At 48.2% G+C, this 140,183-nt stretch overlaps 9 protein-coding genes across 32 annotated transcripts in view; 2 read left to right on the forward strand and 7 right to left on the reverse strand.

Moving 5' to 3' along the window:
- cps1 (carbamoyl-phosphate synthase 1, mitochondrial) overlaps positions 1–8,510 on the reverse strand; it is a 23,844-nt gene extending 15,334 nt beyond the window's left edge. The window contains 21 exon segments of the mRNA XM_062456233.1: positions 9–127; positions 1,007–1,183; positions 1,340–1,538; positions 2,136–2,346; positions 2,629–2,773; positions 3,153–3,281; positions 3,390–3,547; positions 3,844–4,033; positions 4,284–4,379; positions 4,530–4,628; positions 4,891–4,968; positions 5,095–5,236; positions 5,417–5,523; positions 5,748–5,876; positions 5,983–6,072; positions 6,156–6,248; positions 6,353–6,409; positions 6,641–6,730; positions 6,938–7,082; positions 7,379–7,488; positions 8,160–8,510. Of these exon segments, the coding sequence (XP_062312217.1) occupies positions 9–127; positions 1,007–1,183; positions 1,340–1,538; positions 2,136–2,346; positions 2,629–2,773; positions 3,153–3,281; positions 3,390–3,547; positions 3,844–4,033; positions 4,284–4,379; positions 4,530–4,628; positions 4,891–4,968; positions 5,095–5,236; positions 5,417–5,523; positions 5,748–5,876; positions 5,983–6,072; positions 6,156–6,248; positions 6,353–6,409; positions 6,641–6,730; positions 6,938–7,082; positions 7,379–7,488; positions 8,160–8,279 (2,684 nt within the window). The 5' untranslated portion in view covers positions 8,280–8,510.
- A 9,456-nt stretch (positions 8,511–17,966) lies between these two features.
- myl1 (myosin, light chain 1, alkali; skeletal, fast) lies at positions 17,967–22,020 on the forward strand. The gene is made up of 6 exons (XM_062457008.1): positions 17,967–18,206; positions 19,148–19,175; positions 20,323–20,466; positions 20,849–21,019; positions 21,140–21,217; positions 21,482–22,020. The coding sequence occupies exons 1-6, from the start codon at positions 18,072–18,074 to the stop codon at positions 21,508–21,510; spliced, it is 585 nt and encodes a 194-aa protein (XP_062312992.1). The 5' UTR covers positions 17,967–18,071; the 3' UTR covers positions 21,511–22,020.
- Positions 22,021–22,245: 225 nt separating this feature from the next.
- On the reverse strand, positions 22,246–79,202 carry map2 (microtubule-associated protein 2). Of its 6 annotated transcripts, XM_062456996.1 has the most exons (19): positions 79,150–79,202; positions 61,792–61,865; positions 55,844–55,987; positions 49,446–49,684; positions 44,074–44,178; positions 42,836–42,910; positions 41,170–41,391; positions 35,876–38,407; positions 35,307–35,561; positions 35,027–35,155; positions 33,802–33,857; positions 32,443–32,590; positions 31,476–31,777; positions 28,864–29,019; positions 28,469–28,561; positions 26,557–26,649; positions 24,999–25,080; positions 24,412–24,524; positions 22,246–24,257 (listed from the first exon to the last, which is right to left on the reverse strand). In XM_062456996.1, the coding sequence occupies exons 4-19, from the start codon at positions 49,651–49,653 to the stop codon at positions 24,039–24,041; spliced, it is 4,788 nt and encodes a 1,595-aa protein (XP_062312980.1). In that variant the 5' UTR covers positions 49,654–49,684; positions 55,844–55,987; positions 61,792–61,865; positions 79,150–79,202; the 3' UTR covers positions 22,246–24,038. The 6 variants fall into 6 exon arrangements, with proteins under 6 accessions (XP_062312980.1, XP_062312982.1, XP_062312981.1 ...); XM_062456998.1 differs by lacking the exons at positions 41,170–41,391; positions 79,150–79,202 and having other exon boundaries at positions 61,792–61,892; XM_062456997.1 differs by lacking the exons at positions 28,864–29,019; positions 79,150–79,202 and having other exon boundaries at positions 61,792–61,892.
- A 141-nt stretch (positions 79,203–79,343) lies between these two features.
- Positions 79,344–92,997, reverse strand: kansl1l (KAT8 regulatory NSL complex subunit 1-like). Of its 4 annotated transcripts, XM_062457007.1 has the most exons (15): positions 92,730–92,991; positions 91,245–92,360; positions 87,930–88,074; positions 87,460–87,627; positions 87,156–87,277; positions 86,229–86,409; positions 84,972–85,140; positions 84,337–84,480; positions 83,107–83,259; positions 82,908–83,017; positions 82,246–82,367; positions 82,053–82,137; positions 81,830–81,942; positions 81,423–81,570; positions 80,371–80,775 (listed from the first exon to the last, which is right to left on the reverse strand). In XM_062457007.1, the coding sequence occupies exons 2-15, from the start codon at positions 92,297–92,299 to the stop codon at positions 80,530–80,532; spliced, it is 2,961 nt and encodes a 986-aa protein (XP_062312991.1). In that variant the 5' UTR covers positions 92,300–92,360; positions 92,730–92,991; the 3' UTR covers positions 80,371–80,529. The 4 variants fall into 4 exon arrangements, with proteins under 4 accessions (XP_062312990.1, XP_062312988.1, XP_062312989.1 ...); XM_062457006.1 differs by lacking the exon at positions 81,423–81,570 and having other exon boundaries at positions 79,344–80,775; positions 87,930–88,071; positions 92,730–92,997; XM_062457004.1 differs by lacking the exon at positions 81,423–81,570 and having other exon boundaries at positions 79,344–80,775; positions 92,730–92,997.
- An 898-nt stretch (positions 92,998–93,895) lies between these two features.
- Positions 93,896–95,375, reverse strand: LOC134016987 (uncharacterized). The gene is made up of 2 exons (XM_062456234.1): positions 94,805–95,375; positions 93,896–94,640 (listed from the first exon to the last, which is right to left on the reverse strand). The coding sequence occupies exons 1-2, from the start codon at positions 95,274–95,276 to the stop codon at positions 94,327–94,329; spliced, it is 786 nt and encodes a 261-aa protein (XP_062312218.1). The 5' UTR covers positions 95,277–95,375; the 3' UTR covers positions 93,896–94,326.
- Positions 95,376–95,676: 301 nt separating this feature from the next.
- Positions 95,677–104,342, reverse strand: heg1 (heart development protein with EGF-like domains 1). Of its 13 annotated transcripts, none has more exons than XM_062457020.1 (15): positions 103,905–104,340; positions 101,574–101,977; positions 101,424–101,465; positions 99,923–101,315; positions 99,532–99,645; positions 99,253–99,375; positions 98,932–99,035; positions 98,748–98,803; positions 98,429–98,589; positions 98,055–98,189; positions 97,896–97,938; positions 97,736–97,773; positions 96,979–97,066; positions 96,713–96,893; positions 95,677–96,490 (listed from the first exon to the last, which is right to left on the reverse strand). In XM_062457020.1, exons 1-15 carry the CDS (start codon positions 104,164–104,166, stop codon positions 96,347–96,349), a joined length of 3,288 nt encoding a protein of 1,095 aa, XP_062313004.1. In that variant the 5' UTR covers positions 104,167–104,340; the 3' UTR covers positions 95,677–96,346. The 13 variants fall into 13 exon arrangements, 12 of the variants coding, with proteins under 12 accessions (XP_062313004.1, XP_062313003.1, XP_062313001.1 ...); XM_062457019.1 differs by having other exon boundaries at positions 99,923–101,369; XM_062457017.1 differs by lacking the exon at positions 101,424–101,465 and adding an exon at positions 101,370–101,423 and having other exon boundaries at positions 99,923–101,273; positions 101,466–101,977.
- A 209-nt stretch (positions 104,343–104,551) lies between these two features.
- Positions 104,552–115,618, reverse strand: slc12a8 (solute carrier family 12 member 8). Its single transcript, XM_062457023.1, is given in 15 exon segments — positions 104,552–105,083; positions 105,843–105,903; positions 106,537–106,591; positions 106,593–106,670; positions 106,793–106,890; positions 107,015–107,690; positions 108,529–108,675; positions 109,478–109,565; positions 109,760–109,847; positions 110,129–110,242; positions 113,947–114,178; positions 114,328–114,519; positions 114,657–114,803; positions 115,126–115,219; positions 115,351–115,618. Coding segments are annotated over 14 exon segments (2,232 nt in total). The 5' UTR covers positions 115,213–115,219; positions 115,351–115,618; the 3' UTR covers positions 104,552–104,914.
- Positions 115,619–116,895: 1,277 nt separating this feature from the next.
- On the reverse strand, positions 116,896–123,511 carry znf148 (zinc finger protein 148). Of its 2 annotated transcripts, none has more exons than XM_062457025.1 (7): positions 123,376–123,511; positions 122,049–122,384; positions 121,616–121,741; positions 121,308–121,431; positions 121,130–121,213; positions 120,846–120,964; positions 116,896–120,744 (listed from the first exon to the last, which is right to left on the reverse strand). In XM_062457025.1, exons 2-7 carry the CDS (start codon positions 122,358–122,360, stop codon positions 119,122–119,124), a joined length of 2,388 nt encoding a protein of 795 aa, XP_062313009.1. In that variant the 5' UTR covers positions 122,361–122,384; positions 123,376–123,511; the 3' UTR covers positions 116,896–119,121. The 2 variants fall into 2 exon arrangements, with proteins under 2 accessions (XP_062313009.1, XP_062313008.1); XM_062457024.1 differs by having other exon boundaries at positions 122,049–123,091; positions 123,376–123,501.
- An 8,264-nt stretch (positions 123,512–131,775) lies between these two features.
- Positions 131,776–140,183, forward strand: part of LOC134017427 (dehydrogenase/reductase SDR family member on chromosome X-like) — a 10,198-nt gene continuing 1,790 nt past the window's right edge. Inside the window, exons 1-7 of one of the 3 annotated variants that reach the window (XM_062457027.1) lie at positions 131,776–132,012; positions 132,479–132,586; positions 133,454–133,522; positions 137,196–137,297; positions 137,384–137,591; positions 137,762–137,969; positions 139,309–140,183. The exon at positions 139,309–140,183 is cut by the window's right edge and continues 1,790 nt beyond it. In XM_062457027.1, the coding sequence (XP_062313011.1) occupies positions 131,913–132,012; positions 132,479–132,586; positions 133,454–133,522; positions 137,196–137,297; positions 137,384–137,591; positions 137,762–137,969; positions 139,309–139,512 (999 nt within the window). In that variant the 5' untranslated portion in view covers positions 131,776–131,912 and the 3' untranslated portion in view covers positions 139,513–140,183. Of the gene's footprint in view, positions 132,067–132,478; positions 132,587–133,453; positions 133,523–136,732; positions 137,110–137,195; positions 137,298–137,383; positions 137,592–137,761; positions 137,970–139,308 lie in introns of those variants that run through there. The other 2 variants (XM_062457028.1, XM_062457026.1) reach the window with 2 other exon arrangements.

The following is a 140,183-nucleotide window of genomic DNA, read 5'->3' on the forward strand; positions in this document are numbered from 1 at the left end:
CAACCTACCCGGTGAAGTTGGTCAAGTGCTGCTCCAGGTCGGTGATTCGCCGCAGCTTGTGGAGGAACCACTTGTCTATGGCTGTGAGCTGGTGGATCTGGTCGACACCCACCCCACTGTGAAGCGCCTAGGAGATGCACACACACGCGCACGCGCACACACACACACACACACCTCAAACATATTGCCTCATATAAAAGTTCTCGGTTCTCCTAACCCTCTGTGAGACTGCAGACAGATGCAGGGCACAGCGGCAGTCATCCCTCAGCGGTGAGACCAGGTTAGACAGCCTGTCAGTCTTTTTTTAATCGAAGACTTCACAGGTCCTGAAATGAGCCTCCGTAGGCCAGGGGGGAGAGGGAGAGAGAGGGAGAGAGAGGGAGAGAGGGAGAGAGGGAGAGAGAGAGGGGGACATGACTGGCTGTGGTGTGCTGCATGGCCAACCTTGAGTATTGATGTTTCATAGCTTGATAGGATCTGGCCCATTACTCCTTAATAAAGCTGCCGGCGGTAGCGACGCCAGGCTGTATTAAAACACAGACTTCTCTGTGGACAGGGTCATCGGTGTGTCTCCGTAAACGCGGAGCGCGGCGGGCGTCAGGAGAGAGGCGAGGGGGCCAAAAAATAATCGGACTTTTCCCCCCATCGAAACTTTTAGAGGACCCACAGCGCGTTCCAGACGGTCTCTGCCGAGAAGGAGGCCGCGGTGACCACTTCCTAACCACCGGACACGTGACGCGTAGACCGGGCCGGCGCTGCCAGCCACTTGGCTGACAGCAGGCCTCTGCCCCGGTGTCATTTAGTCATTTTAGCAGACGCTCTTATCCAGAGCGACTTACAGTAAGTACAGGGACATTCCCCCGAGGCAAGTGAAGTGCCTTGCCCAAGGACACAACGTCATTTCGCACGGCCGGGGAATCGACCCGGCAACCTTCTGATTAATAGCCCGATTCTCTAACCGCTCAGCCAGCTGACCGTCTATAACCCTGCTCCTCCTCCGCTGTACCTTGGCCAGGGAGAAGATGCGCGTGCTGGACGGCACGGCCAGCTCCTGCTGCAGGTCCGGCTGCCCCGCCCAGGCCTTGTTCAGGGGCAGGCGGGGCACGAAGCCGTCCACGGAGGGGTGGCACATCCTCAGGGCCTTCTGGATGCTCTCCTCGAACGTACGGCCCACCGCCATCACCTGGGGAGGCCCGGGCAGGACAGAGAGGTTAAACACTGGGGAGTCCACTAGCATGTGGACGGGTCTGGAACTGCAATAGTGAACAGTCGTTGAAAGATCTGAATGAGTGTGTGTGTGTATCTGTGTGTGTCTGTGTGTGTGTGGCCTCTCCCACACCTCTCCCACACTCTTCATAGAGCTGCCGATCTCGCGGGACATGCCCTGGAAGCGGTCCAAGTCCCAGCGGGGGATCTTGGTGACGATGTAGTCCAGGCTGGGCTCGAAGCACGCCGTGGTCTTCTCCGACACGGCGTTCTTGATCTCCGGCAGGGGGATGCCCAGCGCCAGCTTGGCAGCCACGAACGCCAGCGGGTAGCTGGGGGGGGGGGAGGGGGGGTGGCAGGTAGGGGAGAGGGGCGAGGGGGGGGGGGGGGAGAGGGCGGGTTAGTGAGAGAGCTGTCACCTCGGGCTGAAGGATGGGGAGGACACTGTGGGGCTTTTCCCTGATGGAGCGGGATTGAGTTCACTCTGCTGAAGATGACCCGGTGTCAAAAACGCGAGTAGCTACAGTGTGTGTGTGTGTGTGTGTGTGTGTGTGTGTGTGTGTGGGGGGCTATCTAAGCGAACCAATAGGTGTTGATATGGCTTGTCACTCGGAAGGGCCGCGTTTGAACACGGTGAAAATGCATGGTTTCTCAATTTCAGCCAATCCATTTTGTGTTTATAGAGCACTACAGGCACAGGTCACACAGGAAACAATATACAGCACATCGCATATTGCAGGCCGGATCAAATAGAAATGTTTTTCAGCTTAGATTTTTTTTTTTATGGACTCAGTTCCAGGGTAGTGTTAATTTTCCAGTTTCTCCTGTCTGATTGGCTATAGTGATAACAGCTTAACAGGCTACGAGGGAGAAAACGGGGGCTTGTTCACAGGGTCGCCGCCCCCCCCTCAGGCTGGGGCGCGTCTCACCCCGTGGCCTTGGAGGCGAGGGCGGAGCTGCGGGAGAGCCGGGCGTTGACCTCGATGATGCAGTAGTCCAGCGAGGACGGGTGGAGGGCGTACTGGATGTTACACTCCCCCACGATGCCCAGGTGGCGCACCACCTTGATGGCCGTCTCGCGCAGCATGTGGTACTCCTCGTTGGAGAGGGTCTGGCTTGGAGCCACCACGATGGAATCACCTGGAAGGTGGGGGGGGGGGGGGAGAGAGAGAGAGAGAGAGAGAGAGAGAGAGAGAGAGAGAGAGAGAGAGAGAGAGAGAGAGAGAGAGAGAGTGTGTGTGTGTGTGTATAAATCAGACAGAAACAAAGACAAAGACCGAGAGAGAAACAGATAGAGAGAGATAGAAAGAGGTGACATTTTGGGAGAGCGGACACATCCGATGTATTGGTCTAAATCAGTACTGGGGGGGGCGTCAGGCTTGCTGTGTCCTGCAGGAGGGAGGATCTGGTCTTCACGCCTACCTGTGTGGATGCCCAGGGGGTCAAAGTTTTCCATGTTGCAGACGGTCACACAGTTGTCTGCCACGTCCCTCACCACCTCGTACTCCACCTCCTTCCAGCCCATCAGAGACTTCTCCACCAGGATCTGACTGCTCATGGCCAGGGCCTGAACGCCACACAGAAGGGCCCTGGCGTTACAACTCAGTAGGCGTTACGATACACATCTTCTTATTGAACCGTTGAGAACCGTGACAACAGATCTTATGGATGGAAGGAATATAGATCAAAAAGAGATCCATAAAACAGCAGTCGGATCACTGGCAGGTTGCATAGCCCGACACAGACTCCCCACACAGCTGAACGAGGGCAGATACATAAAGACATGGGTAAAGCAGCGACCCAGCTGCCTCCTGGGGGTCTCGACCCAGGGGGCTCCAGACCCAGGGGGCTCCAGACCCAGGGGGCTCCAGACCCAGGGGGCTCCAGACCCAGGGGGCTCCAGACCCAGGGTGCTCCAGACCCAGGGGGCCGTGCCCACTGCCCACCTTGCGGGCGGTCTCCTCCAGCTTGCTCTTGTTGGAACACAGCCCCGAGCCCAGTCCTCCCAGGGCGTAGGCCGAGCGCAGCATGACCGGGTAGCCGATCCGCTCCGCTGCCTGCAGCGCTGCCGCCACCTGCAAGATCGCAAAGCATCAGGAAAGGGCCCCGCGCGTCTCCTCCACAAGCCTGGGACGACAAGCCTGGGACGACAAGCCTGGCATGTTCTGTTTGGGAAACCTTACAGACTCCACGGCGACGCTGGGGGCGATCTTCTCGTTGATCTCCGTCAGCTTGTCGGCGAACAGCTGCCTGTCCTCGGTGGCCATGATGGACTCCACGGGGGTGCCCAGTACCTTCACGCCATACTGCTCCAGGACGCCACTCTGAAAGAGCTCCACGCCTGCACACGCACGTCAGGGAACCGACGGGAGTACGGACACACACGGAGAACAAGTTAGAAACTCTCTCACACACACACACACACACACACAAACACACACACACACACATTAGAGAATGGACGTGAGTATGGACACACACGTAGAACAAGCTAAAAACTCTCTCACACACACACACACACACACATTAGAGAATGGACGTGAGTATGGACACACACGTAGAACAAGCTAAAAACTCTCTCACACACACACACACGCACGGACGATCGCACGCACGCGAACGCCCCGGGGCGCTCACCGCAGTTGAGGGCGGTCTGTCCGCCCATGGAGAGCAGGATGCCGTCGGGCCGCTCCGTCTTGATGACCTCGGTGACAAACTGCGGGGTGACCGGCAGGAAGTAGACCGAGTCGGCCTGCTTGGTGCCCACCTCGTTGGTCTGGACGGAGGCGATGTTGGGGTTCATCAGCACCGTCCTCAGGTTCTCCTCCTGGAGGGGGAACAGGGCAAGGAGATGTCAGGACTGAGAGAGAAGGGACTCTGGATTGAGGAAGGGGTTAATGAGCCTGAAAGGGTATTCGTGAGGTAGGATTCAAACAACGCCGTTTTTCGAGAATTGATGTGCCACATGTGCACTCTGTTCCCCCCCGTCCTGTTTTGGGCTGTTTACTTGGAACTTTCTCCATGACATCCTAACGAGAACAGATGTATTTTCAAGTCGGTCCTGAGGACTTACTCACCTTCAAGGCTTTGACAGCTTGAGATCCGGAATAGTCAAACTCCCCAGCCTGGCCAATAGACAGGCCACCAGAGCCCAGCACCAGCACCTTGGACACCTGCACATCATCAACACCTCAGTAACACCCTCACAACACATCATTAACACCTGCATGCTACCTTGATAACAAACCAGCGGTCATGTGTTGGGAAGGCTTGTGGTGGCTCGGTAAAGCCGTTGTGAAGCGGCAGAAATGTGCGTTTGTCACCTGAGCTCTGGGTGGAACGGTGGGTTTCTGAGGCATGACGGACACAATGTTGGCGTCCTTGCCTTTCTTTATCAAGGAGATGAATGTGTCAAACAGGAACTGGCGACCAAAATCACAACAGCGGGAACAGATTAGTTACTCCCGAAGAAGAACATAGTCAGCAAGAGAATGACTGAATATAAGAATACAAAATAATAAACAAATAGAATCTACTGTTTTGCTACTTTAGTCATGGGTCGGCTGGTAACAGACATCCGATCAAGGATGTACTGTAACCATAAGAAGTCTCAACTCTAACAGGCACAGTGGCATGTTGACCTTCGACCCATGTCATTGCCAGTGATTTGAACCCCATTGTTACCTCAGTGTCAGTGGGGCCTCCTTTGGCTTCGGGGTGGAACTGCGCTGTGAAGACTGGTTTGGTGTTGTGCATGATACCCTGAAACCCCCGAACGCCACACGCAGCGTTAAAAAAAGGACTCTCATAACAGGAAACGCGTGTGACCTTCAAAATCCACCGCCTTTGAAAACAGGCAGAAAGCACAGACAAGGTTTTGGGCCACACCTCATTGGTGCCGTCGTTGGCGTTGACGAACAGCGGGCTCCAGCCTGGGGGCAGCGATTGGCTATCGATACCGTAGCCGTGGTTCTGTGCAGTAATGAAGGCCTGGCCGGTCATCATGTTCAGCACCGGCTGGTTCTGACCTCTGTGGATCAACAACGTTATTCACAGTTACACACAGACAGCACCACTCCCACTCGCACGAGCAAAACGCTCGGAGTGAATAACTGTTTAAATATTAAACGGTATGGAATAACTGCTATTCCATGTTCCACTCAATTGAACAGGCTGGAGGGACTGGATGTCGGTATAGCGTGATGCCTACCTGTTCCCCATGGGCAGTTTGTAGGATTGAGCCCCGGCAGCCAGAGCTGTTATCTGGTTGCCCATGCAGATACCAAACACGGGCTGGGGTCGCTCGCTCTCCAGCACCTGCAGGCGAACGAGACGGACACAGAAAGGGGAGGGGCAAATTCCAGAGTGACTTTCCCACCCGACTGCACACACTGGGCGAGACTTCCGAAAGATACAAAAATGGATCAGATCTAACATTACATTATCTAATGTACACGCCAGTGTTTATTCTTAGGACGACCGCCATTGTTCTAGTCTCCTTTACAAAGCGGCGGAATCCGACAGCAGGCCACCAAGGCTACCTTGCGGACGTTGCGTATGAGTGGTTGGGCCAGGGAGGGGTCCCCAGGCCCGTTGGAGATGAAGAGGCCGTCGTACTCCAGACTCAGCAGGTCTTGGTCCCAGGGCACCAGGTGGACCTCAGCGCCACGCTACACACACACCCACACACACACACTTGGGTCAGGAACGGAAACATGCTAATAGCGACGAGCTGTCATTGACTTCCCCCAAGGGGCAATCCTCATTCGTCCTTACCTTGACCAGCAGTCGGATGATGTTGTGTTTGATCCCACAGTCGACGGCCACCACTTTGATTGGGTTGCCTTTCCCATATATTTTAGTTTCCTGGGACCACACAGCACAGGTGTTATTATCAACGCCATTGTGTGTAAGCAGGACTGATGTTGGGGTCAGGAGCCAGCAGTTACCTTTGTTGAGACCTCCGCCATCAGGTTATTCTGGTTGGGGTCGGTTATCTCCACAGGTTGTCCCTCAAACTCTATTTTGCCCAATACTGTCCCCTAGGGACAAGTACAACCGTTTAAATTCACTAGATATTGGACAGTAGGGATTGATATGAAAGCGGTTAGGGTTAGATAATGGTCAGGTAAAACATTTCTCCAACCCTGTCTCGGATGATCTTGGTCAGCATCCTGGTATCCACTCCAAATAACGCAGGGACCTTTAAGCAACAAAAACAGCAGCAGACCATCTCATCTTAGAAAGAGACCACCTGTTTCCTTTGGATGAGGACATCGATGTGGAGGACTTCAGTTTACGGTCGACTTGAATTGAGTATATGTTTGATTAGGTTCACGTATTCATCAATTGGCTCCGTGTTCCAAAGAGCATAGCACACTGTCGGTCAGCAGTACCAGTGTCACAATACAAGCCCCATGGACCTAGTCATTACCTTCTCCTCTTCCAGCCATTGAGCCAGCGACTTGACCGAGTTCCAGTGGCTGTACTCATGACTGTAGTCTTGCACCAGGAGACCGGACACCTGCACAGAACACAACACAAACCCGAACGTTCATAAAAATATAAAATGAGAGTGACAAATAGGCTGATGTTTAAATGCCGTGCCATCGATTTGCAATCCCTTCATTACTACCATGCAGTATTGTTCCACTACTATGTGCTACCACTGTTAAAAGCTACCCTCCTGTATAACCCCTCCTGTATAACCCCTCCCACGCCCCTGAGCTACCTGGACACGCTCTGACTCGACGTTCTTCCTCAGACCCAGCTCGTCCAGCTCCTGGGTGTTGGGAACTCCATAGTTTCCCACGATGGGGTAGGTCAGCGTCAGAATCTGCCCTCGGTAGCTAGGGTCAGTCAAGGCCTCGGGGTACCTGGAGAGAGATGTAGCACACATGCAAATGGTTCCTGGTGTACTGTGGAAGAATGTGTCTCTCTTTGAAATATTGATGACCGCATGACGTCTGATAGTCCACGTGGATGTTTTTCTCTCGTACACATACGCACACACAAACACAGATATACAGCAGGCATTTCTTTATGTGGAAAATATGAGGATCTCTTGTCACTCCAACAACACCAAGGTTACAGTATACTATGTGTACTAATGTGCACCACTGGCCAAAATCCTAAACAGAATCAAGTCCATTAGGGCTCGCAGTCATCTTACCCCACCAGGCCAGTGTTGAAGACAAGTTCCCCTGCAGCTGAGCGCCCATGCCCAAAGGAGAAGCCCTTCATCCGGGTCCCGTCCTCCAGGACAAGGTGGGCAATCTGGGTCTGGGTGTCAGGAAGAACAAACTAAAGAATTTGGCTGCAGTCCATCCCTGTGTTCCAAACTATGCACATTTTTCAACCAGGCTACTAAGCAACTATTGATGACGGTGGATGTAGAAACTTGAAATAGATTAATACATCTACATTTGTCACATACCATGGAATATCATAGTCCAGCTTGAATGCTGTCAAATAATTGTGCTGAATAGTAGCTATAGGCTACTGTAGCTACGACATTTGACATTTTCTGCTGTAGTAACAGCCTAGCCCACACCACAGTGAGTGGCAAAACATTCAGATGAAAATGCCTCATGACTGTTACAGTTCAAAGCTTAATTTCATCTGATTTTTTTAATGAAAAAAGTTACATGTTATCGTGGCTGTCATGCGATCATGAATTCGTTTTTTTCCCTCTAGTAATCGAGATGCTACTTCAGTCGCCAGCTAGCGAGAGCTGACCCCACTAACCTGCTGCTGGCGCCTGGGCTGGTGGTGAGGATAATTTACAGGCGAGCATTCAGGTGACTGCCACTGCCCTGCTGGTTTTTGCAAGCTAACTGCTAGCTAACTAGCTAACTGCAAGTAAACGAGCTAACTGTTCAAGGTTCAACTTTTTTTTTACAATATAATATGTTGTACAATTTGTTTTTGTTGCCTGGAAGCGGGACACTTACCTTTACACTAAATGGTCTAGTGGTAGACCTCCAGCAGGTCATGTTACCAAATCTTCTATGGACGAGCGAACCATGCCTTAGGGAATTGACGACGTTGTATACTGACAATATTTTTGACATATTACTTCTGGGTGTCCAATTAAGCCCAGAAAGAACCAAGAGTAGTAGGCTAAATCGGTTGTTGCTTAAATTTGACTAGACCTAGTAAATCAAGAATTAGTTTAGGATCAAGTTGGCAGCGTGCTTTCTACAATACGACAGCGTGTTCAGACAATCAAGTCACGAAAAGTGGATGAGAAGATCAGAATGAGCATCAACATCAACGACGTGAGAGCCGCGGAGCTTGAAGTTGTCCTCCTCGCACTCCTGTCGGACAATGATTTGATTGGTTCATTTAGACTTGCTGACACATGATGTCAGAAATGAACAAGCTCGAGTTTGTTAGAATTGTAAAATATGTTTTGAGAATGCCTGAAAAGTATTTAAATAAGCTCCAGTTAAACCCTAAAATATTGTACAACTTTTGTATGTAGACCTATAGCATATCGTTTTGTATTATGCCCGTATTGTTTTAGTTAACCTTTTTCTGAAATAACCAGCTTTAATACTTGTAATCTATTACTATGCCTTGCCAAAGCAGTATGCTCAAAGGGCAGTAAAAACAAATTCCTAATAGGTTTGACATTACCAGAACATAACAATTATTATTTTGTAATAAGGTTACTGGAGAGATCAAGACTCATTTAAAAAGGTTACTTTTCAGATGTAGACCCTGCCTGTGTGCTTTACTGCTTTTCACGCTAATCTTTGGTCTTTTCTATAGAGCCTGGTGCTTGACAATGTGGAACTATGGTGGAGTGGGATTAGAGGGGCCTGTATTTGCTGATGACAGTAGGAATGTCTGTCAGTGGCGAGGGCTGCCTGCCTGTCACTCTGCTGGGTTCAGCAGTCTGCAACCACACCAGGCAGCAGTTGGACCAGACCGGGCGTGAGTAATGACACCCAGGGCCACATGAGGATAGAGACATTCTGGGCTCGGCACCTAGACAATGAGTCTCATTACAATGGGTGGTGGCAAACTATGTGTGAACTACTGTAGAAAACTACCATTGACCCTGTTGGGAAGACACAATGAATGAAACATCCCATCCAGATGCATTCAGGGTGATGTGAAGCCACGTTTTGGCTCACGCAGCTTGGACCGTGACTCATTGAGGTGTTTCTGTTTTATGACGGGTTAAATGTGCCTTGTCTTGTACAAATGTCTTGCTCAATAAAGTTTTGAGAAAATGATGCCATCATTTGTCCATTGCTGAGCAGAAAGTCCAAGTGTACTTCACAGCTTAGTCTCATGCTCTGCTCTCCCTAGTTTCTCATCCTCACTGCTGAGAAGGTGATCGGCTGCAATCTGCCTACCCTGGAGGACCTGCACACCTCGAGGACCCTGAGGCGTGCGAGGAAGATTGTGGCCGACTCCTCCCACCCTGGTCACTCCCTGTTCCAGCTACTCCCCTCTGGCAGAAGGCTGCGGTCCATCGGACCAAAACCTCACGCCATAAGAACAGTTTCTTTACATCTGCTACTGGCCTCTTCAACAAGGCCAAGGACTCCCATTGACATTCATTCACTTATTTAACTATTATAAGTCCATCTAATGGCAATTCAGTATGCATAAGCCACTTTATCTCAGTATCCGATTGCACTATGTTGACCATTCACGCTGCTCATTCTATTCTTATTTTTATATATATTTTATTTTATATTTAAATTGTTGTATTCTTAGATTGTTTAGTTCTTAGAAATAGTTAAACTTTTGTACTTTTACTTAATTTAAGATCTGTATATGTTTAGTGTTTTGCACCTCCCTGCCACAGTAAATTCCGTGTTTGTATAACATACATGGCGAATAAACCGAATTCTGATTCTGATTCTGATTCTTCAGCGGGCCAGTTAGTAAAATACACCTCTTGAATGAGGTCACGTTCATAGTAGAGTTTCACTGCCACAAGTCTTGCCCACATCTAATTGTATACCTATGTGATCACGGGTGGAGCACTGTTGCCATCCGGTGGTCGTTTTCAGAAGAGATTCTGAATATTTTTCTTTGTTGCATATGCCTTGTCCTCAGGCTGCAGTTGAGTTATGTTGTGGGTCAGTGGATACAACTGTCTACAACCTACAGCCTACTATGAGATCCACCCAGGAACTATGTTTAGCTAATCTATTACGTCATTTATATTGAATTTAGTACTCCAGATGTATGCTGGTACTTATATGTATGTTTTTGAATGGACATGCATATGGACTGAGGTTTATTGTTGGGTAAAGGACCTTGGAGCTAATAAGGGGTCCCTTTATCCTTGCTGGTGGGCCCGGATGCTATTCTCAGAGAAGTGTCCCCCTAGACAAGCAGCCATGGCAATCGTGACCATAATACAACTCATCAGATGGAAAATTGTTCGGCCAAGTGGAGGTCTGTGAAATGCATATCCCTTTATTACTGGGGCTGTGATTAGTGCCTGACTGAAGCCCTCCTCTGATTGGTAGCTGTATGACCTAATGAGGATCCGGTGACTGTCTTGGTGAAGGGACCCCACATTGTCTGCAGTCCCAAGTGCAGTCCTGCCATGCATGATGGACTAAAAATAGCCAACCCCACTTCTTGCCACTTTCCAGCTTTTGAGTTACAAAATTGGATCATGGCTTGTTTTCAACAAGTTCCCCACCTGCCTAATTTCATGTTATTGTACTTTTTCAATACAAGGTTTATCATCTTGTAGGTTATGCAATATTATGCAAACTGTAATGCTTTCTTTGCTGAATATTAGCATAGAATCTGAATCTGGTGGTTGTAAAACAGATGATTTATTGCATACAGTAGCGCTAGATGGAAGATATAAGATTTGTAGATGTTTTCAAAATTGTGCATGGCAACCAGCTGGATGAGAACAATAATCAGTAGTTTGTCATCAGTGATTACTCATAAAATGTACTCCTGCTCCCCTTACTTGTATTTATCACAGATCTGATTGGAGAGAGTAAGACGTTGCCTCTTGCTCTATCCAATCAACTGTTGGTCAATTTAGTGAATAAAAGACGGTATAGTGCAAATCAAAATAAAATAGAAAATAACAGGGACGTTGGTGGACCAAAGCAGATATATATATATTTTTTTTATCTCTCGTGATTCTTACACAGTGCTATTATACCTCTTATAGCATTGACATTTTCAGTTGATGTTGGCCATAGTAAGCTGTTATAATTAGTGTCTAGATTGTTCCTACTGGTCATTCACATCAATGACCGATTTTACGAATACTGAACTGTTTCAGTGGAAGGAGCATCCATGTTCTGAATTGCATGAAGATGTGCTCTTTCAGTGAAAGCAGGTGGCATACTAAGCTGCCCAAGTGACATCTCTCTTATTTAAATGGGTAAAAGCTGGACTCAACTTTGCTTTGTATCAATGGAAAGTCATGGATGGAGGAGAAGGAGGAGAAGGAAGCTGTCCCAGCCTGCACTAGTGTCACGTTACGACAGGCCCCTGTCTCTGTGGCGGACACATTTGTAGGCAAAGGGCAGAGTGTGGCTTTGTTTAGCCTGCCCCTTTCTAATCCCTGTCCTACGTGGCCCAGAGGAAGGCTTTGAGCAGCAGGCCAGAGAGACTGCATCAGCCCCCTTAAGGAGCCATGGCCCCTCTCCTAGAAATCCCAAGAAACTTCACACCTCTCCGTAGGGAGCTATAAATAGAGGCCATCTGTCCCCCAGGCTCAGTTACAGGCTCATTCCTTTTGGAGCGCCTGAGCTTCGGGGGTTGAGTTTAAGAGGGACCTGGAAGAAGTGGAGGAGTTGGGCAGAGTGGAGAGACAGTGTGGAGATCAGAACTGGATTCAAAAGGCAACACACCACTTGCCACAGTCAGCTGACTACTGCTACAGCTTGGTTTTAGGTTGTTTACATCGCATCAACCATGCTTAACTTTGTAAAGCCAAAGACAACAACACTACTTAAGTCCTCATATTTTGATCATCTCTGTTTAATTTTATTTACTTTAAAATGGTCATTTTAAGCAATTCTGTGTGCATCCAGTTTACAGTTAATATTTGTGGAAAATATTAGTTGTGTTGTCTAATATTTGTGGAGATATTTCTCATAAATAGCTTTCTCATCTAGCTAACACCATAATACGTGTGCATCACTGGTTCATGTCACTACGATTCAAATGCGTTCTGTAAGGAGATGTCCTGGAGGTAGTCTAAGGTAAACTATGTCCTTAGTCACCCTGCAAAGAATTTTGAAAGTCACACCCTTCCTATTCCAAGGAGAACTGGGCTGGTAGGACAGGGTGATGAGGTGAACGAGAAAGAGGAAAGATTACCCCCCAACAATTAAACCCTGTGCAACCCCATCCATCCATCCATCATCTTCCGCTTGTCCGGGGGTCGTGTTGCGGGGGCAGCAACCTAAGCAGGGAGGCCCAGACTTTCCTCTCCCCGGCCACTTCCACCAGCTCTTCCTGGGGGACCCCGAGGCGTTCCCAGGCCAGCCGAGAGACATAGTCCCTCCAGCGTGTCCTGGGTCTTCCCCAGGGCCTCTTCCCAGTGGGACGTGCCCAGAACACCTCACCAGGGAGGCGTCCAGGAGGCATCCTTATCAGATGCCCGAGCCACCTCAACTGGCCCCTCTCGACGCGGAGGAGCAGCGGTTCTACTCTGAGCCCCTCCCGGATGACCGAGCTTCTCACCCTATCTCTAAGGGAGAGCCCGGACACCCTGCGGAGAAAACTCATTTCGGCCGCTTGTATTCGCGATCTCGTTCTTTCGGTCACTACCCACAGTTCGTGACCATAGGTGAGGGTAGGAACGTAGATCGACTGGTAAATAGAGAGCTTCGCCTTTCGACTCAGCTCCTTCTTCACCACAACGGACCGATGCAGAGCCCGCATCACTGCGGACGCCGCACCGATCCGCCTGTCGATCTCGCGCTCCATCCTTCCCTCACTCGTGAACAAGACCCCGAGATACTTGAACTACTCCGCTTGGGACAAGATCTCCTCCCCGACCCGGAGATTGCACTCCACCTTTTTCCGGTCGATAACCATGGCCTCCGATTTGGAGGTGCTGATTCCCATCCCAGCCGCTTCGCATTCGGTTGCGAACCGCTCCAGTGAGAGCTGGAGGTCTTGGCCCGATGAAGCCAACAGGACCACATCATCCGCAAAAAGCAGCGACCCGATCCTGAGGTCCCCAAACCGGACCCCCTCAACGCCCTGGCTGCGCCTAGAAATTCTGTCCATATAAGTTATGAACAGAATCGGTGACAAAGGGCAGCCCTGGCGGAGTCCAACCCTCACCGGGAACAAGTTCGACTTACTACCGGCAATGCGGACCAAACTCTGGCACCGGTCGTACAGGGACCGAACAACCCCGATCAGGGAGTCCGGTACCCCGTACTCCCTGAGCACCCCCCACATGAGCCCCCGAGGGACACGGTCGAACGCCTTTTCCAAATCCACAAAACATGTGTAGACTGGTTGGGTGAACTCCCATGCACCCTCCAGAACCCTGCCGAGGGTATAGAGCTGGTCCACAGTTCCACGGCCAGGACGAAAACCACATTGCTCCTCCTGAATCCAAGGTTCGACAATCCGACGGACCCTCCTCTCCAGCACCCCTGAATAGACTTTCCCAGGGAGGATGAGGAGTGTGATCCCCCTAAAGTTGGAGCACACCCTCCGGTCCCCCTTTTTAAAGAGGGGAACCACCACCCCGGTCTGCCAGTCCAGAGGCACTGTCCCTGATGTCCACGCGATGTTGCAGATTCGTGCCAACCAAGACAGCCCTACAACATCCAGAGCCTTAAGGAACTCCGGGCGGACCTCATCCACCCCAGGGGCCTTGCCACCACGGAGCTTTTCAACCACCTCGGCGACCTCAGCCCCAGAGATAGAAGGGCCCCCCCCAATGTCCCCAGACTCTGCCTCCACGTCGGAACGCGTGTTGGTGGGATTAAGGAGGTCTTCAAAGTATTCCTTCCACCGATCCAGGACGTCCCCCATCGAGGTCAGCAGCGCACCATCCCCACCATATACAGCGTTGACAGTGCACTGCTTCGCCCTCCTGAGTCGCCGGATGGTGGTCCAGAACCTTTTCGAAGCCGTTCGGAAGTCATTCTCCATGGCCTCGCCGAACTCCTCCCCAGCCCGGGTTTTTGCCTCCGCGACCGCCAAAGCCGCATTCCGCTTGGCCTGCCGGTACACATCAGCTGCCTCTGGAGTCCTACCAGCCAACAAAGTCCGATAGGCCTCCTTCTTCAGCTTGACGGCTTCCCTCACCTCCGGCGTCCACCACCGAGTCCGAGGGTTACCGCCGCGACATGCACCGACCGCCTTGCGTCCGCAGCTCCGGTCAGCCGCCTCAACAATGGAGGCCCGGAACATGGCCCATTCGGACTCAATGTCCCCGGCCTCCCCCGAGACATGGTCGAAGCTCTCCCGGAGGTGGGAGTTGAAGCTCCTTTCAGAGGAGACAAAGCCACGCTTTGTCTGATCCTTTGCCTGGAACCTGTTTGCCTTGGGTGACCCTACCAGGGGCATAAAGCCCCCGACAACATAGCTTCCAGGATCATTAGGACACGCAAACCCCTCCACCGCGGTAAGGTGGTGACTCAGGGAGGGGCAACCCCATCACTGAAAATGGTCCCAGCCCGATACTTATCAATTAGACCAACCCCCTGCTTTGCCCCTGTTTTTGGTGGTCCAAAACCAAACAGAAGCAGCCGTTAGGAAGCTCCTCATAGGTTACCTGCTTAAAGTGACAACTAAACACTGGCACAAAGTAACCATACCCACCCACATCACCCTTACAATTGGTTGTGAGGTCAATGTTTGTGTCTTCAGGAAATTTTGACAGTTTATATGATGATATGAGAAGGCATCAGCTGGATAACAAGCCTTAAACAGCAGCATGCAGAGTATTGACACGTAGAATGAGAACCACGCCAGGATGGCTTCATTTTGCCTAGTGTTAAGTTGATATGTTTATTGAATAGACAAGGGATTTTGCCAAGTGGCAGACGACCAGTTCGCTGTCTAGATACTGCAATGATACTCAAACGTCATTCGCGAGCGCTTTTGTGCGTCTTTGTGAGAGTCAGTAGGTTCTCCAGTCTGCTATTGAACCTCTGTGTTCAAGGGGGGTCTTTTGGGGGTTTGGATTCAAACTTCTGCTGGGTCATTCACAGCTTCCATGGCTCTTGATGCTTATTTTGCCACTGTTTTTTCCAGCCTCCCAGGACTCTTAGCTCCAAGGCCAGCTTTAATCTGAGCCGAGACCCGCGTGCGTCATTCGAGGGGTGGAGCCGGCATTCCCTTTATATTACCTACTGGATCACTCACACCTCTTGAGAACGCTGATCTCACCTCTTGAATATGGCTGCCACATGGAGGCATAATCCTGTTTATGAATTTCGGGAAGAATTACATGTTTACATATAGGCTGATTACAGATGATGGATGTGTATTGCTGTGATACTTGAGAATCACTGGATGTCACTGTGTTATCTTAGAGTGTATTTAGAGCAATGAGGGTCATATTGGCATACTAAGAGTCGGCCTCATAATCACAAACATTTGTTATGATATTTGTTTAAAAAAAAAAGTATTCTGATAACTCGTATGATTTTCATGGTGTTTATTTAGCTTTTTACTACACAACCAAAAGCTGACTAAAACAACCAAAGCAATCGACACTCCAACTTGTTCATTGCAGTATCTTGTGACCTCCCACTCCAGGTCAAGGAGCTATCCTGGGACACCTGATTTCTGTGAACCTGATGCCCCCCTCCTCTTTGCCCACCCTGCAAGGAAGACTGTCAGGGTCCGTCTAAAACGCCTAAAATCATTAGAAACTCAAAGTGGGTTTCAGGCTCCAGGACAGGTGCAGGGTGAAGGGGCAGCGTGCAGAAGGGGGGTTGGGGGAATCTTGGAGAAGGTGCTGCAGGATGCCAGGAGCGATCACTGATGACAGCTGAGGGAGGGAGGCTTTCTCTGGCTCGGACTCCAATGAAGGGGTCGGTGAAAGCAGAAGCTATGGACGGAGGGGGGAGAGAGGGGCTGAAGGGTGGAGGAATTCACCCGGTCTCCGCCTCAACAGGCCATGTGGGGAGATGGGGCCGTGCCCCCCCCAGAGACAGATATAGACCGGCGGAAGGAGACCGAATTTTCACCGGTTTGTCTGTTTACCGGCATAAGCAGCCGAGCCCGCCCCTAGATACGCCTCTCCTATACCTCACACAAGACTAAAAAAGACAGAGAGACAGACAAGCAGGCCAAGGACCAGGGCCCAGTAGTTACTCTCACCCCTGGCCTCTACGTCTCCTGGACCACCACTCACCCCTCTTTACTCTCTCTTTCTTTCCTGTCACCCATTCTCTCTGTCATTATTGCACTATTGCACTAACTTACCCCACTTGTCTTAGGTTAGTATGGGTCTTGTCTTAGGTTAGTTAGGTCTATAAGGTTAGTATATCATTATGTGTATTAGAGGTCTAGTATATTGTATTGTATATTGCATACTATTTTGTATATTTAGGTTTATTATTATTTTATTTATATTCTATTTGAGTTTATCATAGATGTAATCTATGTTCTTATGTTATGCCAGGTTGCTTGAGTTTTGTCCCAAGAATTTCAGTGCCCAGTCTGACCTTGTGTGCACCTGACAATAAAAACTTGAAACTGAATTGAAAATGAAAAACTGTCTAACCAGGGGATCAGTCATGTCTATTTTACCTGCTACCATTACAACTTCCTAAAATAAGATGGTAAAATCCAACCAGTCTATACTCCCATCCAGTTTTATATTAACTGGCTTCTCAACTAAACAGACAAGGGGACACAGTAAATTGACAGCAGCTAGTATGGGCCATATATAGCCAGTGCATATGACCATAACAGGATGAAATCTAAATATGCTACTCGGATTACCTATTTCCTTACTCCTCCAGTAACTTCTCTACTCACCACCGCATACAGGTTGGGGAGCGCCCCTGTCTGCTCTCAACTGAGGTTTTAGCGATTTCTACGTCAACCACTTGGAAAGATTGAATGACTGGGTGACTTTACTTTCACTGAAGGTATGGGGACTGCGGATGTGTTGGAGTGAAATTCCAAACGGTGTATCATGCGCGTGCGTTTGAATCGTGAAACAGTAGTTCAACGATGTCCCATTCCATTTCTATCGAATAAGAAATCCTGTGAAATTACACTGGGTCTCCAATGTTGCATACATATTCATATTCTTGGTTATAATACATTGTTACATCAGGAAAGTAGTTGCATTCACTCTCTCTTTTGATTAGTCCCCACTTCTCTTTCGCTCTTCTATATCCCTTTTCCTCTCTCCTATTCGTCTCATAAGTACACAGTATGAGACAATGACAATTAACGCTTGCAAAACTGCAGATGGCACATGTTTGCATCTACAGTACACACCAACTTTCTGCCAAAAATTTACTTCCAACCATATATGCCTTTAGCCGACAAAACCAAACAAGAAAACATTACATGGCACATTGGCGTTAACTGGTGACCTCAGACAACCCCATTCACCGTTTCCCATGCTTTCTTATTTCATTCGGTTTCTAAATAAACCGGTTCGAATGCGCCACCCCTCGAATTCAGCTTGGTCGTCTCTATTCCATGTATAGAAGGGGTTCACACCCATAACAGCGAGCTGTCCAATCACTTTCCAAGTCACACGTTGACCGGGGTGTCGAGTAAAATATTCTCATATATAAACGCCCAGACGCCCCTTTCCTCCTCCGAGTCCCCTCCAAGCCGTGTAACACTCTTTGTGTTCTCATCTCTTTTCTTCACCTGGAACTGTCTGTAGACTAACTTGAACAGTCAAAATGGCACCCAAGAAGGACGCTAAGGCAGCTGCACCTGCCAAGAAGGCTGAACCCGCAAAGGCCGCGGCACCCGCACCGGCGCCTGAGCCAGTAGTACCTGCAGGACCTCCTCCAATTGACCTGTCTGCCGTCAAGGTAACTGTTCTTCTCTGATAATCTCGTTCTAATGAAGTGTTAATTGCTCTGCTGTGCACTTGGTCATTTTATTGGGTTCTGTGATTACGGAAAACTTTTAAAATGCATTACATCTGTGGGCCAAAGTGAAACAGAGAATGTTTATTTTGTATTTTTACTGCATAGCGTTTCATTGCATTTCGATTGTGATACTGGTTAATTGCTATAATTGTCGAATGGCTAGCCAACGGGCGCAACCGCCACCTGAGGACTGAAGGTGTTAAAACACCAGCACCATGGATAGCTCCTGTTGCACTACTCAGTAAAGTCAGTTGCGACAGAAATGCAACGTCAATGCAGTATATCTCCAAATGTGGAGATGTTAACGCATCTAAAGATGGACACTCATTCATCGAGTGTCTCTGTGTAAAATTGGCCGAGATTCGAGACTAAATTAAACAGGACTAGACCTATTCAACAGACATTGATTGGGTGGAAAAAATATAATTAGCTATTTTATTGTCACTTTATTGATATATTCACTGAATTATTAAACGATAATAACAAACATGGCAGTCTAGAATGAAGGTCATGGTGTCAGTGAAGTATGAATAAAGTTCGTAAAAAAGTAGGGAAAAATATGTAAAAATGTGATGAAGCATTTTACATTCTATTTACACATCCGAGACACATAATTTTGAAGATGTTGATGGGAAAGTTTGGGAAAGATTGCAATAGCCATAACATAAACCAAGAGTTATTGAAAAGCTCAGTAGTTTCAAATCCTCCATGAAACTATCGAAGATGGGATGTAATGCAGCAATTAACCCCAGAATCATGCCCTAATCTCCATTGTTGCTTTGAGGGCCTAGATTGACCCAGAGGTAAAGCATAATGGCCACACCGTCTGCACACAAGGCTCGTTCAAGTGGTCCTGAATTGTTCTCTGTCTCCCCCTACAGGTTGACTTCACCCCAGACCAGATGGAGGGTGAGTAGTCTTCACAACTACAAACGTATTATTAGTAAAATCACTGAACCAAAAACACTGACCATGTCACTGTGATACTGTCTACCAAGGTGCACTGATATGGACAAATCAAGACAATCATTACGTTTTTTAGCTCAATAAAAATAGCAATGACCACACTTAGATTTGAAGCTAGTTGATATATTTCTATTTCAGAATGGCCACACAATATTTTCCCAGACTATAGGCCTAGATGTCGGTCGCATTTATGCCGCTGCCGAACACAGGCCTCAAATAAATCGAAGCTATGGATAGGCCTGGGCCTTCATAATGGCATAATGGAAATTGTACACATTCTTCAACTGCCACTGTTACTCTATGCTTTGTCTCCATTCCAATTTGTGAAAATACATGTAATCAAACATATCTCTGCGTAATTGCCACCTGAAAGTAATCCTTGTCGTTAGTGAAAGTATGTGCTTCGCGCTCAGCTATAAGCAAAGCAGTCATCGTGGCTGGTGTTGGTTACGCTGCTGTCAGCATTCCCAAGTTTTACTTGGATCAGTCAGAGACAGCCTTGCCTTTTAAAGGAGGAGCTCATGTTCTTGGCCATGTATCGATTCCAAGCCAGTCGTTGTAAAACCTCCTCATGGGCGGGCAGTAAATTAAACAGCTGGCCGTGGTAGCCCATGAACATCAAATAAGGCCCTTTGAATCTTTCAAGGGATCACTTTTGATTGAGAACCTCGCAAAGCCCATAGAGGTTTCTTTTTATTTTCGGAGTGTCGCTTAACTTGTGGCATGCGCGTTATTACGCATAGTTAGATGCAATGTCTGCCTCATCTCACCTCACCTCATGGAGCCAGTCTCTGGCTGGCTCTTTGATACAGTTTAATACAAAAGCACTTCTGGGAATGTTGTTGTTAACAGTCAGTCAGGACACCCTATATAGTACAGAGCTGCCTCAGAACCACAGTCTGTCAAATTCACAACAAAATGTTCTACTGGCAATTGATTATATCCATAACACTTTAGGATGACCACTAAACGTGTGTCTGTTTATATTTTAGAGTTGTTGTGTTGTTATCCTAAATATTACATTTTGACCAGTGGTCTAGTCACCCAAGGAACAATCAGACCAATGTTCCTTTCTCTTATCCACTCACAGACTACAGAGAGGCTTTCAGTCTCTTCGACAGGGTGGGTGACAGCAAGGTGGCTTTCAACCAGGTCGCTGACATCATGCGCGCTCTTGGACAGAACCCCACCAACAAGGAGGTGAAAGCAACCCTGGGGAACCCCTCCGAAGACGGTAGGAATACATACTCACGCACACGACATTCGTTACCGCCCCTTTTGTTTTCCTAGCTTCATCCCAGCGCTACCTCAGGCTATGGGAATAAATGTGTCACTCTACACGTGACGACGCCTTGCTGTTTGTCCGAACATTCAATACCACATTTGAAGACACTCTCATGACTTAGAGCTTCTTTATAGCTAATAATCCTCAAAGACAATGCCAAGTAGCATTCCTAATGGGATTTGGTTTCAAATGGCAAGTTTTGAAGGGCGAATGCACCTCTTTTGCAGTTGCACTACAATTCTGTTCGTCCATTTAGTCGAAGTTATTTTCAGTCCGTAATAGTTTGTGACAGGAGCTGAGTGTAAACATGTGTGTCTCTTTCCCTGCTCAGACATGGTCAACAAGAGAGTAGACTTTGAAGGCTTCCTGCCCATGCTCCAGATAATTGTCAACAGCCCAAAGGGAACCCTCGATGACTATGTTGAGGGTCTGCGCGTCTTTGACAAGGAGGGCAATGGCACAGTGATGGGTGCTGAGCTGCGTATTGTCCTGGGAACACTGGGTGAGTGCCAAGACTTGGGTTGAGAGTGAGCGTGCGTGTGCGCGTGGGTGGGTGGGTGCGTGGGTGTGAGTGGATTCGGTTTACCGAGTGTAACATTCCATATCCTTCCTTGCTCTACAGGTGAGAAGATGACTGAGGCGGAGATCGATGCTCTCATGCAGGGACAGGAGGATGAGAATGGCTGCATCAACTACGAGGGTGAGCCCAGATTTACTATGACAACTCTGACGCCATATGCATACCTCAGACAGCGAAACCAGGTCCTTCGATCCAATCAGCACTTTTTACTTATATAGGTGCCGTAACCTAAAACCCAGGCACTAGTTGATTATTCACTTGCATGACAGTGACTCGTTTTGGAAGGATGATTCATCACCCCCTTTCTTCTCCTCCCTCCCTCTCTCCGTCTCCCTCTTCTCCTCCCTTCTCATGTGCCACCCCGTTCCCTGACCTCACCCTCAGCCTTCGTCAAGCACATCATGTCTGTGTAAAGAGCTTCCAGCCACAGTGAGGAAGCTTTCATGTATCTGCAGACCCCATGGTGTCAGGACATCCACTCACTGTTTCGAAAGCCACCTGAGAAACAGGGGGGAATAAAAGGACTATGAGATGTCATTTCTAAACCTTTTTTTTGTTTTGTTTTGTTGTTTTTTTTCTCCAGTTTTTCTTTCTTTGTTCTCCTCTGGTGCTCTCTTTCTTTTTCTTCAATGGATGCGTCCTTATTTTCCAGTCAACATTCTTCTGCTGGATAAACACCCAATCTCCCTGATTGTCGAAGGCGGGGGGGTGTGTGTGTGTGGGTGGAACACTGAGGGGGGGGGGGGGGGTGGAGCAGCGATGAAGTGCTGTACCATCCTCCACCTCAGTTACTGCCTGCATCATCGAGCCAGCCCACCATGACTGACTGGCTTTTGTCATGACTGGCCATCAAACCACTCCCTTCCCCTAAGTTAATTTATAGCACTCTATCCGTCATTTCCCAATAAACTTTCCACAAACTCCCAGTTTTCCCTCGCTGTTATTCTTTGTTGTCCTTAATCGTTCTGGATGTAGTGGAAGTACGCAATTGCTCTGTATGAGCACACTGATCTGTCGATTCACAGAAAAAAAGATTTAACAACATTAAAAGATCTTACAACCTTATCTCACGTATCGCCACCGTGATCTGCAAGTAGCACACCAATACTATACAGGCAAAGCTGATCACAGAAATGTAGACTCTCATGTCATGTTTTTCCGTCTTTTTATTGTCATTAATGTTAAGAGCATTTTTTCTTATCAGTATCATATCAACAGGAGCAAAACTGCGTACATCTATTTGACCTTTTAAATACATTTACAGTTACTGTAGGTTGGGGGTCATGGGGTGGGGAAGGAGGAGGGGCATGGCAGAAAAACACATAAGCAAACATCAGGAGTATCAGGAAGGTAAGTATACCACAAATGATGACAGAAAAAATATACCGGTACACTTTATCAAACAGATGATCAAACATGATTGAGTTTCCTTTTTTTAAAGTCGTTTTATTTTTATTTTTATGAAATGCTCTTTTGGGGGATTTTTCCCCCCACCCTAGATGTTTCAACAATCCCCAGCGTCGAAGTGCGGACATCTTGGACACCAGGTGCAGTGACAGTTACAACTGTCCAAACTATCTGCTTCCTACCATGAGATGAATCTTAGACAATCACCATAGCTTCATCCACAATGCAGTTCAGACAACAACAAGCTTTGGGTGCCTCTTCAGCCTGCTCTAGAGCAATGACTTGGCAAGGACTTTGCACGCATGGTTGGGAGTCATCAGAGCTCAAACTGAGATGAGCAGCAGTTTCTGGTATTCAGAGACTGACGTGTTATGAGACCTTCAGCTTGAGATCCAACTGTGTACTACATACAACCAGGCCTAGGCAACGTGAAATAGCTCATCAGGACTAAGTGACCTGTACGAGCTAACCAGCCCTCTGCAGAAAAGTAGTCGATGAGAAACTCCTCTTTTAGCGGGTCTGAAATAAGCACTCCTTAGCAACGCCAAGACAGTTGTCTGAAGTCATCAACAAGCGTCACATCATAGTGTAGTTAACTAATATCTACAAAAACATGAAGTGTTCTTTTTTATCCAATGGTTCAGGAAATAGCTTACTAAAATGTTTTGTTTGAAATAGAAAATAGCCTCTTTTTGTACTAGAAATGATACATGCGCATCATTACTGTGATCTAGTTCTTGCAATAATGCAATTTTACAGGTATAAGTTATAATAGGCTTGTCACTTTTTTTAAATTGTTTTGAAGAAGATGTTGCTGACAAAGAGCTGGTATATTTATACATATTTTTATATATGTTATGTCATACTATAGGTTTGATGTTGGGCAATCATGACTTGCTTCAGGAATGTTTGAATTGGGTTTAGGTCCATGCACTTACTTAGCAAAACAACACATACTGTATGGGTGTTGTCACATGACTTCCTACCTAGTGTAGAAAAAGGCTGCTCCCAAGCACTGAACAGAGACCAGCCAACCCAATGCCTGGTCCCTACCCAGCCTAATTTGTGCAAACACCTAAAGCTGATCTTGGGTCAGTGCTTGGATTGGATTTCTATCTATGCACCATTTATAAAATACCAAAAAAGTGAGGCGAATGCACATGTACTGGGGGGTTGGAAATAGAAATAGAACTGGAGCAAGCTGAGTCAGCAGCTCCTGAAGGGGAACAGTTAGGTGTGTGATGTCATTGATCTGGCTGACATGAAAGTGGGAGCGACGGTTTCTCAGGGGAGGTACCGGGTAATCAGGGGAGGTACCGGGTAATCAGGGGACTACGGGGAAATTGGTGGGAGGGGGTGCAGGCTGTCCGCCCGCGTTTGGGACGACCTGAAGATGATCAGGGGACGTGGAGCTTCAGGCATACCCCAAGTGGTGTAAGAGTCATGGGCGTCGGCCGAGCCGCGGTGGGGGGGGGGGGGGGGGGGGGGTCGGGGGGGCAGCGTCAGGCTCTTCCAGGGGGGCGGGTCCTGACGTTCACAAGCCCTGCTTGGCCAGGGCGGCGGTGACGTCCTCGGCCAGCGTGGCCAGCTGCGGCGACTCCAGCACGTCGAGGCTGCCGGAGGAGGATAGGTGGCTGTGGCGCTGAGGCGACATGGGGCCGGACAACCCGGCGGGGGACTGCGTCACGATCTCGGCCCCGTGGTCCACTCGGGCCTTGGCCGTGTCCCTGAACATCAGCTTGTGGCTCTCGATCTGGAGGAAGCAGGGAGCGTGAGACGAGGTGGGGGGGGGGGAGTACAACGGCACGCGCGTCACATGGGGATGTCGGGTGGGGCTTGCTAACCTGGCTGAAGTCGAGAAAAGCGATGACGTCCCCCAAGTGAGGGTCTGTCTAGGTGACACTTACCGTGATGTGGCCTCCACCGGGAGTGTGGTGTGCATTGTCCAGCGAACCCACCTTGGCCTGGGCCTTGTCTTTGAAGTCCAGTTTCACGCTCTCGATGCGCACGTTACCTCCCCCTGTGGAGGAAGAGGAGAGGGAAGGAGAGACAGTTACAATTGCAGAGACAATTACAGTTCTTTCTCTCACAATGTTAGAATAATCTGTCCTCCAAAGAGAGGTTTAATGGTGTAAAGATCTGAAATGTCCACTGGTTAAATACAGTATGTGTCCAGCAGGTGGCGATGGAAGCTAAGTTCGTTTTTTGCAGTGGTGTTTTTCCGCATAACACAGCAAACAACTGATAATCTTATTATGCTCTCATTGTCATTTTGATAATAGTCCAGGATCCATTCATAAAATCATGAATTGTTATAAAATCTGAAGGGAAGGTGTGCCAATGTGTTAATGTGGGACTGTTGGACTTTCCAGCTGAGTCAGTCTGTCCTCACAGTCACATTGTTGGAGTATGTTGGTGTATGTTGCTGTTTCAGATTAACATGGACGTTCTTTCCCCAGTAGCACTGGGTGTCCACTTATGTAGAGGTCGTTACCTGGACGGTGACGGATGTTGTCCAGAGATCCACACTTGGAGGTCACATGACTCAGATCGATCTTCTTGTTCTGGATCTGTACCTATCAGGATTATAGGAGTCAGAGCTTACACACATGTGCGTTCACACGCACACGCACACGCACGCACACAGCCTCCATACGCACACAGCCTCATTCTTCTGGGGTGGGAGGCTGGGTTGTGACACATCGCTAGCCATAGCTAACTCTGTCAAACAAACACCAGCTTTACACCAGAGTTATGTCTGTTTTCCAGCTCCCTTGTGCTGGACTGAGCTGTTGTAGACGGCGTTCACAACCAGCCCAGTCAACACTGACAAAAAGAGCAATTTTGCTAACTTGATCGTAGCCGTCAGATACTGGAAGACAGTACGTGGAGAGAGGAGGTAACATGGAGGCAACATGAAAAAACAGCCACAGGCAAAGACACAAAGCACAAATAGCAGAGAACGAGGTATGACACACCCAGGTCATCTGAAGAGAAAAGGAACACACACACACACATACACAGCTACAAAATGAATGAGAGAGTGATGGGTGAGTGAGCTTGTGAGTGAGAGGGGAAGCGAGCAGGATCGAAGTGGAGGTACAGTATTAGACATAGTGACCAAAACGTTTCAGCTGAGCATGACGAACGATCAATTGACCCATTTCGTCATCTCACTTGACATTCAGTACATACAATACGCACGCAGGATATACCGTTTGCTAGTTTTGTTAGCGACAATGTGTCCAAAGAACATGCACAGACTGCATGTTATCAATTCATACGTTATTGATTTAGCATGTGTGTGCGTAGTGTAAGAAGAGGTAAGCCTGAAAAACCAAAATGATTACGATACCAAGCAACAACTGCGTAGTAGGCGCAAAAGGGAATGATGTTCCGTGTATACTAGTGTTGGTGCAGCACAGTTCAGAACACACACAAGGAAGACGTAGGTGGTACCCGCACCATGCACAATGCAAGTGACAGAGTGGTCGGTAACAGAGGTGGTGCTGTGGTTTGTGTTAGCGAAAACAAGGGTGTGTCGGTTGGTTCTCTTGTCAATTCGCCACACTGTCTCTATTTAGCCAGGCGGTTAGAGGAACACCCAGCATTGTTCAGCGGTTTTCCCCTGAAAACAACCGAAACCACAGCCGGAAAAGACAGGAGAGATGAATGAAGGAAACCAGGTGAGGAGCAGAGAGAGAGGGGCCAGTCCAGAACTGCTCCTCCTGGTGACTGTGAACGAGGCATGGCACCACTGACATAGAGAGAGGGGAAAAGAGAGAGAGAGAGAGACAAGAGAGAGAGAGAGAGAGAGAGAGAGAGAGAGAGAGAGAGAGAGAGAGAGAGAGAGAGAGAGAGAGAGAGAGAGAGAGAGAGAGAGAAAGAGAGAGAGAGACAAGAGAGAGAGAGAGAGAGAGAGAGAGAGAGAGAGAGAGAGAGAGAGAGAGAGAGAGAGAGAGAGAGAGAGAGAGAGAGAGAGAGAGAGAGAGAGAGAGAGAGAGAGAGAGAGAGAGAAAGATGAGAGAGAGAGAGAGAGGTAGGAGACTCACATTTCCTCCTCCTGCGGAGTACTGCCTCCTGTCCAGGGAGCCACACCTAGACTGAACATGGCTAAAGTCCAGCTTAACACTGGGAATGAGCACCTGTGGGGGGGAGGGACATGTAAGGGGAGGGGGGGGGGGGACACGGGGGGAGGGGGAGGGGAGAAGGTTAAGGACTGTCGACAAGCGCCCCCTGCTTCGGAAGCCACCGACACTGATTGGCTGGGACCCCCACCCTGACCCTGCCCTCCTCACGGCCCCTGAGAGAGAGACATAGAGAGAGAGAGAGAGCGAGAGAGACATAGAGAGAGAGAGAGAGAGAGAAGAGAGAGAGAGAGAGAGAGAGAGAGAGAGAGAGAGAGAGAGAGAGAGAACTGTCTACAACGGCCTCCAGAGCTCTTCCCATTTGTCTCTGCTTGGGAACCATGCAGCGGATGTGTTTGTCTTCTCTGTGCCACCACTTTAGCGCTCTCCCTCTGACCGTTTACGGCTCGTCTTCCTAGAGCACCCCGAGACTTTGCCCAGAGCGCCCCTTGATCCGCCTCAGCCTCTGTCTTTCTCGTGGGATGCTCTGAGGATGTCTCAGAGATGAAGCAGAGTCACAACTGCATTCTTCAGTGGCTTGTGAGCTGCCAGAATACCCACAATCCTCCATGTGTTGGCTAAAAGGAAAACTGTAGGGCTAACCCTGCCATGTTGCAGTACTCTGTTTCAGACAGAGACTGCTGACACTTGGCGAATAAAGGACGGTTACTAAGATACAGGGCTTATGACGTACGCATTATGTACACAAGTAGTGAGCAAGCTCTTCTGAAGCTATAGGGAGACATGGCATGTTGGGTTAGCGCACAAATGAGGTATAACATTGGAAACGAACAGAGCAACAATGCTTAAAACGGAGCGAAGCGTCTACTCTACGGTGCTCGACATTCAAAGAGGGAGCAACAGACTAGACCGGAAAACACTGCAGTGGAAAGAAAAAGGCAATAAGAAGATCCGAGCGGTGAGAGAAGAGAAGGAGAGAGAGAGAGAGAGAGAGAGAGAGAGAGAGAGAGAGAGAGAGAGAGAGAGAGAGAGAGAGGGAGGAGGGAGAGGGAGGGAGGGAGAGAGTGAGAAAGAGACATTGGCGGAGAGGTCATCTGGCTGGAGGTCACAGCTGGTGATAGACAGAGAAAACAAACAGTTGTATGAAATGCCCAGTGTATTGCATTTCACAGTAGACATTTGAATTTCCTTCCTGTTGTACTTCTCTATGCAATATGCCTGTACTAAGCTGGCTGAAGACGACACACACTTTTGAGAGTGAGGTGAAGTCCTGTTGGTAAAGTTAGAAATTCTATACCATCTTCTATGCTAGGAATAGAGAAGTACAATGATCAGGTGTTTTGAGTCCCGGAGAATTTTGCATGAAGGATGATCCAGTGTTGATACTGTGAGTCACCAACACCATCATCTGAGTATATACGTATATATATATAAATATATACACCTCACAGGAGTGGGTATATATGACAAATAGATGGGCTACAAGAAGAGGAGACTTCAGTTTGAAACACCAGGTTTTTCACATGAGTAGACAAAGTGCTCAGGATAGTGAATCTCCACTCCTCATGCGGTTCTGTGGGCGAGGGACCTTGTTGTTGTTCAACACAACGGACACTTGACAAACGATGCGACCGATACGCAGCAGATTTGCCAGATCTTTTCCAGGTGTGCCCGGGGGAGGGGTTTATCTGGGCTACAGGTGTGTGGCCTACGATGGCTGGTGCAGAGTGGACGGCAGAGTGAGGGAGGGTAACATGAGGTGGGGGTAGGGGTGTCGGTTAGTTTCGAGCCCCCTAATTATAGGACAGTTCACTCATCTCCCCAACACCAGAGGGGAGAGAGACAGAGGTAAAGGGAGAGATGGAAGGGTACATACATTGCCTCCACGGGGAGAATGCTTCAGATTATCCTTGGATCCGCACTTTGACTGTACGTGACTGAAGTCCAGCTTCTTGTTTAAAATCTGAATCTAGAAAAATACAGAGACAATGGCCCTCCTTAATGGGGATGGATGTAGGGGCATGCCGACAGGTTAGGACACGTTATGGCTGGGACAAACATTAGGAGGAAAAGCATGGAGGCAGCAACAACTGTTGATGGACTGTATAGCAATGGATTATGTGTGAATGTACAGGGATGAGAAGGCAGATGAGCTAAAGTTCATGTCATGACATGTGTTTGTGATACTGAAGCTTGAGTCATCTCCTATGCTAGGTATTAGCGTGTTTCGCTGTGTGTGTTTGTGTGTGTGTGTGTGCAGGTGGGGTATACCAGTGGATCTGTGGTTGGCATGGGGGCCCATGTCACACAGTGTGCAGCAGACAGATATAGGGTGAGAGAGATCAGGCGAAGGACAGATTTCCAGATCCAGGACGAGCTGCATTTGCCATCTGTGAGCTGTGGGCCTCTGCTTTGTTGGCTGTGTTGCTACAGAAAGCAAACACATTTGGACGGGTCAGTTGCAGCCGGGGCTGTGGTTGGACGGGTGTCTGGTGCAGGCAGGGCAATGTGCTGGAAAATGCTAGGCTGCTATGCTACATGGCTGAGGGGTCAAAGGTTGTCTTTTATAGGTTGCTACTGGGGGTGTCTGGATACTATATTGCTACTGGGGAAAGGGGGAGTTTGGGGGGGAGTGGGTCTGGATACTAAGTCAGGTCACTTTATATCTGGTATGTTGTTGGACTGTCTATGCTGGTATTTAAATGCAGGTCTCTGAAACGGTAGGTGTTGTGCTGCGGTAGAGGCCTGCTCTAACCTGGGAACGACGCGCACACGTACAGAAGCCTAAGCCCATGATGAAGCCCTTAACGCCGAAGCCGTACAGCTGGGTCTGGAGATGTGAAGCGCTGACATTCACATGATTCACAAGGACCACTTCAGGACCACCCCCCCTCCCACAGATGGGGGGGGGCGGGGGGGGGAGGACGGACGGACGGACAAGATGGAGGATGGCAGACAAGAGCAAGCAAACATGCCCATGTTTGTGTTTTAAGGCCCCTCGGCAAGAGGTGGACGTCTTGTACGAGTACATGGGGTAATCCGAACGCTTAGAAGAAACTCTCCAGTGAACCATCACAGTGTTCTCACTTTCTTGGTTCATTAATAAGGGATCTCATACAAAAACATGGATACAATCAGTCTGAGCCGCACCGAAGGAAATTAAAACACGATATTCGTTCTCACCTTTGCTCTTTGTCTATATCGACGGCCTCCGATCTAATAAGCCCACTCCATAATGAAACGAGAGGTCTTTGTCTCTGAATAAACGGTGATGATTCACACAATGATAAATAGCTCTGTGAATGTCTATAACCACTCAGGGACACACACAGAGGACTTGAGCTCCAGTAAGTGTCTGTATGGGGCTGCTCTCAGGATCCTTAAACATTCATAGGCTTTCAAAACACTCCCCAGTCACAGAGTCAAAAGTGCAGAAAGGAATGCCATACCCCCACTGGGAGGATGAATATTTAAACTCGGTCTGGTTGTTTTACCCAGTCAGAGAGGAGTCTGGCTGCCTCAGTGGCCCCATTACCAGACAGACACCATGGGGGGGGACGGGGGGGGGGACAAGTTGTCACTCCCCTATCGGGCTCCAGGCAGATACACCAGCAGTCACCCGGAGGTGAGGCCATGTTTGGGCTGAGTCAGTCTGGCAGACAGGGTGGCTGGGGACCTCAAAGTGTTGCAGACGGTATTTGCGAGCTACCAAGCCGAGCCGTGGGGTCACGATGAAACGCTGAACTCACAGAATGACTTGACAGTGAGGCTCGTCTGCTTAGATCTTGTCCCACCGCAGGCCAGTCCCACACATCTTCAGCTTCCCCCTCATTCTTTACATTGCCACCTCGGCACTTGCAAAGATGAATAAACGCCAAGAAACGTATTTGCTTGCACCTGTCACATCCCCCTGGACTTCCGGCCCACAGACGAAAGGCATGACTACCTTTGGAACCAGCTCGATCCATCTCCCGTCATCCCAGGCAGAAGAATGATGGACCAGCCAGGTTGTGAGTAGGGCATTCCTGTAATTTGGAGTGTTCCACAAGACCCAGTTATAAACATATTACACGACCCTAATCAGGTCATCTGGGCAGGCTCTCATCTGATGTTTTCAGCCTCGTCTGAGACGTGACGTTATCTCTCCGGGCCGGAAGGGAGACTTCAGATTAGTGTCTCGTTCAGGACTAGAGAGTACAGGAGCATCTGATTCATTAAACGACACCACGAAGTGCTTCCATCTTTGCCCAACCGGTTTCTCTACAACAAGCTTTGTGTGTGTCTTCTACAGCAGGAGACTGTCATATTTATTGGATGACATCACTGAGATTGTTTATTAAATGTATTTATTTAAACATATACCGTGACGGCCCCACGTGTCAATGAAAAACACAAAAACATCCTGTATGTTTACAACTTCAAGGGCAACGCAAAGTATCTAAGATTCCCATCCTGTCGCTCCTCAGGTCACCGAACGTAGGCCACCATGTCTTTCTGAGTCACTCTGATGGAGTGTTTGAGATCTAACGCTGCCCTCCTCTCACAACTGTGATCCAGCAAACAGATCGATAGAGGGATGAAGACACCGCTACTGGACAGCCACGGACTATGAACATGGAGAGGAACCAGACAGACAGACAGACAGACAGAGGGTGAGGAGGAGGAAGGCAGGAGTACAGAGGAAGGCAAACACCTACAGTAGCGAGAGCACTGAGGGCGAGGCAGCAGACACAACGACACATCGAGGCTGAGCAAGGGAAGGAGGTAAGGAGGCAGAGAGGTGCGAGAAGAGTGGGGAGAAAGAGAGGTCGACACCCTGAAGAAGGGGGTCAGAGCAGGGGGGGGGGGGAGGGGTGGGGGCGGAGGCAGGGTGAAGACCTTACCTGGCCCCCTTTGGGCTGGTACTTGATGTTGTCTGTGGATCCGATCTTGGACTTGACGTTCTTGAGGTCGGGGAGGGGCTGGTTGAGGACGCGCAGCTGCTTGGGGGTGGTGGCTGGGGACTTGGGCGGGGTGCGGATCACCGCGACCTTCCTCTCCTGGGACAGCAGGCTGAGGGAGCGGGGGGTCCCAGGGGTGCGGCAGGAGAAGCTGGGCGGGGTGCCGGGTGTGATGGCGGTGGACCCCGGGGTACGGGGGGTGGAATGGCCACTGCGGGCTGAGCGGGAGCGCACTGACTCTGCGGCTGTTTGGGGGGGGGGGGGGTCAAAGAGAGGTCAAAGAGAGGTTGGACGTCCAAATGTGACTATGTACATTATGTGGCCATGCTTTATTACTTGAACGCATGCTGTGGGATGATCGCAGGACGAGAGGGAAGGACACTGGAAGGACTAGATGAAAGCGGATGAGACTGGATGAGACCGGATGAGGGACTGAGAGTTCCTCTCTACCTGTCATACTAGGGGCGCGGCTGTCCTGTGCTCCGCCCTCATCTCAGTGCGGAAAGCTTCAGGGGAGGACGAGAAGGACAGGGTCAGGGGAGAAAACAGGGGGAGAGTGGATATCAGAAGGAGGCTATCCCCCACTGTGAGGGAGGTACAAAGCAACAGAGCGAGAGAGAGGGAGAGAGAGAGAGAGAGAGAGAGAGAGAGAGAGAGAGAGAGAGAGAGAGAGAGAGAGAGAGAGGGAGAGAGAGAGAGAGAGAGAGAGAGAGAGAGAGAGAGAGAGAGAGAAAGAGAGAGAGAGAGAGAGAGAGGGAGAGAGAGAGAGAGAGAGAGAGAGAGAGAGAGAGAGAGAGAGAGAGAGAGAGAGAGAGAGAGAGAGAGAGAGAGAGAGAGAGAGGGAGAGAGAGAGAGAGAGAGAGAGAGGTAGACAGAAAGTAAGTTGTATTGGATGGAGGGGGTAGTATACATGTGGGTCTGCGTGGTGCGGTGGAGCCGGAACTGGTTATGGAGGTGGAGCTCTCCTCGTGCTCGTGGTGGTGGTGGTTACGTCTGCTCAGGATGGATGCTGGCCGTGGCAGGGACGACCTCTTCTCTGGGCTCTGTGAGCCACCATCCTGTTACACAAACACACACACACACACACACATAGAGGGCAATTCTTGAGATCAGAAGGCTGGAAAACGAGGGCTGTGGGAATAGCTTTTGCATTAAAAGCATCAGTCAAAAAACAAACTGCTCTATGTGGTGATTCAGGGTTGGCTTAACCCAAACCCAGCAGAACCTGCTCGTCTCTAGCCTTACCTTGCTGCTGAGGGAGGCCGTGAGGGGGTAATGGGGCCCCACAGAGGAACGGCGGGGCCTACATAACTCCCCATCCACCAGTGAACTCTTTCTGGGATAGAAGTAGGCGGAGTTTTGCCGTGTAGGCGGAGGAGTGGTGGTGAACAGTGTTTTGAAGGTGGGGATCTTTGTGAGTGGTGAGGGGATCTGAGTGGTAGACAGGCATGCAGGAGGAAGAGAAGCACAACCACAGGAAGTAGGAGGCAAACAGAGGACCGAACCAAAACTGTTCTGAAAACGGAAAAGATTCCATGCGTAGAAAGCATGCGTAACGCAGGTAAACGGAATTGTGGTTCAAATGAACATTCGAGGAGAACTTTGCGTGCAGGCAATGAGGGGTGAACATTCGTGGACCATTCAGAAAGCCAGTGATGCTCTGGTTAGTGTGGAACAAATGGAATGTGTTAAGACCAGCGCTGTTGCTATGAGTTCATCCCCGTTCTAAGGTCATACAGTGCATCTGTCACACATAGACAGAATGTCTCTGAGAGATGTGGTCCTTAGGAGGAAGCAATGCTTTGGAGTCTGTTACTGCCATTAAAAAGGCTGGAGCAACATGCACTGGAAACTACCCTCACTGTGTAAATGTCAGCCAGTGAGTCAATAAGAAACACCACAAATTACAGCTATTTACTCTCCTCAACCAAACACTCAGGGGAGACATGCTAGATAAACAGACCAAATGTGAATATTGATAAGGGGGAGGTTATTCATCAGAAACACATCTTTAATTATGCTAATTCTAAAATGAATGAATGCATGCAATACACAAGAGATACATACTAAGAAACACATGCACGCAGGGAATTATGTGTAGCTGTGTGCAGAGAAACCATGGGTGGAGTTAAGTCAGACAGCTGATCCATAGTAACCGTCGGTGTGTCTGTTCAGTGTTTACTGTTCTCAGCCAGACTAGCAGCAGCAATGTACTTGCAGTCCACATTACAGTCCTGTTCTGTCCTGTGCTGAACTGTATCGTACTTACTGAAGCCCTGTCCCGAGACTGCCTGGCGACACTGAGGGGCTGACGACCTTCTCCAACTGGGAACCAGAGAAAAAGAGAGGGAGAGAAGGGCCGGGCAAAGAGAAGAGGAATGGAGTTGATATTTCAATTGACAGATATGCACACAAAGCATTGATACAGCAACAACACCCTACACGGCAGCTGTGTCTTAAGAACAACGCCCACGCTACAGCCAGTGCACCAGCACAGTTATCTATCAGGAAAAGCAGAGGCGACAAAGGTTCACGTACGCCGTAGGCCTACTGTCTGCTATAACATCTCAGTAAATGGGGTAACATCCCCAGTAATTTACATATCATGACATATTTGGCATAGAGGCTTGAATTTAGAAAGAGAGAGAAGGAGCTTTATTTGCCAAATAGTTTGGCAGAGTATCACATAGAATGAAGGATTTATTATTATGTAAGGTTACTCCCAGCCCACCCTTTGGAAACATTTAATTGGGGCAATGCAGCAATCTACTGGGTTTCTAGAATAATCCATGACACACAGCAGTCAGTCTCTACCTGTAAAAAGTAACAATTTGTCTCTCTCTCTCTCTCTTTCTCTCTCTCTCTCTCTCTCTCTCTCTCTCTCTCTCTCTCTCTCTCTCTCTCTTCTGTTTGCGTTGAGGGAAATCAGCACTCCTCCACAAATCTCATGGACAGGCACAAACCACCAGTTTCCTGGCAACCACTGCTGAGGGCCTGTGAAAGTGTGAATAACTACAATAACTGCGGAGCATAAGGGTCATCCTGGGAGACAGTCAGTAATCTCTGTTGGGAGCTTTCCCATATTATTACAGTAACAGACCATAGTCAAAAAAGGTTACACAGAAACAATAGTAGTTAGAGAGCAGAGAAATAGTGCCCAAGGAGATACAAGACAGACACATCGTTATGAAGTAGCGTGTGATGACCACCAAAGGTCTAACCAAGGACGGGTGAGAATGGGATCACTGAGGAAACGTAGCACGGAGAAACAAAGAAAGAAAAATCAATCTGACAGTATGAACAAAATCAAGCCAAAAGAAAATGTACTGAACTTTTTCTTTTTTATTATTCAGTTAAATGCAAAAACACTTATATGATGACAGATACAGTATGTTGGGGGAAAAAAACAAAATGGAAGCTGTGTAACGAATGGCAAGGATGGGAAGATGCTGGTCATTTTTGACAGGCGTCCTGGCGAGGTGGTGGCAGATCACCTGTGGGTTTTCTCTTGGTAGAGGCCGGACGGGCCTGTCGGGGAATCGCGGCCTTCAACACAATCTTCCTAGCTGGGGAGCGAGTCTGTGTCTCTGCCTTCTTGGTCAGCTCTGTCTTTTTAATCACAGCTGGGAGAGGCAGAGACAGAGAGAAAGAGAGAGAGAGAGACCATTGGCAATTTGATCAGTTAGACTGTGTGAGAATCAAATAATCTGTCGATGAACATGCCCTACAAAACCAAGATTTACTCTAACAAGGATTGAATGAAACACTTTAAACCTTTCTTTTTCTTGGCTTCCTCTCTGGGAATGTAGACGGGCTCCTTGCGAACGAGTTTACGTTCCGGGGTGGAAACACGTCCCTTCGCCCTGCCCCCCTTGGTCTTGGGCTTGACAGGCTTCTCCTGCTTCTGGTGCTTGTCTTTCTGTTTCTCCTGAGCAAGCTTCTGGGCAGGGATGCCTTGGTCAGGCTTCTTGACTGGGGTAGATACCTTGGGCAGGGGCTCAATCTCAGTGGCCATGCTCCTGTCATCATCTACAACGAAGAATCGGGGTTAAATCTACAGTCATACCGGTAACAGGTTGCACCAAACACATTTTATTCTCGTCTCAATTTCATCATATTCATATATTTCACATAATCCTATGTATTTCTTGTTTGTGAAGCCTTAAAGGGTCCACAGTCCATCTCGACCTTTAACCTCTGAGCTTAATCTCTGCTTCTTCATCTCGGGTTTAATTATGCAGATGTCGTGCTGTTTCTATGCACAAAACTCATTGGAACATTATTGAATCGTCGCTCGATTGATATCATGAAAACGTATAGTACGAGAGCAAGAGAGAGCCTACCTTGAGTGTCAACCCAAGAGCTGTCTAGAATGGAGTCATCCATGGTGGTCTCATCCCTGTCGTAGCTCTCCGTCTGGCCCTCCGTCTCCATGCGCGCCTCCTTCCCTGGGGAGGCGGGGGTCTCCGGGGCTTCCGACACGTCCTCCAGGCTGGCTGCCTCCATTTCGACTTCCTGGGCCAGCTCCACGGACTCCTCCTCCTCCTCGTCTTCCTCCGTGTCGGCCTGGAGGGACTGCGGGGTCTCGGCCCCGAGGGGAGCGGAGAAACGCACGCTGTGGCCCGGCTCCTCCCCTTCGTCGATGGTCTGGACGACGGTGATGAAGTCGTCCTCCACGGTCACCACGGACTCGATGACGGCGCGAGGCTCCGCCTCCGCCGCCGTGCCCGCCCCCTTGGCCTCACCGCCTTCCCCCTCGACTTTCGCGACGTCCTCCCCGTGCTTCTCAGCCTTAATGGCGTCTTTCTCTACAGGTTTAGCTGGTTTGACCTCTCCCGTCGTTTCTTTTGGCTCTGCGGAGAGTTTGACATCCTCCTCCTTCGCAGGAGGCCCTTGGGAAGTCATTACAGCAGGCTCCTCTGGCTCGGCCATTGGGCTCGAGCCCTTTCCCTCCACAATCTCTACTTTGGGCGTGACCTCGACGACCTCTTCCTGTTTGGTCTTCTCAGCCACCCCCACCCCAGAAGGAAACAGTTCCAGGTGACTGATCTTGGAGGGAGACAGCCTGGTTTTGTCCAGGCCCGGAGACGGCGCCCTCTCATCCTCTGCGGTGCTCTCGACAGAGGAGGCCGGGGAGGATTTGATGGGCCTTGTGATCCTGTCCTTGGCCACGCCCGTCAGCTGGTACACGTCCTCGGCGTCCAGCTCCTCGTATGCCTCCTGGTGCACCAGTTTGACCTTCTCCCTCAGCTCCTGCAGCTCCCGCTCCTCCTCCACGCTCAGGGGACGCCCCTCCATCTCCAGTTTACGGATCTGACGCTCGTAGTCCGCGATCTCCAACTCGGCTTCCTTCGCTGACGCCTCCCCTTCAGCACCGGGCTCGGCCTGGCCCTCCTCCATGGTGACCGTCACTGTCGGAGTCACAAAGGTCTCTGTCGGCTGGCTCGGCTGCGTCTCGTCCTGCCCCGAGCCAGGCAAAGACTTCTCCCGCAAGGCGGCGGGTTTATCGTTCTCCTCTTTCTCCTCTTTTTCCTCGACGGAATCGTTTCTTTCTTCCGACTGCTGAGGGGTCTTTTCGTACGACGTGCCCTGTTTTCGGGCCTGCTCCGCCATCTTCGCCTCCAGCACCGAATGGGTGAAGGCCTGGGGAGGGGAGTCCAGGGGGCTGTGGACGTCTGCAGGGGAGGGCATGGGCCCCGAATACTCGCTGAACACGCAGTAGCCCAGCTCCTCGAGCTGGCTCTCGCTCTTAGCCGCCGTGGGGCTCTGTTCTCCTAGCGCCATCTGAGCTAGCGGGTCGCTAACCATCGTGGAAACATCCGCGGGGACGGACTTCCTCCTTATGATCTCCGGGTCGGTGTTTTCAGACGTCAGTCTGGACCGGGCCCCGGCCAGATCCAGCATTTCGGGCAGGTCTGGGGCCATCACAGTGCCGTTCTTGTAGCAGTATTTCGGGCGTTGGGGAGACTCTGGGGACTCGGTCTGGGGGCTGGTCTTAGGGGCAGGCTCTGAGCTGTGGGGAGGGGAGGAGGATTCAGAGGTGACTGAGGCGGCGGTTTCCAGAATGAGCGGTGGGAACGGGAGAGGTTTCTCCACAGAGGGCGTGGTGACCGGAAGGTAGTCAGCTGACTCATCCAGACTGCCGCTGGTGTAGGACATGATGTCCGTCGCCAAAGGAGAGAAGCCCCGAGGCCGTCCCGGATCCACAGCCCCGATGGTGATGTTGAGGGAGTAGCTCCTCTGCTCCAGGGCGAGTTTGCCTGGAGACAGCCTGCATTCACTGGTGGGCAAGGCTTTCAATTCATCCACACTCTTCTTGGTGTCAAGTGTGTCCTCTCCGGACGGGGCCTGAGCCAACATGCTGTAGTTTATCTCTGGACAGGCACTTCCTCCCTTCTTGTCCTCCCCTGATGTGCTCAGTTCATAATAACCTTCAGCCGGAGCGCGGCCCTCATCTGCCTTATTAAGAGCTGACGTCTCGAAATAAGCTGACATGCCCGATTTATCTCCTGCCTCAGCTTTCTTAACCTCTTGAACTTTGACCCCCTCCGTGGGGATGTCGGACCCCGCCACGAGGGTGGTGAACTCCAGGACCTCCACCGAAGGCTGCTTCTCCGACACCGTCTTGGGTTCGCCTTGCACAGGCAGCTCAGCCGGCAGTGGGGAGAGAAGCTTGGCGGGCTCTTTGGCTTGGCTTTGGACGCTCAAGGGAGTGGGGGTAGAAGCGGCTGGCTCCGGTTCGGACGTGTCGCCGCTGAAGAACGCAGGGCTGTGGGGGTCGAACGGTTCTTCCGGGCGCTTCTCCGACCCAATGCTGTCTGGACTCATGGAGCCACTCCTCTCACTGCCTTGTTTGTCAGACTCCATCTTCAGAGCTGAAAGTAAAGCTTTAAGTAATCTGCCTCGACTCGGCTTCGCCCGGTGAGCCGCCGACTGTAGCTTTTGCTTTGGGGTCGAGATCATGTTTTAGGCAGCCAGGCCGAGCCAGAGGACAGACAGGCAAACAAAGCTGTTCTCCCGAGTCACTTACTGCACGGTAGCACAATGGGCATCACAGTGGAGGCACGACGAGTGCATGAAGTCACACCCACTCACTGATGGACTGAACAAAGGCATGAAGCAGGACCGAACAGGAACATGCGCCATGGTGTCGATGGATGAGAACCAAGCGATGAGGAATGGAATGGTTCCATATGGCCTTGGATGAAATCTAATGACAAAATAGCAAAGTTTGTCATGGTAGGTGACTCTGCATGGCAGTATATTTAGTTTCATTCAACTTGTTTGTTCTTCATTCCATGTTTTTTTTACATAATGAACCACTGTTGAAGTGTAATGAAACCATTTCTTCACAAAAGAATACATGTTATAAGACGTTGGGATGGTATAATGTCGATAAATAAATATAACAGATGATATTTGTGAAAAAAAACTGAACAGTTGAAAATGGATGGTTCTGATGCGTGAATGACTTTGCGCCTTTGGGAGTTCACATGAGAATGATTTGAATTTGTCAACAAGAAAAAGCGTTTGCGACACACACACACACACAGAGAACACCAAGGAGCCTGTAGCGACATTGGGAGAAGCAGAGTTAAATTCGGCGACACTGTAAACACGGACACAAAACAGCCAGCCTGAAGCTGCTGCTCAGGAGGCAACTGGAAACTGAAGAACGGAAGCAAACCAGAGCAAAAACAATAAAACGAGGAGTTCAAAAATGTCTCCTTTCACCGACAAGCCTGTGTTGCCTAAATGCAGCCTAAGCAGAGCGCAGGGGGACTTTAGGCCATTCCACATATTCACCTAAGTGGACCATAAAATGGTCTGACACAGTACAGTAACATGCAGGCAGGGAGAGCAGAGGACACACCTTCCTCCTCCTCCTCCTCCTCCTCGCCACACTCCTTCCTCCTGCTAGGGCCTTCAGTGGGAGCACTAGCTGCCTCTGCCTGTTCAGAGGGCATAGCCTGGGCCTCGATTACGGCCTCCGCCCACTCTAAGGGCTCGGCGGGGGGGCTTTCCAGCTCCGGCTCAGGCTCAGACTCTGGCTCATCCCCACTCCACGGCCGCTCTTGCTCCTCAAGAGCTGCCTGGAACTCTGCTGCCTCTGCACTCTCCTCCATCTCCTCCTCCACCTCCTGCTCCTCTTGGTAGGCGACTGTAAGAGCCTCGTCGGTCTCTTCTTCTTATAAAGAGGGGGGAGATGTGGACACATCAAGACTAACAGGCAACACAGACTTGGGTTACATGAGTAGGTACACACGGACGGAACACTTTCAGCTCTGTGGAATGTGGCGTACAGCACAGCGTTTTACTGTGGACAGAAATATATACACCACGGATGTTTGTTTATGGGTGAAGTTTCGGATCTTATTTTGTGTATTGTGTTGTGTGTTCTGACATGTGGACAATAAATCTTCGACTACTGGTCATTCCTCCATCTCACACACACACACACACGCCAAGCCAGCACAACACCTCAGTTTATACTTGATCTATGATTTACAACTTTATCAATAACGACATGCATACTGCAAATGATGTGCGTTTCGACTCTAAATTTGATCAACCCCGAATCCGACCTGAAGTTGTTCTTCCCAATCCATCCACTTATGGATAAGGTTCTCTAGGTTACTTTGGACTAAAACCCAAAACATGCTGTGATTTTGCATTTGCTCACTTTATTTAGGTCTACATGCAAACATCATTCTCCCTCGACCTCTTAACCCATCAGCTGCTCTGTTCGGTAGTGTGCTCTTTGGTTGACTGTGTGCTACCTTGACTTGACAGGTGCCTCGGCTGCTAGAGTACATGAGGTTATCATGCTGACTGCTAAAAGCAAATGGAGAAATCCAGCTTAGAGCAGAGAGTTGAAAGAGGAGTGAGAACCGGAGGAGGGCTGCAGCCTCAGAGCTAAATGTAAAATATCGTGAGTGCGCGTGTACGTGTGTGTGTGTGTGTGTGTGTGTGTGTGTGTGTGTGTGTGGAGCTGAAAGTCATCCTGTTGGCCACGGTGAACGTGAACGGGTGGGTGGGACGCGTTGGGGAGAGTAATGATGACAGGAGAGAAGGGATGGACATGTCGTGGAGACGGGTGACAAAACGCACACAGCTGGGAGGTGACAGGCATGGAGGAGGAAGTGTCCATGGGGGTCATCGGGGTCATGCAACAGTCTTCTGTGTCAAACAAGCCATTTGGACCCCACGTCATGTGTCAGTATGCCGTGTTCAAACTTCTGGATCAACATTGAGGTTTTGTTTTGGTTTCAGAGCTTCCCCAAGGATACCAAATAGTACGACGCTCGTCTTATGGTTTCGATTGGCGGTGTATCGTATAACTCACAATCCTGGTGAGCAACGGAAGGCATTGAGGGGCAACCTTGACTAGGGGTCAAATGGCTTGGTGGAGAGAAAGGAAATCCACTAGAACATAAACTGATAGATCGTCAAACAAACATGAGAGCTAAGGACACACAGACAGTCAGACGGAGAGACGGGAGGACGGACGGACGGAAGGAGGTAGTCGGGTCAAATCACAGAGAGTGGGAATCAAAACAGAGGGCAGAGATAGAAGGAGGGAGGGAGGGAGGGGGGGGAGAAGAAGAGCGGTGTAGAGGAACCATGCGCGGTTCACCTTCGATCTGCCTAAACGCAGCGGCCTGCCCAGCCCCTGAGGGACGAGAGCCCGAGCGGGTCCACTCAGGGCTGAACAAGGGGTGATCATAGTACTCCTCGTCGGAGTGGTAGGGGTCATCCTCGGGCACAGACACAGAGATGGAGGGGGCGAGGAACTTGCACCTCTCTCGAGAGTTTTGGAAGCGGCGGAGAGGGCCAGCCTCCTCCTCATCCCCTACATCTACAAACACACACAAGGAGAAGAACTGCAGGGAAGTCTGGAGACACGGACACAGAGGAACAGAACAGACAGGAGGAAGGAGGGGGAGGGAGAGAGGGAGAGAGAGAGAGCGAGAGGGGGAGGGAGGGAGAGGGGGAGGGAGGGAGGGAGGGAGGGAGGGAGGGAGGGAGGGGAGGAAGGAAGGAAGGAAGGAGGGAGGGAGGGATGTAAAGAGGGAAAGAAAAAAACGAGAGGGGGAGGGAAAGGGTCGAGAGATGTAGAGGGAGCAAGAAAAAGAGGGAGAGAGAGAGACAGAGAGGCAGAGAGGCAGAGGTGAAGGGGGGCGAGCTGAGGAGCGAGATAGAAAGGGGCAGGGGGAAAGACTGAGTAAGATCAAAAGAGAAAGAAAGACCAAAGGGTGAAATAGAAAGAGGTACAGAGACAAGCAACGAAAGAATGACACAGACAGTGACGAGCAACTCAAAAGTGACAACGTCTGGGGTCGGCCATTCTCAGAGAGGAGATCTGTGACATTTGATGTTGCTTTGGCAACCTGCAACACTGGTGTTTGTGCTCACTTGGCTGTTGACAGTCGTTGAAACTTGAAACTTGAACGGACTCCTATCATATTTACAAGGGGATCATGGATTTTTGACGGATTTGAAAGGTGAGATTTTGAGGGATTTTTGGAGCTGAGGATTCGTAGGGATTTTAAGTTGGTTATCACCAATCTGAGTATGACAGACTCCGCCCCTTGAATCTTTGTGGCCAAAGACCAGACCAGACAGGCCAGACAGGCCAGGCAGGCCAGACAGTGGCCCACAAAGAAGAGAGACAGACAGGCAGCAATGGATCTCAGACTAGAACAACATGCCGAACTAAAGATGGACGGACAAAGACAAGGACACAGACAGAGTGTGGAAACAAAGGTTAGGAGGGTCAGCTAGCTGCCTATCAAAATAGTGTCAGCAGGATCAGGGAGTATGGAAGTTAGATAGAGGGATGCAGGGAGAAGAGGAGAGGAAGAGATGCGGGGAGGGGGGCTCTCGAGTGGGGAGGGCATGCGAGGTGGTCACAGGCATTCCCAGACGCGAGGGTGTCATGTTTGGAGGGGAGGGATGGGGGGGGGGGGATGAGAGAGAGAAGGGATGATAACGAGAAGAGCATCTCCGTCCTGGTGAGGAGAAGGAAGGAGAGGACTCCCTGTTCAGTCCATACAGAAATAGATGAATTCCTAAGACACAGTTTGGCTTCCTGGTTGGTTTCTCGGCCCTGATGGGTACCTCCCCCAGGGGTTGTGGGATATCCCAAGGGGTCTGCATGTGAGGCTCCCTGCAGGACACATGTCTTCAAGGGGCCGGGAGAGATGGCCTCCGAGGGGTCGAAAGCGGGTGGGTCACTCATAGAAACATATTCTCTCTCTTTCACCCCCCCCACCCTTCTTTCCCGTGAGCCAGGACCTTACCTCGCTCCAGCGGTCCAAGGTGCTCCGCGGCAGGTGAGGGGGGAGGGGAGGGGGGCAGGTTGGTGGTCTCTTCAACTGCGGACACACAGGGGAGACATGAGAGGGATGGGATTTACGTTATTCGCGTCCTCAGAAAGTGTCTGTGTGTGTGTGTGTGTGTGTGTGAGTTTGTTCAACCTGGTATCACGCTTTCTCATGCTACAAAATGCCTGGTCTTTGAATTCCGTGCAGCCAGAAAAAATTGGACAGTTGTTGCTCCGGGATATGATTCATTAGTCACAATGTGTGAGTCTATGTGTGTGTGTCTGTTTTCAAGGGTGTAAAGAGTTGAGCCCAAGGAGAGTGTTGATCTTGGGTTCATTCTTGGAGCCCATCTGACAGCCCTATGAACATCTGAGATGTGAATACAATAATGGTCTGTTTCTGCTGACTAAAGCCTCCAATGGGGATTCTCTGTTAAATATAATGAACTGTGGAGAGAAGAGGAGAGTAGAGGAGAGGAGAGGAGAGGAGGAGAGGAGGAGAGGAGAGGAGAGGAGAGGAGGAGAGCAGAGCGGAGCGGAGAAGAGGACAGGACAGGACATTTTGGGACAGGAAAGAACAGGACAGCTGTCAGGTTGGATCTGCTGGGCCAGTCTGTGGAGCAGCCAACAGCAGAGCAGGGCTGTTCAGCTCAAAGTGACAGCTATCCTCTGGAGAAAAAAGTTGTCACACAAGTCTGACCCTTTCACATGTGGTTCACAGTAGAAGCCATACTACTGTAAGTCTGTCATCTGAAAGCTGTCAGTCAACTAAGTTGGTCAGTTCATGTAAACAATAATCAACATGTTTCTCATTCAGTGAAAGTGAGCAACAGCGGTATGACATGTAAATCATGTCAAACTGGTCTGGCAGAAGTTAGGTTTAAGTTCTTCTGATGTTAAGATTGTACTTCTTTTTGGAGGGGGATGGTGGTGTGTCTTACTTATGGTTGAGGTTGAACCTACCAAATAGCATGTTGAGGTTGAGGTCATTTGGAAAGGTACAAATGCATATCAATTCGATCTGACGGACGTTACATTTCAGTTCTTCTGATTGTAACATGGAACTACTTTTTGGAGGGTGAGGGTGTGGTGTGTCTACTTATGGTTGAGTTTGAGCCTACCAAATAGCATGTTGAGGTTGAGGTACCTAAAAGCGTACGGGAGGCAGAGCCTACCTGACAGGATATGGAGTGAGACTGGTGCGAGGGAGGTTACCTGAGGGCAGTCTCTTGGCTGTATCCGCCTGAGGCTCCTGTTCCCCCTTAAGAACGGCCACAGCCTCCGCTGTCACCTCCTGCACTATCCGTGCAGACACTTGCTCTAAAACACACACAGGCACAACATTCACAACACTGATTTATTGTCAACCGAAACCATAATAAACTACTAGACTCGCCACTGTATAGTACTTAGCCAGCAGTCAGTTCTTGATTTTAAATGTCCAGATTCCATCATTCTTTTTTTTTTACTGTGGTTTGCAACCAAAACCCTGGAGCTGACGGGGTGCGTTGAGAGCACTACAGCACACTTAAACTGTCGTTCTGTTTGGAGAATTGGCAACATTTTAACTGCAGGCATTACCATGGAAACACAGTTTCAGGAAGACAGGAGTCAGAGTGGCCAATTAGAGCTGGGTGATTGGTTGGTTCCACTGAGTTAACAACAGGGGAGGACGCTGGCCTGATCCACTCCTCGAAGACGTGGCGTCTCCCCAGGACATCCTCAACCCCGCAGACTATGGATCTAGTTATGACTCAGTTAAAAACAAACTGAGATTTTTTTAACAACCTTCACTGTCTGGGATCTTGCTGTAAATGTCCGTTTAAGAAACACTGGATCAAAACCTTCGATGTTTATGTTTTTGTTCAGTGTGTAAGGATTTTTGCGTTCAGATTTGGTGTTGTATGAGTTTAAATAAAGTTTTGTATTGAGTGTTTTTTCTCTTTTAGCTGCATGGTAACAGTGTTTCTACGTGGGATTATCTGGCTGGAAATACAATGTTTTTTATTTTATGGAGCTGTTTCAGGAACATTGTCAACCAAGCACCCACCAGACTGCCACCCACACGCACACACACACACACACACATACAAGTACACCTCAAATTGCTGGAACACTCAGGGCCGACTCACCCACACATTCCAGCATTTCTACAGAGCTCCATTTTGACAGAACGGGGAGCGTTTCACATTCATAGGGCATGTGTAACATATTATAAGATGCTAAGTAAATAGTTGCCTATAATACCAAGGAAGGTATCTCCTCAGCCATATCAATAATATTAGCTTGAACCTAAATATCGGAAAACTATTTAGTATATACCAGAAGGCATCAACACCAGCTTCTGTATAAAGATTCCAGTCATTCTCTGAACCCAGCATCTTACTGTAAAAATCAGTCTCCAGAACAAATTTTTCCACATACCACCTGCTGCTCTAAATGTACTGTACTAGTAGGCTGAGTCAACCAGCAAAACGGAGATGGATGTGTTGAAAGAGTGAGAGCAAGGGGGAAGGGGAAGAAAGAGAGAAATGGTGACAAAGAAAAAGAGAGAGAGAGAACGAGAGCAAGAGAGAGGAAAATGAAACGAGAGGAGGAGAAGAGAGAGAGAGAGAGAGAGAGAGAGAGAGAGAGAGAGAGAGAGAGAGAGAGAGAGAGAGAGAGAGAGAGAGAGAGAGAGAGAGAGAGAGAGAGAGAGAGAGAGAGAGAGAGAGAGACAGATGGGAAGAGGGACAGAGAAAAATGATGACCAGTCCTCTTCATCCTCTGATCATTGTCATGCTGACCCAGATCAAGCACCCAGTCCAGCTTCCCACTTCTCCACCATCCAGGACGTCTTGGACAGAACATGGTCCCTAGCCAGAATCACTCTTCCTGTCCCCCATCCACACACCCATCAAAATCCACTGTGTTTTCTCCACCCCAGGCTCAACCCCACCACCACCTCATCCCTAGATTCATCCCCAGCCAGCAGCCCCTCCTCCTAGACATGTCTGGCATGAACGTGGCCAGCATAATGATGAGCTCCTGTCTCGCTGGCACACCACTACAACACCCAGAAACACACGACCCCTCTACCACACATCGCTACAAAACCCAGAAACACACCACCCCTCAACCACACACTGCTACAAAACCCAGAAACACACTATCCCTCTACCACACACTGCTAAAAAACACAGAAAAACGCCTCCACTCTACAGTAACACACACAGCTACAAATACTGATACACCCCACCCTTCTACCCCACACTGTTAGAAAAACACTGATAAACACCACCCCTCTACAACACAGTGCTACAATATATACTGTTATGTGTATACCCATTCACCCTACCACACGGATAGAAAACACAGAACATTACAACAGAAACAAACACTATCAGATGAAAAACACCACCACGCAGATACACACCACCACACATCGTCCTGCCAACGCAGACATCACCACACAACCATACACAATCTGCCAAACTGCCTCGTGAACACCCACCAAATCAACAGCGGGGTTGTTAGGTTCATCAAGAAAGCACTTTCCAGGTGCCCACATGACAAAATGTCCTGCCCACTGACAGCCATGACAAAGGAATTCTTCTCATCCCTGCTGTCTCAGCTTAGCCTGACAGACACATGTGTCATCAATAAATCATTCGAATGACTGAGAGTTTCTCTTTACATACTGGATTGTACAAGTCACAGTTTATCTTATTCCTTTGCCTATTTACACACACATAACAGGCACACACGCACACAGAGACAAGATCCGTGTATTACCTGTGCCTGTGTGACCGGCGGAGAACAGACAATGTAGCCTTAAGGCGAAGTATTTCCCTATGAGATTGTGTCTGAGACCTCAGACTGAGCCAGACTGGCAAACGAGCTAACACGACACAGTGGGGCTGATAGGGCAGAGACGGAAGGAGAGAGAGACACACAAAGAGAGAGAGAGAGAGAGAGAGAGAGAGAGAGAGAGAGAGAGAGAGAGAGAGAGAGCGAGAGAGAGAGACAGAGCCCATTGGTGCAGCTTGGTACCAGTGCCAAAACTCCTCCATGTGTGAACAGAGCTGTTGCCACAGCAACGCACAGCCCGCCTGCCTGGGATGGGTGGGTGGTCTGGGCCCCATCTGATTTTGTATCCCAGCATGCCGTTCTTTACCCCCACTCCCCTTCATTTTCTCTGTCTCTCTCCCCCGACCCTTTCTCTCTCTCCCCCTTCCTCACCTGCCTCACGTATGACTGTGTCCAATTCACGTTTGACTGTTCTACAACCCTCTTGATTGTAAACAATCTATAGACATCATGATTTTCATACAGTGGGTAGTAAAATGTTGGTTATGTAAATATGTTTATTATACAAATAGGTTTGTCACTACAGTGTTATGCCATGTGGAAAGGGAATAAATGATTCAGCTAAGACTGGGACTATCCCAGGCAACGAAACCTTTCTAATGAATGTGATCAATCTTTACATGTTGGGCTCGGTGAATAAACTCCTTGATGTCATGGCCAGTTCCTAATCACTGGTCAAGGACATGCACCGTTCAATACAATCACCCTTATTTACATGTACTGCTGTACTGACTCTCTCTCTCCCTATAACTCTCTCTTTCTGTCCCCTCCTCTCTCACTTTCTCTCTCACTTTCTCTTTCGCTCCATCTCCATATCTCTCTTTGTCTTTCTTTCTCTCCATTTCCATCTTTCTGTCTTTCCATCTGTCTCTCTCTCTCTCTCTCTCTGGTTGTGCTGGTCTATGGCTGGCCGACTTTTTCAACTTCTTTCAAAGGAATGTCAAGGAGCCAATTTCCTGCTTCAGTGGCTCTTGGGCATCTGGAGGGTTTTCCAGAGTCGAAGCGTGACTAGCCAGGAGTGGGAGAGTGCCAGCATCAGCCTCCCTGCCACATGCCCCGCCCTGGCCCCAGAAAACACAGAGTAGCAGAGGGACCCAGCCAGGGAAGAGCCCCTCCCCACCTCCCCACCTCCAAACCATACCCCCCCCCCCCCCCCCCCCAAGGGTCGTCTCAGTCAGGTTCCTGGGAGACAGAAGCAGCCCGTTTGAGGATCCTAGATGCTCTTCCCGGTGCCGTTGATGCTCAAGGCTTACATGGGCCAGAGGGTTGCCATGGCAACTAATGGTGAACATTAGTTGAACGCTTAACGGGTTCTTATCCCCGATGAAACTGCTGACAGTGGAACCTGCGTGATCGCAAGGGAACCCTCCAGACATTTGAGCAACATCAGGCATGCTGCTAATGAGCAGAGTGTCTCCCTCGTCACTCGCTGACACGGTCCGAACAGCATCCCGCTCGCTAACGTTGCACGGAGAAGCGTTGCGTAAGCTCCGAGATCTCGAGGCAAAGAATCTGATGCGTGCATCCAAAGAGGAGCGTCGCTCAACACCGTCCTGAACGCGCACAATCGTTACAGGGTCAGAGCTTGGCATTTACCAAACACCGGATGGTGCTCGTGTTAATGCCTCCAGTGACCCCACTCACTTAGTGATGGCTCTCTCCCACTGCTCAGCTTTGGCAGATGCCGTGAAAAGGTAACATCCGTAGACATTGTGACAGTTCCCTAATGTTCTGCCAAGCTGTTTGAAGTTCATTGTTTGGAACAATCCATTTCAGAACCGACGGCGTATTGGATGCCAGATGTTTTAGGCATACAGACAGTTTCTCATGGTTTATTTGGGAATGTATCTCAAAGAGGCTGCTACTGGATAATTATCCAGGAGAAAAGTCCATGGTGTGAGAGGGCCAAATAAATATCTAGTTTGAGTTCCTCAACAGCTCTCTCCCAGTCCCATGGTATTGATGGGCTGGTTTTTAATGGTGCTCTTTCTGCTCAGTCAATCTCATAGAGTGGATAACCAGGGCTGTCCATGTGAAGAATAGAGCTGACATCTGCAGTGGTAGAAGCATCTGGAGTTGGAATAGGGGGACTGGAGGTTAATGTGACTCTTGTCAGTAATGTTAAATGGCTCTCTGTACTTACAGGCTACGGAGCGAGGCAGCCGGCAGAGTTAGCTCTGCGTCAGCAGAAAATAGAAATGTAGAAGCAGGAGAGAGAGACAAGGGGGAGAGGGGGGGGGGGGAGAAAAGGAGAGATTGTGGGGATGTCAAATGTCAAACAAAAGACCTGGCAAAGTAAATTGTACGGTAGCTTCTGCCATGGTAACAAGGCATTCAGAGCGGCAACAGTGAGCCTTGCTCTGGGGAAGGAGAGGGATTTTCACCCTTAATTACCACAGTAATAATGGTGTGTGATCTAGCGAGGGCTCCTCTCTCTTCCTCCCACACACTGAGAGGTGGGGACTGCTAACAGCACACTCCTACTGTACAAACACACCAGCACACAGGCTCACACACTCGAGAATAGAGGCCGACAACCACACACACAACCAATGTTCCTTGGATTTCACTGTCTTACACATGAATGTATATGTTTGTGTGACAGACCAACAAAAAGAAGCCACCAAACCCTATCCATCGAATAAATCTTGATTTGGATATGATGTTGCTATATTGATGAGGCAGATGTGGAGAGCCATCTAGGTGTAAGAGACTCCTCCACTGTCTGGTCTCCCTACCTGCAGTCACAGCATGATCTCCTGACAGGTCCCCATTGAAGCCATTCTCTCTGGCCGAGGAGTAGGGGGCCACGCCCCCCCCAGACTGGCAGCCCCGGTAGGAGGAAGAGTAGCCGTTGGCCCCGTGGGCCGCGGGCGGGGCGGGGCCCTGGGCTCCCGATGGCTCCCACTGGGGGGCGCTGTCCTCGGGCTGCCGGCCGTCTGCCATGGTGATGCAGGGGCGGGGTCTCTCCTTATGGCTGCGAGAGCAGGAAGAAAAAGAACAAAGGTGAGGGCTTACTGTCCATGTGTGTGTGTGTGTGTGTGTGTGTGTGTGTGTGTGTGTGTGTGTGTGTGTGTGTGTGTGTGTGTGTGTGTGTGTGTGTGTGTGTGTGATATATCCTTGGCTTATAGAGGAGCCCAAGCAGCAGCTGGATAAAGTCTTATTGATTTCTTTGTTAGAAGTCACATGTCATTGGACAAGGCATTTGCGGTTCTCTTTTATCCAGCTCTGGGTCTGTGTGTGAAAGAGGGTGTGTGTGTGTGTGTGTGTGTGTGTGTGTGTGTGTGTGTGTGTGTGTGTGTGTGTGTGTGTGTAAGGGTGTGTGTTTTAATTGAATCAAGGGAGTGTGATGGGAATCAGGATCACTATACAGACAAGGCCAGGATTCCATTCCACATGAAATGAACTGAGAGTCTATTAACCTTGGCTTAAAACTGGCTGGAGATGTTACTCCACACACACACACAAACACAAACATGCACACACAATAACGCCTAGAGGTGGGATGGAGAGGTGGTACGGCCTAATCCTGCGAGTCCCACTCTCCGCTGGTTTGGATCATAAAACATGGCAGCCTGTCCACCTCCTACAGGTTCAATTTCATACACCAGCTATCACACAGCCATTGATACTTCTTTCTGACTTGTGGGCTCTGCTGTGCTCTGTGCTGTGCTGCACACACAGTGAGGCAGTGAACCACACACAGCTGGGAGCAGCGACACACAAATGTAATCGTCAAAAAGTGACACCGGGAGTCAAAGTTCAAGGGTCAACCATGAGGGTGGACGGTTTCCATCCAATGATTGATACCAAGGTCAAGTGCATCTAGAAATGTAACAGCTCTTAACTAACCTTCGCGGTCTCCGTGGCTTTTCTAAAACGTCAAATTGTCCTCAAAAGCCTGAATACGAACGGGAAAAGCCCCGTGCCCCTCCTCCGGTTCTGGGCGTGTGCAGTGGGGTTGCCGTGTTCCGCGCGGCTCCGGTCTACAGGGAGGCGAGCGTGAGAGCCGCGTGGGAATGTGGGCGGGGCTGTGTAGCGCCGTAGCCAGCGTGAGCTCCCTCACCGGGGTCACAGCGTTCTCAGCCGGCCCTGCCCAGGCTCGGATTGACCAGGACGCCGCGGGGAAGAGATCAAATGAGAAGCAACCCCGCGGATATCGATCCAGCCATCATCTGCCTGGAGCTGCACAGACAGCCCGGCTCTCTGCCTTCCCTCTGAAGATGGAGGGTGCAGAGACGGAGGGACGGAGGGAGGGAGGGGATGGTTGCTAATGCTAACTAATGAAAGCCACACTATGAGAAAAGTGTGAGAAAAGGGGCTAGACCGAAAGAGAGAGAGAAAGAGAGAGAGAGAGAGAGAGAGAGAGAGAGAGAGAGAGAGAGAGAGAGAGAGAGAGAGAGAGAGAGAGAGAGAGAGAGAGAGAGAGAGATGTTTAAACTTAGGAAGGAAAAGCAGAAGTCAAGTGCAGGGCGGAGAGAGAGCAAGAGAGAGAAGGAGCAAGGAGAGATGGAGTACGCTCTTGAGGGGAATTTATACTTTTTCAGAAGGGCGGTAGCTAACGGTACTTTGCGCTTTTTCCATGTCGACTGCACTGCATAATTGAATGTGTGGAGAGGCCATTTGTCACCTCCCTCTGCAGTCCACAGAGGCCGGGATTTACTCCACGCAAAATCAGGTGGCAAAGAGCTTAGTAAGGGACCATGTAGACTGATACTCTGCTGCTGTATGATGCTTCAAGCCAGCCACAATCTGTATGCCTCAGACCTACACAGTACAGCTAAATCTCTATCTGTTTATAGAACAGACTAGAGTTAAATAGAATAACATAGAACAAAATTTAGTAAAATCTGTACAATTAATATTATTTCTGGACAGTAATAAACCTGATATAACCGCACCTCAATCATAAATTTGATTCTTAATGGATTCCATACTTTATGGAAATAGTAGATGGATATTTGACATTTGCTAATTGGATATATCTGACTTATGCCTATTAAGAACACCTTGATGAGCGTCTCTCCACTGCTATGTCGCGTTGAGTTTCTGAGCGAAGCGCATCACTAGGAACATCAGAACTAGTCCCTCTCTTTGTCTCCCTGTCCTTATCCAGACCGTAAATCTCTGTGTCTTTGTTGTGGCAACCTGGGCCCCTTCAAAAACAACCCGGCTGTTGTAACTCAAGCCTCCAGACAAGCACTTCTGATATTAAACAAGCAGTAAAACAGAGACTAGACCATTTCTCGGACTCCCTACGTCCCTCTCTGTCTGCACTCAAGGTGACTTTGAGCACAGTGGCAGACTTCCAGACACATCCAGACCATCCCCACCTGTTAGCCAGTCAGAGGTGTCTGAGGCAGGGCTAAAGACAGAAGATGTGGGGTGGAAGTCCATGAGACAGGGGATAGAGCACGTTGTCCATACCATACCATACTATACCATACTATACTATACTAGGGTTAAGGCTGGGATGGGTGGTTGGAGCATTATCTTCCTCCATCCTTCTCCTTTACTTAGAGGCATAGCTGATCTGATGTGATCTGATTGATGAAAGTCATACGCTGTGGGAAAGCCAGATTAGACCAACCCCTGTTAAGATGAGACCAGTGACTCCCCAGCATGAATGAATAGAGGAAGGGAGGATGGAGAGTGAGTCGTGGCCAGTGAGGCAGCAGGTGAGCTGCTGTTGGCCCAGAGCCGATGGCACAGTGCCAGTCTGATGGTTGGTCTTGATCTGCAGACAGGCTGTGCCAGGGGCATGTGCCCCGTCAAGCGACAAGCCCCGTCCTGTCCCACAGCGGAGTAAGAGCTCTGGTCTGGATAGGAGAGCTGGCTAGTATGTGTTTTATCATGGAACTAAACGAGAGTGTCATCGTCAACACAATGTTGCTGTGACGTGCTCTACCACCGAGCGCTGTGGAAGGAGAATTAAAGGCTGTTGGCATGGCAACATAGTTCAGGAAGTTATCTGAGAGGGAAATATGATAATTGCACAGGAGGAACCAGGAAAGAACACCCTCCCTCCCCATTCAGCCGCCCACCCGCCACCCACCCTGCACAAATACCCTTCAACAATGGCATCTCTATTACCTAGAAGATGAATAATATCTTACTGGACATCAGAGAAACAGTGAGTGCCTATCTAATCAAGTCAATTATAGTTCTGCAACTTCAAAACCAAGCCGCCTTCCAATCTACACAAACCAAACGACAACATGCTGTCCCTAGCCACTGACTCTGCTCTTGGTTTCATTAGATAACAGGGCACTGGAGTCCCATATTGGGCTGGAGTGCGTGGAGAGTTCTGGCTGGGAGCTGATAGCTGCCATGTTGGGTTACACTCCACACACTGGTACAGCGGGGGGGGGGAGACGTCTCCCTCTGAGCACTCTCAGTAGTGCCTACCATCAAAGTAGAGAGTGTGTGTGTGTGTGTGTGTGTGTGTGTGTGTGTGCGAAAGGGGGGGGGGGGGGGGGGGGTCTGTATGTGTACCGGAATGGAATAAGGGGCTGTGGCACCCTGGAGATTCAATAAGGAATATGACTATCCCTCGCTCTCTCTCCCCCCCCCCCTCTCTCTCTCTCTCTCCCTCTCTCTCTCTCTCTCTCTCTCTCTCTCTCTCCCTCCCTCACTCACTCAGTCTCCCTCTCTCTCACTCTCTCAGTCTCCCTCTCTCTTTCTGTCTGGGTAATAGTGGGTTGGAAATTGGGTTGTTCATTCTATGTCCCAGGTGTTGGCCTGCCTGCCTACTGGCTGCGGCCGCCAATGGTGTTACTGTATAAGGAGAGCTGAGCTAAATATGGCAACCACTCCTGGACAACAATCTGTTTAACAGAGGAAGAGAGAACGAGAGAGAGAGAGAGAGAGAGAGAGAGAGAGAAAGAGAGAAAGGAAGGGAGAAAAAAAGAAAGAGGAGAGAGAGAGAGAGAAAGAGAGAGTGAGATTGACAGGGATGGAGAGTGATAGAGATTGGGATTGAAAAGAAATACAGAAAGAGAGATACAGGGAAAAAAGGGAGAGAGAGAGAGAGAGAGAGAGATCCACAGGGAGAGGGAGAGAGTGAGAGATAATCCTAAGGGGACAAGAGAGGAGTTGTTTGTTTAATAGAGGTCTCAGTAATGTAGGGTGGCAGATTATCAGTTGGTTTAGACCAGGCTGGTTCAGACGAGATATACCCTTTACAAGGTTGCTTCTTCTTCACAGAGGAAACCAGGACACAGCCTCTGCTCTAAATATGGCTTCCCAAGCCCCTCTGAGCTCTTTTAAAACAAAGCCAACCTTCCACGATCAAACCTGCTGCACAAAGAAACAGGGGGGAAACATCAAGATGATGAATGCGCTGCATATGCTAGAAAATCCCAAACCCAAAAAAAGGAGAAGCAGTTACGTCAGTGGTGAAGAAGATGAGAATCAGGCTGGCTGGGGATGACAACCCTCACCCGCTCTCATCCCAGAATGCTCGGCTGAGGAGAGAGTCCTGTTTTTGTGGGAAACTAACACCCAAAATGACTTGCCCTCCTCGCCACACACCCCTCAGGGAGAGGCAGGTGCAGTTTAAGCACTCTGTCTGCTCCCCCTGTGCCAAGCTGTCTGGAGAAAGAGTGTGTGAGAGGGTAACAAGTTTGACTTGAATATATAACTGAGAATATATATAGTTCTAAGTGGGTGGGTGGTGGTGGTGGAGGGGGGGAGGGAGGGGGTCTGGACTGGTTGCTAGCTGAAGCGAGGCCCAGAAAAGTGCACGGCCCTTTAAGATGTCTTTTACACCTACTAACAACCAGAGTGGTTCCTCTGAACAGAGCTTAGGCAGAAGATACAGTATGGCTGATATCCTGCAGTGTGGCAATTATCTTAAGTGAAAATGCAGCAATTGTCAAGTCAAGCTAATAAGCGAGGTAGAACCCAGGTTCTCTCTCGGCGCCATCCTCCAACTTCTTCCCTCGCTTCAGTCTCTTCATCCTCCTCATCTCCCTCCTCCGATTCTGCCACCCACTCACACCACCTCCAGTCCCTTTCTCCATCCCTCTCCATTTCCTTTCTCTTATCCTCTCCCTCCTCCGGTTCCATTCTTCCAACCAAGCCCACCAATCCTCCTCCTCCTCTTCTCCTCCTTAAGCCTGTCTATCTCAGAGGGTGCATGTGCGCGTGTGGGTTTGCGTGTGTGTGTGAGTGTATGTGTGTGTGTGTGTGTGTGTGTGTGACTCACTCTGCTGCATTGCAGGGCTCTGGCTCACTGCGGGAGACAGGGAGCACAGGGAGGGAGCAGAGGAGGCCATGCCAAAACTGTGTGTGCGTGTGTGTGTGGTCTATGATAGTGGACAGCATGATGGCCACACAGTGACAGTCTTTCACTTATGACACCCAGTAGGTATCCTGGATGTGAATGTATGTCAAGGTAAAAGGTGGCAAGCGACTTCCTCCTGAGCAGCAAAGGACACTGACCCTCTTTCCTGTGGAATAGTAAACTAGGTCAAGGTGTCTTTTGGGAAAAAATATGATCCACAGAGCCTCTGTCTCAATGTCAGACTTAGTGCACTCATGGATTCAACTGGGGCTCATTTGGGTCTGCACAACAGTACACTACACTACTCACTCTTTCAAGCACTCACAGGCACACTCAACTTTGCACGGAAGGAAACAACCCTACACAATGATCTGTCTATTATCCCATTAGCCCAGATGTTCAATTACTGACCAGACACACACACACACACATGCATACGCACACAAACATCCCCCCCCCCACACACACACACACACACACACACAATACTACATAAAAGGATAAAAGGAGATGTTCTGAGTGAAAGCAAGTCTCTGTAGAAGCCAATAAAGACAATGTGCGAGTGCATGGCGGCCTTTGTTTTGTTTGGGTTTGGATGGTGTGCGTCACACTCATTTTCCCTCGAGGAGTTCTTTCCCACCCACACTGCCTACTCATGGCTTTCAGCTCCAAGCAGAATGAGAGCTATAGACACTTCCACACACAAACAGCCACCCACTCACCTCACGCACACTCTCGCGCGCACCAACATCTCGCCCAGGAAGGCTACGTCTCTTTCGCTCTCTCTCTCTCTCTTCCCCTCTCTCTACCTGTTGCTTTCTGAAATGGCAGAGCTCCGCTGGTGTTTACCTGGTAAGGTGGCGTGGGACTCCCGGTGGCCAGTCGAGGTTGGTGCAGGTAGACGACTTGAGGGTGTCGAGATCAGACGCTGGACACAGAACCAAGGTTGGTCAGGGAGAGACGGCAAGTCCGGGGACAGACGCTTAGTCACACCTGCAGAGAGAGAAAGGTTTTGAGACAGGAGACAGAGGGTCATGGTACAAAAAAACAGATAAGGCTTCTGCCCGTGTCCCCGGCCAGGACATGAGAGCACACTTGGGCTTGGTCGCCGGTCGCTGTTGATATGGCTGACTGCCTTGCTGCCAGTGGAGGAATGGCAGAAGGATGGGAGAATTAAGAGCTGGAAAAGTCTTCCGAGGACACTTCCTGCATGTGTGTTTCCAGGTTTTGTCGCCGACAGTGAGTAGGAAGTACCACAGTGTTAGCTTGAGGTCAAATAACAGAGGTGACGCAAAAGCCGACGCGAGCAGATGGCCATGGCGATCAATGAGAAAACATGAGGAAAGACTGTGCAGTACGAGTATCTGACACTGTCAAAAACACATTATGTTTACAAACCCTCAGAGTATAAACACTGTATAATCCAATTATCCACTGCTTTGTAGTGCAATACAGCATACGCAAAGAATTGTAATCTATTGTTTTGGCCGTAAAGGTCTGCATGATAGGACATAGTAACACTCCACTATTGTTCTCAACAAAGCGGCCTAATCGTTACTGTGCAGCACTCTGTTATTCCATGTAAGGCCTCAATGACAATGCTTATCACAACTACAGTGAGACTGATTCCCTACCGACCTTCTTCACTAGCTCACTAGTTGAATCCAAACCAGCTATGCAGTGCATGCTACTCTAGTTGTGCAGCTATCTTCCCTGGAAGATAGGAAAGATATCTGGTCCTTCCAGCTCCTAGGGAAGATAGCTGCTTCTCAACCGGCCGGAGACCACAGAACTTCCTCACGAGCCCTCTAAAAACCAGGCCTCACTTCCCTTGGCTTCCTTCCTTCCCCCAACACAGGGACCTTCCATCGGGGCCTGTCTGAGAGAGAGTTGGGGCCTGGAGCTCCACTCTAAGAAGATAATATGGTAGCAAAGGAAGCGGAAGAAGTTTATGACCAAGGCAGGCTCCATATGTCACAGTGCTGTACTGTATGCTCCCAGGATAAATGGCACGTCATGGTTAGGTCATGGTTAGGTCCCTCGACCTACACAGCCCGTCCCCAAATCATGCCGGGAGTCCTGCTTATAGGCTGTGCAGAGATGAAGGGAGGCGGCCGACGGCCATGTAGTCAAGGTCTTTTGTGGTCAGAAAAGTACCTCTGCCGGCCTCAAAGGAGTCAGGAGGCAGGAGATGGACGACAGATGCAAAGTCTGGAAGAGATCTCGACCAACCACACGGCTGTTCTGTGGCTGCCTCTGCCACATTTCTGCCATGTCTGTGATCATCGGAGTGTGCTGCAGCTACATGTTCCTCTTTTCCCAGCACTACTAACCAACCAGCCTGGGCATGGGCTGGGTCAGAGGAATGGAAAAGAGGCAAGCAAACTGCCACCTTTGGATGTTGGAACCACAATGGCTACATTTGTCTCAATGAACTCTTTAGAAGTTAGCCTGCTTATAGGTTAGGCAAGGGACAAAATAGTTTCGAATGAATCCACAATGTGCGTTAAAGGTCTCACCGTAGCCAGTGCTAACGCTGCTCATCCAGCACTAGCACTAGCACTAGCACTAGCACTAGCTAGGACTGAGCAGATGGTGCAGAGAGAGCACCCCGCTGAACTGCTAGCTTACCCTCTCTGCTACGGTTCTCACAGATGCAGGGGACCGGATCACACTCGTGCTTCCAGCGACGTCTTCACACGCCTCCAGAAACATGTGCTCAATCACTGAATGGCTTTCCACTCGTCATTAGCTTGCGTTCACGTCGTTATCCAAGATGACTTCTTTCAGACTGTTGTGTGAACACCCGTCGCAGCCTCCTGATGAACAACGCACTTACTGACAGAAGAAAAACATATCAGTTACGGACTGTGGGTATTATGAATAGTTACTAATTGGTAGGTGATAATTATGTATCTTTATTGCTATGGCTGCCGAGGGTCATTGTGTGCGTCACAACTCCGAAGGTGTCCCTCATTCAGAGGTGAGAGTGCAGAGACAGCTGCTGTGACAGGTAATGGAAGCACACAAGGTCAGGAGATGACATGGGACAGCGGGAATCGCTTCTTTCATGAGCCCTGTCCTTCCCCTACAAACCAGCACATCACCTCCAACTCACTCTGCTTCCGTGACAAGGGCATAGTCCCCTCTGCTATACCCAGAAGAGAGAGCTCTCCCCGGGCCTCGTGTCTGCTCTGAGGGACTTCAGTAGTGGTGGCGGTGAAGCTTAGTTGGAGGGTAGAGGAGAGTTACAAACAGCCTCTGTTGAGACAGAGCTTACGCGTATCACAGCTTCCTTCGCCCAACGAGAAGGTCCCGTCACCGCCTTGAGCTCATGCATAATTCAGCCCTGCACCCGTCCATCCCTCACCCCCTCAATCCCAGCCTCTCCTACACCTCCCACCCTATCCTCCACCCACCATATCCCCAAGTCACCCCCCCCCCACCCCCATTCCCCCATCCCCCTCCAGTGCCTCAGCTCCCTCCAGCTTGCTGATGTCCCCCAGGACTTCAGTCCCAGCATCCACCTGTCAGGCCATGTTTAATGCAGTCACAGAGGGGCCGGGCGGCAGGGTTGCGATGAACTTGCAGTTTTTGTCGGAGAATATGCGAGGGCTCATGAATGTGCAATGCAGCAGAGAAGAGGGACGTTGTCTCCCTGAGGACGAAGTACAGACATTGATCTTCCTCTGCCTTTGAACGACAAAAAAGAGTGGGCTCGGATGACTGCAAACATGTTGCCCAAATTCACTCGAAACCACATGATATAAAAAGTGACAGCTCTATTCAGCACCAGTATTCAGGTAGGCTTTTATCAACGCAACCCAGATTTTTCTCACAGTGAATATCAGATACCAAAATCCCTCACATTAGATTCGTCCACAAAGCGCATATTTCCTTTTCAAATACAGATTAATTCAGTTTTCATAATCTAAGAATGGATATCCCAGAGGGCTATGTATTTCTTTAGGAGTATGAACCCGAAATATCTGTATCGTTAAAGCTTAAGCTGTGAGGTGAAAACATTATTCTACTTTATACCCCATCATTAATCATTTTCAGCCTCCCAAGTCTCTCCTGAAGAACAGCACTTTGCTTCCCACTGCAAAAGGTCAGGCACAGAGCTACGAAAACACAAGTGATGACCCAGGACACACACACACTCACACACACCAGAATATTCCCAGTGTTACTGTGACAGCACACCCTGGTATTAACTGGCTTACATAAATAAGATCACCCGCCAGTACAGCCATTCAAGGCCAAACGTCTGAGAGGAGAAGCAGATTTGTGAAACTGTGATCCGGCGCATTAACAGCCCAACAGACAGCCTTCTCAACAGAGCCGACGGCCTCCCTCCCTCTGTGTGAGATGTTGTTTTAGCAGACAGGAGATCAGAAGAGACAAGCATGTCCTCGTGTTCCCTGACAAGGAAACACAACTTTGTTCGAAAACAAAAAACAAACTGTCCGGTAGGTTCTCATCCTGACGACTTTAACCAGGAGGAGCAGGACGTCTCTGGAGGCAAACCGTCCACGTCTGCCCGGGTCTGTTTATTCCACTTTGGGAGGGATGGAGGGAGGGAGGGAGGGCAAGGTAGGGACATGGGAGAGGATGAGAGGGGAGAGTGGCTGGGAGCCTCTGCCCGGGTCTGTTTATTCCACTTTGAGAGGGAGGGAGGGATGGAGGGAGGGAGGGACATGGGAGAGGATGGGAGAGTAGCTGGGAGCCTGAGGTACAAAGAGATAGAGTTAAGAGACAGAGAGGGAGAGAGCAATAAAGGGGTGCGCGAAAAGCAAGTGAAAGAAGGACGGAGAAAGGAACGAAAGAGAAAGAGGAAAAGAGGGCGAGCGAGAGGGGATGCCAACGGGGCCCTGTCCAGGCTATTGCATCATAGCTCTGTCTGCTACTGCAGTGTCTGACAATGAAACAGCTTTCTGCGTCTCTACAGCTTCAATCTCTCTCTCTCTCTCTCTCTCTCTCTCTCTCTCTCTCTCTCTCTCTCTCTCTCTCTCTCTCTCTCTCTCTCTCTCTCTCTCTCTCTCTCTCTCTCTCTCTCTCTCTCTCTCCCTCTCTCTCTCTCTCTCTCTCTCTCTCTCTCTCTGTGCATCTCTACAGCTTCAATCTCTCTCTCTCTCTCTCTCTCTCTCTCTCTCTCTCTCTCTCTCTCCTCCCTCTCTCTCTCTCTCTCTCTCTCTCTCTCTGTGCATCTCTGTGCATCTCTACAGCTCCAATCTCTCTCTATTTCTCTCTCTCTGTGTGCATCTCTACAGCTCCAATCTTTCTCTCTTTCTCTCTCTCTCTCTCCAGCTCCAAACTCTGTCTAGTGTCTAAAATGTGCACAATGGCTTTGCCATACTAAGGTACTATAGTACTGTCCACAGGCTTTTAGTCTCCTCGCCTTTGAGGTAAACAATAAATCTACTTGAAGGTTCTGAGGAAGCTAAAGAAGAAGCACACACACACGCATACTCCTCCCCTCTTAAACAACATGTTTTCAAGTGTGGGAGGCTGGCCCTGGACTCTCCAGCTGGGGCCCTTGCCTGTGCAGAGCTGGCCTGATGGATGTGGACGAGCCCCGGCCCTATTTAGCGCCAGCCCTGGCCTCTACATTAGCCTGGCCCCAGCCTTATCTTCAGCTAGTGGAAGGTTACTGAAGGACACAAGCTAAACGAATGGGAAAAGGTCAATCAGACCTGTAGAGAGATGTCACTGCCGGTTTCCCTCTTGAAAGCCAGAAATAGAAAGTGAACATGGGGAGAAAGAAAGTGAGCAAGACCGAGTTGGAAAGAGAGCGAGAGAGAGAGTCAGAGACAGGAGAAGTGAACTAGAGAGTTGATCAATACCATTCATTAGTCAGACAGTTCAAGGATAGGGAGGCACAGTGCCACTGTAGAAAACACCAACGGGAGTCAGATGGCTGAGCAGTGAGGGAGTCGGGCTAGTAATCTGAAGGTTGCCAGTTCGATTCCCAGCCGTGCAAAATGACGTTGTGTCCTTGGGCAAGGCACTTCACCCTACTTGCTTCAGGGGGAATGTCCCTGTACTTACTGTAAGTCGCTCTGGATAAGAGCGTCTGCTATATGACTAAATGTAAAAGTGAAACAAAAAATGTCTACACAATATTTGACCTTTTCATGTGATTGGGCCAATAAAACCAAGGTATCCTATTTTGGTCTCCTTGAACAAAGTAGGTTATTAGCATTGCAAATGGGTGGACCGACATTACCCATGTGTGTGTGTGTGTGTATGTCTGTGACTCTGTGCGTGTGTGTGTGTGAGTGCACCTGGTAGGTCCTGAGATCCTGTCCTCTAAACGATGATGGATGGTGTCTAGAATTGTATTGTCACATCCTCCATCCCTCCCTGTCACTTGAGCAAGCACAGACACAAGACACGCACCTACACGTGCACACACGCGCACACACACACACACAGTTACAGACATACACACATACAGAATATAATATCCACCTATGCGCAGCTCCAAACACACAAGTTAGGGGACAGTAATCTAGCACACCCTTTCAATCACTCCACGAACACAGACATCATGTCATTAGCAGGCAGAGAATGGGAAAGAAAAAGGGCGGATAGACAAAGAGGGAGATGGCAAGAGAGAAGGTGGTGTGGGCCCGTTTCCCAAAGCACCGTTTTTACATGGAAGATGATCCTTTATGTCAGTGCAATGAGCACAGTGACGCAGCAGACTTGCAGCAGTGCACAGACACTGGGGGGGGGGGGGGGGGGATAGAGGGGGGGGGGGGATAGAGACTGAGGCAGGAAGAAACACTTACCTTGTGAAAGACGACAGCAGAGAGAAGGACGGTTTTCAGTTCAGCGCACAAAGGAGAACAAATTCATCGGAGAGCTGAGGAGAGAAACATAGCCAGGGATATACAAAGAGAGAGAGAGAGAGAGAGAGAGAGAGAGAGAGAGAGAGAGAGAGAGAGGAAACCGGATGTCAGATTGAAGCAGACAGTTGCTTACTTTACCTGCCTCACACAACCTCTATGGCAGATGTCCCCATACACACACACGCACACACACCACTGCGTTAACTAACTGCCAGCTCAGATCAGGTATAGTCGAAGAGGAAGGAGGAGGAAGAAGGAAGAGGGGGAGGGAGGGAGGGAGGGAGGGAGGGAGGGAGGGAGGGGAATGAGGGTGGATGTAGTAGCGAGAGGATGGGGCTGATTGTGCTCTGGGGGTAAATCAATAACATAACTAAAAGGTTTAGTACAAGAGGGAATGTATGTGTGGATGTGTCATCCTGAAGTGTGCATGCATGAGTGTGGGTCATATTGAGGTGCGCATGTGTGCATGTGTGTCTTTGTGCTGTGAGGGATAAAGGGCCGGGAGATCAAGCCTTTGTTTCCTGTGTGTGTGAGAGATTGTGTGTGTGTGTGTCCAATAAGAGGATGTAAGTGTCACCCCATGCTGGATAATAACCCTGCCTCACTGTTAATTTGCAGTCAGGGCTGACAACGGCCCCAAAGACAAAAATTCAGCTTGCTGTGTGCCTGACACCGTGCAACCACACACACACCGTGAGGCTGTCCTGTCATCTGAAACATGCATACACACACCAGACTTTGAAGACAGCAGGATAGTGACAGGGGGAACAGAGTGAGTGCTTTGACCTCAGGTTGAGGGATGAACTGGGGCATTCTGAAGCCCCAATCAGATGACTGCCCACTGTGGACATAGCCCCTAGTCCGAGAGCCCCTAGCCCTAGCCCCAGGCCCAGCCCCAGCCCCTGGTCCTTGACAATCCCTGCTAGGCCACTAGCCAACCCACAGCCCCAAGCCACCATCCCCAGACCCAAGCCGACCCTCATCCCCCAGATCCCCAACCCTCATCTCCCTCAAATCATTCCCAGATCCATTTTGATTCCCCAATTAGCCTTCGAAAATCTCTTTGGAGAATCGAAAGGGTGTGTTTTCAAACCATACATTCATTTATAAGAAGTTTGGATATATTGAATAAACATGCCTACGAAGCCAGAATGCCCTTCCTGCCCAGTGTAACGCTCCACACTGCTGTCTGTGGGTCTCGAGCGAGTCAAACTGATCAGACTAATTGGTCTCCTGTGACCACGGACGACTGGAAAGTCCAGAGCGTAGATACCAGATAGAAAGATGGGGGGGGGGAGTGTGAGGCAGACAGATGGAAAAAATAGAAAGAGAGAGAGAGAGAGAGAGAGAGAGAGAGAGAGAGAGAGAGAGAGAGAGAGAGAGAGAGAGAGAGAGAGAGAGAGAGGGGAACCATTAAAGCTTTTAATGCGAAAGAACTCCTATCGTTCCTCGATCTCCAGTCAATCATCCATTTGATCCCTAAAGTCCCAACCGTACACGCACACACTTGCATGACCCGACGCCGCGGAAAGTTCTCCACACTTCGAGCGGCTCCGGCAAGCACAAGCTCAAGACAGATCCCTTTTCTCCGGGCGCTTCCATTGGCAGCCCTGCACAGGGCCACCAAGGCTTCCCAGGCGTGGTGCCTGCTGCTAAGACTTCAACAACATCCCTCTGGGATGGACCGGCTGATCCGAGAGCGTCACCGTATTCTGGTCCAGATCCTTAGGGAGAAGACAACCTTGTTCAGGCCTCTGAGCTGTGAAATAGCCACGGGTGTCACCAGCAACACAGCTGAGTGACACAGCAGATTTCTATGGGAAATTTGACGTTCGCTTTGTTCCTAAAATCAATGTCTCTAGTTGAGAGGGTAATTGGGTAGCTCCAGATTTGATCCTCAGTGACCAGGACAGGGCTCACGGCATCTCACGGATCACACTAGCCAGTCGTTGTGGGCAAAACTTGCAGCCTGGCTCGATTTCTGATCAGATTCCGTTCCCTTAGGAAGCCTGTGAAGGAGGTGGGGGGGAAAGTGAAAGTATGGGGTCCCTGCAACTTCCTGAAAACATCCTGAAAAACTCCCTAGTCATGGAATGAATCCTATCACATTCTGGACTCGTATCTGGCTAACCCTTGCGGACTAAGACTTGCGTTTTGACAATTGTTCAATCAATGTCATTGTTGAATCACCTTTCACCGCGCGCTCCCACTAGCTGCTTAGGCGAACACCATGACGTCCTGACATGACGCCGTGTGAGTTAGGTCTTTGCGTGAAGACCTCTCAGACAGTGGAGCCTCCAGCCACACTGGGACCTTCCTCTGTGAGCCTCCCGTGGTTCCACTCCAGGGTGGAAGCAGGGTGACGGCTCCCAGAATAACCCCACAGGAGGGGGGCACGCAAGCTCCTTATGGCAGAGGGCATGCGGACAGAAGGAGGGAGAAGGGGGGTTGGGGGTTGGGAGTGAGATAGAAGGTGGTGGGGGGGGAGAGATCAAGGGAGAGAGAGAAGGGGGTGAGAGAAAAATAGAGGGAGAGGGCGGGGGGGGGGAACAGAGAGAAAGAGAGCGAGACCGAGAGAGCGAGATGAACAGATGGACGCGGTGCGGAGAGCGAAAGCAAAGACGTTTGGAAAGCGGAGTGGTGAGAAGCCACGCCTCCAGTGGGCGGGGTTGGAGAGCCCTCGGCCTCCGCCTCGCTCCGCCTTCACGGGCAATAAACGTTGGCTTGACAGATCACATTATGGTGTGATACACAGTCCAACCCGGCAGGGCCAAGACAGACGCAGGCAGGCAGGGGCACACAGATAAGAGTCTGCAGGGGAAAACATCACCTCTGCACCTGTGGCCTCCAGAGCTGCAATGGTTGGCAGGGTGACAGACAACCAACAAGGAAAAGAAACAGAACGTGTTTTTCTGGGGGGAGTTTTTGGTTGTTGTAGTTGCCACTAATGACTTGGGTGAATTGCAGGTGTTGAGGCCATGTAAGTCTGCTTGAGAGCTTAATTACATGGCTCATCCAGGATCAAACATGAGAAGAGATTATTCATTTTAATACCCGTTGAACTGAAGCTAATTCGATTATCACACTCTCAGTGAAGACCACCATACCTGTCAGATCTGTTTGTTCGAATTGAGTCAAACTCAAAGAAGAACAGTTTTCGTCACTCTTTTCGTCACTTTCGTCACACACACACACACACTGTCATTTGTTTCCATCCTTCGCTTGTCCCAATGTGTGTGTGAGGAAAACAGAAACTTCCTGGTGTGTGAAACTCGGGCCCCAGGGCCAGTGCAGCCCAGGAACTAAACACAAATAGAAAAGGACAAGGAGACAGCGAAAAGAAGAGCTAGAAATAGAAGTGTGTTCCTTTAAATGTCATAAAGTGTGTGTGTGCGTGTGTGTATCTATGCAAATACAGCATGAAGGTATTGTAAACACGCCATGTCGTCTGACCTCAGGATGTAAGGTAAAATCCATGAACCACTTTCTACTGCGTGATGTCTTTGGAAAGAGTTAGCCAGCGTGTTCCTTCCAGGGCCACACCTCGGTGACGAGACTCAGACTCTCCCAGCCCACATCACACACTCCTTCCCTGGGTGGGACTCGGAAGCTGCCCCATCTGCACGTCTGCTGGAGGCATTGGAGCCACAGTCTGAAAGTTACACTCACCACAGACGTGCTGGGTTCCAGAAACTGCATTTTTCTTTATGTTCTATGATAGTTTTATATTTCTTTATATCTAAGAGACTGGGATAGTGCTCACATGTTCAAATCAGTGTGATCATAATTGTATGAAAACACTAGCCCTTTACAAAACATTTACTACTACACTCAAGAGGACTTGTCACGGGACCATAGGAGTCTGGAAGCTGGCTCTTTCTGGGGTCATTTCTTTTCTGGGTGAATGGCCGCTCTTAAAGTCCTTCCTTTTGTCGTTTGGTGCCCCCTCCCTCCCTCCATCCTCCTCCTCCCTCAATCATAAAAGAAGGAAGGCTTTCTAGACAAGGACAAACATGAACATTCAGTAGAGTGCATGCTCATGGTAAAAAATCCCTGAAAAACTCCCTCTCTCTTTTTCTGCCAAACACAATTGCTCTCTCTTTTTCTCACACACACAGTTTCTCGCTCTTTCTATTCTCTCCCTTTCGTTCTGTCTCTCTTCTCTCGCTCTCTCTCTTTTGTTAATTCTCTTTATTTTCTTTTTCAAATGATGTTTTTTCATTCAATTTGACAAAAACACTCATCTGAAGGACCTTTAGTTATAAGGCAGGAAGTCTGACCTACACCTGCGTGGGATCCTCTTCAAAAAATACCATCCCCTTTCCCCCCTCACACTCTGCCCACCAGATCCTGAGTGTGTGTGAATGTGTGTGTGTGTGTGTGTGAGAGAGAGAGAGAGAGAGAGAGAGAGAGAGAGAGAGAGAGAGAGAGAGAGAGAGAGCGAGCATGTGTTTGCTGTTGTTTGTTGTGTGTTCCTTTGAGCAAATGTGCATATAGTATTTCACAGTCAGTCAGCACACAGGGCGATGGGTCTATCAGGAAGGGGCTGTATTTTCCCCATATAAACAGAGTCAGCCACTACACTGAACATTTTCCGTCTCCCCCCCTCTGCCCTGTGTATGTGCGTAGGTAGCTTAATCCTACTTCTGCTCCTAACTCCGAGGAAGGCTTGCATGTGGCTATAATCCATGCACCACACTGGTTGCCGTGACACCTAATCCTGTGGTGTCCCATTGGCCGGTATCATGCTATGGGAAAGAAAAGAGTCTCAGTTTGGTCAGTAAAACTGAGCAGCGTTCGCCCATCTCTCTGAATGACTGGAGTCGATGACAGTATGTCATTTCCACTTCCGTCCTCCTAAAAAATAACAGTCGAGCGATAAAAGTTTTTCGAGGCACAAAAGCAAAAGTTCTTCTTTCTTGATTTTTTTCAACAATCTACATTGTCATGTCATGTCAGAGGCTTACATTGCATAGAGGATGAAGCTTACTGAACCTGAGAGGAGAGAGATAAATACATTCCCAAGTAACCACCTGGGTATTAGTAGCTGGATGGAGTGAGTCAGAGCCAGGTGCAGAAACTTCAGCAGATGCGTGGGTGTCTGTTCTACAGTATTTCTTTGCCCTGTTCTTTCTGCTTTCCTCTGTCTGTCTCTCTCTCTCTCTTTCTGTCTCTTCCTCTCTCTTCCTCTCTCGGTCTCACTCCCCAAAGCCTACCGAGTCCAAATAACAACAAACAAAACCCGTGTGTCAGGCATTCCTAGACCTCCCCCCCCCCCCCCCCCGCTCATCATGTCCCTGAGCAGCCTTGTCCTGTCTTCAGTGACAAGGTCTTTCTAAGACCCCAGAAAACACAGTCACAGCCCCTTTCCAGGATAAACTCTTTACCGCTCTCTTACACGCTGAACTTCGACGCTCCATATTTGTTGTGTGGGATGAAAACTTTGATGAATGCTCGCACCATGTCACAGGCCAGCACCATTGGTGTGTACCCGCTAGCTCATGAAACAACACTGCAGCTGTTTAGACCAATAGGCATCAAAAAGGGTTTGATAGCTGAGTGGTGACCTCTTCACGGCGGGGCGTGTTCGTTACAACCATACAAGCTACTTCAGAGATTTATTTACGAGACTGCGTGGGATTCAGCATAAACAACGCCATTCAATTACACCCCGGCAAGCTAATGAACAGCACCCCCCCTCTCTCCCACCCCCCCTGCCGACCTCCTCCTCCTCCCGCCACCCCCACAGACAGACACATATGGACAGCACATGTTTACGACTGTGGATACTCACACTGTCAGTCAACACGGCCATTACAATAATTAGGAGGAGCTTCCCTGGCTGTTCCACAGACAATCCACCTGCTAGTGTAACACGAACCTCCAGCCAGCCGTTCAGGTTTATCGCTCCTTCTCATTGTGGTAAGTGTTTACATTGTCAATCACCGTAGGAAAAAGGGGGTGCTCACAGTACTCGGTTTTCAAACCAAGCAGGATGCGTCCAGAAGGCTCTGCCTAACCGACAACCCGTCTGAGGTCATCCGCGCTAAGCCGAGTGGGAGGCTGAGTGGGAGGTTCTGCCTTCGGTAATGACACCGCACTGCATGCTGGGAGCCGCTCACCTCCCCCGCCACCCCCTAATGGACCCCCCCCTCCTCAAGCTTCTTATTCCCGTCCAGGAGCGATTGTAATCTTCTAACCTAACCTCCCCAGGCCCCAGCTAGCTCTGGAATCTCATAGCCAGGTACTAGGGGAGCAGGTGAAGCTCACAGCTACAACTATCCACCGGCACCGCAGATGAATAAGTCAACAGCTTGGAGTTCTGTGGGGGGGTGGAGCTGAGCAAACAATCTGGTGAGGGGAGATAGATAGAGGAAGACCAGCAGCAGGTTGATCTCCTGTTGCAGCCAGGACTGGTCTGGCCTGGTCTGGACTGGTCTCACCTTGTCGGAACTACCCACACGACAGGGTGCGCCCCAGTGGCTCGAAGGGTAGAGCACGCATCACATGGCCTGAGGCCTTAGCGTAGCGGCCTGGATTCGAATCCCACCTGCGCCCTTTGCTGCATGTTTCCCCCTCTCTCTCTGCCTGCCTTCCTGTCTACCACGAACCGTCTCCAACCAAAGCAGCATGAAAATGCCAAATGCCTCCATTCTCCCCTCGTTTCAACATGGCTCCTTATCCTCGTCGTGATCCAGAGTGGCTTGAGGTGATAGGACTACTGAATGGGTCGAAATGATCCATTTTCCCCAAAAGAACATATCATGTGGTCCCTTCCAGGGTGGGAATAGGCAGTGATGCAGAGGAAGATGGCACTGAAGAGGGGTGGGGTACCACATTGTAGGTCCTTTAGCCTCCAGGGCAAGTATTGACCTCACTGTTGTTCAGTAGGAAGGGTTTAGAGCTTTACTCTGTCTGGGACCTCCAGTATGTCCAGCTGCCTCAACCATGGCAAGCCGTGGGCGTCCAATCAAGAATCGGCGCTGAAACTCTTGTTTCCACGGCAACACCAAGACTCAGTCTCCATGGCGACCGATGGCAGCGTTAAACATGGAGAGAGTCACGGAGAGAGAAAGATGGAGACGTTTAAAAAAAATGGAGGACAAAGCTACGTGAGCTATTACCATATGCCTTGCAGAGCGCTCTTTTCTGTGGTGCCTTGGGGGGGTTGGGAGTTGGGGGTTGGGGGAGGGGGGGTTGCCCAGGGCAGAGCCTTTCATGTATACCAAATCACCACCATCAAGCTGAGCACAACAGGAGGGGTGACAAGAGGGCTAAGAGCAAGGGGGATGAGAGCTTGAAGTCGATAATCAGTAGGTGTGAGTTATGAAGAGGGACAACTGACAAAAGCCTGTCTGTTACTGTTAACCGCCAGGCTGGAGAGGTGGCACCTTGAGCTCACACGACACGAGGTGCATCAAAACACAAGACGAAGGCCGGAGAGACGTGACAGTAAAAAAAAGATGGAGGAAACGCTGAGAACATGATGGAACAAGACTGCATTTCAAGTACCACTGGCTTCTCTCCAACCGTTGGGAGCTCTGACAGCCAGTGGAGACCTACTGTGAAACCCACGTCTATAACCTCAGCCTGTCACAAGCCCGTCTGTCAGAGAAAGCAGCGTTGCACAACACAACGGGCTCTCTGTTATATGTAACAATAGCAAATGTCTTTGCCAGAAACCAAAACAGGGGGGGGGGTTCCACATCAATCCATTTAACATGTAAGCTTTAATTATAAAAACAGGGTGCCTGACTCTATGGTGGAGGAGGCAATGGGCGAGTAAGGGCTTGGTTTCGGTTTAGTTTGATAACTTGGAGGCTGATGAAGCAAGCAAAGCGAAAAGGAAAACGACCTGAATTCCCACACAACTACCTGGTCAGGAAATGAATTGTAGACATACACTGTATTGTATTGTATTGTGCAACGTTGCTTTCTCTGACAGACGGGCTGAAGTTATTGACGTGGGTTTCACAGTAGGCCTCCACTAGCTGAGAGAGCTCCAAACAGTTGGAGAGAAGCCAGTGGTCCTTGAAATGCAGTCTTTGCAGTGTGTGTGTGTGAGCGTTTGTGAGCGTGTGTGGCGTTTACGAGACCATTCAGTAGTATACAATAAAGCCCTTTGAGCAGCTGTGATTGGTTTGCAACATTGGAAGAAGGGATCGTATGAACACTTGACAGAGAGCTGTCGAGGACAGACACACACACACACTAACACACACATGTGTAGTGAGGTCCACAAGACCACACGGAGCCAACATCTTGCCACACCTGAAGAGTGATTCAATCACATCAGAATCAGCCCTTGTGACACCCTCAGTATGCTGATTACCCACCAAACGCCGATGCAAAGGAACCATAGAATGGGGGGGGGGACCTCCCCAATCTACCAAATCAGCCCTCCTGCTAGCTTGCAAGCTTCAAAGGGCCTGATTTAGACAACACGTCTCCAGCGACCATTTGCTATCCGTTTCGGCGGCGATTTGAACAAAGAACATACCTTGATCAGAACTTTTGAGGAAAGTTCTTGAGACTTTACCACAAGAGTACAAGGTGGAGAATTATGAGAGGGATATTTGTGTTATGTTTGTTACTTTGTTTTAATGTTGTGTTCACTGAAATCTTGATGCTAGTAACAACTCCTTCTTCCTGAAAGATAACCACGTCATTCTTGGTATCTACACGAAGCTATCATAATAAAACAATCATTCAACTATATTTTGTAACTGTACCAAGATGTCCAGAACAATATTTGAACCATCGAATGATCAGCCAGAGATCAGATCACACCTTTGGTAGGTGTGAAGGAAGGAGGGGGGAGTTGAGAACCCAGCTTCCCCCAATCCACATCTGACCCCAGACGGGTCCTCCCTCGAACTGTATAAAGCCCTAAGATGACCATCAATCTCAGACTCCAGCGAAACCGACCATGGCATGAACGCCATCAGGATTGGCGTTCCAAGGACGTCGCCAAGCTTCTCCTGAGATTCAACTTTATAGTGATCGCGACACTATCTGGACGTTTCAACAGAAGAACCAAAAACGCAATTCCAAATGCGACTTCACTGAGATCCCGCAGACTCAGTCACATGACCCAGCGCAGCCGCGCTGTGACTTCAGATTCTTCAAATGGACCTTTGGCGCAAACCGCCCTCAACATCATTGATCAACCCCTGATCAAACGTAACTATGGCTAACGCTCTTTCCTCCTCGACATGGCATTGGCGTGAGCTCTGTTTATGATTTGTAAGGATGTAATCACTGACTGTACAATTTCTGCCTTTCTTTAAGTTAGACCATTTCATTCTGTTCATTGAAACCAATCTCTCATATCAAACCCATAATCCAACTTTTCATAAGATCTGTTTACCTTACTTGAATAAATTCATTGTAAAGATATTTTGACGTGCGTGTTCACTGATGTTACGATTGGCTCTACTCTTAGAACGAATTCATTCCTAAAGATGAGACTGATTATTACATATTAAACATAGGATTCCCTAATGTCCTAAACCAATATTAGGGTGGTGCCCCAGACTTTATGATAAATTAAGTATTTCTATCTTTAAACGAGCAAACCCAGCATGCATTCTCAGCAAATCAAATCAAATGTATTTGTATAGCCCTTTTTACACGCAAGCATGTCACAGAGGGCTTCACATACGCCCATAGAACTGCCCCTCAACCAACCTAAACCCTCAAGGAAGACAAGGAAAAACTCCCAGAAAAACTCCCAACAGGAGAAAAAAATGGAAGAAACCTTGGGAGGAGCAATTCAGAGAGGGATCCCCTCCTCCAGAGACGGTTGGTGAGAGAGAGAGGAGCAGAACACAGGCTAAACATAGTCATACAGTGTCAATGGGTTTTGAAACACCAAAATCCATTGATCAACTTTATAGATGTAGGACAGGACCGGGAGACTCGCGACCAGGTCCAGCGTTGGCCGACCGACGACCAGGCAGGTGCTGACAGCTCAAACCCCCTACACCACAAGGGATGTGTGTGGGGGGGGGGGACAGAGAGAGGAGAGCAGGGATTAGAGAATGCCAGGAGCAGCTAACAGTTACAGTCATAATAGAATGAGATCCCCACCGGTCAAGTCAGCACTGACTATATATAGTGACCTGGCAGGATACAAAAACTATCTCAACGATATTTCCTCCCCAAACTCATTCTTAGCCGAACGCGTGCTGTGGTCCACCGCAGCTGAACACCTCTCCGGCAAATCAATGAGGAGGCCTCGTCTGCACTGACAGAGAATAGATGGATGAGAACTCTAGAACAGCCGTTAGAGGTGCAGTGTGTGCTTCAGCCCAGAGCCACCAGCTCAATGGGGAGGACACACCACTGGAAATGGGCTCTTAATGTTATTCTCAGACATGAACACCTAAATAAACACACACACACGCCTACAGAATGTGTCACACACACACAAGGAGGGTTTTTCTTCAGTCCAATACACGTTCCTGTCTGTCTATGCTTTATAATGAAAAGGCCCTCTCCGTTGACCTGCTTTAATCCTATCATTTCCTCCCATTCTAGAGATTCCCCAACATAATCTATTACATGCACGAACCGACTGTTCCCATTATCCCAGTAATCTAATAACTGCTGTGTTGTGTTTGGGGCTGTCCCAGTCGTGACTGTACAATGGTTTGCCTGCATAAAGTTAACAATAACATTTGCCTAGAACCTCTGACTTGTCTCATATAGACCGGACAAGACAGGGTCTCTATGTTTACCATTGCAGCCTGAAGAAGGATGGGATCATGCGGTTTTAGTTTCCCACGGTTGAGTGTGTTGGAGGACTCTAGGTAGGGTAGGGCGGGGTACCGAATTATTGGGAGAGGTTTGGTGGGGTGCGGAATTTGTTTGGGATTATGTATGCTGTCAGACTCCTCCAGAGCAGATTGGCTAGGATAAGTCCATGTGAATGCTTCCCCCCTCCCTAAACACCCACAGCCCACAGAGACAGTTCGAGAGGGGTGCCACACATGGGGACGGCTCTACAGTAATCCTTAATAAGAGTTGGGGTATGACCCTATTTGGGCATGTTTGGAGTTGCATGTATAGAACCTGGGACTGAGTGACGCGGAGAGTTGGAGTCTATAAATCAACATGAACTAACACTAATCCACGTCTACCGATCTTGATACCTCCTGCCTGCATTCCTGTAATACGGATTCATTAGATGCTATGTGGCTCAGCTACTGACAGGAGGTAGTTAGTCAAAAACCAGCCCAACCATGGGTTAGATCCTCTGAAGCACATTAACCAGGCATCCTCTAATACCGAGGGTAAGCCTGTGTGTGTGTGTGTGTGTGTGTGTGTGTGTGTGTGTGTGTGTGTGTGTGTGTGTGTGTGTGTGTGTGTGCTCTTCCTTTTTACCCTGGGTTCCCTCATAAATCCCCTCCTATAGTCCTGACACCTAATTAAATCTGTATTACAAAATGAATGAATCCTGGATGACATCACATTAGCTTGATTTCACATGGGATTTGTGATAAATGAATACAAGGGATGAATGAAAGAATGGATGGATGGATGGACAAAAAATCTAAATAACTAATAATCATATAAAAAAACAAATGAATGAATAAGTAGTTACTGAGGAGGCCCTTCATATCTTGGGGCCAGGGTTATCATGACCTTTGACCCCCCTCAAGGGTGACCTCTACTAGGGCTACAGGCCCCACTACAGTAATACAGAGGCCATCTCTTTCTATTGCATTCTAATGATTTCGGTATGTCTGAGTCCTTAGAGTATCAATCAGGGTTGGGAAGTAATGATGGTCTTTGTTGCTGTCTGATCGATATGAAATTAAATATTTATGTCACTGTCACCAGTAGATTGAGTGAGACAGAAAGACAAAAGAAGTTCAGGTATTTGACTTGATGAAAGAAAATTGAATGAAAATGATTTATGATCAATTCTCATGCGTTGTCTTTCAAGTCGTGATTTTCCAGATTATATCGACAAGTAGGAGAGAGCGAAGACCAGAATATGATGAGGGCTAAGATGAGGACTGACTGCTCATTGGCTCTGTGGGGGAACAAAGAACACAAACACGTCATATCTTTCCAAAACTGGGCGCTGTTAGTGCCTTGCACTGCCAACTCACAGCAAAAAAGTCTGTGTGTGTGTTGGTGGGTGTGTGTGTGTGTGTTGGTGGGTGTGTGTGTGTGTGTGTGGGGGGGCTGAATCTCCCTCGCAGCAGAGCCCTGATCTCAAGAGCTCTCCGACGATGCTCTCTTAGCTCACACACAACCCATGCTGGGGGGGTGATGTGTAACCTCCAAGTATCTCCGGCATCTCTGCCACACACACACACACACGTAATCCATCTTCCTCCTGAGACAGATGAAAGACTTGAGCTGGTAGATCAGATCAGAGCAGTGAGGAGAAAGGAGGAGTGGCAGCGAAGGGAGACCTAGAGCAGGGACGAGTTGCCTCTGCTGTCTGCGCTGGTATGAATCATCCTGGTCCCTTTCAGCTCCCCTGGCCCAGCCCACACATACCCTCCCCAGCCAACCAGCAGCTTCGTCTTGGGATACGCAGCCACTGTATATGATATGTACTGCCTTCGAGCATATGTTGCACGCGTCATAAATATTCTTGCTGAGAAACTGTAGTTACCGATATGTAGCTGGAGATGCAGCTAGGATGACTCACTGTTCAAAGCATGGTACAGATAACCGTTCTGTCCCCTTCCACTCTGGGTGTTTGGGGGTGAGACCACACATGGACACGCGCATGCTCGTCTGACACAACAGAAAGAGGAAGTCTCAGAGGTATCTTTATCTGGCTGTTAGCAGCCATTATCCAAAGCCTTAGCCCAGCCAATTCCTACAGGAAGTCAATGTTCTCTGTATCTCCATCGAGTGGACAGAGGAACTGTCCAGAAACTGTTCATGGACGAGTAAACAATTGTCCTTCACGATCTCAGCATGAGCTGGACTTTTGTCATCCTACCACATCTAAAATTGAAGATGAAGCATCCATTGAACGACGTCACCCTTTTAGATCAAATTAGGGCATGATATGGGTCTGTGAAACGATAGTAAATCTGTTATAAGATTCAATTATGTGTCTGGGAACACAGACGGAAGTCTAGTGAGGGTTAGAATGGCCTCAATAGAGCAGTTCCTGATTGGCCACTGCCTTTCTTTATCTACTTTGACGAGCCAGCCTCTCAGTGCTCACGTAACGGTCTCTCCTCTGACTGAGAGGTAAAGAAAACCACACAGAAGTGGGCCGAGTCTTCAGGTATGGGCTGGAGAGATCTCTGCCTCCCACAAAAAGGTGCGTTTTTGTGGGTGTGAGTGTGTGTTTAGAGAACACTCTGGAGCAGAACAGTTTTACAGACTGCAAATGGCAGCTGAGGCCTTTGATGGAAAGGAGACCCTCAGCTGTGTGGTTCATACGGATCCTCTGCCCACTTCCTATTCCATGTGTACAATCTTAATGGCTTAGCATCATGTGACCAACTGGCTATTGGTTGTAAAACTTAGCACATATTGATCAAGGCATTAAATTATATTACTATCTGATTATAGGTCATTTAAACCTCAAGCACGCCTAAGCACTCTTGCCCTGGCCGTCAGGTCTAACATGCTGCAACCCCCAAACCTTAGTCCTCTAATAGGTCAGAGTTCATGACATTACTTTCCCTCTGGTTCTTTCCTTCTCTCCCTGAAAAATTAGCTCGCTAAGACTACGCGGCAGAGACCAGCAAGGCCTCTTCGATCCCTGCATCTAAGCTGGCTGATGGACTCAATGGAGCTGAAAAGAACTCAAAAGAGCTATCGGTCCAGACTGTTAGCTCTAAACAGATAGATGACTCATGGATATTGAGGCAGTTTTTTGTGGAGGTCTGTTTGACTACACTTGGAGCCGGACACAGCTGGGTTTGAATGGCACCACACAGCCCCACTTCTCTTTCCGAGGGCTTTGTAGAATAGAATAGAGTAGAATAAACGAAACGCTAATTGCAGAAAGCTTTGTACAAAGCTATGGTACATGTGTTCATTTGCAACCATTGGTTGAAAAGGATAGATACAGGATTTCCAATGTCAACAAGGGTGCATGAACATTTTACTACAGAGAAAATGATAAAGAGGACCAGAGGCAGGGCTTGAGTGCAAAACTCTATGTTTGGTATGTCGATGCCAGTGCAGTAACCCCCCCCCCCCTTCCTCCCCTTCCTCCTCACTGCAGCGGGCACAAGCTCCCAATCTATTCTGGAGGTGGGGTTTTATGATGCGGATGACAGTATCCCAAAAATAAGGTCTGAAAAAAGTGCTTGGGAGACACACACACGCACAAACATACACGTATACCTGTACATAAACACACACAAGTACACCAGTGCAAGCTAAGGCCTAGACGCTGGGCATTACGTCAGGTTTTGGTGAGGACGCTGCTAGCTGAGCAGGGTGTCCAGGTCTGGAATAATCCTGCCCTGCTGCTGTATCAGTGAAGCAGCTTATGTAATCAGAATCAGAATCAGAATGGGATTTATTCGCCATGAAAGTTTGCACAGACAAGGAATTTGCTTTGGCAGGAAGGTGCATACAATAAACATATACCTAAAATTTAAATATGTGGACTATCTATACTAAGGGTACATAAACTAGCATTACTAAGTGGGATTAGAATAGAATTAAATATACAATAAAATAAAATATAAATTGCCGTAAATTACAATATAAAAATACAAATGTATAAGATACCACTTTGTAATGCAGTGCAAAATGGTATCTTGTACATTTGTATTTTTATATTGTAATTTACGGCAATTTATATTTTATTTTATTGTATATTTAATTCTATTCTAATCCCACTTAGTACTGCTATTTTAGCTTGTACTGGTGTACTTGGTGTACTAAACCAGCTGCATCACCAATAAAATCTGCTGCCATACCTAACCTAGCCTAGCCTGTAGGCTATAGCCAAGCCTCACTGTTTTAAATTCAATTCAACCTAAATGACCTAACCTCACCCAGGCCAATCCGTCCTTTCCACATCCAGGCTCGTTCAAAGCCGCGGTCCCTGTCACTTAAAACTGTAAAACGCTGATCACCTTCATGAACGGTCTACAAAAAACAAGTTCACTAAAAACCAAAAAACGTTCTCTTAGGTTGAGAAAACGTCCGATGATATCAGGGAATGTGTAGAGATCAATAGTGCTACTGTATAAATGAAGATGCCTGGAGCATGTTATTGAGAGCCGGCTCTTTGTGAGGTTCTGCTGGGTTTTCTCTGGGGCCTATTCTGTCTGACCGACCAGGCCCTGAAGTCCAGGCCGGCTCGATTGATCACTCACACACTAACTGATTCATGAAGTCAGGTATAGATCTGCTGAACACACGCCACGAATGCCACTGTTCTTTGAAGGGTCAGTGAGCGCTTGTTTTCATGAACTTCACCTAACATCCAGGCGTGTTGGACACACAGGAAGTCAAAGTTCTACACCTTGGTTGAGGTAGATTCAGAGTTAAATTAATTATTCCTGATGTGAAAATAATTTCAGAAAGTAAATCAAAAACGTTCAAATTGAGAGTTCCAGTCTGGAATTGGTTTACTGGATCGACACTGCACGGTCAACGGGGTAAGAAGCAACCTGTTTCCTCTGACCAACAGAGAACACTAAGGTCATTGTGTTGGGGCTCCATGTGACTGCAGCTAAAACCTCCCTCAACAGGGGTACCCTTTCCCTTAAAACTCTCCCCAAAACACGCACACATGCATACAAACACAAATTATTTTGACAAGTCTATCTCCCATGTTATGTTGATATTCTATAGTCATATTAATATCAAGCAGCTGAATGTTGTCAAGCCTTATGACTTGTCAGGCCAGGCTGTCCTTCACAGAGCACATTTGGACACAGATTTGTCCCCAGTGCCCAGTCTGTTGCGAGTGTGTAACCCAAGATGACGGAGTCTGGGGATCTGCTAGCAGGAGACTAAATCAGGTACTGGAATTACAGAGGGGGAAAGGAGGAACAGTCCTTGCAATCCAGAAGAGTGAGATGTTTGTTTTTGTGGTTGAATGTGGTCGCTCTGACAACATTACTGAGTCCCTCCCTCCGGTCTCATAGAAATGCATGAGGCCACCTGAGTTCCTACTGTAGCAAGTGGACACAACACCAGGAAATCAATACCCTCAATATCATGTAAATGTGATTGGATTGGAGAGCAGCGAGCCTGTACTACAACTCAATATGTCTTCATTGGGCTGAAGTCCCTCAAGGTTGTTTAGCAGATTTCCCTTAGTGGGCCTGATGTATTATGGGTTAGTGGCGTTCGACTCGAGCATGGATGGTCCCTTCAGCATTAAAACAAGCTTTCAATGCATCCTTAGACTTGAACATAAATGAACAGAATGGGAAACACTGAAGGACACTGCTTCGAATATAGTATGCCACAGTGACCATCCCACCCTTAGTATCAGGAGAAACAACTGTCTGTAAAATGGTAATGACATGCATTAATGGTTCTGGCTGGGCATGATGAGAATCGTCAATGATGAAAACCTGTATATTTAACTCCAAGCCTCAAGATAAAGAATTGGGGGCGGGGGGCAGAATACAGGCGGAAAGCCTGTCTTAAAGTGCATCCGAATAGAAAAAACGCACTGTCACCTTCAACAAGTGAAATAATTTACTGTCTGTCTAAACGTTATGTGTTGTGTTAGACTACAAAAATGGACTGGGATGGACGTTGTTTCAGCACCATCAGTGCTGGACCTAAACGAAGCGCAAATCACCGGCACACTGCAGACTCGGGTGAAACCACAGCCAACTAACCGCAGTGCCCGAAAAAACTCAAGACACAAACACATAAGAAAGATATGCTATTGATTAATAAGTGACTCTCCGATGTCCTATTGATATGTTAGTGTTTGATACAATAAAGCTATGTGGCCTATAGCCTACCGCTAATCAAAAAAACATTCTAATGTCAGCGGTTCTACCAATCTCTGAGAGTTCCCTTTCATCACAAAACACCCTCTCCATACACTTACGTGTAAAATGTGTCGATGACTACTAACATTAATCATGAAACCGTACATTATGCATAAATTGCCAACGAACAATCCGTCCTTTCTCCAAACCGATCAGGTCAGCCCGTAACAGTCCATAATAACATGAGTTATTCTCCACAGCTTAAACTTCATAGAAAACAATTTCCATCCATTAATATACGTAGCGGCAGTAAGAGCAAGGTAGACACAAATGTCCGACCATTTTAACACAATACTAGGGTCACATTTATATATATAATTGTTCTTACCTGTTCAATGCAGTGGCTTCGCAGTAGAACTCCGTATTGGAGCGCAATGATTGACCATGGAATGCTGAGACCATCCAGCCCCTCCCGCTGCGCTCCCAGTACCGTAAATGTTTCAACAGAGGCGCTACCGAATTCACAACTGACTTCAGATGTGATGGGCCTAGGGCTGTCAGGCGAAAAAAGCTTACATGCTCTGGTAAAACACATAAAGTTTATTATCGTTCTCTTCAAAACTGGCGCCGTTTGTCTTGAGGAAACACTAATCAGTCACGGTTGCACTGCAGTATATTTAACCACAAAACTGTTCGGATCTCAACAATCGAAATTTCACATTCAAGAGACTGGTCATTGCGATCTTATGAGAACAAGACTACAGAACTCTCTCTGATAATCATGGGAAGCTATGTGTCTACAGAGGTGATCAGGTTTTATAACTCATTTTTATGATCTGTCATCAGGATAGATCAATAACCCATCTGATTTAATATCCTCTCTGTCCCCCACCCACACACACATCTTTAGATGAAGATAACCTTGACTGTAACTTGCCTGCAATTAACCATCTGATGATACATGAGGATGACTTGTCCTTGTCAAACACCTGGACCTCACAATATGGGGCTAATGTAAATGAAGTTCCCAAGTGACATACGACATTCTCAGTGTATTATCGTGCTCCTATGCAGTAGTTCTCCAATAACGTTTACCCGAACACTCGACAAAATGTAGCATTCTCATCAAATGACATGCAGAGGACTATATTGCCATCTTATGGTCCTCATGCATAATGATTTGTAATGTGGTTTGAATGACATTTTATTGAGGACTGACCCATCTGTCAAACTCCAACGTTCAGACAGTGTATCAACTAAAAATATATTTTTTTAAATGATCACCTGACATATATTTGCAAATACACTGTGTCAAAAACATTAGTTGATCTGATGTCAATCTAAATTTTTAGGTATACACACATTTATATTCTTTGACAGTACAATATATTAAGACTTGACATTCTCAGCGCTTTGAACATCAATAAATATTGTAAAACCTTTATACAGATATTGACCTGAGGCTATCATTGGCTGTAGTGCTAGTATGCATTGCTTTCTATTATGCAGACAAACTAGACTACTAACTAGAACCACAACGTACAGTGGAAGATTATTAAAATCATTCGAAAACATTTCCCAATGTTTGAAATAGAAAACTGTCCCCGCAAACACTTAGGTCAAATAAAACCCAACATTGAGTCTGACGAATGCCACAAATACTGGTATGGAAATAAGGTTCCAAGAGAATGTGCCAGAATCCACTGTAGGGGGGGGGGGGGGGGGGGGGGGGCAGCATGGAGTGCAATGACGACACCAGCCTCCCTTCTCAGCCGTCTTCCTCTGGGGTGCTATTCCCCAGATGGCCAACAGAGGGTAGAGTTGTGCTGGGTGGAGACGAGGGGAAAGGGTTGGAGAGAAGAGAGCTGCCGCCGTTGTCCTCTGCGCTGCTCGAATCCTCTCCTGCCTGCTCCCAGGGAGGCCCTGTCTCTGCCGGCTCCTCTTGGTCCCAGTGCAGGACCTCCCCCTCCTCGCAGCCCAGGGGAAACACACGCTGCTCCCATGGGGCCTGGGGCTGCACCGGGAGAGAACACACACACACACATTCATACACCAACACACTGTTATTAGAGTGAGGTGAGCCAAGAGATCAACAAGCTAGTGAGAACACCTTTCCTGACATTAAGGTTGACAGGGGAACAGTGGGTGAACTCGGACAAGATATTCCTTCCTGTCTCTTTTCCCCTTTGCTGTGTGTGTGTGTGTGTCTGGGTGTCTGGGGTAGCCTTCCCACCCACACTGTGTTGAACATCATGGGGGAAGCCGGTCACAATCATGGTTTGGGGCTACGGAAATATACCTGATCACTGATCTCCAGTGTATCTCTGAAGACTGACAGTGTAATGCCGATTTATATCTGGACGGCGAGTATTTCGTCTGTGATTTAAACCTTTGAGGCCGTGCGCCACAGAAGTTGGTCGCCCGAACATGTCGAGCTGGTCAAACGCTGGCCCTCGTCCTGCTGCTCCTCCATGCTGGAGAGCGGGGCCGTCTTGATTCGGCTCCCCTCTCTAAGAGCCTATTGCTTGATGACTCATCCAATCGAGAAGCCCTCCAATCAGCCCAGAGTCACCCACTCCTCGAGTCCTCTCACAGAGCGACACAACCCCCGACCCCTCCCACAAGTGTCTGGATGACACCGCCAGCTGATGGGTCCCTCACCACACACTCCTCCCCCGCGCCTTCCTCCGTGTCCGTCTGCGGATAGGTGCAGCCCCAGTCAGGAGGCGGAGTCCCGTCGCTCTGAAGGCCACACTCCCACGCTGAGCCTCCCATCCCTAGGCTGCCATCCAGGCTCCTGCTACCAGACCTGGGCACAAACACACTGGGCATAAGCTTCTGGAAACACCCACCATGTTGAAATGCTTCACTGAGCGATTTCCGGGAGTGGACCTGTGATTTTGACATGTGGTGATGCTCCCTTGTGCAAGATAGATGGCCTGGCCTGCATTAGATATGCCAAACTATATATGCCATGGAATTCTAGTGAGGTTCTGTTTCTCTGGTTTTGGTGTGTGGTTCTAGAGAGTGGTGGTGTCCGGAAGGTTCTGAGGTTCTGGTGGGCCCACCTGGTGGTGCGTCGGTGCCGTCTGCTCTTGCCCCAGGACACCCAGCGCAGCTTCTCTCTCTGCTCACATCCCAGGTGTCTCTGGGAGAAGATCTCGTCACACAGGAGCTCTACCTGAACAGGCAACACACACACACACGGGTCATTCATAATTCATTTTCGTAGGAGAGAGAGAGAGTCCTGGTAGGGACAGGCATCGTAAGCATAAATGTTTATGTCCGTACCTCTTCTTCCTCCTCTTCCTCTTCCTTCTCCTCCTCTTCCTCTCCCTCGCTCACCTTCAGTAGTAAGGTGCTTACTATTCTCCAGCTATAGAAACGAGACTCTTAGCTCAGTCTCTTCTCTCATTTTTTGTCCAAAACAATCGTGTCTGACGGGGTTGTATAGCTTCCGCTGAGCAGTAAGGGCCTACTGTACCTTGGTGTGATGATATCTTTGTACTGGAGCTTCTCCACCTTGGTTGTGGCAGCGAGTGACATGGGGATGACAATGTTGTTGATGTTGTAGACGCTCTCTCCTTGACGCCTTCGGATAGGGCCCTGAAGACATGGGGGGAACACAAGGTCTGGTTAGGTTGGAGAGGCGGGTTAGGTAGATTAAGTGGGTGAGGTGGATGAGGTAGGTGAGGTGAGTGAGGTGGGTGTAGTAGGTGAAGTGAGTGTTAGGTTGGTGTAGTAGGTGAAGTGAGTGAGGTGGGTGTAGTAGGTGAAGTGAGTGAGGTGGGTGTAGTAGGTGAAGTGAGTGAGGTGGGTGTAGTAGGTGAAGTGAGTGTTAGGTTGGTGTAGTAGGTGAAGTGAGTGAGGTGGGTGTAGTAGGTGAAGTGAGTGTTAGGTTGGTGTAGTAGGTGAAGTGAGTGAGGTGGGTGTAGTAGGTGAAGTGAGTGAGGTGGGTGTAGTAGGTGAAGTGAGTGAGGTGGGTGTAGTAGGTGAAGTGAGTGTTAGGTTGGTGTAGTAGGTGAAGTGAGTGAGGTGGGTGTAGTAGGTGAAGTGAGTGAGGTGGGTGTAGTAGGTGAAGTGAGTGAGGTGGGTGTAGTAGTTGAAGTGAGTGTTAGGTTGGTGAAGTGAGGAGGGTGAGCCTACCTGCACAAGAAGTCTGCGTGTGTGGGAGGCCTGAGGCGTGGATATCTCCTCTAGCCCCTCCCCTGAGCCGTCCTCTGGGTCTGACAGCCGACACAGAAGGTCGTCTTCATCTAGAACAGGAAGCAAAGGTCTGTTACAGCACAAATCCGTCTGAACATGTAGCACACACACACACACTCACACATACGCACACACACACCTTCCAGCACTCTGTGAGTGTGTCTCCTCTTCCTGCTCCCTTGATAGGCCTTCCTGCGTGGCATCGGGGCCAGCCCCGCCCACCCGACTGGTGACACGCCCCTGACCCCGCCCCCTCGATGCCTTCCATGGTGCTTCTGGCGCTGATAAGAACCTGGAGTGACACAGCAAACAGTGTTAGATCATCAGGAATCCCCCTTACGCCGACTACCATCCCCCCCCCCCCCCCCCCCGGGCATAACAAGGCTTGGCTAATCCTTAACTCTCAGTCGTGTCACATTAGACAGATGACGTTTCCCAGACCCACACACAATGAAGCTCTTTGTCTGCGGGCAGGTCTTTTGTAAGGAGAGCAGATAGTCTGTGTGCTTGGTGGGAGGGGTGTGACAGAGACGTTAGGGTAATCTGCAAGCTCTGAGCCTCGCGGCTGAACAGTGTCAACTAGGTCTGAATCACAGCTGGCACAGTGGCCCCGTCAAGCTGCAAGGGCCAGATAAGAGAGGACACTACCTGCAGATATCCCTCTGCCTATTTCCCCCTCTGCCGGCTCCTCCCGCGAGGCAGTCACCAACGGAGCGAGAGAGTAAGGGGAGCACAGGAGATAAGGGGGAGAGGGACAGAGGAGGAGGAGAGGCGGAGAGGACAGACAGCAGCAGGAGGGAGCGGATGTGTCTGTGTGTGATGTCGATCGTGGCGAGCCCAGAACAAGATTAACGTTAACATTCACTTCCTGTCGGAGAGTCCCACCGGACCCTATAGCACAAGTTTCCCTTGTGTAATAACCTTTCACAGCCTAAACTGTAGAATACTGTGTGTGTGTTCTGTTGAGCTTAATCATTGGCTATGGGGGGGGGGGGTGTCATTCACACGGACAGGAAATCGACAAAGCGGCGTTTGAGTTAGCTCTCGGGGGGCGTCCCAGTGCTCTGCTCATCTGACACGCAGCGGTACTCCTTCCCCTGGCCTCCCCGACTCTTCTGCCCTGTTCTCCCCTCTCTCGCTCGACCCATCGACCCTTGCTAGCCAGGACCATCCTAGCTGGTCCTGGCTAGCAAGGGGCACTGGGGGATTAATGATTGGAGAGGCTGAGTCAGAGCATGTGTGAGAAGCCCACTGGAGAGCAGCCAGGGACTGTTACTGCCAACCCGCCTGCTCAGAACCTGCTCTGGGGGGGGTGTAAGCTCTCCAAGTGGAGCCTCCGTGGAGAGCGTGTGTGCTAGCTGCTCCTTACCGGGCAGCGGTGTTGAGCTGAGCCTGCGGCGCCTGCGGCCGGGGAGGGGGACGGGGCTGGACGGCTCCGTCTTCAGCAGCAGGGGCCTCTGGACCCAGTCTTCTCGGAGCACGGCCCTCTGGAGGTGCTGCTGGAGAGGGGTGTCTGGATGGGTGGGGCACAGACGGCAGACGTGTTGCGCATTCTCCCGAGCCAGCTGTGGTTTGAGAGCCACGCATCTGATGTGGATCTGTTTTCTGAAACTGATCCACTGGGTCTGAATCGTATACACTAGGTCTGTATTCGATACACTAGGTCTGGATCCAATACACTAGGTCTGGCGCTGAAACACTGAGTCTGGAATGGATACAAGGCTTGTTCTGAGGCTTATACGCTACATTCAGATTTGATCCACTAGTTCAGGAACTGATCCACTAGGCCTTGAACTGATCCACTAGGCCTGGAACTGATCCACTAGGTCTGGAACTGATCCACTAGACCTGGGGCTGATCCACTAGGTCTGGAACTGATCCACTAGGCCTGGGGCTGATCCACTAGTCCTGGAACTGATCCACTAGATTTGGATCTTAATCACCAAGACTGTCTCTGATACATTTGTGTGTCCCTCTGACCCTCTTCGCCCCACACAGGCCTACCTGAGGAGAGAGACAGCACAGGGTGTGCTCTGCTATGGCTCCTCCCAGGAGGTGGGGCGTAGCTGGAGCACGTGGGGTCAGAACACAGGCCAAGGGGGTCACATGACTCACAGGTGGGGCATGAGGAGCAGGGAGAGGAGGAGGAGGAGAGGGAGGCGGGGTCCAGTTCCTGCAGGAGGAGAGAAAACCGTTTAATACAGAGCACAGCTCCTGAATTACAATTTGTTCACACAGGCCACGACGGTCCTCATCTTTCATCCTCTGTGGCTTTTTGAATCCCCGGTAACTCAAGCCTAACTTATCTAAAAGGAAATGGGTCAAAGCGAGAGGTTCTCTGAACCGGTAGCCAGAGGGATTCTGGGAAAGGAGTGGCAGAGGTGAACGAGTGGAGTGTCGTCTCGTCTCGGAGCTCGGCGCTCGATGAGTCACCGCGCCCTGGAGGCGCTGAGGCAAATCACGCAAATCAAACGAATTAAGCCGCTAAAAGCTTTCTTCTCGTTCCCTCCTTCCTTCCTCCCCCCTCTTCCCTTCCTCCCTACATTCTCACCAGCTCGTGTTTTGCCCTGCTGCTTGCTCTAGCTGGCTGGGCAGAGATCACAGAGCCAGCCGCACTGGGCAGGAGAGAAAGGGCTAGGTGTCAGCTTCAAGCCCTCCAGCCCCGGGCTGAGATTCAAGGTCTCTTGAGATGGAAAGGCAGCACGTCTACCACCGTCTACTGTCCCGGCGGAGCCTCTCCAAGAGTCCTCGGAGCTCGTCGACGAATCCTAATAGAACAATTAGGCCCCGTCTGCATAACGAGGGGATCGGAATGACGCCTCCAGGGCCCAGGCAGTCGTGACGCACGCCGCAGGTTCTCCATAACAACGCTCGGGAGTCGATGCGCCAATCTGTTCTCTAAGAGGACGACCTAGAGTTGGTCTAAAGGTCTCATGGTTGTGTATGGGATAGCAGACTGTCTCACACAAGCTAGTCCAAACATCATGTGGTGGAAACACATTTTAAGATGTTCCCTGGCCAGTTGTTGGCTTTTTGAGCACAACCAGCTTTTTGGCTTAACTCTAATTCCTATTTAATTTAGGGACCTTTTTCCCCCAAAAAAATTATTGGCAGTAAATGCTGGTCTAGAAGTCTCCTCAGCTTGGAAGGTCAGGGTTAGAGAAGGTTGAGCTAACGTTCCAGCAATGTAGACCTCACTTCGGGGGGTGTGTTGAGGTTAGGGCAAAGGCCAGGGCTGGGTTATGTTAAGGTAAGGGTTACCTGTTGGGTATGGGCGGTGGTCACGTCCAAGGTGAAGAGCCGGGGTTTGTGGTAGGTGACGAGGGGACGCGTCCGCGCGGACACACAGGAGGCGTCGGCCTGGAGGAGCTGTCTCCTGCGCACCACCCTCCTCCTCTTCACCCCCCTCTGGAGGAACACGTCCTCGCCCTTCTTCAGGCTGCTGCAGAGGAGCACACAGAACGCACGCTCAGCACGGACTCACCTAGCATTACACACACTCAGCCACCGGTCACTCAGCCATCACATAGACTCTGAACCTCCTTAGCACTTTCCACTATCAAAAGCACGCGCACACACACACACACACACACACACACACACACGCTACGTTCGCTTCCAATCAAAACAAATCTGTCCGAGTCCCTCGGGGCATCTAAATCCAATGGGTCCAAGGAATCCACGACAGCCTGAGAGCCGGGCACAGTTCGGGAACAGGAAGGAAAACTTGAACTCGTGATTCTGATCCAAATCTCTCCGGATGCAGTTACTTAGTTCTGTGGCTTGTTTCAACACTGGGGAGCAGCATGTTTAAACTCCGCTCGATGACTGATGAGAGTGCACGTCTGGGCTGAAGCCCAGTCACACACACACGCGCGCACGCACACACACACACACGGGCTTGTGGAGAGAAGCGACCCTCACAACGGCAATGTCATCTTGGCAGACGATTCCATCTCCACTGAGATGGATAGTATGTTTCCGTGGTAACAGGAAGTGTGTGTCCAATGCTTGTCATATTGTGGCAACTCCCCCGGACCCTCCTCACCCAACCCTCATGGCCTCTTCTTAATGAGATTCCGGAGGCTTGAAAACACTCGAGATTCATACAGTGGCTATGGTGAACTGGATCTCTCAGAGTGGTGTCTGTGGTCTGGGTCTTATGCAGTGGTCTAGGTGGTTTAATACCTGCCGAAGGCCTTCTTGTTCAGACCGTTCCATCTGCGGGCGTCTTTAGAGACGGGAGAGGAGGAGGGTGACAGGTTGAGGGGGGGCATCAGGCTGGTGACAATCTGGGTCAGTTGGGCACTCTGTGGGATAGACACATCCCCCCCGTCACAGACACGCCACGGTACCTCAGCCCGTATGTCACACGTTAACACATCTGGGAAATTGGGACCTTAAAAATGGTATGTTGCTTGATTGGCTAGGGGGAAAAAAACGAGCGTGTGTATGGGTGTGTGTCGTGCGTGTGTGTGTCGTGTGCGTGTACCTGTCTCTCTATGTTCCGGAGCAAGCGTGTGGGGCTGCTGGGTTCGGTGTCCGAGGCCAGGTCTCCATGGCCCCCTGCAGTGAAGGACAGGCCTGCTGTCTCTGTCAGCAGGGTCTGCTGGATCTGCCTGTCTGTCAGTGGCTGGGAGTCTGCCAGAACCACGCCCCCCTGAGACCACACACACACACATACGTATATGATGTGTAGTGATGCCTGATTCAATCAATCCTGCACGATGGTTGGGTTCGTAATCCATCCATAATGGAGTGGGCATTGTGAGTGTGAATAAAGCTGTCAGGAGCCAAGAAGCTGTCATAGCAGCTGATGAGCCGAGACACTGTGAGTTAAGACATCAAAGCCAGATGACACCCTGGGAGCAAGTGTCACACCAGGAGGTGACAGGGTCTGCAGCCAGGGTTTAGACCAGGGTTGGGAGTGGGGTCCACCTCCAGCAGGTCCTGGAGGGTTACCTTGGTGGAGGAGATCTGCCTGCGAAGGTCTCCCAGCTGCTGGATTCGGCCCTCCAGTTCATCGACACGCAGTTGCAACCAGGTCCACCGGCTGCCCACCTCTGCCCTCCCCTCCTGCCAGCTCTGCTCACACCCAGACCTGCTTCTGGGAGGTATGGAGGAAGGTGGAGATCAGGAGAGAGCAAGAGAAATGAGGGGATGAAGAGAGAAACAGAAATAACAAAAGACAAAAAAAAAGGGAAACTTCTTTTAGCATTTGATTCAAAAGGTTTAAGGATTCAAGATTCGATTCAAACATTCTAAGAACCACATCAAGTTTGTACAATACTTTCAAATGATCTGTTTATTTTTTTAATTATCTTAAAAATGACTATCGAAACAGCAAGCATGTTTAAAAAACACTCCTTCAGAAGCCGAGCGTTTAGTAAAAGTAGTAGTACTTCTACTAGTAGCAGAAGATGAAAATGACCTAGCTAACATGCTAATCAGCTGTTTTAATGGGCTTTAACAGAGATGGGGCTAGGAGGAGGGATTCTGCTGAGGCAGGTAAAATGGAAAACTAGGCCATAAATAAATCATTTGCAAGCTGTGTGCCGGTTTCCATGGAGGCCGTATGGTCTGGTATTCCTGTACTCTGGACGGTCGCTAGCCCCACCGAGCAGTTGCCATGCCACTGCTCTACGACATTGGGAATGCCAGGAACACCAAGCTTCAAACAGAGCAGGAAAGCTTATCTGTGGAGGCTAACAACAGCCGGTTGGTTTTCCTCTTTCACAAATAGGCCTATATCTTTTACTTCACCAACACGAAAATGGTACTGCCCACAGATTTAAATGTTGTTACGACTGTATTATGAAGCCCTTGTGACATTCCTTATAGAAAAGCAGGCAAATTATTATTTAAAATCGTCCAAAGGTCTTAAATGGAGGCTCACTGACTCCCATCCTGCACCCAGTGTCTATCCTCCCAGTAGCAGCCGCCTGGCACAGCCTGGTACTGCCTGCCCCAGCCCCAGTTCTAGCCCTGGGGCCTTGTCTGACTAGTAGGAACATTCCAGAGATATTTACAGTTAAGTGGAGCAGCATGACAACACACACACACACAAAGGAGAAAACAGAATCAGTAACTTCATCCCTCTAACCCTAGGGTTTAAGACAGTGTCAACTGTCCCTTTATCACCTTCATTCCAGGAATTAGCCAAGTCTGTCCCCACTCCAATGCCATGTCCATGTGGGAGACTGAGAGCAGCTCAAATAAAGGGTTGCTGGAGACTGAGTATGCTAGACATGAGCCTCTGCTATAGAAAATTGAATCTCGGCCTACACCCAAATAAAGAAAGTTCCAGCGTGAAACCTACAAGGGATGTAAGAGAAATTGCATTCCGAGGCTCTTTTAACTGACTTCAAGTCTATAACCCCGTCGTTTTTCCTCAAACAAACCAAACCCATTTCCTCGTCTCATAAAGATGGAAACGACCTAACACCCTCTTCCACCCCGAGGAGGTCCCATTGAAGGAGCAGCATGCCATAAAACGTCTGGACTGTCAGGCACTGGGACACCATTGTCGGCCAAGCATGAGGCATAAGCCCTACACAAAGACAAACTGCGTCAGCCAAGGGGGATGCCAGAACTTTGCCAAACAAACCCCCACCCCGGCCTCCCTCCTTCTCCATGTCCGCCTTCCCCAGAACGGTGTCAACCGCTGGCGCTTTGTCACTCACGCCGTTTATTAGTCCCGCACAGGAATCACTGCCGACATCCCATCGTTTCACACCCGAGCTACATAAATGTCACGTCTTTCTCTCCATCCCAACATTCCAGTCCAGGGAAGTGTGGTTACTTGGCGATGTGCGACTGGTACCAATCTACCAGGAGAGGCCATCATCATAGGACTTCTAGGGCACAACATTAACACTCACAGCAAAAGGGACCGATGGATTTAGAGAAACTGATGGTGGGGGTTTTTCTCCAGAAGGTTAAGTTGTCTCCAGACGCACACAATTCTTATTTTTAAGAGAGTTGGAGCCTACCAGGCAGTAGGCTAAAACAGGATAGGCATTTTTCACAGGTTTTGATCTGGTCTACGTACTAGGCCTACAGCTGAACATAGTTCCCTCATCGGGTTCCGAGGAGCTCTGGACGTCAACACAGAGCACAACGACAAGAGCTCAGAGCAGAGGGGCCGTTCCATTCAAAGGAGAATAGGTAGGATGGGAGGGCATAGAGGTATGCCAGTCTCAGTCAGTCTGCACCCCCCCCCCCCCCGCTGCTGGGAAAAGAGAGCCAGGAAACCAGACACGACTGTTATGACAGCAGTAGAGGGTTGTGGAGGAATCTACGAGGCCGACCGCTGTCCTCCCATAGACCAACCCATTGGATGGAAGTCAAGCGAAAAATAAACAGAGGAAACGTCATTGGTATCCACAGCTGTAAGGACGGAAAACTAGACTTCACCACGTTTGCCAAGAAGGCCAAATGAAACACATGTGGAGCCCTTCGAGGGTGGAGCTGCAAAACTCCCTTTAAAAGAAAAGGCTGTTTTTTTCCCACAGCTGTCATTAAATGTCATTTAACTCTTTCTTTCCCTCTCTCCCCTGTCCTCTATCTCTCATTCTGTCTCATTTACATTTAGTCATTTAGCAGACGCTCTTATCCAGAGCGACTTACAGTAAGTACAGGGACATTCCCCCCGAAGCAAGTAGGGTGAAGTGCCTTGCCCAAGGACACAACGTCATTTGGCACGGCTGGGAATTGAACTGGCAACCTTCTGATTACTAGCCCGACTCCCTCACCGCTCAGCCATCTGACTCCCTGTCTCCCTCTCCCCGGGGCCTTTCTGTCATCTGCAGTGGGCTTCGTCTCTGTCTGAGTGCCTGATAACTATGCAAGGATTTAACCTAGCCATTGAACTGGTACCGTTTTCGTCTGAAATCCGCCCTTTTTTTGACTGACGTCAAAGGCCTGCTCTGAGGAATTTGGGGTGGAGAAGTAAGGAAACCAAGAATACCAGAATACTCTGTTTGGGGTCAACTAAACAAAAGCAAGAACAAAAAAACAGTTTCAATCATTTCTCTTAAGGGTTTAGGGTAGCAAATAGGCTCATGTGTTTACACTTTGACTCAAACCCACATACACTTGTTTTTATGGTATGTGATCTTCATACCTTTCCTCCAATTCATCCACTGTTTATGAAGCTGTAACAACCCACTGCGGCAGCCAAGAAAACACCAGGACTCCTTAAAACAAGCCCTTCTTAAACAAGACACCCGTGGGAGAAAAAAAGCTCCTCTTTACTTTCAAGATGTCTTTACTTACAATGGTACCGCCAGGTTTCTGATTGGGCGTTCAGGCTCCAGCTCCTCATCAGAGCCGCTGTCTGTGGCATCAGAGTCTATGGCCTGCTGGACACCTCGTAGCAGTGCCTGGGCATGGCAGGCAAATTCCTGAATCTCTGTCGAGGTTGATGGAGGTGAGGAGGACTCTGGTACGAGAGGCCACTGAACTCTACTGCCCGGGGTGGGGATCTGCACATGTACCAGGAGTGGGTCGGGCTTGGTGTCAACAGGAGCGGGCTGGGTCCCTGTCTTCTCCTGCCTGAGCCTGTTCTTCAGAGCGTCCAGCTGGATGCTGCAGTGGCGGCTGGCGTGATCCCCTAGCAGAGCCTGGAGCCTCCTCTGGATCCTCTCTGCCCTAAGAAGCAGAGCTGCCTGTCTGGAGATATGCCACTGGGTCTGGTCTCTCACTGCCCCCTGCACCACTTCAGCAGTCACGGGTTGATCCGGAGCCCTCGTTACCCAGGCTTGAGCTGAGGCAGGTTCCGCGCTAACAACACCCCGCTTTCCCTCCCTAGACACGGTAGGTGTCAGCAGAGCAGAGCTGTACTGGCCCATGGTGTTACCCTGGTAATGTGGAGGAGACTGGGGGACATCAGGGCCATCTGCTTCACAGTGTTGAGGCTGCATCACCACATCTTGGCCACTGTGTTCAGGGATGGGCACAATGTACATGGCTTGCGTACCTGGTAAGGCTGCTGCCTGTGAATCCTTCAGGTTTTTGTTGAGAGAAATCAGGCTGAGAAGGGATCTAGAGAGGAGCACACTCTTGTACTGGCTGCTTGAGGCCTGTAGCAGGGGAGCTAGGATGGAGTTGGGGAACTCCAGGGAACCTTTGGTGCAGCAGGTGTCCAAGAAAGGCAAGGAGGAAAGGTTAAGCCACACCTTCTGAGAAAAGTTGTCCTCCATCAGTTTCACATGGGGGTCCAATTCAGGACTGAGCATGGCACCATCTGCCTCCATGTTGCTGGAGCTCAGAGGAGAAGGCAGGTGGATTCTGTGTCTGTCTTTTGTGAGCTTGGTCAAGGCAGGGGCCATTCCCTCTGACCAGAGACTCTCTTCAAACAGAAAGGTGCTACTGCACCCGAACTTATGGTCCCTGTAAATAATAGGCAAAACAAATCCATCAGTTTAATGAAAATGTGGCTTTTAAATTAGTAGACTACACTATTAGATAGCAAACAATAGGCTACACGACGCTGTGACTATCATCATTAATAATGACTCAATGACACATGTTTAGCAAGCTCGTAACTTTGACATTAGCGTACAGTACAGTACTGTATCTGACTAAATAAATAAACTGCAAATTGCTCTCTCAATCTCTCACATTTAACTCAAATATGAATAGTTAACGTGTCGATGTCCTGTTCGAAAAGTGAGGGATACCACAGAACAACAGAACTACAGTACAGTATCACCTAAGTTAAAATTCGTTAAGAAACGTCTGGGAATAATATCCACTCACCCGATGAAAACCGACACTGTCGACTATTAGAAATCCAAATACTCGATCATATAGCCCAAATACTTGTCCTGTGCTGTATTCTTGAAACAGAACACACAATCTTAAAATCTGTGTAACATTAGTTTCAGGAAAGGTTAGATTTCTGAAAGTTAACGTGAGGTCAGTAATCCAGCTGGCTAGCTAAAAAATAACGAAGATATTTCGCTGGCTGACCCACTACCTAATTTCCAACTGCCGTGATAGAACGGCTGCTTGTTTCTGTAGCTGTTACAGTAGGGGCGTGGAACACCCGTGTGGGCGAGTCTATGCAAATGTTCCTGCAGGTTGGACCAATACAATGCAGTGCATTGCTCATTACAAATCTGGCTAAACTCTAATATCACGCGCTGCGCCTGTCTCTGGTAAAGAAACTTAAGATCTGGTCAAAATAGGATAGGATATGTTTTTTCGTGATGAATTGAAATATATGTAAAATTGGTATCCTTTTTGTAATCCATTCAGTCCTTGTAGCATGTTTCTTTTAAAGCACAAGAGAAACAGAGACTATTGCACAAATGAAGTCATGTATTTCAAGGTATTCAGGTATTTTCATCCATCATTGCTGGTGCCCAATCGAAATAAAAATGGCACAATTGTTCAACATTTGGCATGCGTTTATTGTGTCAAAATACACAGTTAGTCAATTATAACACTAAGGCATTGCATTAACATGCATTCGATAATCAGACACTTTTATAGTGATGCCTACAAATAACACATAATCACTGGAAGTGCACAGTTCATTTCAGTGGTTCGTGGTTAGCAAGCAATATGGCATAATCTAAATTTTTATATTAGGCTACATATTATGCTGACATAATAATGCATCAATAACAGCAATACCATAGAAGATGGAACATCGTAAAATATGACGCTGTCTGTGTTCACAGGGCAGTGCAATGACAGAATTTCACACATGCAGAAAAGATCTGCTATGCAGGTAGGCCTATACCACAACTATGCATATCAGCGCATAAGATGTACACAAGCGTAACACAAAGTGAATTGATTCGTCCATATTCTTGATTTGTCAAATAAGAGTGTGATCGTGAAACCTACTTGCTGGTAGTCTGTCATAACGTCTTCAAAATATTTCTCAGCTTTGAGCAAAAATAAAAACAGCCCTCTGTTGAGTGTCTGACCAACCCCAAGGTTCATTGTAGTTGTCATTTAGAATGAGATGACTGTGTAGATGTCGACCCAGAGTTACAGTGGGGACATTTTGGATGAAGATATATAATTTTGGCAGAGGATGTGTGTGTGTGTTTATGAACATATAGATAATATTTGATAGGGCCTACCTTATACCTCTCAGCTTCTTACATAATTCAGTATATGGTGGCTCATCAATCTCATGGAGTAAGGTCTAGGCTACTACAGGGGTGAAGGCTATTTTAGACCGTTTAATTCACACCATCTTATAGTGAGTTCTCCAATATTTTTTTTGTATACATATAAGCAGCACGTCTACATTGCATTTTCAGCTGCGACCAAGCTCTATTGCTCTCTCGGTCGGTCAGTCGGTCGGTCCACAAAAACAGTACCCACCAAGACCTACTCACATCGTCATTAACTTGCGCATCTTTGAACAAACATAAACAGGCCTTTGTCGAAAGAGAGTCTGGCCAACCCCAAGGTTTATAGTAGTGCCTGTCACGTAGATCGAAATGACTGTGTAGGAAATGAAGAGATCAATGAATACATTGGTAAACATATTGGTGTAGTACGAAATTAATATATAAACGTGGCAGAGCAAGAAGAGCACCCCCTGCAGGATGCCTGTGATAGTGACTCGAATCTGACTGTCCAGTCGAGGAGAGAAGAGACAGCCGGCTGCTGACATGCTTCTGATGTTTCTTTGCAGGTAGCAAGCTGTGGTGAAGCAGGACCCCATCATCACACACAGACTGAAGAAGGTGTAGATACATTCCAGAATTATGCACGCAGCGTATACATTCATCAATGTGCTTCTGCTATTTCGGCTCCCATTTTCATCATCTGTCACATTGCTCAGTGTGACGTTGTAGTCGGTAGACCAAGTCCAAGGACTGGAATATCGTAAGACAAGAGTAACAATAAAGTTAATACAAACAAAAAGAACAGCCTATCGAAAACCAGGGCCGCGTAGATGATTGATGTAATGTTCTTCTTCGCCCAGATGAAGAATGCCATCTTGACAGGAACTATCTGGGTGAAATAAAAGAAAGCCAGCCACACAGAAGTTGACATGCTTGTTGACACAGTGTAGTACAAAATCCCCAAGGTAACGTAGAGGAGCATCCCATCATCATGGTCAACAAACTTAAATCCTATAAGAAAGAGCAGGTACACTGTGTTGCAACAGACCAATGATTCAAGCAATATCTTCACCGGCTGTTTGGGTCCATCAATGTTGCTGGGTCGACAGATAATGCAGAAGGCGAAGAAAAAATTGGCAATTATGTTGCAAACACAGAGAGGCCAGTTGATTACAGAAAATGACAAGGTACTCATTGATAAGGTTCCCATTTCTAAAAAGTTAGAAGTTATTCTTGCAGTGGTTTGACTGATATGCTTGCTGTTGTGCCAGATACATATGCTTTATGTACTGTGGAACTACAGAAAAAAACATTATTTTGTAGACAATTTACATTGGACATGTAAATTATCTGAATGTGACCCTGAAACCTAATAGGATCAGCACTGGCCTTAAACTGTGCCTGTACTAAACAAATGAGAGGGAATTGGTTTCAAGTTTCTGTAGCCAAGTGGTATAATGCACTACAACATAGTAATTCTACCACATTCAGAATGTTTTTTTTGCGTGACTTCTCACGATTTAGTGCACAGGCGAACCATAAACTGCCTGTATTGGTCATTCATTCAGAGGATTTGCTTTCAGTTTTCTTCATACAGACTGAATCAGAACAAACTGCAGTGCAAGACTTTATTTAAATATAACATTTCCGACTAAAACGCCAGAATGAATACACCATTCATATACGAAGGAAGAAATTAATTACATAAAAGTATAATCTTAACTAAAATCGCAGACTAAACAGTACATGTTTACATACAAGCAATCAATCAAATCAGTTACATGGCACTGATAGTGTAATGAATTCACACACACAGGCTTTGAGTGACGTCTATGTCTACATTAACCTTCACCATACATACCAAAGATTCCAACACACAGAATAAATTAACACAACTCTTCTGTCATATTTTAACAATTACCTGGTGAACAATCCTTCAACAATTTACTGGACTTTACTCACAGGCTTTGAATCTTCATTTGAACAAAATGTAAAATATTAAGACATTTCATCTATGTACAAATCACATCAGTGGCAAATAGTTATCAACAGACCAGACAGAAACTGACACACGCACGCGCATGCACACAATCCAAACGTGCACGCTTCGCTTTCACAAACAAACGACCAGACAGACACTCAGTCGACTGCCCACCTGGACAGACAATGCAAATGTTCATGAAAGACCGATGCAAATGGTTCCCTCCATTCACGCATGTAGGCCTGGGAGTGACTGGCTGAAGGCAGATGGTGTGTGGGGGGGAGGGGGGGCGGAGTGAGCTAGAAGTAATCTCTCCGTCGTGAGTCATCACTAATGAAGGAGGGATTCCACTGAGCAGGATAGATACAGGAGTGGCGGGAGCCGGGCAAACCAGAGAAAGGGTACAGGCCGTTCCTCTCCAGGTCCGAGTTACGCAGAGCGGGCTGAAAGGCACGAGCGAGGGGTGAGCCAGAGCATGTGGTGAGGGGGAGAGAGCGGGGGGGGGGGGGGGGGCAAGAGAGAGCAAGAGAGCAAGAGAGAGAGAGAAAGTATGTGTTGTGTATGTGTCCTTGTTCTAGTCAAATGTCTACAACAACCAATGGTGACTGAATGGGCTTACTAAGAGTAGCGGTGATGATTGGACTATGCATCGCCCCAGTACTTACTGAGTAGTATATATCGGTCATCTGCAGCAGATTCTTGGTGCTGCCGTTCTCCTGCATCTCGATGGCCTCGCGGCCCCACTCCATGGACACTCTCGGGTTGCTCTTGGGAAACTCGGCGTAGGGAGACATCTGGAAATCTCCACTCTTGAAGATAATCTTGTTTATGTCGTTCTTGTCTTTCCTGTGACAAGATGAGAAGTTGTGATGTTATTGTTACGACGTGGTTGTCAAACCACGGTTGGTTTTGCCTGTCCCTGTACACTTACTTGCAGCAGGTGACAATGAGAGCAATGATGAGAATGAGGAGTAGAGCTCCCCCCGCTGGAGAAACGACCACAGCAATCAGCTTGTAAACTACAAACACAAGAAAAACACACGGTTCCTGAAAGGCTTATGAAACAACCAGGGCTGCGTTTCCCGATAAAGATGGATTGTAGCAACGATCAGGCAAAATAATGAAACCATCGATATTTCTTACACGCGTTTCCCAAACATGCTCGTAAGGAGTAGGCTAATCTATGCGCTTTCAAGAGCTACGAATTTTCAAGAGACACTTTAGCTACGGTGTCTTTGGGAACGGCCCGTAAAACTAAGATTCGTCATACGATGGATTCTACGATCAACTTAGGCTTACGACGCTTTCGGGAAATGCAGCCCAGGCCATTAAACGGCTGTGGCTCAGGGGGTAGAGAGGGTTGTCTGTTAATCGCAAGGTTGGCGGTTCGACCCCCGACTCCTCCCAGGCCATGTGCCGAAGTATCCTTGAGCAAGACTCTGAACCCCAAGTTGCTCCCGATGGGCAGGTCGGCGCCTTGCATGGTAGCTCGCTGCCGTCGTTATGTGTGAGTGAGAGTATGAAAGGGTGAATGAGAGGCAAACATTGTAAAGCGCTTTGAGTGCCGCTAAGGTAGAAAATCGCTATATAAATGCAGTCCATTTACCATTAAACACAGCCGAAACAGGAAAATTCAGGAAATCGCCGTTATCATTTGATAGGTTGATGATATATAAGGCTCCACTTACAGTTCCCACAGTTAAATCCTCCAAATCCAAATGTGCACCTGAAAGTCCCAAACAATCAGACACAAAGTGGTGCTTTAGTACCAATCACGATATAGCACTGAGTGTATTTTGCCTTCGTGACTGGCACAGACACGGATGGGGAACCATTCTCAATGCTTACCGGACACACGTGCCATTTTCCAGTTTGCTGCCATCGCCACATTCTGTAACAATTAGCGATCGATCATCATCATACATCCGAAATCTGTGTAGGAACTCCCATGTCGTGACTTCTAACCTCTGACCCCCAGGCCTCTAATCCCAAGCTCCAAGCTCTTACCTATACAGGACATGTCTCCGGGGTTGAGTTTAAAGTAGCCAGGTCGGCAGCGGCAGTACGCCGTCCCACTAGAGTCGGAGCAGTCGGAGCGCTCCGTGTCACACGGAACCTTCTGGGCCAGACACAGACTCTCCTCTGTCAAACAGAACGAGTTGAGGTCAGGGAGCCGGGCTTTAGAATGAACCACAATTCACATCAGGGAAGCAGAATGGTGAAATTGCATGTTTTTCCTTCACTTGGTGAAGTCGTCTGGCTTCATATGGAATCGTGGATTCATTTAGAAAGGGAGTTTATGGGAACTCATGGTCACATGACATTACTTTTGCAGCCTGAGAATGTGTATGATCTACAACCGTGGGTGAGGGGAGGTGTACCGTGATAGGACAGCTGATGGTGGAGGACCAGTTGGCAGTGGGAGGAGGCGGAGCTACAGTTACTGAGGGTCGTCTGGATGCTGTGGTAGACCTGGGAGCTGGTGACCTCCGTGGAGGCGGAGAACATGTTGACAGCGGAGATGCGCAGGCCGTCCTCCTCTCTGGAACAAGACAGCAGGGAGGGTGAGGCCAGGCAGAGAGCACACAGCGACGGCATGGTGTCTCCTGAAGATGGCTTGAGATCAGCACATGGCTAAAGGGTCTTGCGTGTGAAAACAGCGAACAGGGTTTTAGTTTGTGAGGGGAACTGCAAATGTACCTTTTACGTAGAGTGGAGCGGCTGTAACCGGGCAGTGTAGACAGCGAGGCATTGAGCTAGAAGGAGAAAAAAGCAGGAGCAAAAGGGGGTCGTCACGTCCTGCACGTTGCGACACCGCTCTCCTGGCTGTGCATTCCTCCAGAACGTTCAACGAAACACAACATCTGTGGACATCCTAGCCTACCAGCTGGAGGATCTCTCTCTGGATCTCATGCAGGGTGGTGCTCCTGGAGAGCAGGGGGTCAAAGCGGGGGTTGTTGACACGGAACGTCCCCAGGAATGTCTTGGCTGCGGAAGGACAAAAGGGCCCGAGGTTCAGCTAAATGACAGCTGCAGAATTCTCGATCCAACTGATTGCGATTGGCCAGACTGACTTCAGTCAGGAGACCGTGACCATTGGCGGCTCGGTTCAGCTTAGCAGGCCAGGCTAGGGCGGACAGCGTGTCCTTGATGTGGCCACTCGTACCAGCGACCCCGGGTTGGGGTGGCAGCCGTGTATACTCACCCCTGGTGCAGGTGCGTCCGTCCTCCAGGTCCAGCCCCAGGGGACACTCACAGCTGAAGGAGCCCCGGGTGTTCACACACCTGGAGACCAGGGGGCACGGGTCATTCTGGCATTCGTCTACATCTGGACCAAACACACACACAGCCACACACAGACACACACACACACAGAGGGGCACAGTGTACACACATTACCTGAAATGTAAATGGGTTATTGAAATGCAGTCAAAATCCAAAGTGGATCCCCATGGTTCATGTTCCTGGTGTAACCCGAGCTTACCATCACCGCAGGTCGGTCCACTCCACGCTTGCAGACAGTGGCATGTGAAGTCGGTCTGACCGTGGGTCACACACATCCCTCCATTCACACAGGGGTTAGGAGAACATGCTCTGCCTGGAGGGGAACCACAAGTCAGCCCCATCGACCGAACAGGCTCGATTACCATACACATAAATACAATACCATACCCCCGAACTGTGTTAGTGTAGCCCGGTTGAGCTGATACTTTTCAGATGATTTAATCCGTTTGTTTACAGGTCCATGTTCATTTACATGAATGTTCATGGAGCAGAACGTGGAACCACCTACACGAAATAATCTATCCTGACATACAACAGGAAGACGCAGACATTTGTCATCCCATTGTAAACGGATCCCACAGTCCACTGACCTGCTGTGGGTGTCGACCTGACGTCCATCCGAGCGGTGGTGACCCCCACCTCCGTGGTGCCCCTTTCGGTGTCCCTGCTTGTGCTCGTGGTGAGTGCTAGCGTGCTTCTGGTGGGGGTGGTCCTGATGCTAAAGGCTGTGGTATGGTGGCTGTGGGTGGTGTGGTTGTCTGGAGTGGCGGTGGTGGTCTCCAGGTGCCTCAGGGTGGTGTCTGTTGGAGACTCCCCTGTGGAGGGCCTCTGGGTCTGAGTCTGCGTCTGGGTTCCACTGCCGCCTTGGTGCTGGGAGGTGGAGGCCGACGCCTGCTGGCCCAGGCTAGAGTCAGTGGTTGTGGAGGGGGTGGTGCGCTGGGTGTGGGCCTCCAAATGGGTGCTGCTACTAGGGGGCTCGACTGTCCAGGTGGTGACCAGAGGTGGGGTCGGGGTGGTTTCGGCAGCAGCCGTGGCCCTATGGGTTTCCTCATCCACCTCCGTGACCTGGGTCCTGTGTGTGGAGGCGCTGGGAGTAGTGGCCTGGGCCTCAGTGGCCAGTCCTAGCCTGGGGGTGTCTGAGGTGAAGGGGGGCTGACCAGACAAGAACCTGGACAGCGAGTCATCCACTGAGGTGACGACGTCTCTGCCCCTGGGTGGTGTGGTGGTCAGACCCAGCCTGGTTGTCTCCTCAACCCCGGCCGCCTGGGAGGTCATCCCTTCTGTCCTGCCCTGGCTCTGGGTGCCGAGATACCCTGTGGAAGAGTGTGTGGAGGTCCCGATGCTGCTGGAGGAACTCCCACCCAGCTGGGTGGTGTTGGTGGGTCCATCCTCTGTCGAAGGGGCAGGGGGGGATGAGGACGAAGACACCTCATCCTCTGCTGGGGTGGTCCCGCCTCCTGAAGAGTGGCCGGGGTCTGTCGAGTCTTTCTGCCACCTGGTGTTGTTGTCGAGCACGTCGAGAGGGGGGGTGGAGTTGGGCGAGTCCTCCTCAGAGGAAGTGGTGTTTTGCTCAGTGGTGCTAGGAGGCCCTGTCAGGGGGACTGTAGCTGGGGAGAGGCCAGGCCCCTCGGTCTCAGATGAGGAGTTAGCAGGGTCGTGGGACTGGGAAGTAGAGTCCAGACCATCAGCCTTGGTGTCGGCATGGTCCCGGGACCCTGTGACCCCGGCTATGAGCCCCCAGGAGGAAGACTGCGAGGGGTTTGAATCTTCTGTATAGGTGGAGGTGCTGTTGGAGGTGACAGAGAGCAGGGTCCTCTCCCCGGCCCGAGTGATGGTGGAAGAGATGTAGGTGCTTTCTGTGTGGACAGGTAGACCCACGGTCCTCACCTCATCACTGGCTGTGCGGACATACAGGCCGACAGTCCTCTCGTCTGTCCTCAACTCATCATTGTCTGTGTGGACATTTAGACCCACAGTCCTCATCTCTGTCCTCACCTCATCATTGTCTGTGTGGACATTTAGACCCACAGTCCTCACCTCATCATTGTCTGTTTGGACAGATAGACCCACAGTCCTCATCCTTGTCTTCACCTCATCATTGTCTGTGTGGGCAGATAGACCCACAGTCCTCACCTCATCATTGTCTGTGTGGACATTTAGACCCACAGTCCTCATCCTTGTCTTCACCTCCTCATTGTCAGTGTTGACATTTAGACCCACAGTCCTCATCCTTGTCTTCACCTCATCATTGTCAGTGTGGGCAGACAGACCCACAGTCCTCATCCTTGTCTTCACCTCATCATTGTCAGTGTGGGCAGACAGACCCACAGTCCTCATCCTTGTCTTCACCTCATCATTGTCAGTGTGGGCAGACAGACCCACAGTCCTCATCTCTGTGGAGTCCCCCAACATGAGTGCCGTGTCTGGGTTGTCCTGGGGCATCTGTTCCTGTGTCACCGCCCTGGATCTCCCTGGGAGGGCAGTGTAGGTGTCAGTGAGTGTGTCTGGGGTCTGGTCCTCCCACTGTGTGGTGGCTTCAGTGGTCCCCATCACAGTGGAGCTCAGAGGCTCAGTGGAGAGGATCATGCTTTCTTCTGGTGTCCAGCTGTCGGTCTTTAACGAGATGTGCATGTTCTGATCGGTGCCTTTGGAAACAAGGGTTTCAGAGATTATTTTCACTGAATAATCGGGTACCACTTTGTTTCATTACTTTGCTGAATATTTACAGTATTTGAGTTGCAGCACGACTGCAGTATTTTTACATTTGACATTTCGCACAATCTGCAGTGGGCCTATCCTACCACCAGAGAGCACCCACACTCTCTTGTCTCACACCACATGCAGAGAGAGAAAGAGCGAGCAAGAGAGGGAGAGAGAGAGAGAGAGAGCGAGCGAGAGAGTGAGTTGTTGTCAGAAGTTGCTGCGGATGTAATGATTCTGGGTGGAGAACAATTGGCAGCCAAGCATGTCTACCCTAACAAAAGGCCTGGGCCCTAAATATGGAGGTGACTCTCTCCTCAGGGAATTAGCCGTTTCCTTCCTAAAGCTTATCAAGCAGAAGCCTGTGTTCAAATACTGTCACTGCAGGCATGGAGTTCACGTGGTGATTATAATATGATCCTGAATTGTTTGCCAGACACAGAATTTGATTTACTGAGTTTGCTGAGTTTGCAAGTATACAACAGCTGTATATACTGTGCGAAAGTCTCTTACACTTTTTGTACAGCACTTTGTAGAGTCTTCTAAAGCAGTATAAATCATAATTTAAAAAAATATTTCATCCCCATTAATGTTAATTCAGCAACTTTTTCCTGTTTTCTCAACTTTGTAAATTACAATAACTAAGATTTCATCACAAAATCTGAATGGTGCCTACTTTAAGTCCATTTTCACAATACTGTCATCAAAAACAACAATACATTTACATTTAGCAGACGCTCTTATCCAGAGCGACTTACAGTAAGTACAGGGACATTCTCCCCCGAGGCAAGTAGGGTGAAGTGCCTTGCCCAAGGACACAACGTCATTTGGCACGGCCGGGAATCGAACTGGCAACATTCAGATTACTAGCCCGCTTACCTAACCGCTCAGCCACCTGACTCCCTAGACAATAGACACTGCATTTGTTTTACATTCAATTTCAGAGGAGGCTCTTGGCTGTTAACAGCCCAACTGTCTGTGTGTGGCGCTCATGTAAGCATGGCCATTAGGACAGTTCCCACCTAGCACTTGAGAGAAACTACAGGCTGACTAAAGTTCCACCAGCCCTCCTAACACCTTGCTGCTGTAGGGGGCTGGGTAACAACCCTGGCAGGGAAGAGGATGTGTTGCTCTGCGTGGTGGGACAACATTCTGGCTGGAACACAGCAACAAATGGAGGGAAGAGTTCATCAAGACAACAGCCCGTCGAGAAAGGAATGGGAAAATAGGCCAAGCTCTCGGTCTCTCCACAGGCCTTTGATTAAATGCAGACTATAATGCAGTATTGGTCATCGCCATCATATTTGGTTTATTTTCTGTGTTGCAAAACCAACAATACTTCTGTGTCTCTCAGAATAGTGTGTTGTTCTGCACTAGATTGACTTCATGCTCTTCAGTAATGTGACCATTCTATGGCTCAAATATCTCATTTGAAGTAGCACATTCTACAACGTATTGGTGCATATCTCTTTCATTCATTCAAGTTGAGGCATAACATAAGACTCTTGCTGTCACTGAGATGAAAAGATTAGAATGGTTTATGGACAGTCAAGTGTGTGATTTACTAAATTGAAATACTTGCCATGATAAATTTCACTTTCATACTATTAATGTACAGCAATTCCGTTGTAGTAGTGCTGCAACCCGAAGTCATTTTGAAGGTTGAGTTTACCCAACTCATTTCACCTTTATTAAGTCTTCACCTCCCAAGTATTTTAGATAATTATATGCGTACAGGATACAAGTTAAAAATCTCTTCGAATGACAGAGGTAGGCTATTTAATGGTATATTGTTAAGTGCCCCATTTGCAAACTGTGCGTCCAAATTTATTACGACCAACACATCCTTTATCCATCAGCACTTTACCTTACCTAACTTTCTCTGTGTTTGTGGCTCATCAGTCCGTTGAAGACCTCTTGTAGTTATTAATTCCCTAAAATCTGTTCCGGTACTAAAAACAATCTTTGGCAGTGCCGTTACTTCTTTCGAGTTGGAAAAGTTGATTGAAAAGTGCCCTTCCGTCACCACCGTCCCGTCCATATCGCTGCTTTTAGTGTAAGTCCATGCATTTTGAGGTCCTGCCACGACCACCATAAAGAGACGGAGTACGATATTTAAGAAACACGTTTCCATGATGAAGTCCTGAAGAGGGTCGCTAGTATATCCCAAATCATGCGGGGTAAATCGACCAAGTCCACCATCGGAAACGGGGTCTCAGTTGAAACTTATTATTGTAAATCATTCGGTTGAGCCATACCCACTGAGGACGATGGCGGGTAATACGTTTTGAGTCGGCAAAGCGAGCTAGAAACAGAAGCCTGTTATCACATTCAAGGCGCCTGGCTCCTCCCACACATCCCAAGCGATAGTAGTTTCCACCCAATTCCGTTATTCAGAAAGAAGCCCACACAGCCCATTGCAGAGACTGCCTGGTCAGACTGCTCGCACTGATTATTTTACAAAGCAATCGAATATGATAGTTTTGTTTATTCAAGACGTGTTTTAAGTTTCCTACATGCCTCAGCTAAAAGTTAGAAGGTAACAATTGGCCACACAGGTGAAACAGGATACAATTAAGACCCATGCATAGAGTGAAGAGGTGCAAGGCCTTTAGGTTTAAATAGCACTACCCGGAAAAGGTGAAATTGAATAAAATAAATAATATCTTGTTTAAACATGCATTTTTTTTAATCATGTATAAACCATGCATATATGAATACAATAAATAAGTATCACTTTGGCAAATGCTATAGAATATAAGTAAATGCCTTTCTAATTTGGTCCATGAAACATCTCTCCCACAGGAACCAGCTCAGCTCTAGATAATCAGCATTTGATCCTAGGTTTTGTGACCATGATGTCTGTGCTACAAGGGAGTCCGTCACTTGAGCTGTGGGTGCACCATCCTACCAGGATCCATAAAGGAAGACTGGTGGTAACGGTCCCTGGAAGCAAAATCCCTGTTCTCCTCTGTCAACTGCTTGGTTTCCATGCCAACGCCAGACAGAGACGGTGTCACCACAATCTGGTCGCGGGGACGTGGCTCACCCCTGGATCAAGAGAAGAGAGAGCTCCGTCTCACTCAACTGCCAGCACCATCCTCCTCTTATGTACATATTGTTAGCTTGCTAGTTGTTATTCTTAGCTCAGGTTATTCTCAGTTGAATTAATTATTGTGAATTATTCAGTATTATAAAATTAAAAACAATCTTATTACACACACACACGCCATATACAGCATATTGTTGTTAAGTAGCTGATGAATTAGGCATTATTGTTACCAGTTTAGAATATTTATTAGAGGTTTGGATAGGCCAATTGGGAATTGTCAAGAGGAGCAGGGCCAAATAATTCCAAAGTTCCTGTACTACAAATGGTAATAAACTTGCAAAGTGGTTAGAAATCTGTGACCGGGTCACAAATTTGAATGTGACAGTGATTTCACAAAGTAGGCCACCGTACAAACAGAGAGCAAGCATGCAGGATTCTTCCTCTTTGGGGACTGCTTTCTAATCCACATGACTTCACCACAGACCACAAAGTAACTATGCAAAAAAGAAAGGCAACTATCTCCACAACCCACCAGCTCAATGAGTCTACCTCGTGGAACCAGCTCCACGGTGGTCAGATGACCTTTTCAAGGCACATGGTGCTCATGGTAAGGCAGGTCATGCTTAGGGATTTCGCTACTATATCCAGACTGCAGGAATGTGCTTCAAATATTACCTGAACATGTACAATGACTATACAGATTTGGGTCTGAACTGAAGGTCAACTTTGAGTCATTGTGTGATTGGATAGTTACTTACCTGCCAATGTGATTGAGGGTGGACCTGAGCCATGTAAAGAGGCTGAAGCGAGCTGCAACTCCTGTTGGGAAAAACACACACACACAAACACCCACGATAAGCACAAGGAGTCATGCCAACCACAACATAAGATCACAATGTAGCATGTCATAGCGTCACAGGAAACCACCTCAACAGTTACGATATGACTGTTCCATGCGGTACATCTAAACTCACGTATATTTAGAGTTGTGTGTGCGTAGATGCATTTCTGCTTAAAAGGGGGTTAAGAAGTATGGCATAGTGCACAATGTGAACATACAAATAGGAATGCTGTGTCACTGACCACAGCACCTGTGTGACAAGTAGCTCGGACGCAGAGGCTGTGAGTCAAGATTCTGATGTGCCAAGCATGCAGAGCATGCACTGTATAACACACAGTTGCAGAATCTGCTACTTAGCTATTCTAAACATCTGACAGAACAGCTGTGGAGCTCAGAGACTGACTGAGCTGAGGGCTCCAGAGCCCTGAGAGTTCTGACTGGGAGTTTATAACATGGCTGAGCCCATCAATAAAAATGGGAAAAGAATAATTGAAACCATACACTTGTCTCAAATAAATTATCACTACAGTATTATATAAAACATTGTGTATACACACACACACACACACACTGATAAATATGATAAGTGAGAGATTTGACCAGATATACACCTATGGGGAGTCCAGGGCTTGTTTTCCCAATGTAGAGAAAGAGAATCAGAGAGAAAGAGAATCAGAGCAACTATTATGTTTGCCAAGGCGTACTCCCACTGGATAACAAACATAATCACCACGGAGCACAATGCCTGCACAAGGGAAACACAGTGTCAGCCATCAGAAACAAAACAACACACTTCATAATTAAAAGGATATCATCATAAACCAAAGTTATAAAAGCGTACAGATTGTGCTACTGCTTGTAACTTACACCGATCAAAGCAACCCAATGGTTGCAGAACTTGGCATAGAATGAATCAGGCATAGGTTTGATCTCTGACCCCTGGCATTCTGGCTCAGCCCTGGCAGCTGCATATTTGGGAGAGTAACAAAGTTGGACAATGTATCAAGGAAAACCCCCCCGCCTCTTGATAGAATTAGAAAACAATGTAAATGTATTGATGTAATTGTGAAACAGTGGGGAAGGGCTCACGAGTGGTATGGATCTGACTGTACAGACCAGGCGGATGATCTGGCTCCTCGGAACTCTGACTGGGACTTCTTTTGACACGTCTCTTCTCTGCGATGTCCGGCCCCGAAGGCTCTCCCAGGCTTCCCTGGGGAGCTCCGTCCTCCCTGGGCAGCAGAGCCGGGTCCATCTTCTCCCTTCTCTCATCCGGGGAAGTCTTGCTGTCCAGATCGAGGCCAAAACTATCCATCAACATCTGCTTGGCAGCAGCCTTTGTTCTCTTGCTCTTCCCCCTCGGCTCTCCGTTCAAAGTCCCATTCTCAGACTCTACAGGCCTTTCAGTAGGGAGGGGGAAGATCTGGTCCATGTCTCGAGTGAACTCCAGCAGGGTTCCCTTGCCTCGGCTCCCCCTGCCCCCCTCTGTCCCGTAGCCTGGGTGGGTGACCTCGAGCAGGGGTTTGTTGATCTGTTTGAGGGGGGAGAGACTGTTCGTTTTGGCCAAGCCAGGGCTTCTCTCCTTGGCTTGGAGGTCGTAGGTCATGACCATGCTGAAGTAGGAATAGTCTATGAAGCTGTAGGTGAGCATGAAGTTGATGGTGACAATGGACGCCAAGATGTTGACTTGGCCAATAAAGATGAAGGCCATGGTCAGTAGGCTGGTTAGACAGATGGCCGCCACCGGGGTCTTGTTAGGGCCTTTCTGTATTACAGTCAGGAATTAGGGCAGAGACATAGACAGGGAGGGAGCGTTTGAAGTAAGATTTCCCAAGCACACACACAAATCCCTAAAATAACGGAAAGTATCGCAAATTCATTTGAGGAGCTGAACTCAACGAAGGCCAAAAGGGCGTTTAAAAATGGCCGTCACGGTGTTGGCCGAGCACAGCTCTGAACTGCTGCCGGTCCCTCCAAGCTGGCAGAGCTCCACAACAACCTGGCCCAGCCCAAGCCTCCCTTCCTGCGTTTGTTCCAAGGGCTTTGATTCGGGGGCGAGATGTCTAGGGCCAGCCTGCAGAGGGAGGTCAGAGAGTGCAGTAGGGCGTGTGGGTCCCAGCGAGGAAGGGGGGGGGGGGGTTGTGGGGGGTCAGGATGCGAGTGTGCAGTGTTTTCACTCGTTGATTTGAACTCGGAGGGTTCCGAGGCCTCTCTCTCGTCTCCTCTGCTCTGTGGAGTCCTCACTCTGTGGCTCTATAATTAGGCTCTTTTCTCACCATTTCCCATTGAGTCTACCCCACCACACCCCCCGGCCAAGCCAGACAGATTGTTACATGGTTACATAAAGTTTCCATTTATGAGGGAGAAAAAACAGTATGTGTTAGCTCTGATTAGTGAAAAGTAAAGGGGAGTAAGACACTAAGAACTACTGTTCAGTAATCTGTGGAGTGCGCATGGTTGTGGCAAATTATACAAATTAGGTGTTGGGGAAAAGCCTATGGCTAATTACAGACGGTTAGAGAGCTAGTCGTTTTCCATCACCACAAATTCAAGAACGACTACTGTGTTCTAGACTCATTCTACCCATGTCCACCTTCCCTCACCCCTTGTCCCAGGAAGGCCAGGGCAGGGATGACCCTCTCCTGGGCAATAACCTGGAGGATCCTGGGTGCTCCGTACAGGCCGCCCATGCAGGAAGCCAGGGAGGAGATGTAGAGGCCCAGCAGGAACAGGAAACCCACCAAGGAGACCTAGGAACAAAACAAACATGGGAAAGGAGAGTTTAGAGGGCTCCACCCAGCTCAGTTCCGCTCAGCCCACTCTTAGGAAAATAGGTTGAGACAAAACTAGAGCAAATGTGCAATACAATAGCTTGAAAGGAACTCCAAAATAACTAATTACTGAAGGATTTCAAAAGTAATGTCTTCACTGTTGTTCACGCAGTACTATGTTACTGATACTGTACAGTAGTTAGTACATCAAGGTTGAGTAATTTGGTGTCAGGCAGACCTTCTATTGGCATACAGTGGGCCCACCCAGTATGGCTTCAGACAGCTGAAATGCATCCTCTGTCCAGAGAGTAAACTCAAACCCTCAGTGCCCCTGCCCTCCCTCCAAGGAGGGTATGAAGGACAGCTGTGTGTGTGTGTGTGTGTGTGTGTGTGTGTGTGTGTGTGTGTGTGTGTGTGTGTGTGTGTATGTGTGTGTATGGGGGCAGAGGGTATGACCTCAGCTGGAGAGGAGTTTTATTTCTCATTCATGGCAGCTGCACAAATGAACATCGTGTTACTTTGGAAAGGGACACATGACAACAGATGGGCTTTGTAATGTAAAACAAGCGATCCTCTCTCATTGGAAGTAGTGTTATGATGTGGAAAAAACATCAGTAGTCTTGAAGTGGTACTGTGTGTGACCTGCATGAAACTAAATGATGAACACTGCAGCTCTCGGTCAGAAAGGAAAGTAACCACATTCAGGGGAACTCCTGTGTGTGGGAAAAGCCCTGTGAAATGAGGACACCGCACTTTGCAACTGGCGATGGAAAGAGTTTACCTTTTCCGCTATTAAGAAGTCGTAGCGAAGCGCTTCTCTGGTGCAGATGGCTCCAAGCAGAAACACAAAGACCAGATACAGGAACCACCTGTGGACCCCAACAATGTACTGTAAGCCACAACATTAGGAGATATCTCTAGACACAAACACACGCCTCACATTTAATAGCAGTATGATGTAACAGCACCAGGTGGATGGTGTATTCAGAGTGTGCATATACAGCAGATAGGGGGTATAGGGGGGGGTGTATGTTTTAAAATGTAGGGTTAGCAGGTTATGTACGATGTGAAGACGGCTGCCAGTGTTCCCACTGGGATATTATGCTCAGGTCTCTGTAGATCAGCGCTCATGTTGAAGCCCGCCATCACACCTATGGTACAGAACACACCGGAACAGCAGGCCGGGAGCTGTTAAGAGCCGTCAGTCACAGAGGCGTCCACTCACAACCCTAATGGAATTATTAAGTCCAAGGAGTCCATTAAAAACGGTGCACTGCAACTACTTCCCTTCAGGCTAATCATGGCTGTCCTTTGTGCAACCTTCTCACAGTGAGCAGGGGGATGCATGTTAAGGTAGATGATATCATGCTTTTGGCGAAGTGAGAGAACATTTGAAAGTACAGCTAAGCTTGCAGGGGAAGGGTCAGCTGACCTGTGGCCGCGGGGAAGAAGACGCCAAACACGGTGAAGAAGCCTTCTCCTGCGGTGTAGTCTGGCAGGCTGTTGCTCCGCAGCAGTTCCTCAGAGTACCCGACGAAACCATGCTCTGAGGCAACACACACACACACAAACACTCAGGCGTCAAATTCAATGTTGTGTATCATACCGACTGTCAATTGACACCCCGAAAATGCCCCCCTCAAATCTGAACAGTGAGACATTCAGAGCCCTTCAGACAGACGGGCCTACAGTCACAGTATGGAGCCTGCTGCGATGCCCACCACAGTCCACCCTGACAGCCACAGCCCCTTATGTAACTGTTCAGCCGCCGCATCCGCCTCGATGCATGCAATCAGAGGGGCCTTGGCCTGCTCCTCGGGAACACTTGCCAAGTTCAATAGTGCTACAGCTCTGTGGGTCTGGCTGGGGGAGAGTGGGCTGGCCGGACTCTGAACCGGACCACGGGTGTGTTCACAGACAAACACTGGAGGCCTCCGATGTTTTCTCTCCAAACAGGCGCTGGGAGATGTTACCCTGGTGCTGGACAACACTGATTAGTTCACACCCAGAGGTTCTGAAGATTCCTGCAGGACATGGTGTTGGAACCGTCACCATGAGGGTTTCAGGTCTCATACGGCATCACTGAACATGACACAGAAGCTAGGAGAGCGCATGATGGACAGTCCAGCTAGGACTTATATCCAGTACAACCAACAGATATGATAATAGATACGCTTAACGCAATGGTTTATGTATTTCTCAGGGACTTAGTTGTACTGCTGGCGGTCCATTCCTCAGCAGAGGTCAGAGGGTTTGGAAGGCGTGCAGGGAGACTGTTCTGTGCTGCTGGGGATATGGGTTTAATCCAAAGGGTCAAATCTGACGGGCCCGCCTATGTCAGAACATGAACCATTTCCCTCTTGGTTATCTTGCGATGGGAAAGAATGCATTCTTCTAGATTAATGACATGTTTATCCAAAAGGAAGTCACCACCCTTTTCAGAAGCTCAGCCGCTTCCAAGTCTGAGTGAAAAAAGAACAGAAAGAAAAGGGGAGACAGACTGCAGAGGCCTGTCTGTGTTTGTGGTGTCTGACGAGGAGAGAAAGAGAGAGAATGAGTGAATGAGAGATGCCCATGTTTTCCCATTATCTTGTTTTTAATTGCCACAGTGTTCCACAACACACTGCTGTTGTCCCATTTTCCACAGACCGATCTGAGACAAATACTGTGCAGAATTAAAGCTCTAGATAAACATACTGTACGGGGTACGTTCGTTGTACCGAAGAAATGTGTAGAGTTCAAGGTCTACAGAGTTAAGTTAGGACTATAGGATAATCTAAAGTCATGTGACCCAGTGAGACCACCCTTTATCCAAACAATAATAAAGTGGCCACAGTGGGCCCCTGCCCAAGGCTTCCCACCCTTAATATAACATCCAGCTCCAACACCAGTTAAGGTGGGGCCCAGCTTCACCTCCATTAATCCCCTTCCCCACTCTGACCAAGGGACAACAACAAAAAACGACCTGAAAACAGATATGGTGTCAATATCTTACACTGTATCACAGTGTCAATATCTATCATTCATCACCAACCACTTTCTCTCTCTAAGTGACCGCCCTGTTTGGACCAGTAAACAGGGATGAGAGAGTGGGACAGAAGGAAGTAGGAGTAACTAGACAGAACGGGTCTACACACACCGCTCAAAAGTCACCTCTGCAGGCCTCTTTCTTCCATGGAAGGATCTGGAAGCTTTACACTTAACACTGACAAAGGAAGTGATCTGACCTCCACTAGCACCACAGGGTGGGATAACGTGGAGGTCACCAGAGACAGCCTCAGATCTGGTTCCGGTCTTTTCTCTCTGTCATTGTCCAAAAATGTGGGTGAGTCCGGTTAACACCCCAAACCCCAGGCCGTGAAGTTTAATGACGGCTTCCTGCATGATCTCAAAATCAGTGTCAATGAGAGGCGTGCTGAACACCACACAGAACCTTTAAGATTACAAGATTATCTCCAACACACAACCTTAAAGTCCTTGTGATAAAACTGAAGAAACGCACTACAGAGAACGCAACACCAATATAAAATATTTGAATGCACCTCATGTTTGAAATCTCCATAACAGATTATATCCTGCTCTACCTGAGACCACACTATTACAGGAAAGACTTGTCAGAATAAGTCCGAATAAATCACCAAAGAGTTACCAGAGAATGGGGAGGGAAGACAGATTCCTCTACAAATCAAATGAGGACTCACGAAATGTAATCGCACCCTTAACCCTCGTGCTGCCTTCGGGTCACATGACCCAAAGGTTCATAACGAACCATCGTTGTGTTTACCCAATTTTACCCAATACAAAAACAAATTAAAATAATTTTCTTTTAACCTTTGCAATGTGGGGGGTCTGAGACAGCCTAGCTGTTAAAAGAAAATGCTTCACTTTGTCTTTGTATGCAGTAAATTTGTAGCAATACGACGGTGGGTCACAATGACTGATGGGTCAGAATGACCCGAAGATAACACAAGGGTTAAGTCCTCCCCAAACCTCCACTGTGTTACCACGTGGTGACGTTTCAAAGAAAACGAATAACACGGCAAGACAGAGATATTTGGGACGTAACTCAGACACCGTCATACCCATCCCACTCCAAAGTCAAGCTTCTACCCTTAAGTGCAGTATGTGATCCAGCTGGCCTTCGCAGTCTGATTAAAAGCGTTATCATAAACACATCTGCACGGCAGCTCCTGGTTCCCGCCGCTGCTGGCAGGTAACCAGGGCGTACGGCGGAGCAGCACGGCGCCCAGGCAGGCTGGGCTCGGGGACCCGGTGGCGTCCGGCCAGCCATGAGGTCACCTCGGCACAGCAGCTCTTAATTTGAAAAACCTGGTGCAATCCACGGGCTCCTTATTTCGAACCCGCAAAACACCGGGCTTTGCCAGCTGTAAGGTTTGTGTGTGTGTGTGTGTGTGTGTCTGTGTGTCTGTAGGAAAGAGAGGTAGTGGTGAGGAGGAGCAGCCTGAAGTGTGTGTGTGTATGTGTGTGTGTGAGAGAGATAGATTTAGAGATAGAGAGAGATATAGAGAAGAGAAAGATATAGAGAAGAGAAAATAGATTTACAGAGAGAGTGTGAGGCATAGCCACTTGGATATCAGCTTTCCGAGTCAGCCTCCTCCGTTTTGTTCATTTTGCAAGCGTTCCTTGTGGTTTGTCAGGAGAAAGGCACAGCCCTTCTGGAGCACTGCTCTTCCTACTGGATAGGAAGTTGATAATCAGTGAGAACAGGAAGAGCTGGGATCAACTTCCTGACGACCATAGAAATAATACATTCTGGCTGCATCAGGGAAAAAAACATTTGTAACAAAGACTTGTCTTTGTTGAGGGGAACTTTGAGGGTCATTCCTCTGTAATTTAAGAATATGTTTAGTTAAGTATCTCACCATTCCAGTACAGTTTTTGTGTTGTAAAAACTGTTAACTTGTGTTAAATGTATCCAGTACACCAAAAATGTGTTCCAACATACATAGATTGAAGGCAAACACAGTTACATTTAAAGAGCACTAAAAGACTTGTTCAGAGCCTTAGTATAAATTAGTCTTCAAAATTGAGTCAATTATACACCTATGCATTACCAAACCAAGGAAATCTGTGGAAAACAGCACGATGAAATGAAAGACATATTAGCCTATGGCACAGTGACATCTACTGGAGAAAGCAGTCCATTGACATTTACAGTAACTGCTGTGGTTTGAATAAAAAAGGCACAACATAGAATTCACAAATCTTTTAAGTCTCTCAAGCACACACCTGGATCAAGGTGGGTGAAGGTCCCGATTACAAAGTCCAGCGTGGAGATGGCCAGCACGGCAAGTAGCAGCAGCTGCAGGCGGACGATCCACTTGACCCCCGCCAGGTTGATCCCTAGCAGAGCCAGCAGGACGGAGACCGAGATGCCCCGCACCACCCACTCACTCTGCAGGGTCAGCAGCTCGGCGATGGACTCGGAGAAGCCTGTGATGTACATGGCCCCAGCCACACACTGGGATCAAACATGGATTAGAGTCACACACAAATTGATGTGTAATGAGAGAGAGAGAGAGAGAGAGAGAGAGAGAGAGAGAGAGAGAGAGAGAGAGAGAGAGAGAGAGAGAGAGAGAGAACGATGCATTTATTGATAATCTAACTCACCTGGCCGAACACATAGAGCAGGCCCACTGTCCCTCCGGTTCTGCCCCCCAGGGTAGTAGAGATCATGGAGTACACTCCCCCACTGCCTACTGCGCAGCGCTCACAAACACCTACACCAGACATCACAGTCACCAGGGCAACAAGAACCACCACAGACACCAGGAGCATACCAAGCCACACACCCGTGTTTCCCTGTGAGGGAAAAAGCCAAACACACAAAACATATTTAAGAGAAGCCAGGCAACGTACAGAGGAGTCACCTGCACATGGACACATCATAGTTCAGACGACTACACACTGCATATGGACGCTTGGATAGTGAAGCTCACCACTAGCCAGCCAGTTCGTAAGAACAGCACCACACCAAATATGTTGATCATACAGGTTGTAAAGACTCCATCCCAGGTACCGAAGAGGACTGGCTCCCAAACGAAAAGCTTCACCCTCCACCATGGTTGAGAGTGCCGCTGGGACCGCTGTGGATCCGAGTGAAACATAGTGCCATTGTATTAACTGTGAACATCGGTATCTCAGATACTTTCTCAAATCTGATGATCTGACACTCCTCGTTTCACATCAACAGAGGAATTTTTGGCGCGTTTATTCTTTTTTTTTCCTCATTCGATTTGAAATTTTATTTATTTATCAGACACTTTTACCCCAAGCGGTATAAGCCCACACATTGTACAACAATAAAATAACAATGTCTGAAGTGCAACATGTAAATCATTTTGTAGGTGCATTCTGGATCGCAAATCATTAGGAAGTACCATCCAAAAGGACGAAAACAAAATAAACCTGTGCGTCCTCATGGAAGAGATCCTGGACATGGGGAGTTTGGATCTCAGCCTCCGCAGCCTTTAGGAGTTCCATCCCATCCTCCATGTGTGGTCTGTGGACAGTCCAGCATAACGTGACCTCCTCCACTGGGTCATTTGTGACTTATCACAACTGGACCACATGCATCAAACATAAAACAAGAAACATGACCCTAGTGCTAGACACTGTTTAACAGATACTCACCTTCAGCAAGGTGAAAAAGGTTTGAAGCTATTCATTAACTTAACAAAACATTGTCACTGAACTGCTTGAGCCAGATGATATAAACTGTCTTTCGGGTTTGATTTACACTTTAGCGAACCACAGTTCAACTAAAACAGCGTTTTACCATTGGTAACGATACATAATCTTCTGTCTTTACCAATCACAAAGGGGTAAGTCCTACCCTCCCTGGAGTCAAACATAGGTGTGCCAACTAAACACTGACACCCGGATGCACCGGGTGCAACAATGCGCTCATTGATTACATAGCAGCACGCGCCTACACCAAGGTAAAGAAGAGAGCGAATAGATAAGGACGGAGACTAGAGAAAAAGATCGGAACCAATCGATCGGCATTTATTTATCATCAGATTACGATTAGCTAAATGTGAGTAGGTATACACGTATTCTATCTGCCTGAGATTTGTGTGAGGAATTATTTCCATTGTAGCCAATACCTCCTGAACAAATTCCCGATCCCACGGAATCTAAATAAAACCTTATTTTATTTGTTGACTGATCATAATAATCGATCTCATGTGGGCAATATGGTCACAATTCCGCTTAAACAGATTTTGCCACCCAAACAACCATAATAAAACAATTATGATAGGTAAATTAGACCTGCCTTGTTAAGAACGAGAAGCCATGATACACTTCGATTAAACAAATTAGTTTGTTATTCCTCCTTTCTCTCTTACATCCCTTCTTTTTCTCGTTCTACTGTACCATCCTATTTTCTATTATACTGTAGAAAACACGACCATTGTTAGTCCTATGATTAACCTGCTGGTAACTTTTCATAGCCAATTTCCTCAGTTCACAACGCGACGTGGTCATCAAACGTCAGCAAGTAAATGTTTGTTTGGCCAATACTTAGCAAGGTGTGTTGCAGTGTGCTACAGCCATCTGAACACGGTGTTAGTTTTGGCTAACCTTCAAGCCAACATCAGCACAAAACAGGCAGGTTAAATTTAACCGAAAACTTTCTTCCACAAATAATACGGATGCAATCCAAACATTTCTCTCCAACTAGAATGACTGTTTTTAAGGCCTATCAGTCAAGAACATTTGACAACAGTGAGAATAATTATTTATTTGGAAGAACATAACACACAACAATCAAAACAACTATTTGAATCAGATATCCTTTACAAATCATAATATATTGCATAACTAATATTACTTTACTGAAATTAATCTGCTACAATTAAAGCCGCACATTACATTACTGTTTCTATAGAACAAGTTCACTCAATCCAGATACCATGCAAATCAACCTTGTCATCTTGCTAGAGATAAATCACCTCTGTGAAATGGCATACTTGAGTAATCCACACTTTGACAGTTAATTTGGTATTTCCTTCTCAGATTGATCAATAAAATATCTGAGTACAAACTCAAGACTCTAGAAGGAAAACGTCCATATTTGCCACAGCTCATCATATCATGAATCAAACTATTATATACCAAATGAGGGCTGCAAGAATGACTGCATATGACATACTTAAAAGCTTAAAGCAACACTATGTTTCAAAAATAGAACGTTTTTATCAAAAGGTTTTAACATTTACACATTTTCTCACACAAATGAAACAATATTATTTCCCACCACCCAGCTTATACAAGGACACTTATGGCCAGTTTATGGAAAAAGGTTACTTTGATAAATGGGTTGCTTTTCCTAGACCAATTTACAACAGAAATCTTCAGGTCACATGGTATGATGCTCTGATCAAACAGACAGCTCACATGACCAGACTGGTTAACCGGGCTGGTGGCCTGGTGCTTCCCATTTCAAACATAAACAAGACCTTATACTAGGATTCACATTAAAATATAACACAAAGTTAAATGAGGATCGAGGCAGATGCCTTCGAAAATGTGCTTTTGAAAGTACTTTTACTGGAATGGGTTGATTATCTGATACTTAGTTACAGACACTACAACGAGGACGTTCATTACAATAATAATCCAATTTTTCCAAATTGATGGTGTAATAACCACTTTTCAATTGCATCCTAAAATCACATGATCAATTGTTAATATTTTATGAAGGGTAAGGTGCCAGTGATTCATCAAAGTGATAGACTGAATTAATTTACCATTTCTGCAGTCAAATTACTGGGAAATCCATCAAATGTATGACAGAAACATCATGGTGACATTAACCAGTATCATATTGAAAAACTATGTTAAGAATGTGCACTCTGATAGCAAAAAGCATCCATAAAGCATCTTGCACAAGCCCCCTTGTCTTAAACGTAGCAGTGTTTCTCAAAACAGAAAAAGCACTAAGTGGCAATACACACCTTATTTACAGCAAAGTCTTTTTCTACATTCTAAGGGTAAAAGGGAATGTTCACAAAGGAAGTGTAGTTTTAGTTCAGAATGAGCGTTGTGTATGTCCGTGATTGTCCGTTGAAATGTAACAAGTGAAAGGCAGAGGAATCTGCTGTAGATGTCAAAAACAATCTAACCTAGGTTCTATTAACTTGTACACTATGTAGAGTAAATACTAAGTGGGCAGTTCAGCTTTTGTGACAACTACAGATATTCCTCTGTCATGAACAGAGTGTACAGTCTTTAAGTGCATGCAACATATTAGTAGGCCATGATGAAAACCTATTATAAATTGAGACAAAAAGTATAAGTGCATGAACTCAATACCATCTGATACTGCTTTGACACGCTTCAAGTCCTTTGTGCAAACCTAACTAAAACAAATAAGCGTGACAATAAAAGTAATGGAAATTGTTTATAGACAAGGATTTGTCTTAGCAATTGTGAGAACTCAATGCAATTCAATCACAATTGCTAATTGCTTGAATTTTCCAGCCAATGCAATCAGTTGAGGATTCCACAGCATCAACCAAAAAATCAGCTTTTGTTTTTTACATGCACTTGAGAAACACCTGCTTTAAGGTGGCTGCTAAGTAACAATAAGAATAAAGTGACTTCTAAATTAAGACAAATTAATTGTCATGATTACAACATAAGGCATACACAATACAATTTTAACTCCAATCACAGAGCGGGGCAATATGTTGGTTAAAAAAAAGCATGTTTGGCAAAGGGATCATTGCCAAATTGAGATTCATTTCTTATACACTTTCTCGAGGAGAATACCAGCCTGCATATCAAAAGAGGCCATGGCATCTCTGGGCAAAATATAATTTAGCAGCAAGAAAAGGTTTAAAACAATTTCATAATTGTTCTACAGTCTATTCGATTAGCTCTAAGGACATTGTTTCTATATTTGAGTCTCCCACCAGGAAAGGGGAATTTAACATGATTAATATAAAAGGTTTAGAAACTAAATAAAAGCACAGTGTGAAAGGACAATGACCATGGGGATCAGGAGGACTACTCAACGTTTTAGCATTGTACTTTGGTTGCTTGTGTCTTCATGTACATTCTGTTAAACCTTTGGGCTTTTTACAAAATAATTCCCATTTGAATTTAGATTGATCGATCTGTGAAAAATGCTTTCATCTCAAAGCCACTCGCCGCTATATATTGTCACAATGTTTTCCATTTAACAGATGCTTTTATCCAAAGCACAGAAGGAGATTTGAACCCGGGACCTAATGATCTGCAGACAAATGCTCTGCCACCGAGCTACACCCATTACCCACAATGCTTTGAGCAACATCCACCTTTGTGGCGTAACCTGTTTTGGCGGAACAGTGGACATGGATGTATAAAGTGCCACACGAATGATTACAAAAATAACGTCTGTTGGGTTTGCCCTCATCCAAATGTCTGACTTGGTGTAGCATCGGGAGAAGCGTTCAGTTGAGACCTTGTATCAGTAACACTACCTAAGGGGAACTCTGAGAAGTCTGTGCCGTGGCCTCTCAGACTGACTTGTCCGTTGGCAATAGTAAACTGGGAAGAGGAGGCTCCGGACCGCGACGTCTGGAAGTGAGATCGGAAATTCTGATCAAAGGTGCTTTGAAAAGTCTGAAGCATGCTTTGGGATTCCCCCTTCTTGGAGGACGAAACCTGTTCCAGGAAGTCTTCCGTCGGGGACACTGCAGTGGGCGTCGTCTCGTCCCCCGAGAAGGAGAATGAGTGCTGGGAGTCCCCGACGAGGAGCCCAAAATGAGGCTTCTCTAAAGTGGACCTCAGGGGAGAGCTCATCCCTGACTTGAATCTGCTAGGGGAGGGGAACTGCTTCTCAGTGGAAAACAAAGGCTGTCCGGAAAGACTGGGGCTCTCCGTGACAAAGTTAAGACTCTGACTGCTTAGATAGCTATCGTTCTGGCTGGTCCTCTCCAGCGCTTGCTGGAGGAACTTGGAGTACTCGTGCAAAAGGCTGGCCTTCTCTGAGGGAGGAGGGGGCTGCTGGCTGCCAGGCCCCAGGCTCTCCACGGGGCTGCTCTCCGACACGTCAGAGGAGTTGATGGATATGCTGGATGTCACCTCGGTGTCAGCCACGCTGAAGGAGATGTCCTGCTGCCCGTTGGCCTTGTTGGAGTAATGGTCTAACAGGGACTGGAGGACCTCGTCTGGGAGAACATTCTTGTCATGGGCTGACTTGATCTCCACGCTGAGGGGCTGGGGCTCAAGGATAGTGGCTGGGACCGTCTCGTCAATGACTGTGGCTACCGCGGCCTGCGTGACCGAGGGCTGGGCCGAGATGCTGCTGACATTGAGAGCGTAGTCCCGGCTGTGGTTTGTCACGGCCGCCTGAAGGTACCTCTTCTTCTTGAGGAACTGCATAGCGTCGTCGTAGTTTGTGCTGCTCGTCGCCGGTTTGGCCTGGCCTCCCTGGAGCGTGTCCACCGGCTCCAGGTCATGGTTGCTCTCCACCTCCAAAATGCCTTGCTTGTCCACGATTTCAAAGGTGTACCTGGTGACTTTGTTCTCTTCAAAGGAGGACAAGGGAGACAAGCTCGAGGGCGGCTCGGAGGGCTGTTTGAGGCTCCTCTTAGGGACCTTTTTCAGAACCAGTTTAGGCGGATGGATCTCCCCCGACGAGGCTTCTCCGCCCCGGTGTCGGTTGTCGGGCGAGTCTGGGAGCTCCACTGAATAATCGGTGATGACATACTCATCTTTGACCTTCGAGGAAACGGCGTAGAGAGGTAGACACTCGATCTTGTTCGGCCTCTCCTCCGCCTTCTCTTCCGTGCCAACGACGGTGACTCTGTGAACCTCCATTTGGGCGGCTGGCACCGAGCTGTGCGACTTGTCGGAGGACTTCTGCCGCTTTTTCTTCGGCAGCATGCACTCTTTAGCAGGAAAGGATAAGCCCAGGGATTCTGAGTTGCGTAGGAGTCCCTCCTTCACTGCTGCCTTGTGGGCCTTCCTCTCCTTGCTTTCATGGCACATGCGCCTATGCTTTAAGACCCGGTCTGTCCTGGAAAAGTACTGTGGAGTGTGCAAATGTACAGTGATACGAAATAAATATCAGACTTGATGCAAGGAAAACCCCCTTTAAAAATGCGTGTGTCTCTCAGAGGTGCACCCACCTGGTGGCAGTAGTCACACTGATATGGCTTCTCTCCACTGTGGGTCCTCTTGTGCCTTTCCATATGGTACTTTTGAATGAACCTCATGCCACATTCTTCACAACGAAAGGGCTTCTCGCCTGGAGATGATGGAGACAAAAACAGAGACGTAGATGTGCTCTTCAATGAACTGTGTACACTGAGCACCACAAGGTCGATCATCGAGATGTTTCCTCCCCTGTGACTCAGTGTTACACTGCATGCATGATCACACTGCACGCAGAGCAGAAGGGGCGGCCTCTTACCAGTGTGGATCTTCTCGTGTCTTTGAAGAAGATATTTCTGAATGAAGCGCATATCACATTGACTACATTGGAATGGTTTTTCACCTGGAACAAGGGATGACAGAGGTACATAGAACTGATTTCAGTCAAGGTTTTTTGGGGGTGTGAGAGAGCGAGTGAGAGCGGGAGAAATCCTTACCAGTGTGGATGAAGACATGTCTTTGTAGGTGGTAATTGGTGCGGAAGGCTGCGTTGCAGTGTCCACACACGTGACACTTCGGACTCTGGAGACCTAATGACCCGTCATCATTGATGGTGAGAATCTATAACACAGCAAACACATAACCAATTACGAGATGATAGCAATCCAGAAGTTAACGCAAAATGACAATTGGCCTAATGTAGGGTGTTGCGAGTTGTCAGCTCGTGGCATCGAAAAATAACCACCGCCGTCGCAACGCCGCTTCGATATCTTTGTTACGACTGTGTGAGTGTTGTGATGATGACCTTAGCAGGGGAACGCTGTTTCCTCTTCTTCTTCTTGTGGCACTCGCCGAGTTCCCTGACCTGCTTCCTGTCCTTCTTCGACTGCATGAGCGCCTCAGGCAGCTTCATCTCCTGCTTGATGCTCAACTGCCAAACATTCAATCATATGGAGAGCTTTTCAACTGATTGCAGACTTGACCTGATTGGAATTGATACCATTCCTCACACTGGCAGCTCCATGGGTAGATGATTAGGCATCCCATTGTTTGAAAAGGCTACCTACCTAATTCATCAGTTGACAATTATTTCAGTTGCAAATACTGGCCTAGCAATCTCTTGATGGACAATAGTTGATTAAAGAGATAATAAATATGGTGAAATGTTTGTTGATACTGTCTATACATGTCCATCATTTTGCCTCTGGACCTTTTACTATGTGGCTTCCCTGACTCACCGGCATGTGAACCGTGCATGGCATCTTGTGTAAGAATCTCTGAGGGAAATGTCCTCCCTCCTCTCTATTATTCTTCACGGTCTCCTCCTGCACCATCAGTTCATCAGGGGGGATGAGGTTGTGTGAGACCAGAGAGCCCCCAGTAAGATCTTCGTCATCATCTTCATCATCCTCGGCCAGCAATGGGTGGTTGGCTAGACCACGCTCACCAATGGTCATCACCACCAAACTCCCACTCCCTAACCCCACCCTTCCGTCCACCCCTCCACTGCACTTAAGCAGCATCCCTTCTAACTTGTCGTCCATGTTCATCTTAATGTACAAGGACCTGAGTAGCTATATGAAACAAACAAGAGACACGAAGAACGTTGTTAGGGTTGGCACACAAAGTTATACAGCTCAATTACACCCATCCTTTTTTCCTTGTCACTGATATGGGTTAGATAACGTCTAGGCAAAGAAATATATATAATAATTACATAATCATTTTAACTTCCTTAACTACCTTTCTACCATTCGATAAGTGTTGTCTAGCAAAAGCACCACTTTCCGCAACTTGCTTGAGTGGGGAGATTTTAGGGTTATTTATTAGATTATTAGCTAGTTTGACTGCATTACACATTACATTTACATTTAGTCATTTACACGTAACTGAAATTGATTAGACTCTTTTACATCTGTACATCTAACTCTAGCAAGAAGCTTTAATGTACTTCATTGCAGTGGTAGTAAGTTTGCAATGTTGCAAGTTAGCTCGTGCTAGCAAGCTAGTCTAGCTACTGTAGTTAAACTAGCAAACCCAATCGAAATTGGCTACCTAGTCAGTTAGCTACGTTAGCAAGCTAGCTATAATGAAGAACTATTGATTAACTAGTCGTGCAACAGTAGTCACTAGCTCATCATAGCTAGTGTAGCTCATAACTAGCTAGTTAGCTACACAAGTAGCGGACTAGCTAACGAAGCCAGCTAGTCTGGTTTAAAAGCTAGCTAGCAACCAAGCGAAATACGTTCGTAGGCCTGTAGAGCCGGGTTCCGATTATTTCCTGGAATGAAGGCGACACATGGAGCGTTCCACAATTACATGTAAATCAATACAATATTCACGGTTTTACTACAGTCATCAATACATATCTAATACACACCATAAACAATTTCCCAAAATATAACTTTTCGTTGCACAATTAATACCCTCTCATAAACTTAGATTAAGGTGTTCAGTCCCAGCAGATAGACGGAACCCGTAGGAAGCTGATGCACATAGGTTTCTGATCGCACGCGGAATTGAGGCAGAACATGTTATCAATTTTGCGGTTGATATTTCCCTTACCTATCTGGGTGTTTTATCAGCTAAAGCCGTTTAGCTGTCATGGTTTATAGTCGATAGACTCTCCACTGTGTGCTCGGCGAATGACAGACACAACATTGCATCTGGATGCCAATAATGAAGCTCTCGCAGGTTTCTGTGCATAATGCAGGTACCTGTCGCTATCTAGTGTCTAATACTGGTACTGCGTGTGTATTCACGACGCGCGCACATTTTACAAAATAGTCAGTGATATCAATAGAGTTTTTACTCTTAGAAATGTATCGAAGTCTTGGGTAGGCTAGCCAGGGAATGAAATACGACAAAAATAGCACGGAAGCCCCAAGTCTCCTATGAAGGGTCCCCACATCCTTCTATTCGAACAGCCATAGCAGTTTCTTACTGTAACTGAGCCTACTATAGCCTACATAAACCAACTAGGCCTATATGGCGAAAAATATAACTAATTCAAGTAGAATCACTGATGCAGAGACTCAGTTAACTCCTCTGTCTTCTTTATTTCATAATATGATATTGTGTATCTTACATTTCATCAGGCCAATCATGTTTTTTCAATTATACCGTCGTGTGATGTTGAGTCATCAAAAATGTGTGAGGCTGATCATGTCTAACCTACAAGCATGTGCACCCGTTAGCCTTCAGGCGCCACAGTGAACCGCGCTTTATATCGAGAGGAATACAAATCAACCTGTTTCCCTATCGAGTCGCAGCGCAACAGCGCGCAACTTGGATATTCCCCGTTTGTGCTCTATCCTTCTGGGTATATGTAGACGTTTCTTCTCAGATAGTTAAGAGGAGAGGTTGATGTAGGCTATTGGTTCGTTTATCAAGTCTCTTGAATATAAACTGAATCTGACTTCTCCAGGAATCTGAAGCACCGTTTGTAGGGGAAGCCCCACGCTTCCCCAAGTGGAAGTGTGGTCGCGTGTGTGTGTGCGTGTGTTTGTGTGAAAGAGAGAGCGAGAGAGAGAGAGAGAGAGAGAGAGAGAGAGAGAGAGAGAGAGGGGGGGGGGCAGAGAAAGAGATAGTACTGTGTGTGCATTTTGTGTGCAAGTGAGCCAGCTCGTCCGTCCTCAACAGTTGCCTTCGCTGCCTGAGAACCGAGAGGATAACAAAAGTGTGCTGCTCCTGAGCCAGACGCCGTTAGCGCGGAGCCACACTCTGCTCTGCTGGCTGTCTCTTGCTCTGACATGCAGTCGATCATCTCCCCGGTGACTAAGGCCATTCTAGTTGCGCTTTTTATCTTCGCCATCCTTCTCATTCTCTATGTGATCCTCTGGTACATATGTAGAGACGTTGACTGTGATCACGGGATCTGATCTACCTTCACGGAATTACGGATCAATCAAAGGCCAAGTGGGAACCGCACAGGAGGGTCACCCTGTAAGTCAGCATGCACGTGTGTTTTTTATGTGTGTGTTTGTGTGTGTGTCTTTGTGTGCGCGCCTGATAATGAGACACCTTGACGCGCGTAACATTAAAAGGTGCTCTGGCAGTGATGACAAAACCATGTCCCGCGTGTATCCCTGTGGGCTTCCTTTCACCTAGGGCAATGTCTCTAAAATGCCTTCCAGACTTAGTCACATCAGCAATCAGTGTAGCTGTGGATGTATTGAGCCTAAAGGTGAAACAATGTCATCGATAATAGCAAACCGTTATCTCTGCCATCTAACTGAGGCAGGACCGGTTTATTAGAGCGCGAGGACAGCTAAATGACATTGCGCGGGGACAGTGTAGTGATGGACAATATCGGATTAGCAGACGGTGCCAATATTGTCTATCATGTCTTTGTAATAAACTCGCGTGTGTGTATGTGCGTGTGTGTGAGTATTGTCCGTTGGAGCAACACGCGCGCTCTGTTCGGAGCTGCAGCATTAGTTCATTTTCAGTTCAGCTCGTCTCTAAGGATGCCGCTTTGACATTGGAATTTACATCGAAAACAAGCAAGATAACAAGCAAGATCAGAATAACAAGATCATTGCCGCGAAATGTACATTACTCCTTTATCTTTTCACAGGCTAAAGTGTGCTTATCACGGCATTGCCCGTTCCTCCTCCTCACGGTACTGCTATTGGTTTCCAGTTTTTACGCATAGCTAATATGTGTCTTTGACATTTTTTACAGTCAAATTTTATTTGCCATCGTGTCCCTCGGTGTCCATTTGACCTTTAGTCATTCAGACCCCCTATTTGTGTTTACAATATTAGCCTGTGCGTAAATAAAGGACATCAAATAAATCTATATAGGCCACAGCTCCGTTGACTTTAACCCTAAATCACACTGGTATTAGCACGTTTCACCTGTAGAATGAGTCCGGACAAAGATCTTGCCATGTTCTTCCTATCGGCTTTCCCCTAAAGACATCCGAGCAAACTGCCCAAATGTGATCCTGAAGGACAAATCAAGGGCACAATGTATAGCCTTCTGCTCCATACCTTTAAGCAAATTCAGTTTTGACCCTGAAGCATTTCTGAAAACAGGAAATATCAGATTATGAAAGACTTGTATGGTATAGTATTTTCTATTCATGCGGGAACCCACATCAAAAGAAAAGGCGTAATACAGATGGTTGTCTAAAGAGTTTGATTTTTGAATGTCGCATCCCACATCATCTCAGTCTTGGATAACCGACATGTGTGGTGTATCTCTGTAGCAGCCAGCTCTGTATTTGCCCTATATTACAGGCTAATTGGGATCATCAATTCCCATGAGTGTGTGACTCATAACTGTATAATATTAATACCCTATAATAACCCCACATCAACGTTTATTTGTATTTATATCTTAAACGAAAAATGAATGGACTCAAAATATGTTTTACCACAGATTCCTGGTCCTCATAGCTGTGACTAATCCCAGCCCCCACACCTGTACCAGCCTGTGCTGTCTCTCTCTAACAGAGACTTATCAGCCCCCACCACTGACCTCTATTCATGTGCTCCCAGAGAGACTGAGGAGAGCCTGTTCAGAAGGGTACATGACTGTCGACAACAACCACGCCACATTATCACTCCTAATACACTTTGAGTTCTGCATGTCAGTTCAAATGTCCTGAATCCCTCTGTGTGTGTGTGTAAGTGCAAAAGAGATGCGACAAAAGAGAGTATATATGCGCATGGGAAGATGTTTTAAAGTCTGAGACATTGTCTCGAATGGCAATCGGAAAAAAGTTGAGCAGGAGAAACGGATCTGGGACTGTGTGTGCATGTGAGAGAGATGAGTGTGTTGTGCCACTGCTTAACACCAGCTGCCACTGCCAAAGCCATCCCATCGTTTTTACTGATGCGCTCACATCACTTCCCTCCGACACAGCGCCCCACTCATACACCAAGAAACATCGCAATCGCTTACGCACACATGCGTGTGCACGCGCGCACACACACACACAGACACACACCTCAAAGCTGTAAAAATAGATCTCGTGTGACTCAGCTGTTATGTAAAGTCTGTCTCTGATAAGAAGGCCTGAGGCTCTTTCTGTCACTTCAGCTTGACGGTCAGGAGCTGAGGTGACGTGTGTCCGCAGTGGCCAAGTCTCGGCTCAGCTCCTCTCCCCCGTCTCTCATCTCCCCCCCCCCACCCCCACCCAAAGGACTCACTGCCCCTCCTGGGTACAGTCAGTGTGGCATCAACACCACCCAGCGCGTGCTTGGACCCGATCTTGCGTTAACTTTCTCATTTCAAAAGAGGAGAAGAGTGCGAGATGGGGATACAGGCTCTGTTTAGAGTGGAGGGTTGAGAGTTGGACTGATCCATCCACTCAAACGATACATTTCAAACACACACACACACACGTGCGCACACACGCTGTTTCTCTTCCGGCACATGTCCACACGCTGACAGGATGAAGCATGGCGTGGATCCCGAGCCTGTGTGCATGAGACCCTGACTGCGAGCAGAGAGAGGGATCAGGGTGGCGTGTCGGGAGATTTCTCAGCACCTCATCGTGGGTCAGGGTCCAGGCTACGCACATGGACTCAACAAGCCCAATAGATTCGAATGGCTGCAACACTGATAGGTAGAGTGCGTACAGTAGCGTTACACAACACTTAGAAGAGAACACGGGATTGTCTGTCGCATTGGAAATTAAATGACGCAGCGGGCATTACACATTTATTTTAAGCTCATTATTTTTTCATTGTGTGTGTCCTGCAGGTGTGTGTGTGTGTTTGTGCATGTGTGTCTACCCTGTGTGTGTCTGTTGAGTTGTTCCATTTCATAGCTACAAGGGTGGAGTGACACACACATAGCACATACATACACAAACGCCGTGTAGTGTAAAACAGGCACTGCTGCGTGCTGTATCCTGGTGAGTGGTTAATGATAGATTTAATTGGTGTGCGGGAGTGCCCCTCCCCCGGCTCAGTTTTCAATTCGCTAATGGGAAAGCGTCAGCTCACTGAGGACAGTAATGAGGAAAAGAACCGTGAGACATTATACGAGCGCGCACGCACGCACATACCTTCTCATTAGTGGAGAGAGTGAAAGGCATACGCACACTGATTGCATAAAGTTCACGAGTCCACTTTCATGCTTATTTACAGTCATCCAATTCGGAATAAACCCTCTTAAATCTCCTTGACAGTTTCAATCTAACTCAACACATAACAGACCCAACACACCGGCACGGAAACACACTAGATCTAGTGATAACAACTGGACTAAATATCAATAATATTTCAATAACTGATCTACCCCTCTCAGACCATCATTATATACTTTTTAATGTGGAAATTATCCTAACAAAAACCAAAAAAGAATTCTTAGTCCATAGAAGATATTTAGACGATACAGCTATGATGACATTTTCTGAACAATTTGCTCTATATGAGCCGACTAACCATGATTGCTCTCTGAATGAAATGGTAGAGAACCTCAATGATGCACTATTATCTGTGTTAGACTCTGTTGCACCACTGAAAACCAAAAAGAAGTGCACAAGCAGAACCTCCCCATGGCTGAGAAATAAAAATGTTAGTGAAACGAAAAGAAAATGCCGTGCAACAGAGAGAAAATGGAGGAAAACAAAGATCACTATCCAGTACAATATCTACAAAGATACACTAACCACCTATAACAAAACCATCCGTCTAGCAAGGAGAGAATATTTCTCCAACATTATTACAGAAAATGCCAGTTCTTTTCTCCACCATTGACCAGCTGCTAAACACTGTCCCTGCCCCACCTCCATCCTCAGCAGTTAAATGTGAAGAGCTTGCTTTGTTCTTAAAGAACAAAATAACTTTGATCAGAGCTAGTATTATTAATAGTGGGGTCGAAACTGACATCAGTAGATTCTGCAACATAACCATGAGCACATTTACCTGTATCACACTTAGTGAACTTTCCAAAATTGTCAGCGAATCTAACTCCACAACCTCAGATATTGATCCTATACCCACAACATTCTTTAAGCGAGTGTTTGATAGTGTCTCAGGTCCAGTGCTAGAGATTATAAACACATCCCTTAGAACTGGCATCTTCCCAGATGCCTTCAAGACAGCTGTTGTAAAGCCCCTATTAAAGAAACCCAAATTGGATAACAGTCTACTTGCAAATTACAGACCAATATCAAACCTTCCATTTATTAGTAAAGTACTGGAAAAGATAGTTTTAGTCCAATTAAATTCTTTTCTTGAAGAAAATAACATCCTGGAAGTCTCGCAGTCAGGTTTCAGGAAATATCACAGTACTGAAACTGCTCTCACCAAAATAATTAGCGACCTCAGACTAAACTCTGATGCAAATAAAGTCTCTATCCTTATCCTGTTAGATCTCAGTGCAGCATTTGATACAATTGATCACAACATCCTAATCAATAGACTGGAAAAGCTTATTGGGTTCACGGATAATGTATTGAACTGGCTGAAATCATATATCACAGGAAGGAAGTTTTATGTTAGTTTAGGTGACCATAGGTCCAAGAAACATGAGAACTGCTACGGGGTTGCTCAAGGAAGCTGCTTAGGTCCATTACTTTTTTCTCTTTATATGTTACCACTCGGCAACATAATCAGAGAACATAACATAGATTTCCATAGCTATGCGGATGACACACAACTATATATATCCACTGAACCCAACGATGCAACGGCCATCAATTCCATTACCAACTGCTTGATGGCAATAAACAAATGGATGAATGATAACTTTCTTAAATTAAATGAAGACAAAACCGAAGTCCTAATATGTGGCCCCAAATCCAAAAGAGAGATGCTTATTAAGAATCTTGGAGGCTTAACCCGCTGTCTTAAACCAGAGGTGACGAGTCTCGGTGTAATCCTGGACTCAGATTTGAATTTCAACTCTCACATTAATAAAGTGACCAAAACAGCTTTCTTTCACCTGAGGAATATAGCAAAGGTACGACCATTCATAAACCAAAATGATGCAGAGAAGTTAATTCATGCTTTTATATCCAGCCGGCTGGACTACTGTAACGCACTTTTCACTGGTCTTCCCAAGAAAACCACTGAAAGACTACAGCTCATTCAAAATTCTGCAGCTAGATTATTAACCAAAACTAAAAGGAGAGAACACATTAGTCCTGTCCTAGCTACTTTACACTGGCTCCCTGTTACCTTGAGAATTGACTTTAAGGTCCTTTTCCTCACATACAAAGCTCTACACGGACAAGGACCTAGCTACATTGCTAACTCCGTTATAAACTACACACCAGCTAGAACACTGCGATCATCAAATGCAGGCCTATTAGAGGTCACCAGAAGCAGTCATAAGAAGATTGGTGATTCGGCCTTTGTCAATTACGCCCCAAAACTATGGAACAAATTACCCATAAATATTAGGGAAGCAAACACTCTAGACATTTCTAAAAGACAGCTTAAAACCTACCTTTTTACCGAAGCATTTAAGTAATTTTATCTCAAAAGGGTTTTCCTACTTTTTAAAGTTGTTTTCTCTCTTGAACAGAGATCTTATTGGGATTTTTATTTTTGTTTGAATTGTTTATCACTTGTATTATTGTTTTTATTGATTTTATGTAAAGCACCTTGAGCTACAATTCTTGTATGAAATGTGCTATATAAATAAAGTCTTACTTACTTACTTACTCTTCCTGTCCAGTGACCAGGAAGCTGCTGATGAAAACTGCCATAGAGGCCTGGCAGAAAAAAGGCTGTCTGTCATATTTGACGGGGCTGAGTTTCAATCCTGTCTGCCTCAGAGTAGACACCTTCCCATTCTGCCGGGCTCCATGTCCCCTGTGCTTACAATCAGATTATGCAACGTGTGAAACTCCCAACGCAGCCATCAGAGACGAGACATGAGATTTGATCTGTCACAGAGCAGAACTATCAGGATTCCCAACAGTCTAATGTTTCGAGTTATTATTTATACACGGCTGTATAAGTGTATAAGGTGGAGTGTGTGCATATGTGTGTGTGTGTGTGTGTGTGGGGGGGGGGGGGGATGTGTGCTATGTCTCTTCGCTGTCCCATCATCCTAAATAATCCTGTTGTCATGCGTGAGATGCGATTTTTCACTAAACAATAGCGGAGGAGCCGTGCCTCAATGACCTGTAGAACCCTCGACCTCACAGCCCTCAGCACACACACACACGCACACACACACACACACACACACACATTGAGACCTTAAAGCCATATAGGATCCTGGAGTCAATCTGTAAGATCTGTAGGTTTGTATTTCCCGAGAACCCAAGGTGGAGGGTATAGCTCGGTGGTTAGAGCATTTGCATGCAGGTCAAGAGGTTGCAGGAGGTGGCAGGTTCACATTCCCCCCTCTACTGTCCGTTGCATTGGATGAAAGTGTCTGCTTAATGAATTCCATTTCATTCCCAGAAAAGAAAGTGTAAATTTGCAAACACCGTAGATGGTTGTTTTTCACTTGGTTTTTGCATCTGACGACCTTGGTGAAACCAGCCCTTGGTTCCAGAGAGGTGTTGGTGCTGTACTGCAAGAGTTTGGTAGAGAAAAAGAGGTTAACAGGTTTGGTGGAGTGGATATTTTGTCAGTGATCGATCCAAGAGTGTAATTAGTGCGTGTTTTGGTGATGGGAACCTTTTCACACTTTACATAAGTCCCCTCCAGTGCAAATCCAACTGCACACTTCACAACTTCCCTCAGAGGTTAAGACACTCCGTCAACTGAAAAACACAATATATACTATCTCATAAAACACTATCATTCATGCATGCCACACAAATCAGACAAGAAATCCCACTAACTTGCCATCTGAATTTTGGACAGTTTTAAGCAAATGACGACTAAATATGTGTCTAAATTATAGTTCATTCATCAGGACTCTTTACGGTTGGGCAGATTTGTGGACCAAAAAAATAGCTTTTCTCTAATATGATTAATCAATGCAGCTTTCATCGGGACCACTGTGCGCATCCCCTAGGAAAGGAGACAAGGAGGCGAAGGCAACTATTGCAACAGGGCAACTGACGCGCCGCGAACGGGGAAGTGGCTGCGGTTCGTTAAGCTTGAACGCTCGTCTATGCTTTATTGTCCTGCGATTGATCAAGAGACCGGAGGAACACACACACAATATCTAAAATGTCTCTCCTTGCGTATATTCTACCGATAATCAGGATTTATCTGGTCGGTTTGAAGGTTCTACTATGTCAAATGTTTAGCAGTCCTTTCACGTTGCCAGGTTGGTTCAGAGCTCATCCCGCATGCGATGATGAACGATTAGGTTAGACGAAAGGTAGCCAATAGCTATGCATATATCATGTTGGAACATGTGGGGTTATCTAAAAGGAGATATATTACGCATTTTTGTACAGAGAACATGATTTAATACGGCCAAAGTTTACACCACCGCAGCTGCCTCGCTGTCTTGCTGTATAGTATTGACAGCGTGTTCTCAGGCAGACTAAAACTGCGTGCAGTCTGCGCAGTCCAACCAGCATGATAGTTTCATGAATATCTTATTCCAGGATCTGTTTTCCTTTGGGATGTAGCTATTACAAAATACTTCCCAAACTAATGGTGGAAGGTTTTTATTATTATCAACACTTCGTATTATCATAGAATATATAAGGCCACCAGAGAGTAGTAAAAATAGTAGATGATGTGCCAATGTTTAACATCCCTCTTCCTCTTTCTTCTTCTATCAGTGATGCCCAATCAACATGGCAGGGTTGCCATAGTGACTGGAGGAGCCAGAGGGATTGGCTATGAGATTGCTAGACACATGGCCAGCCTGGGGGCGCATGTTATCATAGGTACAGTATTTACCACAACACCTGGGACTGTCACTCACAACACATTTTATGACAGACCTGTGTGAGAATAGTGAGAATTCAGGATGTAAAATCACTCTATGGTTTTCTTGGTTGCAGTCCAGGTGTGAGTAATGTCTTAAGACTTATGCTGCATAGTCAGTCTTGTTCTGTTTGTTGAGGCACCAATGTATTGTTATAGTGAATTAATTAGGTTGTGTGTTTACTACCCACCCCTAGCCCAAAATATGCAAATAAAAAAATAGGCAAATTATTTCCTGAGGGCAAAGTTTTAATCATCGGTGTTTCTGACAAAAACCTTTATCCTGGAGCGTACTGTATGTGGAGTTGGAGTGTGTATGTGCAGAGGATTGTGTGCGTATACATATTAGCCTTCTGGCCCTCAGTCACACTGCATTCGTTATGAACAGGGAGTGTAGATATTCCTTCAGTTCTGCATCACTGAAACAGGCTAAATGTTGCTGTGCCCTTGAAAAGGCCTACATGATAATCCAAGATTAGTGTGTGTGGGCCGTGGCTTGTCTCTCTGCGTTTCCTGTCTCTGCATCTCTGATATGAACTGCTTTTGGTTGTTTGTTTACCAGCAGGAGATAGCAGTCGATTTTTCTGCCTGCGTCCTCCACCCCTCCATCTCCCTCTCTCTCCCTCTTTCCCTCTCTCTCCCTCTTTCCCTCTCTCTCCCTCTTTCCCTCTCTCTCCCTCTTTCTCTCATTCTCCTTCTCCATCTCTTGTTGTTACTCTACAAGTATAGGCTGCTGAATATGCACTCAGAGACTAAAATGATCAACGCTCCCCCGCCCCGCCCCGCCCCCCCCCCCCTCCACACACACACTCATCCCTCTCTCCCAGGTGGGAAGGATGAGCAAGAGGGCCTGTCCGCTTTGAGGAGGATTTCTAAGGAGAACACAGAGGCCAAAGGTAATTGTTTGCAATTGTGGCAAAACATGCACCACGCACACACTCGATGGGGATAACTGACTTGTTGGGTTGTTATGGGAGTGTCGGAAATGTGCTCGAGTTGCCGAAAGATGAAGGGCAGAGTGGCATTAGTTGGTCCCTGTGGGTGGTCAGAACATTATTTACCACACACGCATACACTCACGCACGCACAGTCGGACCTGCTGACTGTGTGCCGGCAGTGTAGTGCTTTCGGCTTCATGTCCACCACAGAGAGCGAATGGCAATCGTGTCACTAATGAGGTTGACACGTCAAGTTGCTGTTGATCTACTGGGCTCTAGACCAGCCTGGGACAGAGGGAGAGGAGAGTTGAAGAGAGGAGAGGATATGAGAGGAGAGGAAAGGAAAGAAGGGGGGGGGGAGAAGGTAGGAGACGAGGAGAGAGAAAAAGACAAGCGAACCAGAGCTCCGGCGCTGTGGAGAGAGCGCCAGGTTGGGCTAGCGTTCGGTTTAGAGGGTGTCATTGAAGTTGATTTCCTGGCTGGAACTGTTGTGAAATTGATTACTCTTTAGTAATTGGCAGGCATTGAAGTGCAGGGGACAAGGGGGTGTCCGCAAGATGGCATGCGTTTGGAATGAGAATGGGATGTGTGTGTGTGTGTGTGTATGTGTGAGTGTGCACATCTGAATGACAATGGGATACAGACTCATTAGTATGTCAGGCATGATCTTCAAACATCTCTCTCCAAACATCCTTCGGCTTCTCAACAGAACCAGAGAGAGAGAGAGAGAAAGAAAGAGAGAGGGAGAGGGGGGGGGGATGAGAAATAGACAGAGAGCTTTAAAACAAAGGCTGGGAGAATCAAGGTGAATGCGTGTGTGTGTTTGGAGCAGGAAACGGTGAATACCAATGCAGTCTGACATCAGATTATCCTGTTAAACATGCTAGGCATCAATAGTCAACTTGAAAGGGTCAGGCCTGTTTGTAGGGTTACATGCACGAGTGTGTGAGAGAGTGTGTTGTTTGTTTGTTTGTTAGTTTCCCCAAAGGCATTTTGCTCCAGAGGGTGAAGTGTCTGTAGGCCTATAACATTAGCGGGAAAAACGGATACCCTAATGAGTTGTGACTGGAGGCGAGTTTATTCAATGGGACTTTGACTATTTGGGTACAGACGCAACAGTTGTCTCTCTCTCTCTGTCACGCACACAGATACACACAAACGTCACCTCTGCGAAGCCGTACACTAAACTGACATGTCTGTCTCATGCGTTTAGTTGTGCGGTAACCTCCACAAAAGTACTTTGCCTGAAACCACAAGCCTGAATTATGAGTGGGAAATGGTATGGATTAGGTGTGTGAAAGTGCAGTGGGCTTTGTGTGTGTGTGTGTGTGTGCGTGCGTAACTGTTCTGTGAAACCAGGGACAAGGCCGTCGGTGGGGTAACGGTGCCCTTCACATGTCCTTTTGTTGTTGTCAGTGTGTCTGCCGTTCTTCCTCTCAGACTGGAGTTCTCAGTAACACTAAAGCGCTCCCCCACTGAGCGTGCTGCCCCGTTTTAATGATCTCGTTAGATAGTGATTTTTTATTAACTCCAGCAAGATTGATTAAGACTTGTGCCAGGGTTCTCTGTGAGGCCATGTTTATCACAGACATGGCCTTGTGTGTGTGGGTGTGTTTATACTCTATGTATGAGTCATCCAATTCATCGGAGTGTGTCAGTGCTGATGATAAACTAGAACTATACACAGTAAAACTGTCATATTTGATGAAGAGCTGCTGTGCGTGTGTGGGAGAGAGAGAGATGTCAAACTAAAGAAGACTTAGCCTCGTTAGCAAAAAAGAATCTTCTAGGTAAATGATGCCCTTCTCACACTGGAAAGCTGCCCAGTTCTATTCAAACCACTGTGTTTTATTAGCCTTAACTGGAATAGACGAGATACTATGATTACCCAATCGACTCCTCCGTGAGGTGAAGCTGGGCCTTCTCTATCACATGTCAACATGTCATTAAAACTGGGGCAAGCGAATGCTGTCTCCCACGCACCCCTATATGGTGCAGAAACCACTCCATTTATTTCCATGACACACATTTTCTTTTTCTGTGAAGTCAGAGCGAATCACAGAATGGGGTTGCTGTGATGTAATGGCTACACCCTCCCCCCCATCTCGGCACTATCGTACCACTCACAAATCAATGTGTGTGTCTGTGTGTGTCTGTCTGTGTGTGGTGTGTGTCTGTGTGTGTGTGTGTGTGTGTGTGTGAGGGCCCTGGGGAGAGAAACGGAGGACACGATGTGACTGGAGAGACAGCAGAGATGGCGGGGTTGGGGGAGGGCTGATGGGGAGGACAACCGAGGGATGACTGGCAGGTCTGGAGATAATGCTCCTTATCAGCCGGCTATCTCTCAGACGGCTGTGGTCTGAGCCGGACGCAGGCTCCCGGGCGGCTCTCCGTTACCTGCCCGTCCCTGACCTAGCCTCCTCTCCTCTTCCTGTCTGCAGGGTGGCTGTCCTCCACTTGACCTTCTCCCCACCGTGTCTGTCTCCCTTCATCTCCCTCAAGTGCCCCCTCCCCCCCCCCCCCCCCATCTCCCCTTCTGCCAACGGTCTGTCCCTTCCTCTAACTTCCACTTGTCCCTGTATCACTCCCACCTCTGCTCCTCAACCTTAGGCCTGTTTGTCCTTGTTGGTCCCCCTGGAGGCTGGTCCTGTTCGGATCCGAGCAGGCCAGTGATTCCGAGGGCCTTGCGCTAAACTCACAGTGGGATGGGCCTGACATACAGTACTCACCCCCGCGCCAGGCATAGCCTGACACACTGTCTGGAACTTAATACACCATTCCACACACAGCGGGGTTAACAGGTCAGCATATCCCACTCTCCTCGGTGATTACCTCCCGTCTGTATCTGCAGATCAAACCAAAGCGGCGGCTCCTTCCTGTTCCGTCTTATCCTCCATGACCCTGTACCCAGTGAGGAGAGAGAGCAGAGGGGAAGGTATTATATATGTGTGTCAGAGAGGAGCCAGGCAGCACCAGCACACAGAACTCCATGTAGGATATTAATACACACTCGGGCTGCTTTGATGTTCCGGCATCGCCATGGCTAGCAGAAATAATCCTGTTACAATAGCGTTGATCAGTGTGTGTGTGTGTGTGTGTGTGTGCGTGGATGTGTGTTTGTGTGTGTGTGTCTTGTAGGGTTTTGGAGTGCCGTGTCGTAGTGTGTTCTTCTGACTTTGTTCCTGTCTCTTCCTGCTCCAGCACCACAGAGCAAATGCTGGCAGAGGCCAGGCTCCTAATGAAACAGCCTTGATAGAGGGGCATGGTGAACATGGCTCCTGACAGTGGCCCTTCTAACAGGCCTTGGCCACTGCAACTGTCCCTACTACACGTCTCATTAGATGGTCGGGGTACAGTGTTTCTCAACCGGTCTAACCTACGTCTCTGCTCGCCTGTTCTCTCTGCTCTGCTGTTACTTTGTACCGTATGTAGTTCAGGCGATGGGAAGTACCTTCTGCTGTACAGAGGATTGTGGGTCAGAATAACGAGACAAATATTCGGGCTCACATACTGCAAAAGGCAACTGGATGCAGTTGGACATCCTGGTATTTTTGGCACACCGCATTTCACGTACTTTGTATTGGGACACACCTGTTGTTAAACAAACCCTGTCGTGTGTGTGTGTTCCCAGTGGAGTTTGAGGTGCTTGACCTCGCCTCGCTGCAGTCAGTCCGACGATTTGTTGAGACCTTCAAGGGGCGGGACCTGCGCCTGCATATCCTGGTCAACAATGGTGAGTGAATCAACCAAGCACGATCAGTGCATTGTTTTGCCCTGATCCTGTTTATCAAACCCTTTGTTGTGTGTGTGTGTGTGTAGCTGCCGTCATGTTCGTGTCTGAGGGCTGTACAAAAGAGGGTTTTGAGCAGCACTTTGGGGTCAACTACCTTGGACACTTCCTGTTGACCTTGCTGCTCCTGGACATCCTGAGGCACTCTGGGAAGTGCGGTTCCAGCGCGCGTGTGGTCAACGTCTCCTCGTCTGCTCACCGTGCTGGAGAGATCAAACTCCACGATCTGCAGAGCAGGTAGAAACCAGCACACACACACACAGAAACAGACTTGGACTCAGGTTCAAGCTCGGACTCATGACCACTGACATATGACACAACGGTAGCTGTGCATTCAAACCAGTCAGGAGGCGTAAGATGAACAATGCTCAGTCCTTTGGTTTTCTCCTCCCCTTTCCTCTCCTCAGAAAGTGCTATTCTCCCCATGCCGCCTACTGCCAAAGTAAGCTGGCGCTCCTCTTATTCTCGTCCCACCTACAACTGGTGCTGGCGAGCGGAGGGTTCCCAGTGAGCTCCTGTGCGGTGGACCCTGGCATGGTGGACACAGCCCTGTACCGCCACCTCCCTGTGCCTCTCCGCCTGGCACAGCGAGCCGCAGCTCGTCTGTTCTTCAGGGTAAAGATCTCCCGCTGTTCCGACTAAGTACTCATAATATTAGCACAGCCAGTTTAAGACGTGCATAAATCATCAAGCTCACGCACAGATAAACTCCTAACCCCCCCCCCCCCCCCTTATACACACACACACACACTGTGCATACTCTGTGAACACTCTCGATACATGAGGCTTTTCTCTGAGCATTAGCTCCATGCTGAGAATGAGCAAGAGTCTGTTTAGTGCAGAGCGGAGCGGAGCTCGATTATTTCTGAATATTTGTTGCATATCTTAAAGCTTTGGCCTGGGGGCGGTGTTCATTTCTGTAAGATGAGATAGAAGGAGACGGGTGTGTGTGTGTGTTTGTGTGTGTGTTTATGAGCATGTGGAAGTTTGTGAGTTTAATCATTAGAGGCAGTCGCCTCCAAACACAATCTTTCTGGGTCATTTTCCCCACAACTATCACACAAACACACCATTAATCACATGCTCGGCCATAGAAAACAAAACACACATTAACACACACACCATGTGCACAAGCACATTGACTAATTTAAGATTAACTACACACCCCAATTTCAGCCTTATCCTGCTCCTTCATAAAAAATAAAATGCTTTCCTTTTGAGTCTTTCTCAAATGCTCGAAGTGATACAAAAACACAGCCAATAAGCATACACAACCCTTCCATGTGATGTGTTAGAGAAGCTTGGAAAGGCACTCATACAACAGTTTTTTTCACCTTTTAAGGGCAAAAAGGGACTGTATTTATCACCAAATGATAGCACATTTATGAGTATTAACCATTGGGGTTTAACAAAAGAAAATCCAAAAAATGGCTGTGCTCTACCATGACCAGTTCCACCCAGTCTATTCATAAAATCCGTGTGTTGATCTACTGGGATCATTATCAATGAGGGGAGCAGCTGTAATGACAGGCAGAAAGTGTGGGTCCTTGTCTGTGGCACACACACACACAAAACATCCCTCTGGCTGCTGTGAGCCCCTGCTGTTTTACTGCTCAATGCATCCTGCCCCTGTCTAAACACACACACACCAGACACACACACACACACACACACAGGGATATGGGTCTTCGCCACAGTCTTCTCTTTTCACCTGTACTCAGTAGGAGCTGCTTTTGAAGGCAAAAATACACAACACAAATCTGATCTCCCCATCTCTCTTTGAACATAGCTTCGGGTCTCTTTCATGCACAGACACGCACATACAGATTGGAAAGCATGTACAAATTACAGACTGTTGCCACAACTAGGCTAGGACTGGCTCTAGAAAAAGCACTGGAACTCAAACATATATACGATATATTTATTTGTGATGGCGTGTGTTGTGTTTCCTTAGACCCCATCAGAGGGTGCGTCCACGGTGCTGTACAGTGCTCTGTCCCCCTCCCTGGAAGGAGATGGCGGGGGCTACTGGGCTAATGGACGCAGGGAGATGACATCACACCCCGCGACCCACGACCCCCAGCTCCAGCTTCGTCTGTGGGATGCCAGCCTGAAGCTAGTGGGCCTAAACGCTAGCAGGTTAACAACGCTGGGTTAACCCCAGGACTAACTTTTGGACAGAAGACTTATCTTGGACTATCTTGGATAAACCCTCTCCTCCTCTACTCATCCTTCCCTCCTTCCCTCCCTCTATCCTGGCCTCCACTCGTCCCTCTTCTCCTCCGGTCCTTTTCTCGTGTCATATCTGGCCATTATCTTTGTGTTTGACAATCCTTCCTCCAAAACTGGATACGGAACTGACGGTGGAGGATGGCCCCCCCGTCCTTCTCTGAGATCTTTGTGAAAAGAAAAGAATGGACCCCTCTCTCGCTGGCATTGTGAACACACACACACCTGTCCAAGCCGTGAGTGCGCTGGGCTTCTTCGCAAGGGTGTGTGCGCTGATCCAATCTTTTCCTAAGCGGGAAAACCGCCGTCTCTCCAATCGGAGAACGCGACTCCTCCCTGGTGTGATGTCATCCGGACGTGTCCGTGAGTGTCGCTGTGTTCTCCGTGTCGTCGGTTTCGTCGATGTTGCCCGAAGCGTTGCGCTTTCTTCAGTGTCTCCGTGTGATCTTTCTCAGAGCAGCTTTCAAGTTGGTTTCTCTCTGTCCTGTGCCGTGCTCTCTGATGCTCTCTGGTTAGACGAAAGGAAAGATTGAAGTAACAGCACATGTATCCACTTTCATTGTGTTCTCTCAATCGGCCTCTCTCAGTCGGCCTCTCTAA

The sequence above is a fragment of the Osmerus eperlanus genome, chromosome 3 (genome assembly GCF_963692335.1).
Source record: "Osmerus eperlanus chromosome 3, fOsmEpe2.1, whole genome shotgun sequence".
Lineage (NCBI taxonomy): Eukaryota > Metazoa > Chordata > Actinopteri > Osmeriformes > Osmeridae > Osmerus > Osmerus eperlanus.

Coding starts and splice junctions, on each gene's coding strand:
- myl1 (XM_062457008.1), top strand. CDS start 18,072: ATGGCACCCAAGAAGGACGCTAAGGCAGCTGCACCTGCCAAGAAGGCT. Junction 21,020..21,139: donor TATTGTCCTGGGAACACTGG/GTGAGTGCCAAG, acceptor CTTGCTCTACAG/GTGAGAAGATGACTGAGGCG. Junction 21,218..21,481: donor TGGCTGCATCAACTACGAGG/GTGAGCCCAGAT, acceptor CCTCACCCTCAG/CCTTCGTCAAGCACATCATG.
- map2 (XM_062456996.1), bottom strand. CDS start 49,653: ATGGCAGACGGCCGGCAGCCCGAGGACAGCGCCCCCCAGTGGGAGCCA. Junction 41,392..42,835: donor CCTTGGACCGCTGGAGCGAG/GTAAGGTCCTGG, acceptor GTGTGTTTGTAG/ATGTAGGGGATGAGGAGGAG. Junction 26,650..28,468: donor ATTCTCCCCGTGGAGGCAAT/GTATGTACCCTT, acceptor TCCCCCCCACAG/GTGCTCATTCCCAGTGTTAA.
- kansl1l (XM_062457004.1), bottom strand. CDS start 92,299: ATGGCCCCTGCCTTGACCAAGCTCACAAAAGACAGACACAGAATCCAC. Junction 87,628..87,929: donor GGCAGATCTCCTCCACCAAG/GTAACCCTCCAG, acceptor GTGTGGTCTCAG/GGGGGCGTGGTTCTGGCAGA. Junction 87,278..87,459: donor TCCGGAACATAGAGAGACAG/GTACACGCACAC, acceptor TCTATCCCACAG/AGTGCCCAACTGACCCAGAT.
- LOC134016987 (XM_062456234.1), bottom strand. CDS start 95,276: ATGGGAACCTTATCAATGAGTACCTTGTCATTTTCTGTAATCAACTGG. Junction 94,641..94,804: donor TATTCCAGTCCTTGGACTTG/GTCTACCGACTA, acceptor GCTTCACCACAG/CTTGCTACCTGCAAAGAAAC.
- heg1 (XM_062457009.1), bottom strand. CDS start 104,166: ATGGAAACGTGTTTCTTAAATATCGTACTCCGTCTCTTTATGGTGGTC. Junction 98,190..98,428: donor CCATCAGCTGTCCTATCACG/GTACACCTCCCC, acceptor TCTGTTTGACAG/AGGAGAGTCTGTGTCTGGCC. Junction 97,774..97,895: donor GAAAATGGCACGTGTGTCCG/GTAAGCATTGAG, acceptor TGGGACTTTCAG/GTGCACATTTGGATTTGGAG.
- znf148 (XM_062457025.1), bottom strand. CDS start 122,360: ATGAACATGGACGACAAGTTAGAAGGGATGCTGCTTAAGTGCAGTGGA. Junction 121,742..122,048: donor CATGCACGGTTCACATGCCG/GTGAGTCAGGGA, acceptor AATGTTTGGCAG/TTGAGCATCAAGCAGGAGAT. Junction 120,745..120,845: donor AGTGTGACTACTGCCACCAG/GTGGGTGCACCT, acceptor CACACTCCACAG/TACTTTTCCAGGACAGACCG.